The following is a 144,179-nucleotide window of genomic DNA, read 5'->3' on the forward strand; positions in this document are numbered from 1 at the left end:
TCATTTCTTACTTTTTCCTCTTATGCGGAAGTTCTTATCTTTTTTTGAATTCAATTTTGGAGTCTGGAATGGAATTGCTCGGAACACGCTTTCTCAATATATTGATCTTGAAATTAAATATTATTGGGGATTATGAGAATTTTGATAGAGTGGGTGTTAATTTTTCTTCTTTGAGGTTAAGGGGAAAAGGGAGGGGGGGGGGGGGGGTTTGGTTTGTACTTGAAGGTTCAACCTGGTTCACAAGTTAAAACCACCATAGCCATACGTGTCTGAAGCAAGCATTGAGGATCAGTTTGATTGAAATGGAAACCGTATTTCGCTTTAACAGAACACTTTCTCTGTATCTGAAATGTTGATGGCTCAACAACTATAGTATAATAGTATCTCCTATGTTTTTTTTTCATATACCCACTAGTTTTTTTTTTTTTTTTCGTTTAATAAAGTAATACTTATTAAATTGACTAAAACCATAAGTGGTATATGCTTCAATTATTCGATGTTTTTTAAGCATCGCTAGACACTGTTAGCCATTTCCGTAAGTTTATCATGTCTGTCGCGAATAATCTCACACAGAGCACCTTCGATAGTGCTCACGGATCTGACTTCTTATTTTTGTTGACTTCTAGACTGTTTGAAAGAATTTATGAAAATAAATCATATAAAATTAAATACATATTCAGTTAAATTATTTACCTATATGCACCCCTCATCTATCATTGTAGTTAACGAGGAGAGAACATTACATTTACATGGTTATAAGAATGTTGCAATTAAAGAAGACGACGAGAATGTTTGGTGGGGGAGGGTAGATGTAAATAAAAATTTAGAAGTAACTAAAAACGTGGGAATTTTAACTAAAGAAAGTGAGCATAATGTTTGACGGGCGGGTTTGATTCTTAAAACAAATTTTGAATTTCACTCTGGTCCTCTAAAATAATAAAAAAGTGTAAAATCAAAATATTATCTTTTTTAATTTAAAATTAATTATATTAACAATGAATGAAATTTTACATTTTATTTCAAATATTTTCTTATTTTAAAAGAATGAAATCTTTTTTACTACTCAACCTATGTGTCTCCTTAGAGTGTTTTACATATAGTTAAACTAATAAATCTAATATTAAATTTAAGTAAATTTTATAATATTTTAAAAAATAAAAAAAAATATTATATCCTCTTATGTACGTAAAATAATTATAACAATTAATTTCGGTAACAGTATATCTAAAAAAGATATAAATATTTTTTAATATCTTAATATAATCTAAAAAAGTATTTAATGCTCTTTCTTAAAATATCGTAACAAGCATATGAAATTTAATAACTTTATTGTTTAATACTGAGACTTACACATACTTTACATTTTTTTCTTATAATTTGTGTTTTCTCCCCTTTTATCTGTCTTTTTATTTGGGAAGTACGTACACTTCAAAGAAAGTCAAATGGTGATATCTTTAAATTCCTCCTTCTAAATTTGACAAGTAAAGGGAGGGGATCTTTTATAAAAGCTTTTGATATGTGGGATGTTTATTAGGGCTCTGTTAATCGAATGGTTAATATTGAAAGATAGGAAACCAATTATACAGGTAGCATTAGGGAAGGATATGACCATAATTTCATGTAAGTCAATGGAGCTTTAATGGCTACGTGATCGGTGTAACTTTGAGGTCACCTGATAAAACAATGGATCTTAAAAAAAAAGTTTGAAGCTCAGTGGAAGTGGATCTTCTCTTTTCTTTCTCTTTTCACTTTCGTTCTTTAAGCCAGGGGAAGAAAAAAGATAAATGCTTTGAGCTCCCTATGCATGTTTCGATCTTCCTCATTGTTCTTCACAAATGTAATTAACTATTCTTTTTCTGGCCTTCCTTAACTGGACCAAAATAGTTCTAAAGTTTGTGTCTTTTATCCTTTGTATCACCAAATTTGATGATATCCTATTTTGTTTTTCTTTTGGGATGGTTGTAACATTGTCCTCATACATGGGTTGCAAGACGTTCAGAAGATGGTTGGGAAGAAAGAGATGAAGAAGGAGGAGGAGGAGGAGCAGAGAGGTTGAAGAGAGATGTACCTAAGAAGCTACAAATTTTCGAGGAAGGAGACAATGCCAGAAAAAACCCAGGAATGTTTTGGGAGAGTGAAAGAGAAAGTGGCACACAGGGGAAGGTCTCTGGGTAGTAGGAGAAGTGTCTGGTTTGGAGGAAAATGAGGGAAATTTCATGTGATGCTCTGTTTACCTGAAATACATTGTCACATCGATTCATTTACTCATTTACGTTTTGCTTATTTACATTAGTTTCCAAATTCACTTACCTATCAAAGTTAAACGGAGTTTAGAATCAACCTTGTAGAGATAACATATGTATTTTATTTTTTTTACGAACACTTCAAAGAAATTCAAATGATAATTTCTGTAAATTTTATAGAGATAGTTTTCATGTTTCATTTTTTTATGCCGGGACCACGAACTTGCAAATCAACCAATCTTTAAGAATATTTTTAATTATTATCATAAATGATAATTTTATTAAAAATAAAAATCATATGCATTTACAATATAATTAACAAAGAATCTACGAGAGGGGAAACATCATTTGAAGAAAATATTGCGTGTCAAGCAGATTTTTGGATGTTAATAAACAGTGAGGATAAGATATCCAACTGATTTAAGAAAGCTAAATATAAAATTTTACACTTTATAATAACATATGGTAAATATGAGAAGTTTTAAATGAAATTAACATCTTATAAAAGAAATTTTTAAAAATATAAAAATAATTTAAATATTATGGATACATAGCATTATAGTTATAAGAAAGAAAGTAGGTATTAAAATTATTATTTTATTTTCAATAATGAATATAACATCATTTATTATTATGTGAATGAGCGAAAGTTTATGGCAAATATAACATCCTATCTATTGTAGATTAAAATTTATTCAAAATTATAAGTAAAACTTATTAAATACACAGTGAGAGTTACATGATTTCATATTTTTTACTGAATTACAATTAATAACAAATAATGCCTTTTAACAAAGTATTTTGCTAGATTTTTAAAATAATATTTTTATTAAAAATTGTGATATGGATGCATTGATAATATGATTAATGTTATATTTTAAAAAAATGATTTTCATTGTCATTACTTAAAAAAACATTGAATGACTTTTGTATTTTTAAATATTTTTAAAATCATATCAATAATAATTAAATATAATTCTTAAAAATATATATTATTATGCATCTTAAAATATATATTTTTATTGAAAAAGATAATGATTTGGCATCACTTTAATGCCCTAAAGAAAACAAGTATACGCCAAAAGTTAATAGTAGGAGAACACACTGCATACCTCATGCAATGATGTTGGGGAAGTTATATAGGACTCGAATGTGGGTGATCTTTTCATAAGGTATAGTTTAACATGGCTTAAACATGATACCATAGTTGTTTCATAAAGTATAGTGTAATTATAAACGACACTTCAATGTTAAAGTTTGTGTTTGTATTGACAAAATAACAATAAGAGAATACATTGCATATCTCACTCAATAATGTTAGTGAATTATAGAAATTGTGATTAACGTTTTCTTATATTATGTATTTCTATTTATCTATTTGATTAGGGAAAATTTATCCTTATTTATCTATCTGTATAAAAATTCAAGGCTGTTAAAACTAAGATTAATTGTCGGAAAATAAATTACAGCTACTAAAACTCCTAGAATTACTTTAATGAGCAACAATATTTTGTCTTTGTTAAGTTTATTATTAGTAGTAATATTAATAGATTATAAGTCTAAAGATGACAATGTGTATTATTTTGTGGACTTGTATTATTTAGATAGTTTTTTAAAACATTGACATCATATTATAATATTTTATGATACTTATTTATAGTTTTGTTTTTCATATCACATTGAAAGTAAATAAAGTAAGGTGTTCCTCTATGGTAGCCTCAAAATGTTCAAACAACATTATCGGATTGTGTGTATGCTTGGTATTTTATTTATAAATTTTACTAGCCAATGTCTTAAGAATATTGATAAAGATCTTCATTTAAAATTATACTAAGATATATAAAAATAATGAAATGAATGAAATTTTATTTATTTTTAATAAATCAGTTTATTGTCATTTTTGTTTATTTATTACCAAATTAATACAGACACAACCACCAATATGCGTCTACATTATATTAATGTAATGTTCTTTTAAGGAGGAGACCATAAAAAAAGGACAGTGGAGAAATGACAGATGACCCAGATAGGGTAATAGGCAGCTTGCCTTCACAACCGATCTGTTTGTAATATTTGGGGGCTTTTGATTTGGAATGTGTTCAATATTTTTGGTCTGAATGAATGTTCAGATTCAACGCTTTAAGAAAGTGTCAACTTAATTAACATATTACGTAAAGCAATCTTATGGTAATATAGTATTTGTCCACTTCTTCTTAAATGCCATGTTGCGTATTCCAGAGAAAATTCATTTTAAAAAAACCATTTTTATAGCACACATTTTAAGATTTGTACCATTGTGTGGTTTATGTGGAAAAAAACGTTGCATATATATCTTTTAAGAAGATCGCAGTAAAGAAAAATGCTCAAACAAAGAGTAGCTAGCTTTAGAATTTAAAGCAAAAATTGAATCCAATTTTATCTTCACTACGAATCTGATCCTTGTAGTGCATTTTAGTTTTATATAATTGTTCATAAAAATCATCTCTTTTAAAGAAAATTTTAATTATAAAATTTGAAAATAAATTAATCTAAAAAAACAATTACCTTCTTCTAACTATTTAACATATCTATATTTATTAAAATTTAAACTCAAAATGACACATGATGGATCTTGCCTGCTTCTTGCCTCTTCGACTCAGAAATCAGAGGGTCACATGCTTGTAAATTAATTTTATATTAAATATTTATAATAACTAACAAAAGTTAATGGTCTTTTTTTAAAAAATATAAATATTTTTTATTCTTTACTGTTCTACCCTATTAAAAAAGTTAATCAAGCGAACTCTTGTTCTGAATCTCTCGTTCCTATAATTTGATAATTCAGGATTACTAATATAAACTGAATCAAATCATATACATAAGAAAATGATACATACAATATTAATATTTTCGAGAGAGGCCTTACTTTTTCTATAATCAGTTAATTATTAATAAATATTTCATGTAATATTGAAGGTTTTTTCTTTCGTATTTCTTGATGAAGGAAAATTTTTAATTATGCAGGTAAAAAATATATATTATTATCTGTATTTGTTTTTTATTTTATTTATTTTCATCGACGGACTATACTTAAATCCAAGGACGAGGAGCACCCGTGAAACATTTTCATTAAAATTTCTTCAATATTTAATAATATATATTTGTCTTCGTTAGTAAAACGTTTGAAGTGAAGTTTCTTTTTTATTTTAAAGTCACGTCTTGCGTGTGAACTAAAACCTCCGCTAAGAAAATTATATTAAATCTGCTATGTGTTACAAATTTCCCAATCCAAACATCATATATAATATTGTTTCAAGTAAAAAATACGTATAATCCCAGACTTAAAAAAAGAATTTAAAGCAAAGATTCTTTACGTTTCCGAAGCCAAATAAACTATTAATGATTTTGTCAAATCATTGTTCTAAGATTATTGATTTTAAAATATTAAATTTATTTTATAAACATGAATTAAAGGACTTTACATTTTTTATCCGATAAAGATTACTATTAATAAGTATTTTAAGGATATTAATTAAAAATAATAAATCAAATTACTAAACTTTTTACGTTAATGATGTATTTAAAAATAATAATAGAAATGCATTGTATTTTTTTAACTGATATCCTAAAAATACTTTTTAGCACTATCCCATCATAAATATTTTTTAAATACTAAAATTTTACTTTTGTATGTTTAATTACAATTTTTTAGAACAATAAATTAAAAAAATCAAATTATTATTTATAAATTATTAACTGAGATTCTAAATTTTGCTATTCTTGTAGATGAAAAATAGACATAAGCCAACTTGTTAACTTGATGATAAAAAATGAGTTTTGTTAACGTTATATCTTTTTATATAAACTTTTTTTATAATTAATTAAAATCAACTTTAAAAAAACTAATATTGGTAAAATTGATCCATATTTAAACAATAGAGTGCAATTTTTTTACATTTCAACAAAATGAAATTATATGTGTACACAACCAATCATACCTTTCGAAGATTTTTCAAAGCCATCAGGCATCAACATTGTCTTGTGCTTAAAATGTTTGCACTTTCTTTCCAAACTAAGACTAGTTTTTTTAAGAATCATCCCTTTAAATTGCGACAAAAGGTGCATCCCTTCAATACTTAAATATAGTCTTGTTTATTTTGATTAACTAAACTAATTAAGATTAGCTCCTGTTAAGTTCACATGTTTGCATATTTAGGGAGGGAGATAGACATTCGTATGTAGATTTGTTGAAAATTAAGAAGAAAAAAGGAATTACACTACTTATTGTATCTAACTAACCATTTTTGTTTAAAAAATAACACAAAATTAACCTTTATTTAGACTTGATATATATAGCTACTATGACTTGGGCGTAGTATATAAGATATTCATTGAGTTCTTCTTTGGGTAGTGTACCAATCTGTGTACGGAAGTGCCAAACCTGATATGTAGAACATAAAAGATTTTCATTTTTCAGCAATACTGTGATTGAGCATAAAAACTTTAGTCATCAATGATGTATATATATATATATATATATATATATATACTTTACATGAAATACTGTAAAATACGTGTGATTGTACTAAGGAGATTAAGGGTATATATATCTGATCATGACGTATTTCGTGATAATTATTTAATCATACGTGGAAAAAGTATTCGATCTTATCCTTCCAAAATATGGCAAAAACGTTCTTTTTCTTTTCAGGTTTTTATACTTTTTAGAGGTGTCTTAATTACAAGTGTTTGTTTAAAGGTGATCGTCACCATAATGTTATAGTCAATGATGTCTACATTCTACGCCTTATTTTTTTTAAATAATCATTTGTTAAACTTTTTCTTCTCAATTTGCATATTGTATAATGCATGTGATTATGCTAAAGTGTTCGACAGTTCTTTGTGACGCTGGTTTTCTTTATTTGATTATAAGGAAATATAATACGATCTTATGTGCACTTCATTTTCAAGAATATTTTTAGGTAACATATTTAAAAAGAGTGTTAAGAGAACATTCTCTGACTCATTCTTTTTAATATATATTTAATTATTAGAGAAAATTTAATAAAAATTATAAAAATAAAAAAAATTACATAATTTGTACAATTTTTAATTAATATATCCATGTCTGCACGTTACCGGAATAAACCGAAGCCTGAGCACAATGTTTTTTGTAAAAAAAGATAGAGACAAGCAGAAAGTCTTCTGTTAATTAGCTTTTATACATGAAAGATTTTCTTTTCTAGTTTTTATCCCTTATTTTTTAAACCTTCAACATAGTAGTGTGTTTTGACTTAATTTTATTTTTGAGAAAATCTAAACAAAGTAAACCAACTGCTATTCTCGTAAACTTAATTATACTTGTAAGTGTTGGATCTCAAATCGTTTTCAACATCTGCTTAGAGCAATTATAAGCCAAGTTCTTTAAGAAAATCTTAAAAATGAACAATTACTGCATTACAAGATAAAAGCGTTGACATCAAAATCAGTTAGTGAAAAAGTTCTTAAACTTTAAAATTAAAAGCGGGATATTTAAAGTAGAGAAAAATTATGTAACTCTTCTTCATTACAATAGTAAAGATGTTCATAAACTTTAGCAAGTATTTAGCATTTTGGCTTCGCAACTTATCATGGAAAAGAAACGGAAACAATAAGTGTGAGATACATTATAATTTTTATGAGTGATACACTAAATACACTAAAAATAACTTTGTAACTATGAATATCCATAAACTTATTCTTTAAACTTATATTTAAAGGATAATGTAGTCTCCAAAGTTATAATAATAATTAAAATTACTTATATTTAAAAATATAAAAAAAAATTAATATATTTATAATTTTAAAGATTAAATTGGCAATACTATAATGTTATCGATTTCTTTAATATTTTATCAAAGAATTGTGTAAAAATAAAATATTAAAAAAATGTACGCATTCGTTGATGATTTAGACTATGGTCCACAAATTTACGGAGCAACCCGTAAGCTAAAGCATATATATCAAGTTATGATGATACTTTTAATTTAAATTAACTTACACATTTATTTGTTCACTAATATTAAAATTATATATATTCTCACAAAGGATAAAACGTTAACCCTAATGTATTGAAATACATAAAAATTATTGATCATTCCAGCGAGGAGTCAACGTTACAAACGGATCGGTTGAAAGCCAAAACATGATGAGGAGCTTGAGCGATTTCATTGTCACTACCACCACCCGAAACTATGGACTCACGAATCACCCTTTTGGTCACTTTGTCACCCTTTGATTCGTTGTCTTGGTCATTAAACTTTTTCGACCCCTTTCCCATCTCTTCTTTCTCTACTTGCTCTCTCTTTTCTTTGTGGGCTTCCATGACCATACTCTTAATTATCACATCACCAAAGGGACGTTCTCAAGCTTGTTTATAACAAGGATGTCTATGTGTTGGCCTGTGAAAGAACACATTGTGGCTACACCGTCAAATCATTGAACTTATGAACTACACGTGTCTCTATTCCATCTCTTGATACCAACAAGAAGGGTCTGCGTTCAGCTGGTATATAATTATTTGTTGGAATATTGTTAAAGAATAATGTTTGTTTACACTTGTCATGTCTATGAACGTGGAAAGTACTACGTGTCTCTCTTCTATGTATTTACCCTCACAAGGGACAAAATCACACGCGACCATTTGCCATCAAAAGTGAAAATGAGAGCACTTCTTTCCAATCATACCAAAGATAAGATCAATACCTAAGTGAAGCTGACGAATAGAGCATATATGTAAAGCATATTTTTTTATATATTTTTTCTTCCTATTCCTTCACACTCGAAAAATATAGGTTATAACTAGAAATGAATTAAAAAAAATCCAATCTTACTTTATTTACACATTTTTATTTATTAACTAAAAGTTATTAAAATGTATAAAAATACAAAAAAAAAATTAGTAAATAAAAATAGATTAATTTAATAAATTTTAATTAATAATTATGAGTATATTAAAAAGTGTGTAACTAAGATTCTACTCTCTTATTTTGTATAAAATAATAAATTAACAACATAAAACAAATCATTAATATATAAAAAATCAGCAAACCTGCCACGTTTAATTGTATAATTTTCCTTAAATAGTATTGTTAGCTTTTGAAACCGATCCTAAGGCTGAATGGAATTCCATGAAATTGAAATAAAGTACAAGTAGCTGAGAATAGTGTAGTCTGTATATGTTGCTTATGATGACCCTAGAGACTGCAAGGGACATAATAAGCACAGAAAAGAATAAAAACCAGAACATTGCCTTCTTAGATAACATTTTAACCAACAAACGCATTTGCAAGCAATTGACTTGCTGCTGAAAAGATAGGACCCACCGGCACAGGTTAGACCGTCTATATCTGTATCACCTTATCCACCCATCCCTTTCTCGAGTATGGACAATCAATTCCATTATTTAACATCTAATAATAATAATAATAATAATAATAATAATAATAAAGAAAGAAAAAAAATGTGGAAACCAAATAAATAACACTAATGAGTTGAGTATTTGACAATTCTTAATAATATTATATCCAAAGAGACTGTGGCCGACTGTCTTCTTGGGTTAACTCACACTCCCTTCCAAGAGTCTACCTCTTTCTGAAGAGGCCACCTGAGGGGTGGAGTGTGGTCGTTTTCTTCTTAAGAATGCTGCTGCAGTGTCTTTCTTTCGTACTAATTTATCTCTATCTCTTGGAGTTTGTCCTTGTAACAAAACACGAATCATTCGTCGCACAATGTAGAGTATCCAAACTCTGATCAGACGACCAAAGAAAACTTGAAAAAAAAAAAAACTATTTACGAAATCAGGTTACTTTCTTGTGCATTGTTTCTTAATTATCCATTCAGAGTAGACGTTCAAACCACCATCTTGTGTATGGTTAGAAACTCTTAATAATCATGTTTAACTACAATTCGACATCTTATTTTAAGACAATATTCAGGAAAATGCTGGTCAGTATCCCTAGAATATTTGTTATCGATGCCCTAATCTTTAAGCTTTTGATTAGCTGCACAAGAAGACTAGCCCAATGGATTTGCAATATTAAGCATCAAAATTCAAATTTAGTAACTTCTCTCCATCAGCTAAGGAACCATACATTGCATCGCAAGCAACGAATTAATATCCCCATCAGCTCAAACATTCAAATTTAAAATAAAAAATCCTTAAAAGCAAAACTGGAATAACTAATGTCTCAGCCTCAATAAATTTATACGAACGACGATATGACAATCTAATTCATCCTTCTAATAAGCTCATTTATGTAATCTTCCCTGTTGCCAGCGTCACCACCTTCAACATAATGATTTCTTTTCTTCTTCAAACCACCCAGGGGAGCTTTGAGCTTGAAGGGCCATAGAAAATTGTTAGCCTCTCTGAAGTGAGGTCCAACAGTCATTATCTCATGGATCAGATCTTCAACGCAAATAATCCCATTCTTTCCTAAAGTCTGGCATTGGATATTATATGAATGAAAATTTGAGTAATAGAAAAAACAAGCAATGAAAACATTCAATGATAGCTACACTATACACCAGACAGACCTGTTCAATAATAGAGTTGTCTGTTAAAGCAACCCTCTGCTTGTTAACTTTTCCGTATCCCCTCTTGTAAATCAATTCTCTTACACTCTTCAAATTAGGGTACCTGAAGTTGATTTTGCATATATTAAGAAACACATGGTACAGTCAATGAACCGTGAATATCAAGGTATGTAGTTGAAAATTTATATACCCATAGGTAACATAGGGCTCTACCCTGTGCAGCATATTCATGGTTGCTTTGTTAACTTTAAGAAAGACACCATTAAATATCTGCAACCAAAATAGAAATAATAAGGATATACAATGATATTGCATGGAAATGCCATATAAAGTTAAGATGCCATCATTGACGAGCATCAAAATTTAGTGAAAATGAAGATAGAGCAAGAAGATAAACAAAAAGAGATAAATGTCAAAATTTGGGGGAAAATGAAGGCAGGGAAGCAAGAAGATAAATTGTTACATGGATGCTCCCATAAATAGTTAACACGCCCGATTCTCACAAAAGCCCTTCAGATTCAAAGGGCGCAATGCCTAGACTCACCCTACCTTGTATTAAAATCCACCTTTTTTATTTAGATAAATGGGAGCAGCATGGATCAAATTCTTGATCTCTCAGTCATAAAATCCTATATAGCATGCCAAAAATCAATTATCAACAAAAGGTGTAATTAAATGCAAGGTTACCAAATTCAGATCCTGCCTAAAGATCAGATAAGGGAGTAAACAAGTAAAACATGAGATCATAACACAAAGCCAGGATCATCACTAATGTATAAAACTACACATATGAACAATTGTAGCACTAGGTTGCCCTCTTCATATAAAATAACACAAATAGGCTTAAAAGACTTTAAAATCACAGGTTTTAAACTAAAACTTAGAAAATAATACAATTCCAAATGTACAGGGATGGTATAAGCCTTCCAAATAATCAAATGTTACACATATAAATGAGCACTCTAACTACAACAGCTAACTTTTGTGGTGTGATTCTCTCAAGATTCTTATTAAGAGGCTTTAATTTTAGTATTGAAGTGGGCTGCCTTACACATAAAGAATAGGCTCAAAGAGAAATTTCCAAAACTCAGTTTAAGTTTGGGCGGGTGAGTAAATTTTAGATACAGTGTTTTGCAGCAGGCTTGATCAACCAAACAAGTTTGCGTTCTTGTAAGATCTCATGCAGCATGACTAAGCCACTTAGATGTGATCTCAGTAAAATGAGTTTTGAGCAGGTAGAATCATTTGTGCCAACAAAACATGTAGATTCTTTGTTTCTGTAAGTCAAATTTGTAAAACATGAAGGTAGTGGCAAACTGCACAAAACCTTGCTTGAGTTTGACGTTAAGTAATATAATTACCATACACAAAAAAAGTTCATTTAGAAAATATCATAATTGACTCGCTTCTTGAGCTACCCTGCGAAACCAGAGGAAGCAGCATTCAAGTATTCCAGCATTGGAATTTACTTGGCGATCTCAAAACAAATCAGCACGTCACATTACATAGCAACCCTGTTAGTGGTTCCACGTTTTCATATTTCTGTTGCATTAGTTTCAAGTCCACCTCAGTTTTAGGAAGTAGTGCGTTTTATGCGCATAAGTAGTTTATTTGGCAGTTTTCATTTCTCTTATGTACGGCTATAAAATAGCCAAACTTATTCTTCAATAAACATAGTGCAGTTTGCTTATTCTGCATTTTCATATCTCTACGTACGGTTACAACATTCTGGTCAGAGCTCCATTCCGGGGCCTGATCACCACAGTAGGAGTTGCAGTCTTCTAACTATCACACGCAATGGCATCAGAAAACTCATTTGTGCAGCCCGCAATACCAAAATTTGATGGGCATTACAACCACTGGGCTATGCTAATGGAGAACTTCCTGAGATCTAAGGAGTACTGAGGGCTGGTGCAAGATGGCATCCCAGTATCTACAGCAGACACACCTCTTACCGAAGTACAGAAGAAACATGTTGAAGATCAGAAATTAAAGGATTTGAAGGCAAAGAATTACCTATTTCAGGCGCTGGATCGTTCAGTTCTGGAAACAATCCTCAATAAGGATACTGCAAAGGATATATGGGACTCATTGAAGCAGAAGTACCATGGAACATCAAGGGTCAAGAGAGCACAATTACAAGCTCTCCAAAGAGAATTTGAAATTCTCCACATGAAGCAGGGAGAATCTGTTAATGATTACTTTGCCCAAACACTCACCATTGCAAACAAGATGAAGGCTAATGGTGAAAACAAAGGTGATGTTGCAGTTGTTGAGAAAATTCTTAGATCCATGACTCTCAAATTCGATTATGTTGTGTGTTCCATTGAGGAATCTAAGAATACCGAGATGATGACTGTTGACGAACTACAAAGCAGTCTACATGAGCTTCGGATGTCATCTCATGTGGAAGAAGAACAAGCCCTACAAGTTTCCCATACAGGTCACCATGCAGCCCAAGGCCGAGGACAAGGAGGGCGTGGAGGAAGTTTTGGTAGACGCGGAAGAGGACGAGGCCGTGGGCGAGGTCGACAAAGTTTTGACAAATCCTCGGTGGAATGCTACACATGCCATCAACTTGGACATTTTAGTTGGGAGTATCCAACCCAACAAAGAGAAGCCAACTATGTCGAGAATGATGAAAAAATGTTGCTGATGGCTCACACAGAGACAACCAAGACAAACAAAAATACCGTGTGGTTCCTTGATTCTGGATGTAGTAATCACATGTGTGGGAGGAAGGAATACTTCTCTGATTTTGATGAACATTACAAAGACACAGTCAAACTAGGCAATAACTCTAGTATGGCTGTCACGAGCAAAGGCAATGTTCAACTCCAAATGCATGGCAACACCTATACGGTTACTGGTGTCTTCTTCGTGCCAGACTTAAGAAACAACTTACTCAGTCTTGGGCAATTACAAGAAAAGGGCCTTAACATTCTCTTCCAACACGACAAGTGCAAAGTGTATCATCCAGAAAATGGTTTACTCATGGAAACTCACATGTCTTCCAATCGAATGTTCCTACTGCATGCTATACCTTCCCCTACCAAAACCACTTGCTTCCATACAGCTGCAGAGGACAACATGCATCTTTGGCATTGTCGATATGGTCATTTAAATTTTCGAGGTCTAAACACACTTTATCAGCAGAACATGGTACATGGGTTACCACCAATCAAGGCATCCACCAAACCGTGCAAGAACTGTTTAATTGGGAAGCAGTCACGTGACTCATTTCCAGGAAAAAGTACTTGGCGGGCTACACAGATTCTGCAATTAATTCATGCAAATATTTGTGGACCAATTACTCCTATCTCTAATAGCAAAAGGAGGTATTTGCTCACCTTCATTGATGACTTTAGCAGGAAAACTTGGATCTACTTCCTGACTGAAAAGTCAGAAGCCTTTTTTGTCTTCAAGAACTTTAAAGTTCATGTTGAAAAAGAAGCTGACTCCTCCATCAAAGGACTGCGCACTGATCGTGGGGGAGAATTCACCTCTCAAGACTTCACCAAATTCTGTTCTGACAATGGTATTCGTAGACAACTGACAACTGCATACACTCCACAACAAAATAGGATCGCAGAACGCAAGAACCGGACCATTATGAACATGGTTCGAAGCATGCTCTCAGAGAAGAAGATGCCCAAATCTTTTTGGGCTGAAGCTGCCACTTGGTCTGTACACATCTTAAATCGAAGTCCCACATTAGCAGTGAAGAATCAAACGCCCGAAGAAGCTTGGAGTGGAGTCAAACCTTCAGTCAAGTATTTTCGCATCTTTGGCTGCCTTTCACATGTTCATGTACCAGATGCTACGCGTACCAAGTTAGATGATAAAAGTCAAAGTTGTGTTTTGTTGGGAGTCAGTGAAGTCTCAAAGGCTTACAAATTGTATAATCCGATTTCAAAGAAAATCATTATCAGCCGAGACGTTGTCTTTGATGAAGATAAAAGTTGGGATTGGGATACACAATATGTTGCAGCCATCTCATGTGATTTAGAATGGGGAGATAAAGAAGATGTTGTCGAAAATGAAGAACACGAGGATGAGGTTGAAGACACAACGCCAGATGCAGCACAACAGGTACATCATGATTTGGTTAATGAATATAATAATTCCTCTGATTCTATGACAGCAGAAGATACTCCCACGTTGCAACGATCTCGGAGACCACCTTTCTGGATGGCAGACTACGAAACTGGTGCAAAATTCTTTGAAGACAGTCCAGAAGCGAATATGGCTCTATCTGCAGCCAGTGACAATGATCCCACACACTTTGATGCTGCCGTACAGATTTCAGGAAAGCCATGGATGAAGAGATGGAAGCAATAAACAGAAATGACACATGGGAATTAGTGGACTTACCTGACAGTGCCAAGAAGGTTGGTGTGAAGTGGATTTATAAAACCAAATTCAAAGAGAATGGTGAGGTGGATAAATATAAAGCCAGACTTGTAGTAAAGGGATATGCACAAGAGTATGGGGTAGACTACACTGAAGTATTTGCACCAGTAGCCCGCATGGAGACCATTCGCTTAGTAGTAGCAATTGCAGCTCAAAAGGGATGGACACTATCAGCTAGATGTGAAGTCTGCATTCTTACATGGAGAACTAGATGAAACCGTGTATGTAGACCAACCTTGTGGTTATGAACAAAAAGGGGCTGAGCATAAAGTGTACAAGCTGAAGAAAGCTCTTTACGGACTTAAGCAAGCACCTCGTGCTTGGTATAGCCGCATAGAAGCATATTTTTTGAATGAAGGATTTGAGAAGTGCGACTATGAGTATACTCTCTTTGTGAAGAAAGCAAAAGAAGGTACAATATTAGTTGTTAGTCTATATGTTGATGACCTTATCTTTACTGGTAATGATGAGTTGATGTTTGCAAATTTCAAAAGCTCCATGGAACATGAATTTGCCATGACAGATCTTGGTAAAATGAGATATTTTTTGGGTCTTGAAGTTAATCAACGAACAAATGGCATTTTCTTATGTCAAAAGAAATATGCATTAGCAATACTACAGCGGTTTGGAATGGATAAAAGCAATCCAGTTCAAAACCCAATTGTTCTTGGTGCTAAACTCTCAAAGGACAATATTGGTGTTAAGGTGGATAAGACTTACTACAAACAAATTGTGGGAAGTCTTATGTATCTAACCTCCACTCGGCCTGATATGATGTTTGTGATAAGCTTAATTAGCAGGTTCATGGAGAATCCTACTGAGCTACATTTACTGGCAGCTAAAAGAGTCCTGAGATATTTAAGAGGAACAACTGAATTTGGCATTTTCTACAAAAAGGGAGGAAACAGTGAACTTTTTGCTTATACAGATAGTGATTATGCAGGGGATTTGGATGACAGGAAAAGCACTTCGGGTTATGTGTTCTTATTATGTTCAGCTGCCATTTCGTGGTCATCAAAGAAACAACCAATTGTGAGTTTATCAACTACTGAGGCAGAATTTATAGGTGCAGCATCAAGTGCTTGTCAAGCTGTTTGGCTGAAAAGGGTGTTGGAAAAATTGTGTAGAGTGCAAAGCCAAATTACTGTAATTCATTGTGATAGTAGTTCTGCTATTAAGCTATCAAGAAATCCAGTAATGCATGGGCGTTGTAAACATATTGACGTCCGATTTCATTTCCTTCGAAACCTTGTAAAAACTGAAACTATTAAGATGATACATTGTGGGACACAAGAACAAGTGGCTGATATTATGATCAAACCTCTCAAATTGGATACCTTTTTAACACTAAGAAGGTCACTAGGAGTATGTGCTGAATCTGATATAAACTGATTGCTAACATTCAGTTTAAGGGAGGATTTGTTAGTGGTTCCACGTTTTCATATTTCTGTTGCATTAGTTTCAAGTCCACCTCAGTTTTAGGAAGTAGTGCGTTTTATGCGCATAAGTAGTTTATTTGGCAGTTTTCATTTCTCTTATGTACGGCTATAAAATAGCCAAACTTATTCTTCAATAAACGTAGTGCAGTTTGCTTATTCTGCATTTTCATATCTCTACGTACGGTTACAACAAACCCATCCACAAATATCGAACAGCTCAAGTAACAAGGGCAAACACTCCCCAGCATCAATTAAGATCAAAACCAATAGCAGCAACTCGATGAGAGACCACAAACTAAAATAAGAAAAATCTCATTGAATTTCAAAACTACCTGTCTCAAACGCAGAAGCTGCAAAATCTTCCTTGTTTTGGGGTGCATAGCATTGATACTGACAGTATATAAATTACATTTAGTAAGCAATAAGCAACAATAAATATAATGCAACCCCAAACAGACCAAAGTAACACAATGAAATGATAAACGATTTACCCTCGGATCCTTATAATGAACAAGAGCTTAGCCTCAGGGTCCACATAAAACCCTCCCTTAAGCTTGGCTTCACGCTTCAACCTAATCAACTCCTTTTGCTAAACACAATTTAAAAAAAAATAAAAATTCGAAGTTTTATTAACACAACGCTGTTTCCAATTAAATTTCAAATTTCATTTCAATACCTGTTCTTCGTATTCACTTGCGTACTGTTTGGCTCTGTTGAAAATGAGTTTCCGCGTTTGGAACCTCTTCTTCTTTGCGGCTTCGAGTTCCTGATTGGTCGCCAAAGCCCATTCTTCATTCCGTTTCTGTTTTTTTACCACCGATTCCGGAACCACTGTTTTCGCTTCCTCTTTGGCCATCCTTCATACAAAACACGCGAGAGTTAAATTTTGATATGCAAATAATGAACAGGTTGTAATGCAAGTTCGCAAGAATTTGATGATTTGCTTAAGATTTGATCAGAAAAATTATAAAAGAGACTCACTCGACGCTATGCTGCTTACTGCGGCGGAAGTTCAGTAAGCCGCGAATTCTTTGGGTTTTATATGTTTTTGTTAGGGGGAATGGAGGGATGATATATGTTGTATAGGGTTTTGCGAGGGACTATGTTAAGCTTTGTGGGCTTTTATTTCGGCATTTTACTGGGCCCAGATAAAAGATAATATTTTTACCAAACAAAAAATTTCATAATTTTCTACGAGTTAATGAAGTTGTTAAAATCTTAACAATTAATTTGTAAAAAATGCTAACATCAGTATTTATAATTACGTTACTAAAATAATAAAATTTATTAAAAATATATAATTATATTTTTATAAATTAAATGTAATAAATGTATCTTTTTATAATAAAAATTTACTTCTTTTAGGTGTTTAAAGTTTGTTTTAAGATATGAAATTAAAAAAATCCTTATATTTTTTAATCAATTATTTTATTTTTAAATTTTATCCTCAAAAATGTAATTCACTTCTTCAATAAACTTTTTTTTATACTCTATTTGTTGTATGAAAAGTTAAGAGCATTTGTAGTAGAAATTACTTTTTACGTTAATTGATTGACTAAAACAAGGTTATTTTAAAAAATAATTTTTAAAATAATTATTTTTGTAAAAAAATATATATTGAAATGAATAGTTTAACAGTAAAATAATAGGAAATCTTCAACTTATTATCCAAAATATCTTTGTGTCAGAGTATTAAATAGTATATATTAGTGTGGCTAAAATATTTTACCTCTACTTCATCAGCATAAAACTAATGCAATTGTTTTTTTTTTTTTGTTACAATTAATTTAGTTAATAGGTTAAGTTTGGAATTTCAATTTAAATTTTAGTTTTTGTTTTTTATTTTCTTTTTACTTATGTGTTTGTGTTATGAAGGTATATAATGAAAACCACTAAAAGAAGCCCAAATGGACATGAATGCTGATTCGGAGCACGAAGCATTGGGGTAACTAACACTTCAGCATTGCAATATCGCTTGGAAAATGCTCTGTAAAACACCTAAGGCAACTTTTCAAGCAGGTGGTATATTCAATTAGCCTTTATATTATAAGAAAAATAAAATATTTAGTAAAGTTAATATTTTTTATAGTAGAGTTGTGTATATTTTTAAAGATTAAATTTGATTGAGAATAATGTGTAAATTATATTTTCTTTTATTATAATATTTTTTTATCTAATTTTTTAAATTAAATTTTAGAGATAAAAGTTGTTACGTAATTTTTTTTATAATTTTATATAAAATTTTAGATTTTCTACAAAATATTTATGTTTATATTTATAATATTTTTTTAATTATTTTATATAAAATTTTAAATTTTATGTGAATATCTATATTAACATTTATAAAAATTTTCTTATTACCTTAAATAAATTTTTAAATTTTTTATAAATACTTATATCTACATTTACAAATAACTAAAACTTCATTTTTAGCTACCTTAAAATTAGGAGTCAATCAAGCTCATCGTAGCTAAGCTTAACCCATTTTTAAAAGCGAGCTAAAAATTATTAATGTTGTAACTTGACTAATTACATGTTGCCATTGGACTAAAAATCGTTTGATTGTTATTCTCGATCATTCTCAAAAGTGTTCCACTATGCAAGCTCATGGAAAAAGAGAAATTTGAAAGGCACTTAAAAAAATCAACTTGAATCCCACTAAATGTGTCAATTTATTTCTATTGAATATTCCTTTATGTATTTATCTTGGTAAAGCAACGTAAGAAGGGAAATATCTCTGTATAAGATCTTCAAATTCTATGAAAATTAAAGTGCTTAAATGAAATAAAGAACATAAATATACAAAGCACAAAGTTGAAAAAAGAAAAGGAGTAAAGTTCTTAATCAAAGAAATAAGAAAGCATGAAGATGAAAAGGTTGAAATGAAAATAAAAAAGAAACTGAAGTTGAAAAGTGGAAAATGGAATTAAAAAGCAAGACGAAGAACATACATCTTTTTTTATAATCTTGCTACTCGATCTCGAAAACAATGTAAAACAAAGTTTACAATGGTCACTTTCCACTAGCACGTGTTAGACTGTTAACTACTTATGCACTTGAATTTGTACATTTACAACATTCAATAAGTAACTTTCTATAGCAATTTTGATAAAAACTTGGGTTTTTTCTTCTCAAGTCTTCAAGCATGTTGAGTCTTTCTCAATGAATCATCATATCAAGTATTTTACTACTGATTTAATTGCAACATGCTTTCCTTCGATTAGTCTTCAAGTATTTTACAATTTTTATGCTATGAAATTATACTAGTAACAGTAGTCTCGAAGACATGTTAAAAAAAATACTTATATATTCGCAGAAAAAGAAAACACAACAGGGTTCAATCCACAGATACAGAGACTCTGGCATTGTTCCGTGTCACACGAAAATGCAAAGTAATTGCACTATAATTGATAAAGAATATTAAAGACGATGTATTTATCACTATGAATAGACTTGGTACATGAAGTCACAGCATGAGTTTCCACGAAATTTCGTTGGTGATTGATCTTTGACCATATAAAGTTTATATCTCTAATCTTCATTGCTATAACATCACCATAGCGTATTCTAACTTTGTGCCAACGGCAATATCAATCTTGTCGAGTGGATTAGGATTTGGTTCATTGGTTCCCTTATAAAAAGGCTTCATTAGTGGCGTTGGCTGTGCCTATTCACATATCCCTTTTGGTTTTTGGTGTTGACATACTGTGAGATTTTATATGCTTTTTCACTTCCCAGAAGATTATATACACATTCTCTTCACACTTTCTCCTCCTACAGTGGCCAACTGAGGCAAGTATCTTTATATCTTCTTTTTTATAGAGTCTAACTGTAGATTGATTTTTTTAGAATATATAATAAAAAGTTATATATTGTACACGTGCTATTGTAGCTTTAATATATTAATAATATTAAATATTATAATTTTTAATAAAAATATTACTTTTGTATTTCCTTGTTGTATGCTTATTGAATACGAGTTAAAAAAAATTATAAATTTATGTTATGACAACAGAGATTATTATAATAACTAGCTGATGAAGAAATATGGCATTGTGTTTATCGTAGAGTTTAGATACACGAGTAAGGTTTGTTTTTCAATCAATTATATTTTTTTATTAGGCTATTTTTTAGAGAAAATAATTCTAAATTTTCTTACCATTTATTTTTATAGTTTGTAATCATAAAAACAATAAATTATTTTATATTTTTAAAAGTAATAAATACATATACTTTTTATTTAATACTTACTGTATAAAATTAAAAAATTATTAAAACAACGTAATCGACAAAACCCTCTTTGAAATTCAAAGAAAAAAAAATTACTTAAGAACATTACAGTTCCAAATGATTTGAAAGCTGAAACTACATTTTTTAATGAGACAGTAAACCGGTTTATTTTCACTCGATAAACAATATATATATATATATATATATATATTAGAAGATTTTATTTTAATTTTTTTAGTATTAATTATTAAGACCTTGTCTAGTGTGTGGTAGTTTTAGTTTTAAATTTTTGTAGTTTTAAATATTTATTTATTTTTTAAATTAAAATTATTTTGATGATAAAATGATAACAAGTATGAAAATTAAAGAAAATTAAAGAATAATATATACCATGACAGTAATAGTAATTATAATATTAATAATAATAACTTAATAATGACATTGACAATGACGTAAAAGTTATAATAATTTTTTTAACAATAATAATTAATTTTATAATAATAAAAATTATGACGAAAATGACGACAACAATAATAATGGTAATAATAGTGATGAGGATAATTATTGTATGTATTTTAAAAAACAAAATAGTTGAAATATTTATTTTGCAATTAAAAGCTTATTTTTTCAAGTTAAGGTGAAACTATTTTAAAATTGAATTTTAAATTAATTCAACTCTATTTTATTTAAATAAGTTTAGTTTTGAAATTTGTATTTACAAATTAAAAATTCTTAACCACTTTAAACAAAATTTAAAACTAATTATCTCAATAAATTTTATAATTAAATTTATAATATAAATATCCATATAAAAATAATAATTATTAAAAATTAATTAATTGCATATCCCAAATATTTTAATTGAAAAGATTAATTGCGTGCATATACGTAATACTTTCCATGACAACATTATCATGCATGTAATGTTTAATATTTAGGATTAGACCAGAATGATGGTCCTAATTATATATTTTTTAATTTTGTAGTTCCGAGCTTCATTTCAACTAAAAGCATCATGACACTTTCTTTCTTATGGAGTTTGTCTACTTATATAATATGTGAATATAATAATTTATAGATTGAGTTATTTTAAAGTGACAGATTCAATAGAGAAAGTAAAATGAGTATTTATAATTACTGATTAAAAATTAAAAGTTAAAATTTGAATGTTTATATAATTTATTATATATACATATATTTAGTTATAAATTTAATTGTTAGTTTATTAATTAATAGCTCGTTACTTTATTACTCTCAAATGAATTTTTCATTTTAAAAGAAGTAAATAACTAATTTCTCACAACAAATCAAGTTAGAAGCATCTTTTACTTCATAGTATGAGCTAAATCATTCTTCGACAAGCGTAGTTAAAAGTATCTTTATCTTCAATTATTAGTCTGACTCAAATATTTTGGAGGATTTATTTTACATTTCTTTTGTTTATCTAAAATTTTATTTTTGAAAATTATTTTTTTCTTAAAATTAATTCTAAATGTGATTTATAAATTATTTTTAAATTTTATTTTCATAAATAATAATTAAAACTATAAAAATTTGTAAAAATAAAAAATACAAAATAATCTTCTAACATCTTGTTGGATCTGTGGGCTGGCTCGGCCCACCAGCAGCATGGAATGACATAGCATTAAAAGAAACAAAATAACATGGCAGTCCATCCTTTAAATTAATTTCATCGTTTATAATTATTAATTTTCTGTCTACAAACTGTAATTTTCTTTTAAAATGAGAGACTCAATTATGCATATAATTTCCTACTATATAGTAGCACTCATTCTAAAAGCATAGAATTTATAATTTTTAGAATATTGCTATTAACTGAAAATATTTTTAGTTATTTAGGAATTCCATAAAATTATCATATAAAAATATTTTTTATTTTTAAATATATCAAAATGTAAAAATTAGAATTAATAAGATCAAACTATATTTCACCCATAATTCCAGATGAAGTTTGCACTTATGTAAATTATTTTTCAGTTACCTAATTTTAATATGTACGTCTATAGTCTTTGGGTCAGAAATTTTCCATTCTTTTGCATTGAACTTTAACAAGAATGTGGCAAGTAGACCATAACTCTTCCACATGGCAACTCTTCATTTTGAAACTATAATTTTTATCATAAATTGAAGGTGAAATGAACATAAATGCAGATATATGCTAAGTTTAAAGTTCTTGGAGATATAATGAATATGCGACTTGAGGAATTCTAATTACTTTAACCTCTTTGTATGGCTTTAATCTATAATTTTTACAACATATTTTTACATCATACATTTCTTGTTATCTGACTAAGATTAGTTTTTTTTGTTTTGTTTTTATACAATTATATATGCTTATTTTTTCACATAACCTTAAAAGTGTATACACACAATCAAAGAATACAAAAAAAACAATTAGAGGTAAAAGTATAGAGAGTAATAGAAAAAGAGATATAAAAAGAAAAATGAATATTCTAAAAACACATAAAAAATATAAGAAAAATAAAATAAAGAGAAATAAAAATATTACATAAATATATGAAAATTATGACTGAGCACTGTCATGTAACTTGTTGGCTGACGTGAAAGAATAATTTTTCTATAATTTTTGGCAGCAAATTCAAGTCACATGGTACGAACAAGCCTCAAAATTTACCAATATACTTTACCAATGAAATTTTTTGTCAGAGATTGATTCTGCAGGTAATTACTTCAGTAATATCCAATATTTTGTTTTGAATATTTGCACTTTTATTCTATTTAAATATTTCCATAAAAAATGGTCATCAGGATTAATTATTTCAAATAGGAACGGCAATACCAACTGAGAAGATCATGTTTCAATGTATATATAGCAATCAAAATTATGAGCTCACATAAAACTTTGCTTCTAATTTCACCCATTATGAGAGAATTAAACTCAAAAATTGAGGCCACTTTATTAGAGAGTTAATGGTGGATCCATTCTCTTAATTCATGTTAAATAAGATCATCAACTTATTGACTAAACCATTAAGTTGCACCTTTGTTCTACAATATATTATCCACGTTGGATGTTAGAAACATTTATTCTGCATCTTGAGGGAAAGTTTTATATTACATGTCACGGGTTGATAAGCAACTTTAGTAATATCTTCTGATTAATTTTTATTATTCTCTCTGGCATTTTTTATATAAAATAAAATAAAATATTTTATTTATTTTTATTATAAAAAATAAATGATAGATTTCAAATACATTAATTGCTAAATTTTTTTATATATTTATTTTATTAATATCATTAAATATATAAATATTAACTCATTATTTAATATTATAAATATTTTTAAAATAATATTTATATTTATAAAAAATATAACAGACTTAATTACTTTCCTTAGTCCTGATAATTTAATCTTTTATTTTTTATAAAAAGAAGAATTACTTTCCACCAATACATAGAATAATCTACTGTAAAGCACGGTATAATAATATATAATAATTCAATACAGTTTTGTTTTCTTCACTTTTTTTAACGAAGTTAGAAAATGTTTTTTAAAAAATTGATATTATAAATTAATTTTAACTCAAAAAGGTAAATTATTTATTTTTATGTTATTTTTCTTAAATATTTTTTAAAAAATACTTTAATTAGACTATAGATGTTATACACTACACATATTGAATATGAAAAATGCTAAAGTTACACTGAAAAATAAAGGTAAAGGACGAGAAACAGAGAAAAGTGAGTCGAAACATAATTATAATTTACAATAGCTGGTGTTTATTTGTCTTGTTTTCTAGGCGTATGGGTCAAAATCAGCTAAAAAAGATTCAATCCCTTGCTAGCTCGAGTGTCTACAAATATTTTCTCAAAAAAGGTGCGAATCATGACTTGTTTTTGTTAAAATGTTTCAAATTAATTAAGATAACGAAAAATAATAATAACATATTTTAATATATTTTTTTAATATGTTTTTATGCTTAATTAATTTTTTTATTTAAAACAATAAAATTATACAAATTTTACTTTTAATTTAATAAACTTTAATCAGAAGATAATTTTTAATAAAAATTATAACAAAGTTGCTCAAATATTGAGTAAAACAAATTTCATTAAAATTAAAGCTCATTAAAAAAAGAGAAATCAATAAAGATTCACATGCAATGTAAAATCCACCATAGCCTCATCTCTAAATTTAATTACATACAGCAAAATTTAAAATCAAAATAACAACTGTACCAAACGCAGTTCAAAATAAAAAATAATAATTAAATGTAAAAAGATCATCAAAACGATGTGATTGAAATATGTAAATAAATCAGTTAGAGATGACAAAATTATTTCGACTTAATTTGAAGTGTAATTAAATATCCGTAGGTTTAATTAAATATAAAATTCTCTGGCTGTCTGTAATTGTGTCTTTGAGGTTTTTATTATATTTACTTTATCTGTGTAATATTTCCACTTAATTTGAAGTTTAATGGGTAATGATGGTAGGAAAACTATAAAGAAATCTAAAGCGTTACGAAGCCTCCCATATAAACGGAGTCAAAAGTCGCCGAAAGAAGGTTTGCTGCTAATTTTGTCAAACCAAAGTCTAAAAATGCCTGAATTCAGTTAACCAAAATTCTGAACCATTGGTCAATATTCACTTATCAACACCTACTCACTTTTTTAAAGTAATCGTCTTACAAAAAAAAAAATTGAGAGAAAATTCACACTTGTGTCATGTATGTAATACCCATAATTTTAACATATCTTGTTATGAATATGGTTAAAATTATTAATTCATGATTGTTTTTCTTCTCCGTCGAACTTGGTAATTAACATATATTAATTTAACTTATAACATTCTTACGAGTATAATGAAAATCCTTAAAATGTATTATTAGGGTTTAATAGGCATATCATATTATTATGCTCAACCAGAAAGCTGATATAACAAAAGAGAGCACCACTCAGTTCTTAACCATCCTTTCTCATGGTTCCCCCGTTGTGCCTACCACACTCCTCTAGGTTGATTGTCATGGCAAAACATAGAAACCACCCTACACAACATTTAATCATCTTTAACCTTTGAAACCTTAAATAAATGAGAGAAAGATAGCTATTTAGAAATTTTTTGGACACAACAAGAGAAAAGATGAACAATAGCATAGATATTGATAAAACAAAAATAAAGATTAAATAATTGTAGAAACATGCTTGAGTGAATTAGTTTGTTTTTACTTTGTAAGATTGAGGTGGTTATTGCAATAGAAGAAATGTTAGCAACATATTATTTAATAATTTCTTTTAATCACTTTTAGTTATTGGCTAAAATTTATTTAAAACTACAAAAATTATGTTAATTTCATTTTTTCCTTCTAATTTAATAATTTTTTATACTTTATGATTTTTTATAAATTTTAATTAGTAGTTAAAATATATTAACAAAAAAATATGTTAAAAAATGTATTTTTAACACTCCTCTAACAATGATATACGGATCAGAATTCTAAATTTTTTATTCGTCACAAATACTTTAAAGGGCTAACAGGACAAAGAATGCTGCAGCACTAGTATTAGCCACCCTATGAAACCCTAAATGAATGAAAGAAAAAAAGAAAAAACGAGGAGGCTATGTAGAAACGTTTCATATGCAGAAGAAAAAAAATGAACAAAAATGAGAAAGTCATTGAGCTAAACTAGAGTGAGTTTTGTTTGCCTCGTAAGATTTGAGGAAGTCATTGTAGGAACAATTGAAGTTCCAAATTAGAGAAATTACAAATACGTTGAAGCATAAACAGGACAAAGGACTGACTACACACAACACTCGTATTTGACCACCCTTTCTAATTAGTGGCCCTCTTGTTGTACCCATCATGCTTATGCTTGATTGGAACTTCACATTTCTAGGATGATCATGCATCTAAAACATAATTTTGAATAAAATATGTTGTTTAATAGTTTTTTAGACACTGATGTATATCAATTCAATTATTGAATTAAAAGTTTATATTTAGTAAATTAAGTTTATAAAATTTAATATAATTTAAAAGTTATTAATATTATATGTATTTTTTTAATATATATATATATTTATAAAATATATGTAAATGTCGATGATAAAGTTAAAATTTAAAAATATTTATTTTATAACATCACACAATTCAACTATCGTAAGATAAATAAATAAATAAATACAATTTTAGAAAATTCATATAATTGACTTACAAAAAATATACTTACTAATAAATATATTTTTAGAGAAGTAAAAAGTGGATTTTCCTTTCATTCGAAGAAAAAAGAAAAGGTTGCCTTAGCTTGCAAGCCTCCCTAAAAGTTTTAATTATATTTTTCCCTCATTTTCCCGAAAGAGCATACGTAAGTGGTAAGGCATTTCAGTTCATATTCGATGATTCGTCGACCAACGTTGATTGGGATACCTTCGTTGACAAGGGAGAGCTAATTCCATCACTTTTTTTGACGAGTCTAAATATTGGCATGCATTAACACACGACACATAATCTTTTCAAATTAGGTATAAATTGCTTTCAGCTGTGACTTCTTGAAAGAAGGATATTTGAATTTAGATAATTCACCTTAATTCTATATCAACCCTTGCCTTTTAGAAAAAAAAAATGATATAGCTGGAGAAAGAAAAATGTTAGCTTTAGTGATTAATTTTATTTCATAATAAAGTTACTTAAATAATTAAGTTGTGTTTATTACGGGTTAATTAAAGAATAGTAATTTTCAAGCAAAATGCTAATTAGAGAGTCAAGAATAAAATAAAAATATAAAACATTATTAATGCATCCAATATAATTTTTATCAATTCTTTTTTTACTTTTATAGTATTCGAAGAACGCTAGATAAATTGCAATTTATATTTTTATATTAAATATGATCATTTTTAAATAATAGTATTTTTAATTATTATTTTAACTTTATAAAGTGATTGTTACGTAATTTACTAATTGCTTTTTAAAGTCTTAGAAAATCTAAAATGGTGATGTAATATTCTATTTAAAAGTATATTTATCATTTTTTAATAAATTGTATTATAAAATAAATTTTTAAATATACTTTTAATCGTTGATAAAAGAAAAAATATATAATTTTGATTGGTTAAGTTTTTTAATGGTCAAAGTAGACTTAAAAAACAATTTATTTTAATAAAATGAGACTAAAGAAATAAAAGAAATAACAACTTAAATAAAATTTCTATTAATCTAACTGTCACAAACATCAAAACATAAAAAAAAAAAAAGTAAGGAGAGAGAATTACAAAGTAAAGAATTGTCAAATATCTTAACTAGTTTATCAGTGTACCAAATTTTTTATTATATAATGAGAAGACTTACATATTTAATTTGATTTGTGAAATAGAATAAATTTAAGCCTTATAAAATTTTGACTTAATCCAATCTATAATATTTTTATTCTTAAATAGATATTAATCATTTATGATGATTTTCCTCGTTCAATATTAAATAAACACATTTTTTTTAAAAATCACAAGAGTTTTAAATTGGACAATGTTTTTACTTTCACTACCTTTTTACTACAGCTGTTCTAATTTAAAAATTAAAATATAACAAGAATAACAAAAATTCTCCGTACGACGTGGTCAAAATGTTTCACCTTTAAAAATAATTAAAGCATATAGGAAAAAAAAACCGCAATTAATTGTAGGAGTCAATTGTCGTAAAGAATAATATACATGTGATAATTTTATCAGAGTGTCCGTACATCTCAAATAGAAAAGGAGAGAAAAAAAAAAGGCATGTAATGTGATGGAAGATAAAAAGAAATAAAAATACATATAAAATGAGTACAGAATTAAGATGTAAAAGAAATTCATATTTGCTTCCTAAACTTCTTTGAAAAGCATTCGTACTCAGTTTTTTTTATGAAAAAGATACATTGTCCTATATCATTCTCACAGTAAAAAATTATTTGACATTTTTTTTAATGTTTAATGAGTATAGAAAGAAATATAGAGAAAATAAATAAGTAAACAACTATTATATTTTTATTTAATTATTTTATCACATTATTTGATATCTGAAAATAAGACATCAAAGAATCATTATAAAAATATGATAAGAAAAAAAGAAAGGAAAAATAAATATAAAAATGCAAAAGTAGTTTTCCCTGGCTAGTTGGCATGAACTTGGTAGATTTTTCTGGGTGTAAGCGCGTGGTGTGGTGAACAAGCAAGAGATAAACTCATGCAGAATCGCAGATTCAACACTCTTCCGTTATTCCATGTATACCAGTAATAACAATGCCTACACAAACCAACCAGTTACTATACCACACCTAATACATATAAAAGGAGGGGAATAGCTTTCCCATTTTTTTATATTAGGCTTCATGCTAATCAATCGGAACTTCAGGCTAATAAACTATACCTTGCTTGATCCTTTTCCTGTAGGGCACAGTACCGAGAATGTTAAAAGAAAGGAAGAAAGCAAATAAAACAAAGACATGTTCAAATTATTATATCATTCTTTGAGTCATTTTTAATTTGTGATTAAGTGTGATGGATTTGGAATCTGAACTTCCGTAGAAATCTATACGCTACTCGGGCAATGCTGTTGCTTCCTTTTGATGGTCGCCACTTGAAATGTTAAGAAATTGAGCACAATATTTCAATTATGAAAATTTTCACTGTTTAAATAATAACTTAATTAAAAATTCATTCAGTAAATTGTATTCTATAAGAGATTTATAGTATAAAATTTATTAATATAAGTTAAAAATATTCTATTTTAATAAATTATATAATTTTTTTATTAGAATAGTGATAAAGAAGCTTATGAAAACTATAAGAAATTTTTATAAACTTTTTATATTCTTTTAAACACCCCCTTAATAAATTAGTATTTTAGATTAGACCCTTTTTTGTACTTAATTCAATAAAAGATATAAAACTTACATACCATTCAATAAAAAAAAAAACATTTAAACGCTCAAATAAAAAAGGGTTTGAGGCAATTTTAGTGCACGATACAATGAAAATGAAAAATGAAAAACATTAATAGTGTCATTCCAAAGTGCGTAACACTATATAATAAATTTAAATTATTGCTTTTAAAATATTAAAATTTGTTCATACAATTTTAGATTTAACTCCTACATAAATTTTAATATGATTAGAGAGTTATATTCATAGAGTAAAGGCACCAGTTAGTCGTCACAGACTCCTGGGACAAGAGTTAAACTCCATTATCTCCTTCAATCAGTCTTCTGTGATGCGGGTTCCTTGATGCCAAGGCTCTCTAATAGGCCAAAACAGACCCAAAATGAATCACATATTCAAGTCAATTTCGTTGGATCCACACCAAATGGAAGTAGATCTTAGTCTAGTTGGGATGTCACATCTCCACCCCTGCCAATCCCAACTATGATTGGATCTCTCAGTTTGGAATAACATATACATATATAGCATATGGGTTATGATATTACAATAAAAGGAGTATAAGAGATGTCTTAACCCACGTACAAGAATCCTTAATTGATACATCGTTAGAAGAAAAAAAAAAGCTGGCCTGTTTAATTTTGAAACAAGCCATATCCGACATCATACCTTAGCTTGCAGATAATGTTCTAAAGATTACACTAGTATATATGCATTTTGTTTTAACATAGTATATAGGTTATTTTGATAGAGATACTAATACACACCGATACAGATCATCCATTAATATCTTAATTATTTTATATTGTACATTAGTCATTAGTTACTAAAAGGGTAAATATTCATATGGGATGAAATCAATTCTAAGAATCATATATTTTTATAACATTACATTTATCTTCCTAATTTCTTAAAAAAATTGAGATGCTGACATTAATTAATGGAAATAATATACAATATATTCATGTTATTTTATAAATTAAGAAATGTTTATATATAAAATATGAAAAAGAATTTTTGTATAAATTTAAAAATTATTGTATTTGATTTGAGTCTTTCATTTAACTTATATATGACAGTCAGTAAAATAATAAATTATAATCCGTTATATGTAAATTAAATGAAAATTGCAAATTAAATATAAAATTTTTAAGATTTACATTAATGTGAAAAAATTATGTTTCATGAAATATATATATATATATATATATATTAAATTTTAAGAGTAAGATTATTTTACTTTATCAAATATAATGCATAACGGGATAAAAAAAGAATATTACGTGTTTAGTGCTTCAGTTGATAGAAACGGATACTCTTTCAGTGAATATTTTTTAGTTATGATGTTGTAATGAGATGATTTTGGGTAGGTAGAAAATATTAGTACTTAATGAAATTATAAAAATTGAAATGTACCTCAAGTTTAGAACTCATTTTCTTGATATAAGCGTTGATTTAGATTTTTATCATTGTGACAGGCGGTGTTTGCTTGCCGATCAACATGAAGACTAGAAATCATTAATTGTGTCAATAAAAATTATTAATTTAAAAATCATATTTATTGTATATTTTAATCAATCAACAATATAAAAATTCAGTATATCAAAATCAAATTCTTACTTTCTTCCCTTCCAGGATGTATATTTGTTGTTTGCAGTCTTTATCGTTTGGCGCTAGACGTATTCAAAATGAGCCGAAGCTTACTGATTAATTTAAATAATTTTTTAAAATAAATAAATTGACTTCCCAGCGAGTAAACATTTTGGTTAAATATTCTCCTCTTTTTCCAAACACACTTTACCAAGTTACCATATCCTAGTCAAAAGACAGATTTCACGACTTTATTAATTATTATTCTTATTCAGTTTATCTCAGCTATAAGTTAAGAATCTACATTGCTAACTAACCATCCACCTGCTATTCCTCTTCTATTTCAAAGACATGTCTCTGCATCCTACCATTTTTTAGCTTCCCTTCTATCAGTTTCATGCATGTACGTTCAAATTGCAATTAATCAGTGAGATTATGATATTTACCACAAAGCAGCACAATTTGTTTGAAGATGAATTACCGTGTGCTGGCTTCCCAAGGAGGATGAATCATCTCTGATATGTTATATGAATTCTTGTTGTTGCAGAAATGTATATTCGATTTTGAAGGTATTAGAATTACGAATCTCAAGGAAAGACCAAAGACAGTTGAAACATCCTTCTGCAAAGGTATAGCGTAATCTCTTCAATCTTCACCAATCTTTTTTCTGCTCTCTTTGAATCTCTAATTATTGAATTGTCGTGATTCCTATTGGGAGAATTAATCCCAACTCAATGGAACGTTTGTTTGTTTGTTTTTTTTTTCAATGCATGTTCTAAGTATATGTAATAAAAAATAACGAGTAGTATTTATTATTATAAATTATAATATTTAATACTATTAATATATTAAATTTTGTTATATTTTAAATTTTTTGATAAACTTTTATTGTATACTCTTTAAACATATTCTAAATAAATCGATAAAAGAATTGGAGATTTGTTCTTTGGACTTGGGAGAAAAAATGAAAGTAAAGTGTAAACACTTTTTCTTTTATTTTTTGTTTTCCAGTGATGATGGTTGACAGTGGTTGACCATTAGGCAATTTTAATTAGTTTGTTAAAAAGAATAAAACATATTTACACAATTTTAATTAGAGAAAATGTCACACTATATTTCAACAATACTTATGTTTACATATTTACACAATATTTTTGCTTTTCTTATTTCAGCTTTTTATCACATTGCATCATTTGCATTTTTTTAAAAAAATTTCTCTTCCTTCCTTTCCTTGTTTTAATTTCTTCCTTCTTTCCATCTATTATACACCAAAAACAATAAAATGCTATCTTAACAATATATTATAGCAACACATTTCATAATAAGGAGAAGAATATGAAGAAAAGAGAGATAAATAATAATAATAATAATAATAAAAAAAAAACACATGTTATAGAAGTTTGCTGTGAGAATTTTATGTGAGAATATCATTGCTCATTTGAAATCTCGGTCACTTAAGATTTTGCATAAATAATATATCAATATATACCAATATTTATCATCTAACTTTAACAACTATTTTTAGAGCTCGATTGTTTAGGACTTTGTTCTAATAATTTTGTTTCCTTGTAAGAAAATAACATTTTAAGTTATTGTAAGATGTTTTGATGAACATTTTTTCCTCCTAAGAATTAGAATCTCAAAGTACTAAGTTTTTTTTCTTTTAAAAAAAGTTATTTTAAAATTACATGTTCATTAAAAAACCTTTAATTAAAAGTAAATATATTAGTTTAAAACATTATTATTATTATTATTATTATTATTATTGCTATCGTTATCATAATTATTTATAAGTGATTTTGGTTCAATTATTTAATTAAAATAAACCTCTATCTTAATAATTTGTTCAATAATTAATACATATCAAAATAAAATTTTAATTTTAATTTAAGAGCAACACAATTCTCATGAAGTAAATATTTAAATTTTATTTTAAAATAAATAAGGATAACTCTTCTTAAGCTCAACATGGACTAAATTATAAAGCTTTGACTAACTTATTTCTCTCGCTTTGAGCCATGCCATGGGAAGGTTGGGTCTCACTGTCCAGCTTAGTTCGCTTTGCTATACATAGTAAAAACTATAAAAGTCTACTATCAGAGTCTTAAGACATACACACCAAATCTGTCTCTTCATTATCAAATATTTTCCCATAATTTAAATAAATATTTGCGGATATGGATTAGATGTTACTATCTAATGTGTATTGATTTAAGTTTCTCACCGAAACCATACAATAAATGCAACCCACTTTTTCTCCTTATTTCATTTTTTTTTAATTACTTATCTTATTCTATATATACTTCCCTTTCAAAAGATCACTTATATCTCTTTGTATCTCATGAATTCTTATATATTATATAAATTGTTATATATTTAGTATTTGAGTATAATTTCTCTGGCATTTTCCCTCTGTGAATGCTACTGGCATTATCATTGCATAGCATGCCTTCTGGGTAACCATCAGTTAGTGGTGTAGTGGTGCCCATTACCATAACACATGGAAAATAATGCCATAAATTGTGACACACACCAAATATAGGTGTAGGCGTGTGTGTTGGGTAAGTGGGTGTCTTGCTATTATTGAAGGTTAGGTTCGTGTGTTTACTTTGCACTTGCTCGATTGTGAAGTGTTCCAACTCCATACCTGAAAGAGTGGTGAATTTTCCTAATACACCCTACCTCCTGTTTCTAGTACTCCATAAACTATCCTCACAGGTCTTTTTCTTCTTCTGTTTCCAATTGCAATTTAGTTGTCCTTATCTTCTTTTCATAAAGTTTAAAACTAAGTTCACAGAAAATAGAATATCAGAGTTAAATAAAAAAACACGATAAAATAAAATTTTATCTTGTTTTATATTTGATATGCAAAAATAGAAAATGTTATATTATTTTATTATGCTTATTTTTTATTTAAATTTGTTATCAGATAAAATTTATGTTAGATCGAATAATTGGATAATTTTATACAATAGACTTATTATATTTTATTACTTAAACAAATGCAAAAATATAATAGATAAAAAATGTCTATTATATTTTATACAATAGACATTTTATGCAAAAGTGTTTATTCATTAATTTTTTATTCATATATTTAAAATATTTGTTTGCAAAATGAAAATTTAATTTCCATAGTCAGGTGAGAGAGAAAAAAAGAAGAAGAAAACTGTCATGCTTTTATATGTATATATAATTTCCACCGGCAAGTTAACTTGGCAACATAAATAAAAAGATAAATTGCTTAATTTGTTGGTTTTTAAAATGAAAGGACGCGCCGTACAGCAGCTTCCAAGAACCTGCCTCCACCTAGTAATTTCAGCAATTCAGCATCATCTCTCTCTCTCTCTCTCTCTGTTTAGGAGGCAACATTGGTTTAGTTTCCAATTAAAGGTAAAGTTGATTCTATCATGTGAACCATTGCCCTTTATTCTTCGGGGACAATCAGTTGAAATATATATATATATCAGGCGTTTTTTGTTGGCCTAAAACCACCATTAACTTTGATTCACACTCTTTAGCCTTAGTCAATTATATAATGCTCCTCTTGAATACCCACGTAAACCCCGCACCTTGGCCACGTTGCGTAACCCCTTCATGCATTCACTTTGGTCATGCCACGCTAACTCACAACTGCACCAGCTAGCATTATTCCCTGGTTTTCCTTCTTTTTCAGTTTTCAATGTTGTTATCATGCTTTTTAATTTGTCAAAACTTTAATGTTCCTTCTAAGACAAGCAAATTAATCCCTTGATCACATTTCATAATTATAATAATAATAATTATTATTTGTATAATTAGCTACTGCTCTTGTTTTTGTCGACTGAAAACTGAAGCAATTAACAAGCCTCAATCAACGCATTGGGTTGTCCTCGTTGCTCCAATCACCTTGCATGTGGGACAACTGTCTCTTCTTATAAGTGACACGAAAGCAACTTCAAAGAAACATAAATAATACATAATGAAAAGACAAAAAAGCATAAAACCCACAAGGCCAGCTCAAAGGAGCGTAACCAACCACGTTGCATTGAGGACACGGTTACGCAAATGGAAACACAAACGATGCATTCATTCTGCTTAATGCTGACCCACTCTCTACTCCTCCAAAGCGTGAAAGCAAATTAATTAAAGACATCTTAATGATAGTAATGATTAAATTAAAAACGCTTAGTACATGTTCTTATTATAGGCATTGAAATTGAATGTTTAGCGGAGAATTATAACATTAAAAAAGAAAAGACTAGAAGAAAGGAATACGGATCTGCGCTTTATAATTCTTTGCACGAGGTAGTAACGTTAGATAAATGGAATTTAATTGCTGTCGGTTTCTATAACACTGTCAGTTGTGCTTCTGTTTACTTATTCTTTTCTGAACTATCTAGGTTTTCAGTATTCCAGAAAGGAAGAGGAGACCAAAAAAGAGAACCAATTCTGAGAGCAACTCTGTCACTGTGAAAAAAAAGGCCACAGTGTATTTTCCTTGTAAGTCACTCACGCTCTCTGCGCCTCTCCACCGTTTGATTTTTCCGTCTTAGAACATTTGGTCAAGGAGGGCAAAATAGGAAATTAATAAAAGCGCTTCTTTTGCTTTATTTATTTTTTGTTTTTACTCTTTTTCGAATGCCGTAAAAGTACGGATAGTGAGATTTTACTATTTTATTTCTCTGGTATTTTGTGGAAAATATAAAATTTGAAAACCGCGTTGAGTTTAGTGTATCTGAAAACTCTGCAATTGACCCGTGATAATGGAGGGTTGAAATGAATTAGAACCAGGGAAAACAGGTAAGATAGCATCACTGAACTGAAAAAAAGCTTGAGCAGATTCTGTTATTGCCAAACATGGCTGAGAGAGTTAAATCCAGAATCAGAAAGCGGATTAAGCGAAACAGGGATTGGGTTTAGGCTTAAGAGAGATAACTTTTTTTTATTTTGTTTTGTTTTTATTTTTCGTGTGCGAAAGCTTTATCTGTTGAGTGAAGTTGTTTGGGTGGTGAGAGTGGAGTTAGGTAGTTGATAGTGAAGAGATAAGAGCAATCGATTATGTTATGATTTGGTGCGAATCACAGAAGTGACGGTGCCATCTCTCCTGCGACAGTTTCTGGGAACAATGAGTTTCCTGAATGGTTCTTCACCACGGCGGCATGCGGCGGAGAATGATTTAGAGGCTGGTCCCGCCACTCGCCGCTCTGCCGACATCGACGACCCCGGCGATTTTTCCGATCCGTTTGATATTGCCAGAACAAAGAACGCTTCGATTGAACGCCTCAGGCGCTGGAGGGTACGCTCTTCTATTCTATTCTAGCTCACATGCTTTGGTGTTCTTTGCTTGTTTTGTGTTTTTGTTTATTTTGTTTCTTACTTTCGTTTTTTTGTTTTTGAATTTTGTTTACTCTTTTTTCATCGGTTCATGTTTTGGTTTCTATGAATGGTGGATTTAGTGGTTTGTGGAGTGCGTATGAATTATGTTTTAAATTTTTTGATTAGGTAGGGTTTTTTGAGTAGTGGAGAAAGTTCTGGGAATTTAGGTAGTTGTGTATTGAGATCGTCAAGGACTCTAGGGATGGGAATGGATTGACTGTGGAGTAGTGTGGTTATGTCTGAATAATGTCTCTAGATATGTTTTGGGAAATAGTATTGGTTTTCAATGAGGATTATGAGGATGAGGAAGGTTAACGGTGGTATAGGAGGAAAAAAGTTTGTTAGAACAGAAGAGTGGTTCATTTAGACTTACCTAATTTATGGGGACTGGTTTTGTTCAAATTTTTGGGTGTTGCAAATTTTAGTGGAGAAATTCCTTCTTGTTCTGAATGCTTCTGGATGGTGGTTTTGCAATAGCATTTGAAGGTTTGTATATATCAACCTATGGGGACAGGAAACGGAGACTCACAAGAGTGGCTAAAAGAAACAGTCACAGCTCACAAGATCCGGCAGTTATCTTGTCTAGTTATGGCAAGGCAAGTTAGAACTTTAATTGATTATCTGGGGGCAAAGCAGTTTGGAGGTCCGTGTGGAAAGGTCGAACTTTGGACTGCAATGCAGCTTTAGCACTCATGCAGTTGAGGTATTCATACTCCCATATATGAACTTGTAAATGTCAGTACTCGTCTATCAAAGTCAACCTAAGTTTGCTGCTGTAGCAAACCAGGCAGAGGACAAGTTTATAGTACTTGGTGTCAAAGCAAGCTAAGCAAATTTTTTATGCATCCTATTCTCAAATCTATTATAGTAAGTTTTCCAATCACTTGGAGTGGGAACTAGAAATGACCACCTATCATTAGCAAAATCACTTGGAACCACTCTGAAGATATTTTAGAAGAACATTCAATTAGCAAAATTTTGGGATGTTCAGTGATAGTCATAATGTCATGTGAATATCATTAAACAGTGTGCCCAAAGTAACCAAACAGAAGAAGCAATTTTTCCATGGATGCGAAGAGTATATTTGAGGTGCATTAGGACTAACAGCAGCATTCTGGGATTTTCTCTCATAACTGGCATCACAATTTTCAGTTCTTAATCCCCCTCGAGAAATTTGGTAGTTAGAGTTAGACTCAGGCTTATAAGTTTGAGAAATGTTTAGAGGCTTAGTGAAGGCCAACTTTGAGCCTTTTACTTGTGCACTGCTAACTCCGGGATGCTTGGTGGGAGAGAAATTTAGAGTGAAGGATTGAGTTGCATTTGTTCCAAGTTTTATAGCTGTGACACCAATTGAGATATAAAGAAGGGGAGAGAGAGAGAGAGAATGAATTCCCCTAATTGTTTTAACTGAGTCGTGTTTGAAGGATAAAATGCATGAACCGACTCTCTAACACAAAGTGAGAAGATACATCAGATGGGAAGCTCCAGTGATGTCAAAGTTGTATGTTTATTGTGAAGTAGCATTCAAGAATGATGTGCTTGCCTTCTTAATTTCATCCAAAGGTAGTGGACAAGATAAAATCCTGTGTCTATAAATATTGGTTTAATGTTCTTTAGATCTGAAATACATTCTCTGCCTTCCCAAAGTTTCCTCATTTCAAAAAGAGCTGTTTTCTTGGGTGGACCCTTTGGGATTGAAGAAGACTAAGTTTAGGGATTCAGTTATGATTAATAGATATGGGTTCAAAAAATTGAATTAGTTGCTGGCTTTCCATATTCCTGCAAAGTATGAATGGGTAGAATGAGTTTTTATGAATGAAAAAGAGGCAAAATTTTATATTTAAATCATAACGGTTTTAGCCATTTAGGGTTGCAAGAAGGAAAGAATGGAATTTGAGACCAGGAGGTTATTGCTAATGGCAAGAAGGTTGGACCACTTCCACACAGCTTTTGTGAAATCAGTATTAAACTTCTTTCACCTTTGTTTTTGTTTTGTTTGAACTCTTTACTGTTAACAGAATGCTAGGAGTTTATTCCCAATAGATTTGGCTTTTTGGTATTAGCTTGATGAGTCAAAATAAAATAATATGCATGAGTTTGACTATTCTGAAATTCTAAAGACGCTTGTGCATGTATGAACTTCAGTTTCCAAAATTTGTTGTAAACAAGAATGCTAGCATTTTCTTGACATGGAACCTTTGATTTGTTGTTTCCTTTTTCAGCATTATGAATGCTGCTTTGTAATTTTGTGTTAGACCAATAGCTAGTTTCATTTGACTGTTCTGCGTTACTATTTTTGAGCCTTTATATATATATGTGTGTGTGTGTGTGAGTATATATATAATTTCTCTTACATATAAGAAGTCCCTTTTATTATTATTTTTTCAGCAAGCGGCACTTGTACTTAACGCTTCTCGCCGATTTCGTTATACCTTGGACTTGAAAAAAGAAGAAGAGAAGAAGCAAATATTGAGAAAGATTAGAGCACATGCACAAGCCATTAGAGTATGGTTCCTTCAATTGGACTTTCTTCATTATGCCTATTTTATGTATGTAAAATGCGCTGATTATTTATTTTGCCCAATTAGGCAGCTTATCTTTTCAAAGCTGCTGGTAGGGAGGGGGGGCAACTTAGTGGTGAGTAATCAAATTATGCTTGTTATAATTTGCAAATATCTTTTGTTTCCTTTTTATTTTGATTTAATTCAGTTATTTAGTTACCCATAAGATATTTCTTTATTTGTTTTCATATGTTGAAATATATCTGCTTATAAAGTCAGTATTTAGTCTGTTTGACTAGTTAGGCTGTTTGTTCCTATTGTTTGTGAATGAAAATGATTAGTGTTTACTTTATATCTTGGTACCTTATTTGCTAAAGGTCCATTGTGTTACTGGCCTTGTATTCACCTGATAAGCTACATATTGGTTTGGAAAACCGTTGATACCTAGTATCAAAGATTGTTTTGCAATGATCAAATGCATTGTTGCAACTCATTTAACTTTTAAAATCAGCCAAATAAATTCTTTCTTGACAAGTGTTGATTATTCATTATAGCCTCTTTTAAATATTGGACTGCAGTATATGAATTTTTTACTGAAGATGTGTAGTCAATTTTACTAAATGAATGAAAGTTGTTGTCATTCACATCAGGTTGGGCATTTGGATTTTAGTGCTATCCTTTTGTCAGTTTCATATTCTGATGTGATACATAGGGTTTACTGTCATGTTTCTAAGGTGTTCCAAAATATATTTTTTCATTTCCAAGAATCTTGTTGGATTGGTGCATTTTCTTTTTCTGCATGCCTAAACTTGAATATGCTTTTGTGTAGTGATGCTTGGTGCTTCATGGAACTTTATTTAAATAACCTTTGCCATGAACTTGCCTAGTCTATGAACAGACAATTATTTTTTCATTTTTCTATTTTTTTTATTGATGGGTAATGCTTCAAAATTGTTAGAAACTGTTATTCCTCCTCCAACCCCCATTGCTGGTGAATTTCCAATTGGACAAGAGCAACTTGCTTCAATTTCAAGGGAGCATGATACTGCTGCTCTGCAGCAATATGGAGGGGTATGTTTCCCAAGAGTAATTTTTCTTTGTAATTGTATTCTTTAGGGTCATTACTTTTCATGTGTTTCTTCTGAATCACTATCAGGTTGCAGGGATATCGAATTTGTTGAAAACCAATTTAGAGAAGGGGATTCATGGTGATGATGCAGACTTACTAAAACGGAGGAATGCATTTGGTTCCAACAATTATCCGCGAAAGAAAGGAAGAAGTTTTTTGGTAACTTTTATTGTACTTGGAGTTGTTGATGCTTAATGGTTGTATCTTTTTTTTTTTATTGAGGGGATATTGTAGTGACTTTTTTGTTCCTTTTACAGATGTTTATGTGGGATGCTTGCAAGGACCTGACCTTGATTATTTTGATGGTAGCTGCTGCGGCTTCATTGGCACTGGGTATAAAATCTGAGGTGAGATTGCCTGGAAAAGTTATGTTGCAATTCTTTTTCTTGGCTGAGATGCAGATAGTGGACTTGTTCCATACTTAAAAGCACTTACCCCAAATTTTGCACTGGTCTTTATTTTTGGCATCTTTTCCCCCACTAATTTAGTCATTTGCATAAAAATATTAATCCTCCAATCTTATGCTGCCTTTTTTGTTATTTTTTTGATTTATCAATAACTTATTTGATAGAAGCCTTCTTTTTTTAATCCTTATATACAGTTAGCGTACAATGCAGTGAACTTGGTAGCTTTCATTATGCTGGGAGTCTGGGACTATTTATGTTCTAGGTTCCTAGTACAAATATAATTACATGAATATTTATTTTGATCTGAACTGTGCATGTTAGTGTTTGAATCCATTTTATCCAGTAGAGGGAAATGTCTTTTGTAGGTTATTGTGGCCCTTGCCCTGATTTTGATTCTAATTATGTTCAATACAATTACAATCTGAGAGTTTCCAGAATTGATGACTTTTTTATGTATCTATACATTGCATTCTTTGGACCATTATCTTGGATCATCAATTAATTTGCTTGATTTCTTGCCATAATTATCCTTTTTATTTGTAGTCCTTCCCTTTAATCTAGGATTAGGAGTATATTTTTATTAATATTGAGAACTTTTTAAACCAGTTCAGAATTTTATTTTATTTTTGTTACAGGGTATTACAGAAGGATGGTATGATGGGGGAAGCATTGCTTTTGCAGTTATTCTTGTTATTGTTGTCACAGGTATTATATTGTCTTTGTAAGATTTATAGTAGATAAAGTGTGTTTACTTGTGTTGTGACTCCGTTCCACAATTTCCTATGTGATTAGTCTTTGAGCCTTGTGGTAGTCCAAGGTCATGCTCCTGCACTCTGTTCACTTTGTCTTTTACTATGAAAGTTATTCTAATAATTATGCTAGTAATTTCTCTTTTGAAGGAGCTGTCACCCTTTTTAATCCCTCCCCCCTCCTTTTTTTTGTAGCTATTAGTGATTATAAGCAGTCTCTTCAGTTTCGAGACCTAAATGAAGAGAAGAGAAATATACACCTGGAGGTTGGTTTGTTTTTGTTGCTGAGTTGAACTTCTTGATTGTGTATTTGATCTTTTTTAGAAATTTTCTTGTCATAATTTTAACTTCATATTTGGATTTCTGCAAGAGAAGGTTATTAGAGGTGGCAGAAGGGTTGAGATCTCTATATATGATATTGTTGTTGGGGATGTTATACCTCTTAATATTGGTAACCAGGTACATGGTCACTTTTTATTATCATTTTTGCTTACCGTATCTACTAATTGTATTTCCTTTTTGTTACTTAGTTCTTTTCTGCTCTTTCTAGGTCCCGGCTGATGGAATTTTGATCACCGGTCACTCTCTTGCAATTGATGAATCAAGTATGACAGGGGAGAGCAAAATTGTAAGGATTTATTTGTCTTGTGGGAAATTTGAATTATTAGTTTCTTAATTTTTTTTTTTCAGCTACATTTTTTGTGTTTTTGCAGGTTCATAAGGATTCTAAGGATCCTTTTCTGATGTCTGGATGTAAAGTTGCTGATGGCAGTGGCACTATGCTGGTAATTTAGACTTCTTTTTCCTTCCATTTTTGTAATTGTATGCTATATTTTAGTTTACATAATTAACAGTGTTCAAAGGATTGTTGAGGTAATTAATAACATGTCAGTTACTTTGCTGGAAGTGTGGGTGGTAATTATTAAAAGGGCCAATAAATTGTGCACTAACAGTGGGAGCGTGTCCTAATTGGATTTACAGCATATTTATTTGTTCTTTATATTTTACATTTTGTTATCGTAAAGGATGTTTAATTTTTGCTCATTGTTTGCATGCCATTCTCGAAGGGATTTTATTCCCAATACCACGTTGATTTCAGTTATTTAAAAGATTGAGGCCGGTAGAAATTGGAGTCAGTAAAATATGGATGGACTTTTACTGAACTTCATTCAATAATTCAAAATATTAAATTGATTGTATTTATTTTCTTTATCCAATTTGTTTTATTGATTAAACAGCTCATTTGTTTGTCTGACTTTTTCCTTGTTTATTTGTTTTCATAGGTAACTGGTGTTGGTATTAATACTGAATGGGGGCTTCTAATGGCTAGCATTTCAGAAGATACTGGTGAAGAAACACCTTTGCAGGTCCTCTTCTTACTTGTGGTTTCTGATTGAGTTCTATTGTTTCTCATAATTTATTCACCCATTAGTTTTTAAATATAGGTACGCTTAAATGGTGTAGCCACTTTCATTGGTATTGTTGGACTCTCTGTTGCTGTTATTGTCCTGATTGTGCTACTGGCCAGGTAACGTAGTCATTTTCTCAATGTTGCCATATATTCTCCGTGATACAATAATGGAATATTATATAGTTTGCATGCTTCTGAAGTGGGAATTTATTGGCAGATATTTCTCTGGGCACACAAAAAACGCGGATGGGAGTGTTCAATTTAGAGCAGGCAGGACTAAAGTTGGTGATGCTATTGATGGAGCAATTAAGATAGTAACTGTTGCGGTATGTAGTGAGATAAATTCTAGATTGCCAGAGCATGCTTGGTGCAATTGAAGATGTTTGGTTCCATATTTATAAATTTCAGTCTTTAAAATTTAATATCTATGTAGTGATTGTAACCCGATGAATATTTAGGTCACCATTGTTGTGGTTGCGGTACCTGAGGGGCTCCCATTAGCAGTTACATTGACGTAAGTTGGCTGATTTTGACTTACTAGTTTTATTCATTTGTTATTGCCAAGTCTTAATGAATATGTTTTAACTTTTAGCATTGGTTACATTGTAGATAAATTTGCCATTATTCTTGTACTTCATTTTAATTCAAATTTCCATTTTTGTGACTGTATTTTTGTTAAAACAAATCAGTGAACCCAACCTTCGGTAAATGTTGCTCAGTCTTCCATTTTTCTGTCTTAAATAATATTTTATTTTCTCATTCTTATATCCAGCATTATCTGTATCCCTACTATGTTGTTAATATGTTTTTTCATATCTGTAACATGATTTTTCCCATTCTCATTCTCTCTCTAATCATACTTATTTGTATTTACACTTTTTATGTCAAATATGCTATAGACTGGCCTACTCAATGAGAAAAATGATGGCAGATAAAGCTTTGGTACGGCAATTGATATTTGTGCTTTATTGGATTTGGACAGAAATATATGTGTACCTCTATTTAACGTGATACATTTAATTGCAGGTAAGGAGGCTTTCTGCCTGTGAGACAATGGGCTCTGCCACAACCATATGCAGTGATAAGACTGGCACATTGACCATGAATCTGGTTAGTTGTGGTGGTGTATTTGAAATGTTGATTTAATTGATACTTTTCTATTATTAGTTCATAGACTTCTTGGAGGACACTTCTTGCAATATTTTTTCTGGCATTTATGCTTGCACGCTTGTTTTAAGTAAAAATTCTTCCAATTTTTTAAGATAAATTAGGAGCTTAAAATGTTGACTATTCTATCAATGTGATATCCAATAAAATTGTCTATACAGCAGATTTTCATGATCTCTTCGTTTTGGTAATTCATTAAATGAAACAGATGACTGTGGTTGAGGCTTATGCGGGGGGTAAGAAAATTGATCCTCCTCACAAGTTGGAGTCCTTTCCTATGCTTCGCTCTCTACTGATTGAAGGTGTTGCACAGAACACTAATGGCAGTGTTTATGCACCTGAGGTATGCTTGGGTTGGTTTTCTTACATATCTGCCCACCCCTCTTCCTAATTCTGAAAAATAAAGTGCATGAGTATAAGTTAAGTAGTTCTACTTTTCACTTATTTCTGTTCTCTACAGGGTGCTAGTGATGTCGAGGTTTCGGGATCACCAACAGAAAAAGCAATTTTACAGTGGGCTATACAGGTTTGTTTTGGAAGTGATGTTTTTTCCTTTCTCTTTGGGCTAACATATGTCCTTACAAGTTACAACAATATATAACTGTTGTATCAAATCTCAGCTTGGGATGAATTTTACGGCTGCTAGATCAGAATCATCCATTATTCATGTCTTTCCATTCAATTCAGAGAAAAAAAGAGGGGGAGTTGCAATTCAGACGGTACCATCTTTGTGGCATTTTGACTCAATTATGTTGATATTTTGCTTCTATTCTAAACTAACTGATACATTGCTTGGTAGCTAGTATATTTCCTAATGATATATTCTATCTGCTCTGGCAGACAGGTCATTTAAACAGATAATGTTGTGCTTATTTGCAGGCTGACTCTGGCATCCATATACATTGGAAAGGTGCTGCTGAGATAGTTCTAGCCTGCTGTACAGGGTATATCGATGCAAATGACCAGTTAGTGGAGATGGATGAGGAGAAGGTCTGACAAACCTGTTACAGATTAACTACTATTACACAGTTTTTCTTCCTCCAGCCCCATTTTCCTCTATCATTTCCTTTTGTTGGATTTGATTGAGAATTGATTTATGAATTGCTTTAGACAGTAGCTCTGTGACTTTTGACTTATATTTTAACATGTTACATAATTGAATTTTACTATATTTTAGTGAGATGAACTATTTATACAAGCAACGAGATCTGAATATGCAGGGCTTTTGGAATATATCAACAGATTCTATCAGTTTATAATTTCTTCATGAATAGAGTTTTATTTGTATGTTACATTTATAAAACAAAGCAAACAAAATTAGTATAAGAACTGTTGGGATGACTCTTAACACTTCCAATTAATTTTTATTGATTTTGAGAAAAGGCTGAGTGAAGTTTATCTGGTTTGCAGATGACATTTTTCAAAAAAGCTATTGAAGACATGGCTGCTGATAGCCTACGTTGTGTTGCCATTGCATATAGATCATATGAAAAGGAGAAAGTTCCAACTAATGAAGAACTACTTGCTCACTGGTCTTTACCAGAAGATGATCTTGTTTTACTGGCTATTGTTGGTCTGAAGGTATTTCTTATATCTAGAAACTCGTCTATCCTTCTCATTTTTGTTATATTTGTCTGTCTGTATTATGATATTATTCCCAAGGTTTTTTTTTTTCTCTCTAATTTAAAGTTAAAGCTACTTTAGCACTAATATTAATAGGCTTCCAATTTTCTTAAATGGTTATCCCACTTTGTTATATGCTTGGAACTGGGGAGGGAGCAGGGGATCTTTAATATTGTTTATTTATTCATTATGTTTTTTCTCTTTGCTTGACACCCTAAATTATTTTGCATGGAAAATTTTTCTAGTTTGTATATGTTTAGACTTCACAAAAAACTATAGTTGATATTTATAGTTTCTGACAGCATCCTACTCTAAAATGGTTTGGTGGGTTAAATTTCTATGATTTTGTGTTTTATTATTTTTTCTTATATCATTATGTATTAAAATGCAGGATCCTTGTCGACCTGGTGTCAAAGATGCAGTGCATCTTTGCCAAAAAGCTGGGGTTAAGGTATTTTATATCATTAAAATTTTTGGTTTCCCATTAAGATACTATTGTTGAACATGTTTGGTTTTGGTTACATAAAGTATTATTAATTTTGGGATGGTTGTTTGTGGCTAATGGTGGTCTGTGGACAAATGAAGGCTGTGTTAAAAATTGTGAAATCTAATTCAATAACTGCTTAATGTAAAAAATAAAATTCTAAACTTCGTAGTGGTTGTTTGGGAATAGCCTTTTTTTGAAGATCTTTTTTTTTTTTTTTTTTCTCAAAATCTCTGAAGAAGCTGGCAGTAAACAAGCTATTATTTCTCTAAAATAAACTTAACCAAACAGAAGAAGAAAAATCTGGGCAGAATGGGTGTGCTTTTATATGTGTGCACTTTTATATTTGAAGCCTTGAAGATTCAAAGACCAAATTTTATATTACTACATCTGATTTTCAACATGATGAAAAATAAGCATTGAAATTAAGAAAGGCAGTATGCTTTGCCTCTGCAGTTTCTCTATGCAATTAATTTTAATTATTGTGGTTTGGATTTATAATCATAGGTAAAAATGGTCACTGGCGACAATGTGAAAACTGCAAAAGCAATTGCTGTGGAATGTGGAATACTTAATTCATTTGCTGATGCTACAGAGCCAAACATCATTGAAGGAAAAACATTTCGTGCCTTGTCAGATGCAGAGAGAGATGAAATTGCTGAAGCAATATCGGTAAAATCCAATTGCTATGACAACCTTGTTATTGTGCTCTTAATATTGAGTGTTATTCTTTGCAAATGAGTTTTATTGCATTACTGTGTAATAGGTTATGGGACGGTCATCTCCTACTGACAAACTGTTGCTAGTACAAGCATTGAGAAGGAAGGGTCATGTTGTGGCTGTAACAGGGGATGGAACAAATGATGCTCCTGCACTTCATGAGGTTTGTGTAGCATTTATGTTTTCTGGGGCTTGTGCTTGTATTATTACGTTGAGTTTAACGACTCACGAGTAGTTACAATGATGACATTGATTGTTGTGGTACATTTAGTGAAGCTATGTCTATCTTATTGTTGTAGAGTCATGATATCTGTAAACATTATGTTGCGTTTTTTAATTTAATAATTCAAACTATTATCTCAATGCAGGAGTTGTTGATCTAATGAAGTAAACTAACTTTTATTTTCTTTTTTGGAATATAGGCTGATATAGGTCTTGCAATGGGTATCCAAGGTACAGAAGTTGCCAAAGAGAGCTCTGATATCATTATTTTGGATGACAATTTTGCTTCAGTTGTGAAGGTTAGTAGATCGGCAGATTTGATTTGTTTTTACTGAGTGATGTTTAAGTTTAGTTCTATATCTCTTGAAGAGCTATTTTGTCTAGAAGTAGAAATATACCTTTTGGAATATATAGTGACTGTATAATGAGAGTTACATGGAATTTTAGTGCATTGAATATTTGAGGCGTTATTCTTGTTTCTCCCCAAATGTAGGTTGTCAGATGGGGGCGGTCTGTATATGCAAATATTCAGAAATTTATCCAGTTTCAGCTTACAGTAAATGTGGCAGCTCTGGTTATAAATGTTGTTGCTGCAGTTTCATCTGGTGATGTCCCACTAAATGCAGTTCAGGTTGATCTTCTCTTTCTGTCTGAGCTATGCTACCCCATTCATTTATTCAGGACGACCTTAAATCTTTGTGTTGCTTTCTCTACAGCTTCTCTGGGTAAATCTTATTATGGATACTCTGGGAGCACTAGCCTTGGCAACTGAACCACCAACTGACCATCTTATGGATCGAACTCCAGTGGGTCGAAGGTTAGAATTGCTTTTCTGATTGTTACTTGGTACTTTGGATCATGGAATTTGTTTGAGATATTATCTAGGGTTTAACATTGCTTGGAAAATTAGGAAGATTGCTATAATATGGTTGGAAAGACAAATCTTTTGCTGTTTTTATCATCTTTGGTTCTTTTAATAGAGGAAAGAAATTTAAAATGGGAGCAATATGCCAGACCAGAGGTGAGATATCCCTTAAGGAAAACAAAATAATTGCGGGGTATAATCAATTGAAATACAGTCCACTCGTTTATGAAGAAACTACACACCCCTACCCTTCCCCCTACAAACTGAAAAAAATAAAACAGGTTTCCAGTAGTGATAAAGATACTACTAGGAATAGCTGATTTTCTGTCTGCATGCATGGTTTTGCTTTGCACAATGCATATGTGAGTAATTGGTTTATTTAGTTTTCAGCATTATCATAATGGGTTTATTTAGTTTGCAGCTTTATTATCAAAACCATAGTTTCAGTTTTTTCAATAGAAAAAAGAATGAAGAGAGAAGAAAATTGCACAAAACCAAAAAGATGTCCTTAAAAGAACAGCAGGGTATAATCAGTTGAGGAGCATGCACCTGAGAGGATCCAAATGCTTTGCAAATAATGGGCCAATTTTGTTTCAGTTGTATTTCATCAAATCAATAGATGATGCCTATGTAGTTTGATGTTGTTATGAGATTATTGACAATGTTTTGCGTGCTTTTCAGAGAACCTCTCATAACCAATATTATGTGGAGGAATTTGCTGATACAGGTGAATTCTATTTCTCATTTGTTAGTACCCCTTTATGATTGTAATTGGCAGGCGTTATCATTATTGCTAATATAAATGCTGTTACTTATTGTGTCTAAATCATCAATAATGATCGGAAATTTTCAGGCAATGTACCAAGTGTGTGTCTTGCTTGTTCTCAACTTTCGAGGTAGGAGCATACTGGGTCTGAGCCATGTCCAGAATGACCATGCTGTCACAGTGAAGAACACACTGATATTCAATGCATTTGTTCTCTGTCAAGTAAGTCTTAATGACCTATTAATGGTAAATTACAGAGATCTCAGTTTAGGGGCAAGGACTCTACTTGGGGTTGGGGGGTTTTGTGTGTTTGTTTATCTTAGAAATGTACTATGAAGTTGGAAAAAAAGTATCCTTCCGTAGCATTGGTGCAATAAATACTTTGACTTGTCTGTCAATATAGGGCTTGATTCTGTTAATGTTGCCGTTGGAGTAAATCCAAAATTTTAAGTAGAATAGTTACCATGTTTAAGGAAGAAAATTTCCTTCCCTTGTGCATTTTTCTATAATAGTAGTGTCAGGGCTGTGTCTAAACATTTTTAGACCTTAAGACAAAACAAGATTTGTGTGTGATGCCTTATTTAACTTTCAATGGTTGCTTGGTAAGCTAAACATGAATTTGGAGAAGTGCCTAATTTTTGTATATTTTTCTAGGGGAGTATTAATTTCTTTTGTTTACTTTTTTTTTTAAATTCTGTAAGTGAATCAAGAGATTCGAGACCATCAATATTAGAATACTCACCAAAACTTAAAAACCGCACGTGATTAAAGCAATACACCTTTTTAATTCATCCTCTCTAGTTTTCAAATTATGGGATTCAAATGAAAAACCAAAAAGGCAACAGAAAGGAGTAAACAATTAGAATATTAGATAATTAAGAAAGTTTTAGGATAGTTAGAAAGAAAGTAATTGATAGAACAATTATTAATGGAGTGAACGCTATGGAAAATAATAGTAATATTGCAATAAAGCCAATAACTTAGATATAAGATTTGGAAAGTCAATAGCTTGGATATATAATTGGTAATTGATAGTAATTACTATGTTGGTAATACTTTTTTTAAATGACATAAAAAACCCAAAAAAAAAACAATTAAAATTATCAAAATTATGGTTATTGCTTAAAAAATTAAATTTATGATGAATAAAATTTTATAAAGCTATTAATTTTATTAGGGGGGCTTAGGCGCCTGCTTTATTGGTCTAAAGCTGGCCATGGTCCTGATAATAGTAAAGTTCTTTTTGAATATTTGTGACTGCCGATTAGCAGTGCAACTCGTGTTAGGTATGTGAGTTTTTGACACTGTAGCTTTTCCTAGGCTCATGGCAGCAGATTAACGGAAGTTTAACAGGCTTTAGCAAAATTTGGTGTACTGCGTTTGATTTTGGGATCAACATCTTCATATGTATTTATACGAAGTAAAAGAACATAGTAATTTTCCTTACAATTTTTTTTATGGTTTGCCTCTACTATGGAGTGTTTCCATTGTTTCTCGACTGTGACCTTGTTCCTGTAATTTGTTTGTACTTGCTCGTATCAACCTCTTTCCTCCTCTTTTTATTGCTACTAAAACTCTTTGATATTAGAATGGAATGGGAATACATGCCCAATTCATTTTGTGCCTTATATTTGTGGTGATTTTGGTTTTCTTTCTTCGATTCTCTTCTAATTAATGACAAAGAAATGATGATTTCAAAACTGCAGATCTTTAATGAATTTAATGCACGAAAGCCAGACGAGTTCAACATATTTAAAGGAGTCACGAGAAACTACCTCTTTATGGGTATAATTGGATTAACTGTTGTGCTTCAGGTTAGTCTTGTTTGATGTCCTCTCTTGTAGTTTACCTTTGTCTGTGAAATATATTTAAGGCTGCCATAAAATTGCCTGTGTTTTTCAGATTGTCATCGTTGAATTTCTTGGGAAGTTCACTTCAACAGTCAGACTTAATTGGAAACAGTGGCTCATCTCTGTCATCATTGGATTTATTAGGTCAGTAATCGAATGCCCTAGAAAGTCAATTGTATCTTGCTCTCTGCGTGCTTTCTTTTTAAGCTATAAATGTCTTGAATTGAATGTTTAAATTGTTCTAAGCATGTGCAGCTCGAAAGAAATCAAGGCACTTTGTAGTAGTAGCCTCCAAGGTTTATGTACAAATTCTCACAGGATTTCTCCCACTAATCCTTGTTATCTTTCCCTCTTACTTTCAGTTGGCCTCTTGCTGTGATTGGGAAACTGATACCAGTGCCAGCAACTCCCATCAATAACGTTTTTTCAAGGTTACATGATCAAACTTCTAGAAGGAAGGAAACTGAGGATTCTCAATAGTCATATGTAAACACCGTGCTTTTAGATTTTTGCGTACTGTATCGTTTGTAATCACTTATGGCATATAATGGAATGGACACTGCACACGAACACGTTTATTTTTCTACTGATCTAACATTATTTTAACTTATTAATTTCTACTGATCTAACAAGAATATACGGAGTCTCAGCTAGTCTTGATTTTTGTTGACTATAAGCTTTGACGAATGATTAATATTTTGCTGATTTAAAAAGATGCAAAGACATGGATGATTTCCATTTCGCTGCGTGTTCTTGATATATACGCTTGAATTTATGTTACATCTCGTCGTTCGGTATTTTGATTTCAATGTTAATTAACTGTCCAATAAGAACTGATTAATTAAAATTTCAACGGCTTAGGACTAATAATTCCTTGTTAGCTTTATACGAATTTCTGCAGAATGTGTAGACGTGATTGAGTGGAAATTTTGCACGGTAATGTATCCCCGAAGTTGCATTTCACCAGTTAGTTTTAAGAATGCTTTAATTAAAATTTTGCGGTGGATCAATTAAAAACTCAAAATTAAAATAGTAATAAAAATTAGTTTTGTAATGAAGTTATCGTAGTATTATTTTAAAATTTGGTTAGCTATCCATTTTAGTAGGACCAAAAGAAATACTTTGGTGACCACCTCTAAAATCTGAGCTGATCTTGTATCTTTTTACTTTTTACGTTAGTTTAATTTGCTATTCACCATTTTCTAAGCAGGATCGGTTCTGATGCTTTGACTCGAATTACCCGTTATAACTAGTGACATGGGGAGATTGAACTCGCCAACAATAGCTGTATTCTTAAAACTTCTAATTTGTTTTGGCATATTATATCTACAAAACAAACTAATTTATCATTTTATATCTTTTATTTGAAAACATTATTAACTTAAATGGCAATGCTGTCTGCGTAGTAGCTAATCATGCTTGTCAGAGACCAATCTAACTGATTTTTGGATAGCATTAGTGTACTTGACTTCTATGAAAATAAACATCCAAACATGAAAATGGCATTGATATCAACAGATCACACATGATAACTTGCTCACAAAATGAAAAATATTTCTAAACACTTTTTATTTCAACGATAACCATTGTTGCCAACCTGAGCAGAAAGCTCTAGTTGGTCGGCTTAAACATACTTGCATAGCCAAACTTAGAGCAAGGGTTGTTTAATTAGCAAAAGCATGTATAAGCAAAATGGTTCTTCTGGGACAAATAGGGAGATATGTAGTCAGAGGCTGAAGCTGATGGGCTTGTTATTTGACTTGGAACAAGTATCTGGTTTTTCCCTAATGCAATTCTCATCCCAGCAACATTAGTGTAGAAGAGGCCAGGAATTGAGGGTACAAAGACATCACCCTGAGAACAGATATAGAAATCAATGACCTTCTCAAATTCAGAATTTTTTGAGCTGAGAAACTTTCCCTTCTTGTCCTCTGCCATTACACTTTCCTGTTATGCAGATATCATTCATAAATATGGCATACACAAAGTAAACTTTGGTTTGAAAGGAAGAAAATTAACATGCCCAGAAGTTTGACTACAATGAAACTAGAATTCACGTCAGAGTAAAACTACCTTAGTATAGGTTCTTGGGAAGATATGTTTGAGGGCATCAAGATCAGGATTCCATTTGGTCTCAGTCACATAAATAACAGTAGTCTCTTGATTGAATCCAATCTTTTTGAGAAATTCACCTATCTCTTGTGCCTGATAACAGACTTTTCTTCCTGTGTCATGTTTTCTATGACACCCCCTTTCCAACATCTCAGTTCTCATATCCACAGCAATGAACTGACCATTTGAGTTATGACTCCAAGTTTGTAGCTTGTGGACCATAGAGTCAACAACTTCTTGTATTTCTGATTGCAACTGAAGAGTTCCAAACATTCCTTGGCATGCAAATGAGTCCAGGCTCTTCCTATTTCCTGCCATTGTTGAATTAACTGAGGGAAAGTATGATGCAATCTTTACAATACCCTTTGCTTTGTATATGGGCTTTACTTTATTCACAATATAGTCTTCTGAAACCCTGTGAGGTATCTTCACTGTTGGTGGGTTCCCATTGGATACTTGGGCAGGTAGTGTCCTTGTTACTCTCACTAACCCATCAAGCCTAAACATAAAATTCTGAACATCATAAATATCTCCAAGGCTCCTGAAATGAAATCAAATGTGTAAGAATTTGATATAGCTAAAAACTAATTCACTATGCTGAAGAATACTATAGATACTTGTAATTTGTGGAAAGCCCTTCAGATTGCAATAACATAACATTATTATCTAGAATATGATTAATTAATTAAACGTGCCAAATTCTATAGGATGTTAAATCTTGCAAATTATTAATCAAATTTAGAAATGAAATCAACAATTGTGATCATTGTCAGCCATGGGTTAAAAAATTTGAAAATATTTAGCTATCACTAAATGTTTCATGTGAACAATGATGAGCCATTCCACCTTGTCATTCTTTTGAGAAAAGCACCCCCATAAAATCAATAATGAAACTTTCTATCATAACTTAAGCAGGGAAACATGATAAATCTAAAGCATATTCTGAATGGAAATACTGATTGTAGATATTATGAAAAATGAAAGGATGGAAATTGAACAACAGAGCTAATATATATATATACATTCTATTCTACGCAGAAATTGAATATTTTGGTTATAAATCAAACAAGAATTAGAAATGATATTCAGAAACTTATAGTGTTATATAGACTAGAGCAGGCACATGCTATATCCTGATTTGGTACTCTTGATGTCAGGAAGCACGAGAGTTGCTCCCAGGTATCTGGCTACCACCACTGCATCAGCTATCTGTGCAAGTCATCCCAATGAAGTGGTAAAATCAGAATAGAAAGAAAAATAGAAGATTTAAAACCTTATGAAGCATAAATTAACTTCCTTTGGAAAGTTCTGATATAAAACAAAAGAAAATGAAAGTGATGCAACAAACAAACCTGTGAAATATGATACTCAGGACCATTTGTTAAGGTAAATGTGATGAAACCTTTAGTTTGCTGTGCCGGTTCTGCAGGTCCAAAGAGCATGAGCTATGAATAACATTAACTTTGGTCTTAAGTGTAAATCAATTTTTGGAAATTTGTCATGGTATAAGACCCCTTGCCATTGCAAGTCATTTCTTGCTTTATAAAATAATTAATTTGGTTAAAAGATAATAAGAGTAATTTAAGAGTAATTTTAGAAAAAATATTCAAATTATCAATTTTAATGTTGTTAATAAAATTAATTACATTTCTTAATTCTTGTGAAACAATTAAAAGGGTGTCAAGACCAAAGTTAGTAACATGTGTTGAGTGGTGTCTACGTATTTGATAAATGCTTCATCAAAATCACAAATATGAAGGAAGGGAACTTACTAAGTGAAAGGTAAGTCCAACATTGTTTTCGTGCTTCACCATTTTCCTTCCAACCCCTTTTGCTCAGATGTGAAACTGTGGCAAGGCTTTGTTCAGTGACTGCTACGGAGGCATGCTGGGAAGCTGGTATAGCTTCAATCTCAACCTACACATTGTTATGTGCAAGAAAACTTCATTGGTTATTTGTTCCAATGCCTACAAAAGGTGGCCTTTGAATTCAAACCTTGCCGATCATTCAATTTTGAACAAGAAAAGAGAATCGGAAACACTAGGCAATGCCCTTAAGCACACCGATTAAAAAATAAAAATAAATTTTAATTAAAAAATATAACAGTATACTTTTCTTTCTATTTTTAATGCAATTTTTAATAAAATTTAATTATTATTGATTCATTCTTTAACTAATCGTACCTATACAGGACACTTAGAGAAGGAAAACTAATATCCATAATTTAACTTTGTTAAGTACCTAAAGATTACAGTTAAAGAATTAAATGTATATAGTATTTTTTCAAAAGAGTAGTACTTAAAGTTATAATAAAATGCATTCTGCCTACTTGTTTTAAAGGAAGGAGGAGAGAGATTTGAATGGAAAAAAAAAATCTCTTTATTTGATTTGGTTAAAGGGGAAGAAGAGTGAAAATAAAAGTAACATATATCCATATACATTTATAAATGTCAATAAAAGGGAAGAGAAAAAAAATTAAAGTTTCAAGATAATTTAGTTAATATAGTCCAAGTATTACAAATTTCTCATTTGTCTAATTTTTTTTTAATATTAGAAGAGTGAGAAGAACGGGAGAGAGATTTTGATTCTTTATTTTGTTTTCTTTTTTCCTTCAAAATTTTAAACCAAACAAGAGAAAATTATAAAAACATCTCTTCATCTCTCAGTTCAAACAATGTAAGATGAAACTAATGCAATTTTGAATCAGTTAGTAAATTCTCACACTGTATCATAGATTTCCTTTGTACGACCTCTACTATCTAAGAAAAGTTTCAAGTTTTGAAATGTAAATTTAAAACACTTATACTGTTAAATAATTTTTATAAAATACAAAATTAATTAATTTAACTGTTAATTTTAAAAATTTTATTAAATAAATCAAATTTCATAAAGTTTTATATAAAAACAAAATTAACATATATTTTTTTTAAAAATTATTAAATGACCCAAATATCTAAATTTAACGCTTCTTAGAAGACCTATTTATAATACTTGGACTAGATTTGAGGCGCAATATCTTGGCTAAAATAAAAGTAGTTAAAAGAGCTTTACAGAGAAGCTCCTTAAGATATGGAAAACAAGTTGAGGAGCATACGACAAGTTTATTATTATCGCATGATGTCTAATCACTATAAAATAGGTTATGATAACCTAAGAGTGTATTTGACACTTGTAAGTACATTTCCTGAGAGGTTCGTTATCTCTCATCTTGAGATAAAATCTGACAATCTGTAAAAGCAGTTAATGATTAGATTATTAAACATTCACTTCCATAAACGGGTTTAAGGTGTGTTTTCTTAAATTGGCTCAAAATAACTTCACATTCTTATCAGTCTTACCTCACTAGTTTGAGTCCAGCTAGACATCAATTGCAGATTTCCTATTTCTATCATTTATCGACCTTATGAAAAATTTATTATCTTTTCTCTCAATAAAGTGAACTCGAAATGTTTTGCAATCAAATACTAAATTTTGTAATTAATAATATTAGTTGTTTGTTTTCTATTGATGTCAAATCTATTTAAGTTATTTAAGAATAAAAAATTGTATTAATGAAGAATAAATTAATAAATCTAACAATTAATTTTAATAAAATATATAAATTTCTTAATTTGTGTATTTTTTTTTCTCTTAATAAATAAGAACATGCAAGATAGTTAAAATAGATACAACAAATAGCTAGAACCTTTTTGACTTTAGGCACACCGATATGAATCACTAACCAATTAAGGCGCGACTTTGAAACCGACACAAAGAAAGAAGACAACATTTCAAGTTATCATATGTAATTTCTCAAGAAAAGGCAACTCATCAGATAAGATAAAGTAGATTAATTTTTTCGATTACCATTTGTTTTCCTTAATTACGCTTTTAGTAGACTATTTTTTTTAATTGAAATCATGACAGTTTTTATTTCGTAATATTTTTTTCTCTTACTTTATTTCTTAACCCTTAATTATAATAAATAATTCCTTTAGTTAATTTTTCCTCACCCAAAACTTCATTGAAAGTTATGCCACAAAAAAAAAAGTAGCTGTTGGGAGGTCTTATAAATAAAAAGAAAAGATGCAGAAAGATAAAAGAAATGTTTTTTAATACAAATTGTAAAATGCCAAGCTTAGAAGGAAAGTATGGAAGATGATACAGACAAGGAAGCAACTCTAGAGGGCTTCGACACTCTATATTTAAAAAATCCTGTTGATAAATATGATAACATTAATTTTAAAAAATGACTATAAGTTAAGATTCTTCTTTGTCAACTTTGACGACAAACAAGCAGAAAACATATAGAAAAGCCTTTGAGTTAATAAACTCAATGATCTTAAGGATGACAAGGAGTGGGTGACAAGGAATCTTAGAAAAGAAAATTAAAAAATATTTGTTTAATGTTGATATATGATGCTTCAAAAGGAAATTAAGTGTTGTAGGCATTCAATTTCAAGGGGTGTCAAGAAATAATGATCATTGAATTGTTGTGAATTGTTTCTTTGAAGCTATAGAAGTTTTCTGGGCCTATGAACCAGCGGTAATGACAATCTTAAATTGTCTTTTTATTTATTTTGGATTGTGATATTAGAAATATTATCATTGAAGTGTTAATAGAATTGGTCAATTATATTGATGTTTTATACACAGGTAGAAAAGGTAACCACTTTGCTGATCAGGTCTAAGGACTAGTTCTTTAGGAAGGCAAGAATGCTACTAAGGAGTTGCATATGAGCATATTTGGATTAACTTTTGTCCAGTTACCTTTATACTAACTTGAGATGGTCATTTTCAAGATCTTTTAATATCAATTCAGCTTTCTGCTTTCAAAAAAGCTAATTTAAAGTTTAGGGAAAAATAAAAAATAATTTGAATAGTTCTAAATTTAAGAATTTATTATTGAAGATTTGATTATGAAAAAAGGGTAGTAAGGAGCTAGGTTCAAGTTTTGAAGATTACATCATTTGAGATTTCTTTTAATTTTAATCAGTTAAATTTGAACTAGGAAAAAATTAAAATAATTTAGTTAATTTGGTTAATTGATGTTTTGAATTAAAAAATAAGTACTTAAATATTTTATATAAAAAAGTAATATAATTATTTAAAGATTATTTGAGAAAGGAGTTTTCAAAAAAGAAAGAGAAGCGAGGACAAATTTTTTATTTTAAATAAAAATATTTTATTTGATAAATTTTTATAATAAAAATACAAAACAAATAAATTGACATATCATGATTTATAATTTTTTAATTTAAAATAAAAAGTTGGCTTCCCCCTTTTCTTGTTCAAAATGGAATAATAAAAGCAAGCAAAATATTATTTGAAGACTAAACATCTTACATTAATAAAAATAAAGACATGAAAGTACAAGTTTTAATTACTTGAAGCAAACAACGAAAGCAACAAAGCTTATAATTAAGAACTAATGTGGTGAAAGATAGGTAACTTACATCATAAATTGAATCAAAATGGTCCTTCTTGACCATGTTCCCCAACATTATGAACATTGAGAGCGTGAGAAGCCCAGCTAACGCTTGCCTCAAGTCCATTGTTGACATCTTCTGCAGTTGGGAGAAACCTCTGAATCCTCGATCGATCTTCAGAGCAAACTAAGCTCTCTATCACCACATGCATGCATATGCTCTTCTCTTATGAAAAGGTCTTGCCTTTGCCGACCCAACAGCAAGAAAATACCACAAAAGCTATGCAATAAAACGAATGCAAACGAAACTGACAACCTGATTCAATCAACCACATATACTTTTTGTGCCCAAAACAGCTACGATAAGAAAAGCCCATTGCTTGATCGTTACCCTTTTGCTTCCCTTCTCTCTTATGTTTTGTTTTTTAGAGAAAATAAAAGAAAAGAGATGACTTATTTCATCATAACTCTTATTTATGAGTTGTTGGATAAAAAAGAAAAAAATTATAATCCCTGTTAAATCTATATTTTTAAATTTCTCTAATATATATATTAATTATCTTCTTATCCAATGTTGAAGGGTAAGAACTTGAAATCATGTTCTTTCTTGTCTTTATAAACTTTCAAATGAAATCTTACTATTTTAGCTAGGAAAAGAAGGAGGTGTGGTGCACGCTCAAGGTTGCTTCAACTTTTATTACTTAAAAGATGCCTGTTTCTATGCACTTCATTCAAGGGACACGTCCCAACATTGCGTCTGCTATTAAGAGGAATTATATTTTTCATATAAACTTCATCATCTTTTAATTTGTTCATACATGTTCATTTGGTTTCATTTGCATCCTTATCGTTATGCTCCTCTCTCTGTATCACATTCACTCATTCAGGGAAAGCAAATCTACACATGAAATTACATGGAAGTTTTTATCTCAATTTATGAAAACAAACATGATTTCTTTGCTCACTCTTCCTAAAAGGAATGTATAATTATTTCTCGAATTTCATATCAAAGCCTATGTATGTCATAGTTTTTGTTATCCTTCTGATTTTGTATATACATTAAAGGAAAGATATAACATTGATTATTGTCAATATTTCTTTTCACTGGCTAAACAAAATTTTGACATTTCCTTTTTGTCGTTTTCGTTTTTCCAATCGGTCCAATAAGAAGGTAACGATTTTTTTAAATTATTATGTATGAAATATTATTGGACTTTACAATGAAACATCGTATAAATAGTTATTATGTAAGACTTTAGGTTTTAGGGAGTGCCGGTGACGGTGACCGGGGGTGGGGGAATCGGAGAAAAGGAGATAAGAGAAGCAATGGCCGGAAAAAAATAATATTATTTTGTTAATGTGGGGTAAAATATTAAAAAAAAATTTAGCCAAATAAATAAGAAGATAAATAATACAGTGAAAAATATTATATATTAGATAAATTGAAATAAGAAAAAAATAAAAACTTATTTATTTAGATAATTAAAAAAGTGTATAAAAATAATTAAATTGTATTAAAAATATTTATAAAAAATAATTTTTATGTTATTTTAATTATTTTAAAAATAAAAAAAATATAACCCTTTCAGTCATTGTCCCACCCATCTCCTCCTCACCGTACATTTCCATAAATTTTTGGACTTCCTTTTTGTGTTAGGACCCAAACAAAAAAATTCCTCTTCTCCCTTTCCATGCAATCCAAACAGTGAAAATTTTGTATTTTCACACTTCTTAATTTTCCTTTCCTCTTATTACACCTAAACAAACGTTATATAAGTAACCTTAAAATTTAAGAGGGGGTGAATTAAATTTTTAAGATTTTTACAAATATTTCAAAATTATTTTCAGAAATCAATTTATGATACTGTTTTCAAATAGTTTCTTAGATCAAAGTTTATTTAAAATTGATGAAGTGTAGTATGAATGAATAAAATGTAAAAATTAAGAAACAATGATAGATAAATGTAAACTTAATTTATTCTAATTCGACTACTAAATGTTTATAACTTATGTCTAATTTTTAAATATTACTTTTATATATTTTTTTACTATAATAATCGTTAGAATATTTTATTTAAGATATTGAGTAAAGACATCTAAATTTAAAAATCTAATCCCTAATTGATTAGGGATATTATGTCTAGCATTTGTTATTAATTTAAAAACATGTTAATTGATTAAACAAATGTTGCTAATTATAAATAGAGTTCTTAAAACTCTTTAATTAATCAGGCTAGGTCTCCTACACAATTAAGTCACGTTTTACCATCAAATACTAAAACATTTACTAAGATAGTTGATTAAGTGCATTAAAGTAATTAATTAGGTCAATTTTATAGTATTATTTTAAAAATATTAAAACTTCAATTAATTTAGTTTAAAAATTATTTTGATGCATATCGAACTTATATAAGAAATCTAATGCAATATGATTGATAAAATATTTTTATAAACTCATCAATAACGCACAATCTTGTTATCTTTACAAATTATACAGTCTCAAGTCTTAAATATTATTTTCTCTCTTGAAATCTTAACTTAAATCACCCATCATCAATTTTTAAGAGATGTGTGTAATGAAGTTAAAAGAAATAAGAATGAGAATTGTACACAATATGATTCGTGTAAACGTTAATGTTTTTCGTTTGTAAGAAAAATTTACAAGTCCCTTTAAATATATTAGAAAGTATTTAAATTTGAATAGGATGAAAGAATGGTTTTTCAAAAACATAAATAATTTGATATAAGTGTGCTACCAAACATAATAGATGAGTTCTAATTAATTAAGACCTTCTTAGAATCATTTTCTCACAAAACAAAAGTGTCCCTTGAAGTTCATCAATTACTATTAATTTAAAAACAAACAATTTAAAAGCATGTTTGTTTCATTTAAAAAAAATATTTTAAAAATCAAAAGAATAAAAGCTACAATTGATTAGGCAAATGCTTCAAAGTTAAAAATAAAGTCTCAAAGGATCTTTAATTGATTAGGCAAGGTCTCTGATTAATTAGGCCATGTCTTGCAAACAAATACTAAAAAATATTATGGATGTATTTGATTGAATGCAGTAGAGTAATTAATTAAGTAATTTTGTAGTGTCATTTTAAAAACACAAAAACTCTAATTAATTTGGTTTGAAAAATATTTTGCTTAAAATTTGTAAACCATTTTGATGATAACAAAACTTAAAAGAAAAATTGCAATTGATAAGACATTTTTGTGTGCTCATGAATAAACCAATCTTATTATCTTTATAAAATATAATTCTAATTCTCAAACTTTATATTATTTCTTAGAATTTTAGGTTGCATCACTCATCATTAATTTTCATTTTCATTTGTTTTCATTGCTATTTTTTTTATTTCCTGAACGTCTGTTTTCACATTGCATCAACTAACAAGAATTGATCAAGACCAATAAGACGATCATTGAGAAAATTAAACAAGATCCATAGATCACTGATAAAAAAAAGTAATGTCTTAGATATTAATAATGATTATTGTATATAGTAAGCAACATATAAAATGAGCCTAATAACTTCCAATCAATCAGACAATCACATGACATTTCTAAACACCATATTTCACGATGTTTGAAGACCATGAAGGAGTGCGAAAAGTTCAGCAAAAGTATCATCTACAACACCAACATGACCATAGAAACTTCCAAGCAAGACTCTTGCTGCATCACAAAGCAAACCACCAAAATCAGTCATACCCGGGTTTTCCATGGCACTAAAGCAAGGTCATCACTACACCTTCCAAAGATGTTTCCCATCTTATCATTCTATGTTGTTCCATGGCACCTGATGCGGTTTCAAGCCAAACATCACACTCCTTGCAAGACCTCTTTATAATAACCATTGACAATACAATTTCGCAAGACCTCTTTATACTCGTAAATCTAGTATTATATCTAAAGCTTGAGGTTATCAAATAATATGGCCAACGCCAATCCTCCACGTTCTTGTTTGCCACCCTCTTAGATACATGTAAGACCACTTCGATCCCACCCTACCTCCCTCTCCCAATTGAAATCATACACCTTCATTAGCCTTTGTTCTTCCTTCCAATGCACCAATTTCTTTCACTCATTTCACTGATGAAAAGCTCAATGGCAAGAAACTCCTTCTATATACGGAAACAATAAATTGAGTCGGTGAATACAGGCCATCATCTTCATCAATTATTGGTCAAAGCATCAATTTTCCCAAGATTTCTCAATGAATTTGATCAAACTTTTGGCATTGTCAACAAAGCCTACCTTACCTAGGATAGCAAAATGTGCTAGTCTTCTAGTGGCTACAATCTTCCATCACTAGCTCCATCTGAATCAAAGTGATTGATTGCAAACATGCCTATCATCTTTGGGACAATTCCGAACTTCGTTGTGAAATACATCACTGGGCAAAAGAGCAATTGCTGCATTCTTAGCAAGAATCAAGGGCAATATCAATTTTTATGTGATTGGTGATCTTGTCTCCGGACGATCGAGAATAGGTTGATGTCATTCTTGAAGGATTACCATCCAAATATAAAGCCTTAATCAATCTTTTTCATATGATGAGAGCAAGATTCAACCACCCTCAGTTGATGACCTTGAGTCATCATTGCTGCTGCGAGAAGTTCGTGTTGAGAAGAATTGCAAGCTCTCCACTAAATATTATATATATATATATATATTGTTTCTGCAAAAAGATACACTTGTTTACTATTTCTATCTTTGCCTTTGTTATAATATCTTTATAGAATATTTTATATTCTTCTTGTCTGTTGAAAGAGAGTAACTGCATAGTAATACGACAGTTAAGGAAGTATTATATATATATATATATATATATATATATATTAATTTTAAAAATAAACTATATATACAAGATACATTAAAAAATTAGTTTTTTTTTATGTATTATATCAAAATAAAATAAAATCTTAGTAATCAAAGAACAAAGTAAATATTTTTTTCTAAAAATAATATATCTCATGTAAGAAGCCAACTCTTTATATTAATTAAAAAATAGTTTATAAGAAGTGTAAACCTTTTTTTTTTTTGGACAAAAGTCTAAATATTTTTTAATTTAATTAAAATAAATTAATAATGTAATATGTTAATACTCAATTATAAATTGTCATAAAATATTTTTTTAATAATCACATTAAAAATTTCATTAATAACTTTTTAATTAGTTAACAATATAAATAATATATTAAAATTAAACTTTTTTATGCAATTAACAACTAGGTACACCAACAACTATTATTATAAATTTTTATTTATTGATTTTAACTTTGCTGAAAAAATAACATATTTTTTTAACGAATTTGTTAAGTTTATTATAAATGAACTCATTGAGTAATATATATATAAACCAACTCATTTTAAACAAATTATAGGAGTTACACTTAGATAAGGATGGACACAGGTCAACTTAGATCAGACTTTACTCTAAACAGGTCTAGCCTATAATATAATTATTATGTCTGAGCCTTTTCTGTTACTTGTTAAAAGCTTTATTTTCAGCTTGACCTGACCTATTTAACTAGTCTGACCTGGTCTGAAAACTGTTACAAAAAAAATATTTTAATATTAATAAAAATATAAATATTTTATTATTAAATTAGTTTACATATTTTTATAATTTTCATCTGTGTTATTAATAATTATTAAATAATTATAATAATATTTATATAATTTTATAAATAATTTTTAAAATATTATTTAAACATTAATTATAAATATTTTATATTAATAAAATTTATATTTATATTTTTCTTGATTTATCTTTTAAAAATTATTTAAATATTAAAAATTTTAGTTTTATTTTAAAAACATATTTTATTTGTTTAAAGAAATCTTATATTCAACAAATAAAGTTATAGTGAACACATAAAATAGATAACAAAAAATAACATTCACACAATTTGTTGAATCAATTAAAAGAAAATTATTATATTTTAAAATATAAATAAATATAAATTTAATGCAATATATATATATATATATAATGACAATAATAATAACTATTAAATTAAAAAAATTACAAAATATTTAATTTTATTTATTTTATTAATTTATTATTTTAAATTAACAAATAAACATAAAATTAACCACACTATAACATTAATGTAATATAAAAATATTACTGATACAATAAATTAAAACACATACTTATATATTACATATAAATTGATAAATTAACTAATAATTTAATTAAAACACATGCAAGTTACAAAAATATGTATTATTATATAATTTATTTATAATTATATTATTTATATTATTTGTTACATGGTCTGATTATATATATATATATATATATATATATATATATATATTATAATAATTTTTTATTTTATTTTTCTATCATTTTTTTTAATAAAATTTTAGTTTTGAATAAAATATAATTCATATTTAAATAATTTCTATTTATTATAAAGAAAAAGAATTAAACATAATATATTAATATAATAATTAAATAATTAAATTAATAATAATAAAATTAAGAGTATAAAAAATATATTAATATTATTTTATTATTTTATTTTTAAATTTTATTTCGTTTAGTTTTGATTGCGTCTTATTCTTATTCAAAGACTTAACTATTTTTTAACTTATTTGAATATAACAAATATAATAATTTATTATTAAATAAATTTATTATTTAAAAAGTATAATCGTGTACAAATATTTTTTATTTTTAATAAAATATAATTTCTGTTTATTATAATTATAAATAAAAAGAATTATAACACAATATATTAATTTAATAATAACAGAATTAAAAATATAAAAATATATTATTAAATAAATTTATTATTTAAATATATTTTGACAGCTCTATTTTTAAATTATATATATATATAGGCCGGCTTGTGAAGCTTAATAAACTTTATAAATAACTTAGACTTGACTTATTTATTTAAATAAATTTTAAAAAAATTAAACTTTATTTATTTATTAAAAAAGTTAAGTCAGTCATATCTAAATCAGTCTTAATAAAAAACTTGATTTATTTATTTATTTATTAAACAAGTGTTAATAAGCCTTTATATTTGAATAAAATGATGAAAATAACACAAAAGTGTTGACAATTGGTCAGCATAGGCTTTTATATTGGAATTAAGTGCAGTACGGCACAAGTAAACGTATTGCACAAACAAACATTATTATAATTTGTAGATTTGTTATATTCATCATTCGAATTATATTGTTTCCTATTTAAAAAGATATTATTTTCAAGTCGTTTCTCTCTTTAAACGAATGCAACAGATAAATAAAAAAATAGTTTGAAAATTTCAGCCGATTATAATTAACTTTCTCGTAAATTATTCATTGTACGTAGCCGATTTTGCGTGCTGAGCTCTACCATCGAAAGCAAATGCCATGGTAAGTCAAAACTTAAACTTGATATTTTTTTAAAAAACTTTATCAATAATTATATTTTATCAGTATCTAACGATAAGTCAAAATTCAATTTCTGAAGTGATCATTGATTCCTGACTTAAATTCAATTAAACAAATCAAAATTTGCTTCTCTGGGCTTTTTTCTTTTAATAATAGCTCAGTAGAAGGTGAGAGAGGTTTCATAGCCGTAGAATTGTTCCGCTCAATAGTCATTTTTCTCATGCGCCATGTTTCAAACACTTTTGTGCCAATTCGTACCAGTTTTTGTACGGTTTTCTAGCTTTCACATATTTGTTTTTTACATTATCACTAAATAATGTGTTGGGATATTATAAAAAACTAGATTTTCAAGTACTTGTTATTTTAGTCAAACTCATTAAATGATATAACCGTGGGTAATCAATGAGATAATCATCTACAGTACTTCTTTCGATTTTCTTACCTGTCTCATCTTATTTTATCGGTCATTTTTAAAGTTAAAGATAATATTAATTATTCTTTTGTTATACTCTTAACTTCAAAAATATTATTATATGACTTTTTTAAATTGAAGTGACAATAAATACATGAGAGTAATAATAAATACGTAATACACTGTATGGTATTAATAGAGTCTAAATCTTTTTAGTTGTTTATGAATCAAAATTGATTAAATCCTTACAAGTAAATATACATTTAAAAACACGTTAGCATATTTAAAGCAAAAGTTATAATTTAATAATGTTAAATTAAATATAACTTTATTTCTATTTAAATGTAAATCCAAAGTACTAAGGCACAAATGTCAATGGCAAAATAAAATTTATCCTCATTTATTATTTTGACGTGCGTCATCGTAGTTGACATGAAGTATGTTACGTATATTCAATTAAAACATAATTATTTTCACAATGTTTGGTATGTTAACCTTTCAACTAAAATCGATAAATAATAATCCAGCAAAATGATAATCTTTCTAGAGACTGATATATCATTGTAAGAATACCAACTATGTTTGATTTGTTCTAACAATGGAACATAAATAAAGATTCAAAAAATAAAAATAAAGGATGCTATTTTCGAATAAACTTGAGTCCTTTATGTTGTATGCAATAAAAAATGGTGTTTAGTAGAATAATGCAAGGTGTTTTGTTGCCCAAGATTCGCGGCTAGTTGGGGACAGATCACAAGTACACTTTTCAACTTTATAATTACTTTTTTATTTACTAATAATAAGGATAAACTTTTCTGTAATTATTTTTTTTTTAAATGAGCATGCTTAGAATATTTATAAGTTAGATTTTGTGATAAACTTATATATATATACCGAAGACAAATAGATAATGATGCTCATATTTATGAACTCATACAATGTACTCAAATCATCTATCATTAGCCAAAGTTTAGTAGTTTGTATTCCTACAGCAGTTATAATACATTATTTAAAATGGTGTACCAATTTAACTCGGTATATATTTATAGGTAAGAGTCAATTACCAAACCGAATAAATCTAAATTAAAATAGGCAATTTTAATTTTGTTTATATTTTTTATGAAAAAACATTTGACTTTGGTTTAAATTTTGATTTTATTTCTAAATTTGAGTAAATAAAATTTTATTCATCTTCTTAGGTTTTTATATAAATTTTTAGACCAATGTATTATTAACTAAGTATCAATTGAAATGGAAATTAAATAAAAGAAATATCTGAGTTTATTTGAGAGAAACATATTATTATTCGATATAAATTGAAAAGAATCGAGGTGAGTCAAACCAATTAAAGTAGTTTGTTTGATTTGTTTTTACAGTGTGTTTAATTCAATTGAAGAAATGAGAGAAATTTGAATAGAAGAGAGAGAGAGAGAGAGAGAGAGAGAGGAGGGGGATACATTAAAATATTCTTATTTCGTTTGATTATCATAAGAGAAACTTTTCTCTTCTAATCCTATGACTTTTCCCCCCTCAAATAAATCCTCTGCATCACTAAACTTCACAAATTATGATGATTTATCTAATGAGTGTAACTAGTAACTAATACCTTTTCTTAATTAGTAACTAATACTAATAAACATTAATTATTCTTCCTTTTTATATATTAACCTTAATTTATGAGTTAACAAAATTAAATGACAAAAAATATATAAACATAAGCATGAAACTAATTTTAGTTAGTCTAAGTCTAATTTTTATTATTTTATTTTTAATCAGAGAGATCTTTAAAAGCATGTTATACAATATACTTTGTCGTTAATTAGGTTAAAAGTATCTTACAATAGGTATCTATTGTATATATCAATCTTTTCTCATGTGATTTTTTGTTTAGGCAAATACTCGAGTGGACATGACCAATTGAAATCAAACTGTTTTAGTTAATTTATTTAACGCACAAATATTTCTTCTCATTTTTTATAATTTTTTATTTTTATTTGTTAAGTAAATTCAAATTTGACATTACTTTTTTACTGATTCAATTACCAACATATTCAGAAAAAAAAAAAAAGTATGATAAAACCATCATCAATTAATATAGACAACAAATTTTCAAATTAATTGTTAAAGAATACTGGACAATATAAAGCCAAACTTATTTTTCTTTTATTTAAATTAGCATAATTTAATTAGAAAGATCTATACTCAATATGCAAATATTGATTTTTATTTTGAAATAACAGTTGTCTGACTAGTACTCTCCTAATTGAGGTGTAAGAGTCGACGATGTGAAAGAGTACTGTAATAAATGTTTTAAGCACATTATTAGAAAATATTTAATATAAATTAATGAACATCTTAAATTATTAAAATCTTTAATTTTACATTGTTAAAATATTTTTATGAGATAATTAGTTTTAATTAAATTCAGATAATCTACAATAAACAAAATTAGTTCTATTACCAAGAATTTCTTTATATATATCAAGACTTCAACTAAAACGTCATTTAAAATGAACCTAGTTGCACCTCTTCATACAAATATTCTTATCGGTTATTTTTAATTTGTTTTCTTCAACAATAATCAATATTAAATTAAGAGTTAATATCTAGGACACTTAAACTGTTTAATAATTTTTTATAAAATATAAAATTAACTAATTGAACTATTAAATTATTTTATTTTATTTTTATAATTATGTATATTAAAATTTAGTATGATATAAATATGTTATTTATAATTAAATATTTACTCATTAAAATAAAAGAGGTAATAAATATTTATAAATTTTAGAAAATCAATTTAATTAATAATTAAAATTATATATTGTAAGAAATAATTAATTAGTGTAAAAACAGAGGCTTGTGAGGAGGATATTCTTAAATGAATATGTGAATATAAAACGTAAAACAGAGGTGGTCGATAATCAAGTGGACAACATGGCGCGGCACGCAACCTCTGACTATACGGTTTTTGTACTTCCATCGCACGTCATTCACCATCAACCTCGTCCTCATCCGTACGTTTTCAACTCCTTCTATTCCCCCATATATGTGTGTGTTAGTGTGTACACTCTTCCACTACCTACCTTTCTTGGGTTAATTCAGACTTTATAAGAAAGAGAGTTCATCAGGCGTCTGTGTACACCATATATAATCGCTTAATTACTTGTCCCTCTCTTTCACCATCTTCCTCTCTCTTGTTTTCAACTTCCGTTTCGATCAGAGGGGGGGAAAAGTCAAAGAAAAGAAAAAAGGGGGTCTTCGTGATCCAGTTATTATTATCATTTATCATATCGTAACTTGCAATTATGGATATGTACCAATTGCAACAATTTCCACAGCCCATGACAAAGATGGATACGATGATGAGAAAGAGGGAGGGGAGCAAAGGCACCGAGAAAGCAAGGCTTCAAGTTCTGGATTTGAGTTGCTTGTCTTTGGACTCTCTTCCCAAACCTTCGTTTGATTTAGCGACCATTTGCATGTTGAACCTATCCAATAACAATCTCCAGGTACGTCTACATAACTATTTAGTTTATGCAACCGTATATGTTCGAGACTTTAATGATGAATATATTCAGAACAAAGATTTATGGATATGGAACTGCGTTGATCTAGTCAAAATTAATCATCTTGATTCTGCCAAATGTTCATCCCAAAACCAACCACATCCTGATGAGCTAAGTCGATATGTATGCTGCGCATGTAAAATTATAAATTGTTTACTCTTTTAATGCAATGAAAAGCTCAAAAATAAATAAACTTCTGGTGTTCTTTGCACTTATCTTCCTTTCTGTGCAGCGTATACTACTTATATATGAACTTGGTTGCTCTTCAAATTTACATCTAATAAATGAGGAAAAAAAATGAGACATATAATTGATTCTCAATCTCGAATTTCTTTTAACTTCCATTAAGAGAGAATCTTAAAATATGTCGTATATATAATAAGAATAAACAGTAGTCCTTTTACTCGATGGGTTTTTGTATACGAGTTGAATGATATCACTATTTTGTGAGAAACCAAATTTTCTTTGGAATTATTTATATGTAAATATTGATAATGATCAGGTGATGAATGATGATTTATATAAGAGGGAGTGATAAATCTATTTTACTATATATTAATTTGTTGGTTCCTCCATATATCATTCTCCTGCAAATTAATTGCATAAAATATGTTATTAATTAAAGTAATACAATTTTCAGACTATTTTTCACACAATACTTTTTGTATCTGCATCACTAGTTTTATTAATTAAAGGGTGTTATAATATTATACCCTGAGAATATAATATTACTTTATTAATTAATTATATCAATTTTATATATGAAGAATATATTACTCTCTAACAGGAAATTCCGGAATCCTTAACGGCGAGACTACTCAACTTGGAGGTCTTGGACGTGTGCTCCAATCAGCTCAGGTCCCTCCCCAATTCCATTGGTTGCCTCTCTAAGCTCAAGGTTTTGAATGTCTCTGGAAATTTCATCGAATTCCTCCCCAAAACCATTGAGAATTGCAGGTTCATTTTCTTCACTTCTCTTTCTACTTTTCTGATAATTTAATTGAAGATTCAAGTTTGCATGTCGATCAAGTTTTCAATTCAGCTAAAACATGTTAAAATCACTTCATAATGGGGTGTTGTTCACTTTCTCTATTAATTAATCTATTTTTGCAAATATTTTTGCTGTTAAGAATTTTAGATATATTTATTACTCTCTTTTAGTATGTACTTTAAACAAAAATTGTTTTGAATGTGTTGCACTGATTTAATTAATGATAAAGCCTTTGACATTGATTAAACGAATTTCCACGTTCAGTAGTGAAGAACAATTAAAAAAGAGAGAGAGAATTCTATATCTTGCTAATAACTCTCAAAGAAAAGAAAAGAGATGAAAAAACAAACTGAAACTTTAATACCTTGATTTAGTATAAAAGCGGCTTACGTTGTAATCCAGCAAAACAAAGAAATGTTCAAAACATACAGAACACTTACTGACCTTAAAAAGCAAAAAAGAAAAACAAATAAACAATTCAGAACATTTGAATAATAGTTCGCCCATTCACACAGGATCAGTAAGGAATCGGTTCTATCCTGTGCTTATCTACTCCATTCAAATAATCATATCTACTATCTCTTCTTCTTTTTTTCTTATTCTATTACTTTCCACCAAATAAATTATAAAAATTTATTAAAAAATTCTATTATTGAATTGAATTTCTCTTTTTCTTCTTGGAAAATGTTTAGGATTTGGAAGAAAAAAAGAAAGAGAGGACATAATTTCCATCTTGAATAAACATTTTAATTTATAATTTTTAAAATAAAATAAATTAACATAAACTTAATATATTTATCAGTTAATTATTATCATAAATAATATATAATTCTCTTAGTTTTTTAAAAACTTACTCTCTCCTCCTACCTTCCCTTTTAAAACTCTCTTCCGACTAATTCCTTTTTTTAAAACATTTTTTAAAGTTATTACTCCCCCTATTTTTTTTATCTATCAATTTCTAAAAGAAAATTTTGTTTCAATTTATTTTACTTAGAAGTTTCAGAAGAATATCATTTGATTCTTCAGTACTTTATATAATTATCATACATAAGAGATAAATAATAGTAAAAATCATATTAGAAAGTATATATATATATATATATATAAACAATTATTTTACTCTATCTGTGATTCTGTGTATTGTCCTTTTCAGCTGATAAGTAAAAAGGAAAACAAGACGTAGAACAAAAGACAAATTTTAAAACAGATAGCAAATATAATGGTTTTTTCAATGATATTCCTTTCTTGTGTGTTTCCTTAATGGGTAACCTTATGTAGATAAATAATATACTTCTTTCTCATAGACCTCGCGAAAATCAAATCCTCACTAATTTTTTTTAGATTCTGATTTGCTTTTCACCTTTCTAACCTGAACGATCAACAGTTCTTCCTCTCCTTCTCCATTAGCTGTGCCCAAAATGTTCGTGGATATAACGTTCCCATTCTTGTTTTTTATTTTGGCACGACGGCATCAAATCCCGCGTACGAAAGGATCCTACGTCATGTTTGGATTTGAAAACTTAATAAATGTTAGATTAATTGATTATTAAACACATGTACGATTATACATAGGCTCTGATCCACCCTTAGTTTTATCAAATATATAAGTTGTTTTCACTACGAAATCGTTGAATTCCACTTAGTTTTGAAGAAAGAAAACGACAAATCAGTTAAATGTAGATGAATACGTAATCGCGGGCTGCTATCACATGCTCATGTTTGCAGTTTGAAAAAAAAATCTTCATCTTTTCTTATATTCGCCATTATATTTATAGTTTGCCCTATATATAACAGCCGAAGGTAGGTTCAGTCGGCTAAAAATGACCATTTATTTTAAAGTTTGGTAGTACTAATTTTAAACTATTGATCATGATTGAAATGTATGCCTAAATTAATGTCACTAGTAGATTTTATATTAGGATCATGGTACCAAAAAATAATTATCAATGTAGGTCAAACCGCAGAAAACAAATTTAAATGGGAAGTCCTGGAATGTTCTCATAACATTAATTGTGCTAGGAATAAAATGTTAAAAACGAAGAATATGCTTGAAGGAGGAGGCACTCTTCAGCAATTGACGAAGAACTTCAACCTTTTGCAGCCTCAAAAGGCACCGATCACCCGACAATAATAATATTTATAGGTCAATGAAAAGGACAATTTGTCCCAACATAAATAATCCCATTTAATTTTTCAAATTCTTTAATTACCTTAAGTTTTCCATTCTATTTCGACGTGCCATTAAGCATTTCTAGTTTACTTGCATCCCAAATCAATATTATAATTTCTTGCAAATCATAATAATATGACAAAACTAGAAGTGTGCTAGAAACAAAGTAGGATCAATTTTAATAATTAAATGATAATGGAGGGGTGTGTGTGTGTGTGTGTGATTATTCATATTGATTACATGGTTCATTCTTAACATGCACGTCTACTATGATTTTGACCCATCAGAGCCTTAGAAGAACTGAATGCCAACTTCAACAAGCTGAGCAAGCTGCCAGACACAATAGGTTTTGAGCTCATAAACCTCAAGAAGCTAGCAGTGAACTCCAACAAGCTAGTGTTTCTTCCTAGCTCCACCTCACACCTAACAGCTTTGAAGGTTCTTGATGCACGTTTGAATTGCCTCAGGGCTCTTCCCGAGGACCTTGAGAATCTCATCAACCTTGAGACTCTGAATGTGAGCCAAAATTTCCAGTACCTTGAGTCCCTCCCCTACTCCATAGGTCTCCTCTTGTCCCTGGTTGAATTAGACGTTAGCTACAACAAGATCAAGACCTTGCCTGAATCAATTGGATGTCTCAAGAAGCTACAGAAGTTAAGTGTGGAAGGAAACCCACTTAGTTGTCCTCCAGTGGATGTGGTAGAGCATGGACTGCATGCGGTGATGGAGTATATGTGTCAAAAGATTAACTCAAACCATCAAAGCCCAACCAAGAAGAGGTGGTGGGTGGGGAAATTGGTGAAATGTGGGACCTTTGATAGACCAATGAAAAGTGGGAAACGAGAACATGCTGGTTACAAGATGCTTCAGTTTCAGTCTATCAATGGTCTTGCTTCCCCAGGCTTCATGGGAAAGCTCTCACCTCTTCGCCTCTTCTCACCCCGTCGTTCCTTCAGTTGAGAAGCAACAAAGTATTTATGTAAGTCCCTGTCTGTTGAAAACAATCTAAAAGTGTGATAATTACCAATCGAAGTAACTGCTGCTTAGGTTAGGTTGTATGCGTGTATGTAAAATACTAGAATGTATCATTGAATGGAAACGATGGTGAGTTTGTCAAACTTTGAATATTTGTTCAAGTCAATTTCTTCTGAAGATAAATGAATAGCTGTTAACAAGTTAAATGAGCGAGTCTAGTTTCTTTTCGGTTCTTGGATCTTGTACAACTTGTGGATCTTATGGTCTAATTGACCCGCACTCTTTTATTGTATTTATTCCTAATTTGTTATTGAAGTTTGCGATTGCATGAAGTTAAGTGCTTCCACGTGAATCATCATCCATAATGCGACGAAAAACTAACGCACCATAAATTGATTAGTTACTGACATATTTGTACAACACTCCCACTAAGGTGGCAGTTTATATTTTGAACCCATAAGGACAAACACATTACAGGCCTCCTAAAAATAAAGATAAACAGTAGCCACAATCATGAAAATTGCACTTGTCCATGGATTTTGAAAGGGTCTAAAGGCAATTATTTCGAAGTAGATAACTATCAGTGTAAAGATAAAATTAGAAATACTATTTTTAGTTAGAAAGTTGCGATAACCTTCATTATAGAAAACTGTTGGAAGTCCTATCTTAAATTGTTTGAAGAGAAAACCCGTAGAAGCACCAATAAAGAGGATTATTCAAAAGAAAAATAATCCAATAATGATGTACAGGGAGGCCAAGGAAAACTACAAGTCAAACCATTACGAGAGATTTAAAGTAAATGATCTATCTTAAACTTTAAATATATGAGAAAATTTTATGGCATTATATGATCCATACAACCAACTCCACCTAGCAAGGAAAAGGCTTGGATGTATTTATGTTTGCATTTCTCAGACAGGGGAAACAGGGGAAAGGGGTTTAAGGGATTAATTCCCAACTAGCAGTAAGATGACTGGCTCAGCACTTGGTGCTACTGAAAGCACGCACAACAGCAGAGTTTAAAACAAAACCATCATTTCAGATATCCATTTCTTAAAACTTCACCTTTGACTAGATTATGCACAAATGAGCACAGTGCATGCAGCTTAAAGTAAATAAATCTCTAAATAGAGATATAGACTTAAACAGAGCAAACCAATCATCAGCAGTAAAAAAACAATGCAACCAGGTTTCTTGAAATTTGATCCTTGAGCTACATATATCAAGCATCAAAGAGCAAGAGTATGTGCTACATGAAAACATGAGAGAGTTACTTAGTATAGATTTATGAAAAAATCTCTCTCAATGAAAATCACAAAAGCAAGCAAGCCAAACTTAAATATAGGTAAACATATTGCATATATATATCAGGGTAAAGAACAATTGATTTACTGATTGCAAGAGAAACGTCAAAATGATACAGTACACACAGTTTAGTTCCAAAGATTTGACCTTCATAGGTCATAATGCATATGTAACCAAAATCTACCTCCCAAGGCTGACAGCTTGCATATAAATGGATTCAAAGATTTGTTTCCATCACAAACTCTCACAATAATCATTTTGGTATATTATTACCACAAGAACTCTGTCCCCCTGCTAGGCACTCCCTAGGCTGCACCATGTGGGATGTATTGTAAGGTGGAGGGAAAAGAAGACCTATGCTAATCAAGACCAACAATCCTTTTGTCATTTTTTTACCTTTTTGGGGCTACAAAGGAGATCTAAGACATGGTATGTGGAGTAGAATAGTAGGCTTAAGAGGAGGCAAATCAGCCTTTGTGGGATTTAAATCTGAGCTCAAGTAGTCTTCAAGGGACTTGGCGGTGCCACTTGAGTTAAAGCTCCGGTCTATATCTTAACAAATTAATAAAGATCTACGATAACTGATTTCCCTAGATTATGTGAAATTAGAGAAAAAAGCGTGCTTCCACTCTTAGGATTCATGCTTTTAGAAATATCAGCTAGGTATGGATGTAAGGACCCTGTGATTTATACAACAAAAGGAGAAATTTATATTTACTAAAATGAAGGATTACAGAGCCAATATTCAGATTGGGATAAACCCCAACCAGCCCAGAGCCTCAGGCAGAGGAATCGTCTAGGCACTCCTGCCAAGCAGAAAGCTGATTTAAACAGACTACTACACACCTACTCTCACTATCCCATCTCTCCTTATATTCTCACTTTGACACATTACACACACTCTCCCCAATTGTAACTAACTTGCACATTTCATCTATTTAGCCTTGCTCCCTTTTTACTCAGGTCCTGAGTATGAGACATTGATCCCCCATTTATAGTGAAGTCTTGTACTTCTTATTAGCGTGGCTCTCAGATGAATTCTTCTCTATTTCAAGAGATTAAAGCCCACTTCTTTTAAACAGTACAAACTATGCTAATTACAAGAAAAACAAAATCATCAGTCAAAGAAAAGGAGAGGAATTATCAAGCAATTTTTTCTGCCTTTGGCAACATCTCCAAAAGATACATAAGGAAAGAAAGATTATCATAGTCCATAGGTAATAAAGAGAAATGAATTCCAGATAAATTTCGGCCTCAGTACCCAGATTCTAACATAATGTTACAAAGAAAGGAGTGGAAGAAAACATTTTCTTGGTACAAAGGAGTCCTATGACCAGGTGTTTGTGTGCATGCCCACGTGTGTGTTGAGGGGTGGTGTACCAAGCTAAACAACAGGCAAAGTGGCCTTGACAAGATTTGGTCCAAGGATCAAGCAATTCCCAAAGGACCTTAGTGCCATATTTGAGCTAACGCTCTCAGACTCTAGAGGAAGCATGTGTTTGGATGCAAGATGAAAATGAAGCATATATATGTTTGAAATGTGTAAGCTACTCTCAAGAGCGTTAGAAGTAATGAGTATTATGGTCATCAAACGTCAAACCAGACATAGGCGAAAACTTTTACTTTGAGCTAAAAGTGCCAAAAATGTCCCACTCAAAAGCATCCCTGAAGAAAATATTATGTCTAGGAATTTTGTATTAACTATTGAGCAGCGATGGCAAATTTATGGTCGACACAATCCAAAATTGTTTAAAGAAGCAATTGCAGTTTGAAGAGAGTAGAACAGCTTGAACTGAACAGATATAGACGGATACCACAACTTGGCAAGAAGAAAAGCAAAATGATCATATCACAAGTAAGCAAGAAGAAAATTATAGACAAAACAGAGAAACACAGCACAATCAGCCAACCCATAAACAAATCTGCATTCTTATTTTCTGACGCATTTTTTTCTCTCCACCAGAAATTGCCTCTACTCCCTAGTTCAGCAGTGCAGTAACCATAGAAACATCTCTCTCCATCCCGAGACACATTGCACAGCAAACTCCCTTAGTAATAAAAGGAAAAAAAATCACAATACAACATGTGTTTGTGTGTGCAAAATAGTGCAACAGTTCACCAAACATCATATGGCAAACATGCTTCAATCCAGAATCAACAAAAACTACAATTCAAACAGACACAAATCACCGCAGATCAGAGAAACAAGAAAAATCAGTTATAACTACAAGCATCTCATTCGAAAAATAAAACCAAAAAGCACTCATAATATAAATAACACCGAATCAGATCCAATTACTATAGACCTTCCAATTCAGTAACCCTAAACAGCATCCTCATAACCAGAAAATCCGAAATCGAAACCTCAACCTCGGGTACAGTGAGCCAAACTACAAAATACGCAAAATTCCAGAAAAATTGAAATAGAAGATAGTTCATTAAATCATCTAAGATAAGCAGGGATCTTGATGCGGATAAAGAGCATGCTCATGACGTAAGCGAGTACGACAGAGGAAACGCCGGCTGAGGCGTAAGAGACCTTTACGGTTTTGGCGCGGTTGCGATCGAGCGCGAGATCCAAGAGGATGATCCCGATGCCGCCGAGAACGAACATGAAGCCAGAGGAGAGGCCTTCGATGATGTACTGGCCGTTGACGCGCCCTGACATGAAAACGACAGGTCGTACGGAGCCGGTGTAGGGGTCCTGAGTGGAGCCGATGCCAGGGGGCTCAACGATGATGTCGTACACAATGCCGGAGATGACCATGAAGTAGGTGAGAAGGAGAAGGGCGAAGACGGCGTTGGGAGAGGGGAGGGTTAGCGATGGTAGCTTCAGCCGGAGCCGAGGGGGACGGAGGAAGCTGAAGGGGAGGATGCGGAGGATGTGGAAGATCGGATCCATCGATGCGGCGGAGGATGCGTCGCCGCCGCCGCCGGAGCTCAGGGGAACCGGGTTATCTGATTTGGGTCGCATTTTTTGCGGGTCGGGTCTCGATAGAAGAGCGGAGCAGTGAGCAGAGTTTTTTGTGTGAGTGCGTTAGTTTGACTCACTTGATTTTTGTTCTGTATGTGCGTGTTGGTTGTTTTGAAAAACGAGACTCCACACCCTTACGTGGATTTTCATTTTTTTATTTTTAATTATTTAAGACAATATTTATAACCAACTAGATTGATGACAGGACTCTCAGGGAAAATATTATTTAGCCATACTTTGTAGTATCAAGATTAATACCCTGTTTAGAATTAAAATTTTTGAGAGAAAAAATAGTGGAATTTAAAGAAAAAATAATATAATTTTAAGTTTATTTGGGTTGAGGAAAAAAATATATATATTTCACTACTTATTTGGCATATTGAAGAAGTGAAAGAAAAAAAATGGTAAAGTGAGTAGCATACCTTCTTGTTTGATAGGAATCCCAAAATTTCAACCTACTCGTGTTTCTTGAGCAAAGAAAATGTGTTTGTTGGCCCATGATTTATTTTTTTTCCCTTCACATACAGACAAAATACTCAAACTACGAGACATTTTTCCTATGGGTCATTTAGTATGCACCTTCTTTAATTTTCACACAAAACAAATAAACTACGTATAAGATTGAATCTTGAACTCATCATTCCGAAGATAACCTTATTTCAAGGATTAATTTTACATTTTTACTAGTGAATATTTTTTATTAAAGAGAAAAGTTAAAGAAACTCTAACTAAAAGGCCGTGGAAAACAAAAGGGACTTGAAAATTTTATCATTTTTGTTGAAGGTGAGAATAAAGATGCTTTAACAAGTGCTAGCGGAGTTAAACCACAACGGATAGGTAGTGAATTTGGAGCAACACTAGAAAATAAGTATAGAAAGATCAATGATAAAGAACTTTCATTTGTAAAGAATCTTTATGAATCTATAATGTCTAAGAGAGTTATGGAGACGCTCGGAGAGCTACAAAAAAATGAAGTTCCTTAAATATACAATGCTTTTGTACTCCTTTGTCTGATCTTTGACACATGCTCTACTATAGCCAAAGGTAATTTGGACATTTCCCTCTTTGGAGTCCTCATATCATCAACTTAGAGCAAGAAGTATATAATATACTTTAACGAGAGATATTTTTTAAGAAGGGTAAAGCCTTCAACCTAAACTAGATTCATGTGAGAAAATACACCAAATATTAAGAAGAAAGAAGACATGTATCTACAAATTCTACAATCTATAAGATGGTATCCAAAAAAAATTAAAAGCTATTTTCTGATGGGATGTGTAACATCTCATAAGAGAATATTTAAAATATTGCTAATAATACACATTCATAAAATAATAACAAGGATAATTAAGACAAAGTCTTGTAAGTGAAAAGATATTGTAATTGTTAAACACTTAAATTAATTATTATGAAGATCTGTAATTGAATGTTTTTGTAATTTTTAGATGATCAATATATTTTAACTTCTTAATATATATTCTTGAACACACAATAAAAATGAAATTTTTTATATTTTTCTTTATTACAAAATTTATTTAGTAAAACATTTATTTATTAATTAATAAGGTAATATACACATTTATTTAAAATATATTATTATTATTATTATTATTATTATTATTATTTAATGTTATAAATGTAATTGCCGACAGCTGCCATTTTTCCGCCATGATCGGTCTTAAAGCCACGTGTCTGTGTCCTTTTCAGCAGAACTTTTATTTTGTCTTGTACCTTTTTTCTCTCTCGGTCAATGCCTCCGCATTTTGAATTGAACCAAACACGACACAAGGGGAAGTGCTGCTGTTCTTGCTGCACCCACACCCTCACTCCTCACTCCTCACTCCTCACTCCTCACTCCTCACTCTACACTCTGCATTCATTTATTTATTCTCTGCTTGCTTTAGCTTCTTCTTTAGGGTTTTGCTTCAAAAATCTCCCTTTTTCAATCATAAAATGTTTAAGTTCTTCATTAGGAAAGACGTCAGAAAGATTCTCAAGCGCAAAGACAGTGATGCTGGCGAAAAAGGTTCCAAAAAGGCCTTTTTACATTCTTGCCCTTTGGTTTTCGGGTGCATTTTGATCATTTTGTGTTATGGGCTTGGATGGTAAACTATGCATGTGTTTATGATCTATGCTAATGATTAGTGAATATGCTATGCATAATGGAGCTTCTGGATATTGCTCGATGGTTGATTCTTTTTACTAATTGCTGCATTGTTTCCTTTTGTGTCTATTGATGAGGATACAATTTGTCTGGCTCGTGATTTGATAGTTTTACTCGTGATATTATGCTTTTGTGCATTCTATGCTAATAATTGGCTTATTCAATTGTAGTTTCTGTTTTAGTGGAGAGGCATATCGAATTAGTTTGGGACAATGCTTTTGAAATAATGAAGTTTTTAAGTTTAGGCGTATGCTCTTTCTTTTAAGCTTTCGCAGCTTATAATAAGGATTAAGAGGCAGTTTCTGTCAGTGGTAAAGTACGTCAAACAATCTAGCTTCATTGTGAGTGATACACCCTTATGTATGAAGCCGAATGAGTGAGGACATGCTTTCATGAGAGAAACTAGTTTTAACCGTTTATTTATGGTTGTATAGTTAAGATTTACGTTTCTTTCATTTTCACGCCCAAAGTTAAATTGTCTTCTCATTCAATAATGAAAATTAGTATTCATTATTCATTTGTGGTAAATCTATAATGAAAACTTCCCCTTACCACACATTTTATTACCTTTTCTTGGTCATTGCAGGAAGAACTTTGGAAGACTTGAGAGCCTCTCTCTTTAATCAGTTCCGTTCCGCTGAAGGTGCAAAGCGTCAACAGCAGCGCATATGTGGTCCAGCTGCTGCACTTTCCTTCAATTTTTTGGTTGCAGTTGGTATTATTTTCATGAACAAAATGGTTTGTTTACTCTTCATTCTGGTTAAGTTATGTTCTGGTTGAAATTTCAATGTATCTTGGTTTTAGTTGCTGACTTTCTTGGGTTTTTCTTTTTCTTGTTTTGTTTTAGGTGCTTCAAACTATTAAATTCAAATTCCCTATATTTCTCACCCTAATTCACTATGTAGTGAGCTGGTTCTTAATGGCAGTATTAAAAGCGTTTTCTTTCCTTCCTGCATCTCCTTCCTCCAAATCAACTCGATTGTCTACTTTGTTTACTCTTGGATTTGTTATGTCTTTATCCACTGGCTTTGCTAATGTCAGCTTGAAGTATAATAGGTAACCAACTATTCACATTTAAAAAAAAATTAATACTTTTTAATACTCTTAATTTAATTTCTATATCTTCAGCATTGGTTTCTATCAGATGGCAAAGATTGCAGTGACACCATCAATAGTTTTGGCAGAATTTGTATGGTATAGGAAGAAAGTTTCTTTGCCCAAGGTATACACTAACTTCAGTTTTAAATGTATATGGATCTATCAGAAATAAGAGCTTTTATATAGTTAATGCAGATGAAATATGGGGGCACATTAAAACTACATGGATCATGTTGCTGATGTGATCCTTCAACACAAGGCAATGTGTGTGACCAATTTATAAAGCAAATTTGTCTGTTCAACACCCTCCTTTATCTTGACACCCAATATTTTCCTGCATGTTTGTGGAAGAAAACTAAATCTTTTGAGTGATTTAAAGTGATTTCACATTTGAAATGATATTACACGTACTTCTGAAGTCCTATAGATGCAGCACAAAATTGTGGTTGCCAATAGGGGTCTAGCCACTGGAACCACAGTTATAGTGTTTGTGATGTATTAGTTTGTATTATATTGTTTTAGGAATCTCTACATCATCCTGTCTGAATGCTCTGTTTAATTTAGTTAGCCTACATGGCTACAAATGATGTGTGTGGTCATATTCTGAAATGAAGTCTCACCTTACTTTTCTCTAGGAACTTTTGTGATTTATTGTTCATGAAACTAGGAGACGGGTGTCAATTGACATGGCTTTTATTTCTTTGTGATTATCTACTTTTAGGTTTAAATGCTTACCAGCAAATCTGAAACTTTACAGGCATTAGCGTTAACAGTGGTGTCTATTGGTGTTGCTGTGGCAACTGTGACTGATCTACAGTTCCATGTATTTGGTGCTTGTGTAGCATTGGCGTGGATTGTTCCCAGTGCTGTAAACAAAATCTTGTGGTCTAGACTGCAGCAGCAAGAGAACTGGACAGCTTTGTCGTGAGCAATTTGTTACATCTTTATAATTTTCCACCTTTATTTCCCTTCCCAATTCTTGGTACTGATTTGTATTGGAGAATTTCTTCTTCTATCTTTTCTAATTTGTGGATTGACCAACAGGCTAATGTGGAAAACCACACCTATAACTTTGATTTTCTTAGCTGCTATGTTACCCTGCTTAGACCCTCCGGGTGTACTCTCCTTCGATTGGAACTTCAGCAACAGTTTAGTGATTTTTGCATCAGCTATTCTTGGATTCTTGCTTCAGTGGTCTGGTGCTTTAGCACTGGGGTAAGTGAGATTTCTAGTTGTTGAATAATTTTGTCTTGGAAAAAGTACTTCAATTTCTTGTAGAATGCATATAACTACTCTGTTGATTTTATAATCATCCTAATTGTTGATGATCATTTTACTGGGCATGTGAAACACATTGTTGAAGTTTGTGTTGATTTAAGAATGGGCTGACCTCCCAAGTGACCAAACCGATAGTGGCTGCTCCTGTTCTATATTATATCCAAAGGAACATTATTGCTGACACCTTGTGTTTTTCTCTCTAGTTATATTTGAAGCATCATGGAAGAGAAATTAACCTTTTCTTTTGGGGTGAGGGGTTGGGTGAAATTAATTTGCTTTATTGATTAAGTTGAAAGAGTTGGACCAAGAAACCTTCAGATGCATTTGATACAACCTTCGTTTCTTCTCTTATTTTTTTCATTTCTTGGGTCCTTGTGAAAGTAGTCTCATTTCACCTTCAGTTGGAAGTTGAATCAATCACCATTATGATGGGTTATAGATCACTTCTGTAGTTCCATTAACTATTTAAACATTCTTTAATTTGTCATGGCTTATGGTTCTACATGTTAATTGCTCTTTTCAACTGTTGTTTATATTTATTCAGTTTTATCTAGGGAGCATCTTCCAAGTTACAGGTTCTTTTAAATTTGTTGAAACATCTAAAGATCCCAGTGAGCAAAAATTTTTTTGGAATTTTTATATTTTAGTATCCCCCTGAATAGCAACGTTTTCAATGCAGTGTTCTTACAACCTGATAAGTATTAAAAATAGCGATGGCCCATATACTTTCAACTAAGTTTGTACCAACTGACGTTGCATGATCATGTGCTACAACCAAGTTACTAACATTGAAGTCTTTGGCCAAGTACACAGCACAAGAATTGAGTCTCAAAAGCTAGTAAAAACATATTTTAAGTATGACAATATTTCTATTGATATTTACTAAAGAATTTTGGCATTGCAAATTTATTCAAGTCCTTCATCGTGTACTCAAGTGTTATGTTTTGGATGCTGTTTCTATGTAACATTCAGAACATTATCGTATCATGCTTTTCTTTGGCTGAATACATTGTAGTTTACTTATGTTTCAAGGGTTGTCTTTTTTATTCCTTCTCTCCCTTACCTTGCAATTTACAGTGCTACATCTGCCATCTCGCATGTTGTCCTTGGACAGTTTAAGACATGTGTCCTCCTTCTAGGAAACTTTTATCTCTTTGGATCGAATCCTGGCAAAATCAGTATCTGTGGCGCATTTACAGCTATTGCGGGTATGTCTGTTTACACTTACCTTAATCTAAAGCCGCAATCAAACAAGCTATCTCCTCGACAGGCTTCAACTTTACCAAAATCTAAACTTGGCAAAGAAAACGGCAGCACTCATGATGGACATTATGGGGCAGAATCTGTCTAACTAAATGCCTGACTCTGCTTTACGTGCAGTGTTATGGCTCATTAACCAAGCATTTTTAGTTCTTTCTCTTGTTTCTACATTCTGATCTAACCATTTTGGGTGCTCATAGTGAGTGATGTGTCCACTATAATACATGATCAACAGATCTACCACAGTACATGGTTCTATCCCCATGGCAGCTACTGCTCTTTAGAAACTTGGAACACCATCTGTATATGAATGAATGAATAGGTGGATTCCGCTCTAGAATTTGTTTTTTCTTTGGCTTTTACAGGAGCTACTGCTTTTTGTTGTAGCAGAAAACAAAATTGCTTTAGGGCTGTTGTGGCCATCACGATTTGCTGCATAATGGAGCTTTTACAACTACCATATTTTAAGAATCCGATACATACAATACGTGTTCACCAACCTAGGTTGGTTAAATTTAGTTATCTGAAACTATTGAAACTAATATATATATATATATATATCCAATGGTCTAATGGCATTAATTAAAGAATCAATAATATAAAATTTTTCTTGAAAATCATGTTGGAAATATATTGGGAATCACAATAGAGGTGTACTAGTAATATGTTATTTTTTACTTTTGATTCGTAAATCAGTTAAGGCATGAGTTAGCATTTGAAAAAAACAAAAAAACTAGGTCTAGATAACTAGTATGATTGGCGTGATTTGGGTTGGGGACTAATAACATGTTTGGTAAAGTTTAATTCAGACGAAATTATTGCTAATTTTCAATTCTGAAGTTAACAAGTTGACAAAACTCAATAATTATTTTTTAAAAAATAAGCTGAATTAAATACATACTAAGCTAATATATAGAAAATCAGTTGGGTCATTCATGGAAAAAAAAAATCGAATAATGTTTCTTGAAGTCTCGTTTGATGAATTGCTGTGACGTGCTTTCCTTTATATATTTTGCGGTAACAGAAACGTGCTTTCCTATTTTTCTGACCTGTGACGCCTTAACAATATCCCTTCAATGGATTTCAGCGCTAAGCTATGATTTGATTCCTCTAATACTTTATTTGAACACGTGAGTCTAACAGAAGATTTAAATAGCAAGAAGCTTAAAACAAGATTAACAATTTTAAAACACGTAAGATAAAATTTATTGTATTCTTTGTAATTGAGATACGTATAATAATCGTCACTTAATTTTATACTAATAAATAATAGAATCAGTAATTTATTTTAAAAAATGTTAATACTTTATAATTTTTAAATATTATTATATTAGAAGAATTACAATAGTTAATCTAGAAAAGACATAAAATAGTTTTTCAAGTTTATAGATACAATAAAAAGTAAAACACGATAAATTATTAAAGCATTCGAATGGGATGAGAAATGCACAATGCACTTTTAACGTTATCTATTTTTGTCTATTCTTTAAAAGTTAGAGTAAGTTATGGTAATTATAAAGATAACATTTTTGCAAGATAACTAAATTAACTCTTTGGAAAATAAATCAGCAATAGTGTATAGTAGCATTGCTTAATACAGAATTGTATTGCTTACTTTAATTTTAAAGTTGTTAAAATGGTACTTGCATGGTCTTTAAGACTTTCGAATATAGACTTGTAAAAATTGTATAGTTATAATTTCTAGGAATTTATAGGATGAACTTAAATATATCTTATTTAACTGATTACTCATTAGTTTACAACGCCAGAAAAGTTACTAATTAGTTCATTAAGTGATTAGGTATCTCATCTGTGTCAATATACGATTCAAATTTTAATAAGACTCAAATCTATATACACTTGAACTAGTTTTAAAATATATTTTGTCCAAAATTTTGGTTTTTAACGTGTTTAATATTTATTAACTTTTAAAATGTTGCATTCATTTGTTTAAAATGTCATAGAATCATATTATTAACATAAATTTACAGTGTCTGTATTAACACTTTAATCTTTATTAAATAAAATCTTTCTTTTTGGTCGAGTCTAAGAAACGGACTCGTTGAAGGTTTAGAAAAATTTTTAACACCCTTTAATTTGGACCCAACCTACCCTTGCCTGTGTGATAAATAAAAAAATAGCTAGCCTTAATTTTAAAAGGCTTGATGCAAATTAGTCTACAATGGGTTGGGCCAGCTTATTGACTATATTTTTTTAATAATAATTCATTTTTATTTATTTGTAATAAATATTCAAAAACTCTGCAAATTATAGATGGACAAATATTTGAGATAAATATTCTGAATAAGGGAAATATTCATAATTTTGAAAATATAGGAAAGACATATCTTTTTTATTTCACTTATCATTAAAATTTTTATAAAATAACAAAAAAAAAAAAACGTTACGATTTTATTTTTGTGCTTAAAATGTATATGAAAATATGTAAGTTATTGGTAAGCTCTTGCTCTCATTTTGATAATATGCTACACACCATCCATGATCTATCTAGTGGATGTTCCACTGCAGTATATACTCGGTGTATTTTCTTGACCAGGTTACATATCAGAGTCCAAGAAGCACGTAGTAGATTATTGTTACGGGCAATGCAATAATCATTCCAAAGATAACCCTGCAAAATTTGTGAATTCCTTTTAGAATTTATGTTCATGGGTTAAGTTCACACGTCACAAAATGCATTTTAATATATTTTTCGAACAGATAATAGATATCTATAACATGCACACACTTACGCAGTGCTGAGTATGTCTGCGTGGAGATTATACTCCTTGGCGAATACAAAGGGAACCACACCCTCAGGAAGAGCAGCCTACAAAATTGAAACATGCTGTCATTAGAGTATGCCTGCTATGGTGTATATCTATTTTTTAACATTACGGTGTAATACATAATTTTTTATTATGTATAATGTTACATATTTTTTTTTAAGTATACTTTTAATATACTATATAATGGCCAAATAATTTTATTAACTTCAAGGAATTCAGAAGTGGGTTTCATTTCACCTGAACAATTGCAACTTGTAAAAGAGCTCCACGGATACTCATGAGTTTGGAGGTTGCAGCCATCACTCCTGGACCAATCAAGAACCTAATTGCCATTGATATTGCAGCCCGAGTTTTTCCACAAGTAATGATTTTAGGTTGTAAAGCCATGAATAGTCCTATTAAGTAAACACGTTAAATGGAGACATCGACACGAACACATAAGACGACTTCTGCATTTTTCTTTCGTTGTTATTAAAATTGCTTAAAAGTTGAAAATCAATTCAATGATCTGTTGTTTCTAAAAGTAACAATAAATTATCGCGTCCAAATCGTATTATGCTAAACTTTTTAGGACTAAAACGTAAATATTTTAGGTGTATAACTAATTCATAAATAAAGATCAACAATATTTATTAGAACAAGAAAAAAAAAATGTTGGAGGGCTAGTACCTAGGCTGAACATGGCCATTCCTAACCCGGTATTAGACAATATTGAAATGGAACCTTGTACAATAGACGGCAATTTGATGTTCAACCTGCATGAACACAAGCAACGATTGATAAATGGTAATGGTACTACAACCCACAAAAATAAAAAAAATAAAAGAAAAACACAATTTTGAAGTTTTGGGGGTGTTTTTCTATTGATGGGCATCAACATAGAAAGACAATGAGGCAAATATATTGATACATATATATTTGTCAAAGCAAAGAAGTTGATAAAATACTTGAATGACATGAGAGACCAAGCGAGACCCAAAACGTTTGCGTATGTATTGGGATTTCTAATGATATTTCTCCAAACCATGATGAGAATGAGCCTTGTCATGACAATAGCACTTGGCATTTGTTGCTTTTTGTTTTCGTTGCTTTCTTCAATGTTCATTTCCTTCGGGCTCCCCAACATTCTTTCCTCAATCTCAAGCTTCCTTTCTCTATTTCCATTAGGACTAGGATTCCTGTCAATCAATTCATTCACAGCTGCATGCAAATGGGAGAGTTTAAATCAATTCAAAGGTAGTGTTTCATTCAACTTATACTTTTGTTAGTTTCTTTCTTTGTTGATATTAAAATATAAAATATATGATTTTTATTAGATTTACTCTATAAATATTACAACTAATGATAGTGGATCCTCATATTTAATAAAAATAATTATTTTTTTATTTGTTAAATGACCATGTCAGATGTTATTTAAAAATATAAAAACATTTAAATTTTTTATTTAAATTTATGTCAACACTTTTTTCATATGATTATTAATGAGATTAATTTATTAGTACTTTTTGTTCTCCAATATATAAGAAAATTTAAATTAAGATATGATAGTCCAAAATCAAGCAAGACTTAACTGATTTTTCACTATTTAATAAAAATTTTCTTTAAAATATCTTTATTTAATTCTAAATTTATTTTTAATTACTTTTTTTCAAGATATGATTTAAAAAATTCATACAACTTTCAAAAGAGAAATCGAAATCTTTTTGAAAATAGTTGCCAAAATTTAATTTCCACTGTTAAGATCCTAAATTGTTTCTATATTTAGCATAGAAATTTAAATCATTAGCTAGTAACTTTTAATGCTAATATGAGAAGAACAAACAGCCTGATTGGAAGAGCTAGTTAGTATTCAAATACTCTCTCTCATCTTTTAATTAAATTAAACAAATTAATAAAAATAGTTAAATTTAGTTGATTTTTTATTTATTAAAATATATTATAATGTGATAATTTTACAAATCTTACAATAAATAAATGTATCCACTTGTACAGGTAAATGGTGAATACCTCATTAATATACATTTTACAATAAATAACAGTATAAAAGGAGTTTAACAATTAATACATTTTAAAATATTTATTTATTTTTTATGACTGGAACAAAATAATATTAATAATTATTTCTTATAAATATAAAAAAATAAGTTTTACTCTTTCTTGTCCTTGTGATTTGTCAATTAAGTTGTTTCACATAGTTTAAGAAAATCAATTTATGTCCTAGTTTATAAAAATATTATTTAATTTTAAATTTTAATCTTTTTTATTAATCAATTAAAATTTTTTCTCTAATTAATTATAAAGGAAAAGGGTATAATAAGAAAAGAAAAATAATAAATGTTTTCTTGAATTTTTAAAGTGATAGATAATTTTTGTAAAAAAACAGTGACCGATTAAAAAAAACGAAGGAAATATTCTTTTAACTTATATATCTTATTCAACTAAATGATTAATTTAGTTTTTTAAAAAATGTTTGTCAAACAATAATTTATAATTTAATAAGAATAAGTTATTTTTCTAGTAATAATACTTTTATTCTAAAAACAGCAAATATAACTAAAATTTTCTGTGACTCATGTATTGTTACTAGTGTTATATATATATATAACCGTTGATTTAAAAAAATTTATTAAGTGAATCAAATATATAAAATTTAATAAAAAATAAAATTAATAAATATTTTTATTTAAAAATATAAAAAATATAAATTTTAAATAATATATCTACTTATTTAAGATTTGATATACGTGCTCGTAAAAATAATATAAAATGTGTCAGGATCTTTATTCGCGGGCCAAACAAATGGTGAGATTAATTTACCTTTGGAGGAATCAGGTTCTTGGGGAGCATCAACAGCCTTGGAAGGTTCAATGGTACCAAAGTTAGCAGAAGAAACTCCATTCGCTGCATGTTGAACATCGGAATTTGGTGATGCATTAATTAAGCTCCACGCAAACATGTGCAATTCCTTGTTAGTTGCACCACCCCTCATATCTTCACTACTTTGCCCAACACTGTATGACCCAGGAAACATTGGCTTTAAAGATGGGTGAGAAACCAAACCCCCCTTATAAACCTCGTTACTACAACTCTTGCTCCTCCAAAATTTGTTCCTATCCATCTTCAACTTCTCTTCTTCAAAACCAACACTTTTGAGACTAGTTGTATTGAAATTTGTGCCACTAAAACTTGATGCTCTTAGCGTTGGTTCTCTACATGACTGAGCCGAATAAATCTCAACCCCAGTTAGATTTGATGCTCTTGGTGTTGAAATTGAATGGGACTTGTTAAATGAAGAAAACATGGACATAGAACGTGACAAATTCCTCACCACCACATGAAGATTCCCATTTTCAACAATCTCTGCATCAGCTTGCAATGGTTCCTTACCATTGAGAGAACTAACATTTGAATCAACCCTTAGGGAAGTTATGGCCCCTGCACTCTCAGGGAATTGTTCTAAAATGAGTTTCTTAGCAGCTCTATATTCAAACATGAACAACAAAAAAGTGGACCAGACACCACTTTGCAAAACCACAATTTGGACCATGAGGCTTGCTGTGAAGTCTCCATACATGGCCTTCAAAAGAGGGATCCCCATGATGAGTGTGTTTGGCAAAGTGGAAAGTGAGAAGAATGTGATGGTCCAATCAATGCTACCCCACTTTGTGAAAGTGTTCCATAGAAAAAGACCCACCAAAATCCCAACTTTTTGAAGAGTATCCGCGGCTACGAACCTGAAGTTCATAGTGTAAAGGTTATTGGATGATATGTAATGAAAGGAAAGAAAGGGAACTGCAAACACTGCTACAAAGCGGTTTATGCCAGAGCACTGTTCTGGAGTAAAGATCTTCCACCAACGTACTGAGCCATAGGCCAAGGTGAAAGCCACATAGAGGGGCACAAGTGTTGCTAACACTTCGTAAATATCTTTACCTTTTATCATGGTTGAAGCAAGAGGTTGTGAAATGATGGTGGTGGTGTTTAATCTGGAAAAGAAGATATGCAAGATGAATGAAAAAGGAAAGTACTCTCATAAGAAGGATGCCAAAAAGGTTGAAATTAATGTTGAAATCTTAGTCGTTGGTCCCTCCCTTCTGTAACGTGTCACTTGATGTTCTTATAAAAATATACAAAAACAAACATCATAAATGAGTGTGTCATCTGTAAGATGGAATCAGTGGACTTGGTCAAGGAAACGAACTCAACAAACAATTTATTAGGTTTAGTGTTGATTTTCCAATAAATCTAATATATATATATATATATATATATATATATATATATATATTAAATGACAATGTAATTTGTTTTTACATTTTCAATATATTTAAATTAAAGTTTATGAAGTAATATTTTTTAAAAATTATTTTAGAAATACTGTCTAATAATTTATGTAATAAACCGTTTTGGTGTCAATATTTATTTTTAAAATAGATATATATTTGATTATATCATTAAGTTTGTGAAAAATATTTTTAATTTTTTGGGTTACTTAAAATATTCATTATATTTTACACAAAAATTATCATTTTATTGGGTTTCAAAAAATTAACGGGCCATATCATTTGTCGAAAAGTCGTGAAATATTAAACATAAAAAAAAATCTTTAAATTCATTGATTATTATATTTTTTTTAACTCACACATTAAAATATAATAATTACATATGCCATTTAATAGCTATAATATTATTTTAATATAAATAAATAAGACATTCAACAATAGGTTACAATCAATTTTATATAGACATATAAACAAATAAATAAATAAATAGATTCATATAATTATATAAAATATTGTGTTTAAATGATAATTAAATTTTCATTATTTCTATGTTATTATAATGTATTAAAATATTCATTATAATATAGTAATAATATATTCAATTAATAGTGTTATTCAATTAATAACATATATTTTGTTTCAAAACTTACAAAGAGCTTTTTATTTTTTTAACTGTGTATTCATATTAACATGCTGTATTACTTGTGCGGTGACAAACATGAGTCAGATTAGTGCAAAGATTAATGAGTTCATTTTAAAATCTCAAGATTAATTTTGGAGTTTACTCTTTTATTGTATTTAAGTAAATGATCATTATTTTTTATTTATATTTTACAATTAAAAGTTGTCTCTTAAATTTATAATTATTAATATATATTGACTATTAACATTTAATTAAAAAATAGCTTTATATGACAAAAATGTTATTTTAAATTTATTATAATTTTATTAAATTTTTTATTTGATATATCCTATTTATGATTACAAAGTTAAGTTAAAAAAATTTTAAAAATAATTATTTAAAATAATATTATTATATATATAATTATTTTAAAATATATAATTTTATTTTTATTATTTACGGTATATATTTATTTAAAAATAAAACATATTTACATTGCAAGAGCTACTAATTAATTTATTATAATTTTGAAAATATTTATATAACTTAAAAATATAATTTATAACTTTTTTGAAAAAATAATACGTATGATTAATAATTATAATATTTATTATTTTTAAAATTATTAAATTTATGAAATTTAAAAATATTTATATAATATATTTTTAAATAATATTTTAAAAATTATTTATCAAAATAACATGATTTGAAAATAAAATGCTAAAATAAATGAATATAATGGTATTTGAAAAGTGTTGAACAAAAGATCGCATGGAAAGGAGTCTCAACATGAATATAACACATGACTTTTTAATTCGCAAGAATGCGACATGTATATTACTTTTTTTTGTTTTACATGTTAAAAATTTACACAACTTTATTATGTACTCCTTCTTAGAGTTAAGATTTGATTTCAAAAAGTAATTTTTGTTTTTGCAAAAATTTAAAATTCAAATTTGAATTTTCTTTTTTAATATTTATTCAAATTTAAAATTAAATTAAATTTGTTCTTTCATTGATCGTATAACATCCCGTGTCATTATGATTATGATTAAATCCTGTGGCGTTACACATTAATTACGCGTTTATCACACATTAAGAGCCTCCTCCATAACCTCTCTATAAAGGGTTAAGAATCCCAAAACCACATATGAACCCAATCAGAGCAAAAGAGTGAAAAAGGGAAACAAAACAAATCAAGACACAGAAAGGATGGGTTTTGATATCAAAACCATTGGGTTGCTATTCCTCTCAATCTGTTTGTTATCTCTTTGCCATGACCAAAAATTGTTACCAACGGTGGCCGGAGAGGATTGTGATGTGGACCTGCGTGGCTTTGAAATAGAGTGCATGTATTACATGAACAAGGGTGAACCTTCAACTTTGATAAACCCCAACGATCGGTGCTGTAAAGTCATAAAAAATGCCAACATACCATGTTGCTGCCGTAATCTTGGTCGGAAATTGGGTATGTTGCTACTTCCTCAATACTCTTTCTTTGATTCTTAATCTGTTCCTCGTTTTTGGTGTACCATTACAATGTATGTGGTTGCTATATCTTTTCATGAACTATGAGCACTTCAACTATATAGAAAGAAGATAGCAAGCATATGTGTGCAATTGTTAGTAAGTAATTTTTGTTGTGGTTCAAGTGATTATGTTTCTGATGTGGACATGCAATTATATCAATTTGTGGTTTCTTTTTGTACCCTTTTAATTTGCCAGTCTTTAGAAGCACAGAGAAAAAAATTTTAAAGTTGCCGACATAACATCTCAAAATATATCTGAAAAGCAATCTAGGATTTAAGTTGTAACATCGTGTTAGCAAATATAAAATCGAAAAGGCCAGATTAAAATGTATTTTCGTTTTATCATAAATTTATATCAGTGTTGGCCAACGACAGTGATATTACGAAAAGGAAAATATTTGTTTTAATATATAATAATTTAAGAGTTTGGTTGAAGAAAATATTTTCTATTATTACTTTTAATAAAATTTTATTTTTTATTTCTTAAAACAATTATATAAAAAGGTAAAAAATTATTTCTTATACTAATTTTCTAAAACGGAGAGACTAAGTAAAAATAGATTTGAAGGGTATTTATTGTCACTTCAGAATGTCAATTATTACTTTTACTTAGGTAATTTTTGTTTTTGTTAATCAAGTAAGGGTACTTTAAATATTTTTTTCTTAAATAAGAAGAAAAATAGACACATAAGGATAATAATAGACATTCCCAAACAGGTTTGCAATTTAACTACTTGAGAATATATTGATATGGTTTTATAATTTAACTCCATACGAAAATAATTTATAACCCTAATGATTGATTATTCATTAGCATAAAACTTAAGCGTATATTTGGATTTGATAAGTATTTTTCTTAATAAAAATAAAACGTATTCTTCATATTGTATGTGTTATTGATGAAAGCTAGAAAAAATTTAATTTTAACTAAAAATAATATAAAAATACATATTTCATTGGATTTAGTTTGTCATTATTTGCAACTAATTAAGAACCCTTTCTTTATCTTAAGTGTAATGCATAATTAATTTATTTTGTGTGCACATATACTTTATTTCATTTACCTAAAAAGCCAACTTTTGATTTATTTTGAAAAGCATTTTTCTATTTTGATCAACGTCACTGTATGCTGCTAAAGGAAGATAAATTTTAGAATAATTATAAATTCGCTTACTTTATAAAGAAAGTATTTAATACATTTTTATACTTTTAATACAATGATAAATGAGCACTTTCATTTAATACTGAATTTATAAAGCTCAAAAATTTGCTTTACCAAAAAAATCTATTAATAACCGGGCCTTACTAATTATTAGTTGAAATTTCTTGCCTTATAAACAGTTTACCCGCCTGGATATACCATAGCAGATCTGCTTAATTGGAAGAAAGTGTTGCACTGCATGAACTATTGTGGCAGACCTCTCACTCCTGCCTCCAAATGTGGAAGTAAGAAAGAAAGTCTTAATTACATTCACAACTTTCCCCTTTACTACTGCTATTTGCAATATTGCATAACATATAATGATGACTAATAAATTTGTGATTGTTTTGGCAGATTTCATTGTTCCACGAGGGCCACCCCCCAAGTAAAGAGTTGAAGTTGGAGTAATGACTTTGTATGCTGCTTTTGAAGTCAGATAAATAAGAGTGGATTGTAGACCTGTGTGCTTACAGTTAGAAAGTTTTCACACCTAGAAGCGGTTTAAAATCAAATGAGTTGATTAATTCATTAATATATTTCAAGATGTAAATCATTTCTCAGCCTTTGTTTGATTGAAATGTGCTCTCATGTTTTGTGTGTGAGTAATGTATATGTACGTCAATGCATAAAATCACTAGTAATCAAAACAACGATGATACACAACCAAGAAAGATAAAATCAAAGACCCTAAGGCAAAAAAAAAAAAAAAAGAGCAATGAACTTGTATAATCTACATAAAAGTGAATAGTTACTTAGGTCTATCACATTGGTATTCTTCTCATTCTGTACATGAAGCGTATAAAATAAATGAATGAATAAATAAAATAAAACTTATAAATAATTAAAAGTAAACCCGATTAAAATTAGATATTCACATCTGCTTACAGTAAATACTTAATTGTGATGAATGCACTTCAACTGATTTTTGGGTTAAAATAGGTTTAAAATATGCTAATCAAATTTAATCAAAATGAAATCTATATACACTTGAAATAAGTTTAAAATATGTTTAACTTGTCCAATTTTATTTTTTATTTTTTTGGTTTTTAACACGTTTAACGTCAAATAACTTTTAATATGTTTCCTTCATTTGTTTAACATGTCATAGTATCATATAATTAACATAACTTCACAAATATCTATATTAATACTTTAATATTTACTAAATAAAATCTTTAATAGAGAATTTGTGTGTGTGTATATATATTGTCGTGAGTCGGGAAATCTTTAATGGAGATGCGTGTAATAGAAAGTTGTCAAAATGGGTTGTGCTTAATGGTGCTATTGGTTTAACTTAGTACAAAGTGTCAATAGGGTTTGAAAAGTTTAAACCACTTTAAATTCGACCCAACCTACCTTAGCCTAAATTTCTTGGGTCGTGGCTTGAATTTGCTTGGTGCAAATCAGTCTACAGTGGATTGGACCAGCCTGTTGACTAAATTTTTATTTCTTTTAATAATGATTTATTTTTTATTTATTCGGGATAAGCCTTTTCTTTGTTACAAAACTAGCAATTTATATTTAAAAACCGGTAATTTTTTTGTAAAAAAAAATATTTATTTCATATCTATAATAAGATTCAAGAAAACCACGATATTGGTACCTTTGAAAAAGAAAAGTGATGTTTGGGTTGGCCTGTTCAGCGTGCAGCCCACAGAAGACTAGGTAACAAACTCACCTTATGACGTTCAACCAAAAAAAGAATAAAATGAGAACCACACAAAAAACCTTATGACCAACATTTTCCAGTTAGTATATGATCACTTTTATTTTATAATAATTTAGTTTCTTTTTTTTATTTTCTATAATTTGAGTGAAGAAAAGGCAACAAAAAAAGAAAGCAATGTCCGGTCCAATACGTAAGACTAAATATAGGAAAGATATAAAAACAGGTATTTTATTATGTTTCTATAAATACTTGTTAAGAAGTTTACTCAAAATAACTATTATTTATAAAAAAATTTAAAAGAAAGTTTAATTTTTTTCCGTTTTCTATTTCACTTTTCCTTAACATTTTGATACAATAAAAAATTGCTTTTACGATTTTATTTTTGTGCTTAGCCTATTTGAAAAAATGGCTAACACCCCCACCCCTGCACAGGATATAATGCAATTGTCAAACCTACTTTATACATGTGGGTGAGTTATATAATAAAGCTTACACGATGAATTACCAAAATTAAACGATTTTATATTTAAATTTTGATTATACACAGCTGAAGCAACATATAAGATCTGTCTGTCTCATTTTGATAATATGACAATGACCCAACTTCATATGCTACACCATCCATGATCCATCTAGTGCACTATATACTTACTGTATTTTCTTAACCAGTTTACATATCAGAGTCCAAGAAGCGCGTAGTAGGTTATTGTTACGGGCAATGCCATTATCATTCCAAAGATAACCCTGCAAAATTTGTGAATTCCTTTTAGAATTTATGTTCATGGGTTAAGTTCACAAGTCACAAAATGCATTTTAATATATTTTTCGAACAGATAATAGATATTTATAACATGCACACACTTACGCAGTGCTGAGTATGTCTGCGTGTAGATTGTACTCCTTGGCGAATACAAATGGAACGATACCCTCGGGAAGAGCAGCCTACAAAATTGAAACATGGTGTCACGAACAGCTGTAGTATGTTTTAAAGACATTGATTAAGGAATTAAAATTAAAAAAATTACGTAAAATATGTTTTTCTAAATCAATTTTTCACTTTCGATTCTTTAATTGTTGGTCCCACGTTGCACATGCAGCAAGACCCATAATTTTAATACCTTACAATTTGATTAATTTGAAGAATTCAGAATTGGGTTTCATCTCACCTGAACAATTGCAACCTGTAAAAGAACTCCATGGATACTCATCACTTTGGAAGTTGCAGCTATCACTGCGGGACCAATCAAGAATCTAATTCCCATCGAAATCGCAGCGCGAGTTTTTCCGCAAGTAATGAACTTAGGTTGTAATGCCATGAACAGTCCTGTTTAAGTAAACGCTGTTAAGTAGGGACACATAACACGATTCAAATATATACGCAGGAATAATAATGAATTTTGTTAACCTCCAACTTAAACAACAATCAATAATAATAAAATTTTATTAAAAAAGTATTTATTGTAATTAATATGTGTATTTTTTTAAAAAAAATTATTTATGAATACTTAAAACTCAACCCTAATGACTAGAGTTAACAAAATCCTATAGTAATTACATAAAATGGATTAAATTTTTTTAACAAATACTAAAATAGCATATACTAATATAATTTTGATTAAATTATCGGTCTTTATATACAAATTATAAATATTAATTCTTTTTTTATGATTTTTTTGTCATTGTGTATTTATTTTTAATTCAATATTAATTTAAAATTTAAAATTTTGATAATTTATTTTTTTTGTTATTTAATATAATAAAATATTCATTATGTTAAATCCTCTATAAATAACATTTTTTTAAAGTGGGATATAATATGCACATAGGCTTCTAGATATTTGTTTAAGTATGACCGTTCCAACACATCAAAATATAATGTGTTTGTACTTTGTAGAGTAAGCACGTATATTATAAATTAACTTTTGTATTTACAAAAAGCTATGTTTTAATTTTTCTATAAATATTTTGTATATATACTTTAGTTTATATTTATAATAAGATTAAAAAATTAAAAAAACTTTAAAAATAATTTTTATTATTAGTATTTTAATAGGAGAAATTAAAATGCAACAAACACTCATGATTAAATTTTAAATATCTGTTTTAAATATAACAAACACTAAAAATACATTTTAGTAAAACAAAAACAAAAGTTGAGAGGCCAATACCTAGACTAAACATGGCCATTCCCAGCCCAGTATTAGACATTATGGAAATGGAACCTTTGACAATAGACGGCAATTGGATGTTCCACCTGCATGCACCCAAGCAATGATTGGTTAATGGTAATTGTAAGAGAAACCCCAAAAATAAAAAAGAAAAGAAGATCATAACATTAAAGTTTCGGGGGGTGTTTTTCTATTGATGGGCATCAACATTGAAAGACATGGAGGCAAAGAGATTGGTAATATACTTAAATGACACGAGAGACCAAACGAGACCCAAAACATTTGCGTATGTATTGGGATTTCTTATGAGATTTCTCCAAACCATGATGATAATGAGCTTTGTCATCACAATAGCACTTGGCATTTGCTGTTTTCTGTTTGCATTGCCTTCTTCAGTGTTCAACTCCTTCCGGCTACCCGTTATTCTTTCCTCTACGTCAAGCTTCCTCTCTCTGTTTTCATCAGGACTACGACTCACGCCAATCAATTCATGCACAGCTGCATGCAAATGAGAGAGTTTAAATCAATTCATGCTTTTATCGAGTGTTTCATTCAACAAACTATAGTAAAATAATAAATATTTGCTTATTTTGTTAGTTTTTTTTTCTCTGAAATTTGAATTTTTTTTCATCTTATAAAATAATATAACGTGGTCATGGAAAAATGAAAAAGACAGTTTTTCTTAAATCTAAGTAGTAGGTGCTTCAACTAATTATAACGAGTCACTCTTTAATAAAAATTATATATTTTTTCTTGTTTTCTGACATGACTATATGATACAATACTTAATAATTTAAAAAGATTTAAATTCTTCTGAAAAATTTTTGAAAAAAATACACAATTATTTTTCTAGGTAACAGTTAAACCAATCCTACGCCTAAATTACAAATTCTATCAGGTTACAATTTACAATTACGAATGGCGCTTATCACAGTTGTGATGAATTGCATTAGTTGTAACGAAATTGCAATCATAATTTTTTTTTTATTAAAATTTATTTCGACACTGTTTTCAAATGAAAACTATTGAGAAAAATTACTATTCCTTCCAATCCTATTAATAAAATATAAATAACTAATTCATTAAGATTAATTAAAAAATAATTATATATTATAAATTTATAGTGTATACTCATAATAATAAATAGTCAAATTTATAATTTATGTATTAAATAAATGCATGTATCCACATATATGGGTAATAAATGAGTGTCTTATTAATTTAATTTTCACAATTAAGAGTATAAAAAATTATCAATTAATACATCTAAAAATGAACTTATTTTTTATATTTTCAATAAAAAGAGTGATAATTGTTTCTTATATATATATATATATATATAAACAAACAAACCTCATTCCAGGGGAGACTGCTAGTATACAAATGTGTGAAATGCATGAAAAAAATATTATTAGTTGTTGACTAAAATTTATTAAAAAAATATAAATTTCACTTTAAATTTATTGATTATCACTTATAATTTTGTAATTCTTAATAAATTTTAACTACTAATTAAAAATATACTAAAAGATGTGTTAATAGAAATGGCTACATACAATAACTATGATTCACAGGCAGAAAAATATCCATTCGGTGAGTGCGTCACATGTAATCAATTGTGAGGGTAATTACCTTTGGAGGCATTAGTTTCTTGTGGAATACCAAGAGCCTTAGAAAGTTCAATGGACCCAAAGTTAGCAGAAGCAACTCTATTCACTGCATGTCTAACATCAGAATTTGGTGATGCACTTGAGCTCCACACAAACATGCGCAACTCCTTGTTACTTGCACCGCCACTGCCACCACTCATATCTTTATTTCTTTGACCAAAACTGTTTGACCCAGGAAACATTGGCTTTAAGAACGGGTTAGAAACCAAACCCCCATTAAAAACCTCATCACTACAACTCTTGCTCCTCCAAAATTTGTTCTTATTCATTTTCAGCATCTCCTCTTCAAAACTAACCCTTTTGAGACTAGATGTGTGGAAATTTGTGTCACTATAACTTGAAGCTCTTTGCCTTGGTTCTTTATATGACTGAACCGGATAAATCTCAACCCCAGAAAGGTTTGATGATCTAGGTGTTGAAATTGAATGGGACTTATTGAATGAAGGAAGCATAGATGTAGAACGTGACAAACTCCTCACCACCACATGAAGATTCCCATTTTCAACAATCTCTGCATCAGCTTGCAAAGATTCCTTATCATTGAGTGAACTAACATTTGAATCAACCCTTAGGGAGGTTATGGCCCCTGCACTCTCAGGGAATTGTTCAAAAAGAAGTTGCTTAGCCCCTCTATATTCAAACATGAACAACATAAGAGTGTACCATATGAGACTTTGCAAAACCACAATTTGGACCATGAGGCTTGCTGTGAAGTCTCCATACATGGCCTTCAAAAGAGGGATCCCCATGATGAGTGTGTTTGGCAAAGTGGAAAGTGAGAAAAATGTGATCGTCCAATCAATGCTACCCCACTTTGTGAAAGTGTTCCATAGAAAAAGACCCACCAAAATCACAACTTTTTGAAGAGAATCCGCGGCTATGAACTTTAAGTTCATAGTGTAAGGGTTATTGGATGATATGAAATGGAAAGAAAGGAAAGGAACTGCAAACACTGCCACAAAGCGGTTTATGCCAGAGCACTGTTCTGGAGTGAAGATCTTCCACCAACGTACTGAGCCATAGGCTAGGATGAAAGCCACGTAGAGGGGCGCAAGTGATGCCAACACTTCGTAAATGTCTTTACCTTTGATCATGGTTGAAGCAAGATGTGGTGAAATGGTGGTGGTGGTGTTTAATATGAAAGGGAAAGTATGTAACATGAATGAGAAAGAAACTCTCACGAGAAGAATGCCAAAGAGGTTGAAAACAAGGTTGATAACTTCTTGTTGGTCCTCTCCTTAATCCTTAGTAACGTATTAATAATGAACATAATAAATGATTAACAAAAGCTTTGAAAACACCTTTTATGAAAATTATGATCTCTAAAATCAAATTTAAGTTCACAGATCATTTACCTAGCGAAGTTATTACCATCATTAACGTCCTATTAAGAATATTTACCTCGTTAATTACACAAATTTATTATAACCAGTAACTTTCCTATTCACTACACGTATATTATTAAATTAAATTATTTTTTTAAAATGTATTATATGACTATTTTAACATTTAGTAAATTACAATAATAAATATAATTATAGTTACAGATATATATTATATTATATTAAATAAAATCAGAAATAAATTATAAAATAATTAAAATTTAAATAAATATTGATTTAAAAATAAATGCATAATGTAGAAAAATTATTAGATATAATAAAAAAATACGTTCCTAAAAATTTTCTCATTTAATAATTTTCTTAAAAAAGATATTGTTTAAAAATATTCATAAAAACACTCTTATTAAGAATTAATATTGAAAATTTATACATAGAGGAACCATAAAATATAATGTTTATCATTTTTTTTTATCTTTGTGAACTCAAGGAAATTTAGTATTTTTATTTTTGTTACTATTTTTTATTTTATTGAACAGAGAAATTATTAAAAAACTAATTTCATTTTGATTTGGAAAAAGAAAAAGAAAAAGAAAAAAGATTCAAGGTCAATATTTTTTAGGGAAAAAAGGGAAAGTATGTGTGCTAATTATTTTGGAATGAAAAAGGAAAGAAACTGAATAAATTATTTTGGAAACAATTAAAAAATTTCAAAGTAATTATTTTGAAATAAAAATAGAAGAATTTGAAGAAATTATTTTGGAAAAATGGACAGATTTAGAGGTAATTATTTTATAATAAAAAAGGAAAACAATTAAAAAGAATTAACTTAAAACAAAAAGGAGAAAGAATTCAAAGTAATTATTTTGAAGTAAAATAAAAATTATTTAAAGAAATAGGTTTTTGAAATAAAAGGGAAAAAATATTTGAAGAAATTATTTTAAAATAAAATGAAAAATATTTAAATACATTATTTTGGATTAAAAAAAGGAAACATAGTTAAAAGAATTAATTTAAAATAGAAAATAAAAAAAAATTAAAAACTTATTATGAAAAAATCTGACTTTTGCGGTAGAGTATGATCATGTATTATATTGCGAATCATTGCAACAAGAAAAGAAAATTTAAATTAATAGCAAAATATAATTTAAATATAAAAATATTAACCCTATATACTTTAATTGAAGAATTTAAAATAACATAATTTATACAAAAATATTTACCTTGACGGAGGCATTGAATAATAGAAATTCTCTAGTCTCTTGATAACATATCTAATGATAGAGCATATATGTCTTCATGTCAATATCATATGACCAAACACTAGTGTTCAGATAAGTCCATATCTAACAACTTTGCTTTGATATTGTCAGCAATGTTAATAAAACCTACAAACCACATAAGCAAGAACCTGTTGAATCTCGAAAGAGACCACCAACATCAGAATTATTAAGAGCACTACCATCAACATTTAGAGTGAACAAATTGACATCAGAATTATTAAGAACACTACCATCAACATTTAGAGTGAACAAATTGACAGGAGTAGAAGACCAAACGTGGAATATAGCAATTAGCTCATAACTTAGTTTATCCCACCTAATTAAACTTAATAATCATTTCCTTGAGGTACCTCATTCCCTTCATATTTTTTGCACCTCTAATGTTCCAAGATAAACTTTCATATCTTTGTATTCTATCATAAAAATATGGATAGAGGGAGGAAGGGTTTGAAGTGTCAACCCAATCAATGTTGACACTCCATCAAAGGTTTGAAAAATAATTCACCATAGGAATTTTCTTAAAAGCCTCATGAATCAAGGCTTCTATAGATACTAGAGTGATCTTAGATGAAAGACTGGACATTCTTTTTTTTTTCTATTGGTTGTTAAGTTTTCTATGTCGTAACGGTACACTTTTCATACAGTTTTCACTCTTACGTATACTAAGTGTAATAGGAAACTCAAAGTAACGTACTTCTATTTAAAAATTATGAAATTAGTTAATTAAAATTAAGTTTAGTAAAAAAATTATTTTAAAATTAAAATTATTTTCATAAAATTATAATGTTTAGGATTTAAAATAAAGCGGTTATACATGTACTTTACGATAAGTTATATTTTGATTATGATTAATGTTGAAAGAATATTTAAAATAGCGTAAGCTATACATAAATATCATAATTTATTAAATAATCGAAGTCAATATAAATCACACGTTGATATTACAAAAATTTGTATATTAAAATGAAGAAATGATTAGTTATTTAATTTATCAAAATTAGAAATATGACTAGAAGAAAATTTAAAATATGAAATTAATTTTATTTAATGAAAGGTTAAATATATTTTAATAAAAAAATTTATTATTTAATAAACAGATTAAATTTTATTTGATAGATTTATATTACATAGAATATAAGATAACGTTGATATACAAAAGTTCTATCAATTTATAATACATAGCGGTAGAGTAGTTACACGTTAATATTAGAAATCGATACATATATTGTATTATTTATTTATTTAATATGAAATAAAAATAATCACTTAAAAAAAATTATATTTATTAAATAAATAGAGACAAAATATTAAAATAAAATCAAATTACATCATTATTCTAAACTTGCACAAAATAATAAAGAAAATACTAAAGAACAAACAACTAAAAAAATAAACAAATGAGATAGAAACAAGCAAAAAATTCAATAATTATTTTTATATTACATTTATATTATTCTACATGTTTTTTATTGCTTTTAATGAAGAAAGAATAAATTTTATAGATAAAAATAGAGGTCAAATGTAATATAAAATAAAATAAGGTGAAATAAAATAAATTTGAAGATATAAATAAAAGATAAAAAAATAATAATATGTTTTTAGTAAAATAGGTTAAAGATAGTTATAAATAAATAAAAATTAAAGAAAAATTTAATTTTTTTTATTTTTTATTAAAAAAAATCAATCAATCAAACTCACTATTCAAAGTAGGTTACGTGAGCCTGAGAATTTAAAAAAAAAAAAAGAAAAAAGAAATTGATCTAAATCAATGCCATAATATTTCAAAAAGTGATTATATATTGCATGCTATAATTTACCATTCTCGACGTGCAATGCATCTTTAATTAAATCACTCATCATTTTATTAATAAAATAATAATAATGTATTATAAAGAAATAAAAAACTTAACAAAGTAGCAAAGTAATCGTAAATTTTTTTCTTTCTATCATTTGGTTCCTATTTTATTTTATTCATTGACATAAAAAGTGAATTCATGAGGAAGGAAATAAGAATACCGTAATATACAAGTTTATGATTTGAATGACAAACGAAGATAATGAAGTAGATGAAATGGTGCAGTTTCTTTTTTCTTCGTTGGGCTTCTCTTTTATTTGTTCTTTTCTTTGATCTTTTTTCTGATTATGCTCAATCTCATTTTTTCTTTTTTAGTATTCTTCCTTTTCGAAGTATTTAGAGCTTGTTTGTTTTCTCTTTTTAAATAGAGTTTTTAATTTTTAAAATTAAAAAATAGAAAAACTTGCTTGTTAATGTAAGTTTTAAAAACTATTTTTAAAAATTAATTTTTGTCTTTAGTTTTTAAAACTGAAAAACAGAATTGCTATTTAGGTGTTTTTGTTTTTATTTTTCTATTTTTTTTCTAAAACTAACAAAAGTCTAACTAAAAATAGTTTTACAAACTAAATTATTAAACAAAATTTATTTTGTTTTATTTTTCTAAAAACAGTTTTATAAAATTGTTTTAAAATCTAATTTTTAAAATTAAAAATCAAAACTAACTCAAATAAACCCTTATTCTTTGCTTTTTATCCTTGTTTTCTCGTATCTTTTTTTATGATGATTTTTCTTTCTTCTTAGAATTTTTCTTCTCTCTCTAAAGCTTGTTGTTTTCTTTTTTATTTTTTTTTACTTTTTTTTTTCCAGAAAAAATATAACTCCTTTCACCTAATCTTTTGTATTTTTATATTGGTACCTTTAGAATTTTTATAAAATGCCAAAAGTTTTGAGTTTTTTTCTTTTCATGCTTAAAATCAATTTTTAATGTTAGAGTATAAATTTGCATAGTGCAAGACTACCATTTCCACGAACAAATCTCTCTTTTTTCAAATAAATTTTTTATTTTTCTGTAAAATAATTTTATTTTATTTTTATATATTTTTTTTAAAAAAATAGAGGCAATCCCGGCAAAAATTAGTTTTCACACTCTACCTTGATTATTTAGCTTTAAATATTGAAAGTTGTTGTCACTATATTCATTTAACTAATTTTTGAGAATTGATTTTCATTTTATTACTGTTGAGCTAAATTCAATTAAATAAATTTCATACTATCACTTAAATATTGTAATATTACTAAATGAATTTCATCAGCATCATGCATGAAAAAGAAAACCTTTAAAATAATATATTATGGTAGCATTTATCTAGCAAATAAAAAATAATAATTGAATTTCATTTTCCTTTGTTTCACTCATACAATTGCACGAATGTTATGTTACGGGAACAATTAAAATGGGTCAAGTCCTTTTTTTTTGTGGGGGGGGGGGGGTGTTCTAAGGGTCAAGGCGAATATACTAATAATCCAATTTTTCCGCTATAATTAAGTATGAATTGGGTTTAAAATATTTCAGTCCAACTTAATCTTGATCTAATCCAGTCCAATCCAAAATTTATTTGGTATGCTATTTAATTTTTATTTATTTAAATGATTTATTTGGTATAAATTAGTTTGGAACAAAACTAACAAAATATGAGTAAAAATATTTTCAATAAAAAAAATGTTTACTTTGAAACAAAAAGGACTCCCGAGCTGGCTCATTGGGCCCATAAGTTTGTAATCCACGAAAGATTGAATTAGAGTAGAATATTTATTTTCTGTAGTTAAACTAGATTAACCTAACCCAATTCTTCAGTCTATTGACCAAAATTTTGCCTTGACCTATATTGGGTTAGCCCAAATAGTTTCACTTGCTCATTGATAACCCGACCTATTTTGTTATGAAATACACCGTATATCGAGAAGAACTCATATCTTATATTTTATTTCATTTTAATTTGTCTACTAAAATTAGCCCACTAATTTTTAATGTATAAATGAAAATTTGAAATTCTTAAACAAGATATTGACCAATGATTTATCAAGAGGTAAATGTTAATTCATATCCTAAAAGTGTTATGTAAGGAAATAATATAAAACATTTAATATATATTTTTAAAGAAATACATAGTTTGTTAGAATAACTATTAAAAAATACTATCATTTTACACAATAGATATGTTTTAAATTAGTCTAAGAAAGCAAACAATTGAAAGTTAACTCTCTAGACCTTCAACGGCCAATAAACTAATAGGTCAATTATTCAATTCAAGACCCAATTAAATAAAACACCGTAAATTTGTAGTGCTCCATCTTCCTACACTTATCAATATTATCATTCTTCCTTAAATTTAAGAAAAATATTAGTAATTTAATAATTATTTGTTAAATTTTACAAAAAAAAATTAAATCACACTCTTAATTTAATAATTCTCACTCTTAACTAAATTATTCTCCTATATTTTTATAATTTCAAATAAATCTTGACCAATAATTAAAGATATATTATTAAAATAATATATTCCTAATCGTCCTTCAATTTTAATTGGGCTTGTATACTTTTGTGTGCATTAAAATTTACCTAGATGAAGATAGATATCATTATAGACATAACAAAATGCTTGTAAAAGGGGTTGAAAGTGTGCATTTATTAATGTGTTGAAAGATATGACACGTATTTGATTGTCATTGACTTTTCTCCCCATTAATTAATATGGAAATGGTTTATGATAGCAAGTCCACCAAGCCCACAAGTCAACAAACTAAAAGAAATAAGAAAAACATGAACATGAGAGGAAAGAAAAAGTGTTTGAACTTGATCATTTACCTTGTGTTGCTGGCCAAGACACAAATAGCTGGATTAGATATGAATTGGTTTGAATTAGCTAAGATGCGAACTATTAGAGAAACTAATTGGAAGGACCTTGTTGGCTTTTACTGTGGCATGCTGGTGGCTTTGACCCAAAACCCAATTGGGGGTCATGTGCTTTGCCATTATTCAAATATAATCTTAGGTCAACCACCATAGCCACCACACCATGTGGCCATTGGATGAACGTGGACTCATCCAACGGTGATTGATTGTGCATGTAACCATGCTCGTTTTGAAAAAGCAGGTGCTATTTTTGTATGGATGTGGTGAGCTTACGTAGTTGCACTCAAACGTTGAACACAATTATTTTATTTTTAATGTCAAACTTTAAAAAGCATCATAAATGTCAATACCCAACCTTGTTTTGTTTAAATTAATTGAATTGGGTCCCCTGATCTCTGCCACAACCAAGTTTCTAACTTTATTATATGTAATTGTATATATATATATATATATATATATATATATATATATTATCTTTTACATCTATTTTTTCTTATTTTTTACATATTTTTAATAAACATTAGAATGATTCCCCAAAGCATACAAACATCATTTCTTTAACTTTATGTACTAAATATATATGTGTCACGAAGATTGAAGCATGTCCAATAGCATATAGAATAAATTCTTTTTCAGTTTTCAAATCAAGTCTAATGTATATTGGTTACTCCCGTTTTATTCTAGGAATTTTACTAACACCAGTACTTAAGTGTCGTTTTAAGTAATTAATTTTTTTTCCAAAATATTATTATTACATTAAAAGTATTAATAAAATGGTTATTTTATTATTAGTTTTGTGAAACTAGATAAGTGCCACGAAGCATTGAAGTGACAAAAAGAAGATTTGAACAATTTTTTTTATAGTAAGCATAATCATAATGTTTCTCTTTCCCATGGTGCTGTGGCTTGCCAAATGAGGCTTTGACCTTGCAAAAGAAATATATATATAAAAAGAGTAATCCATTTTTACGTAGTTTTATATTATTATTTAGCGTCCATTTAATATTAATTTTGATGAATTAATTGTGAGTTATTGAATGTTATTGAGATATGTGTACAAATTAGTATAAAATATATTTTTATAAAAAAGTTATTTTTTATAAATTTAAAACAAAATAAGCCCCTGTTAATACCCATAGACGAAGGCTTAATTTCAAAAATTGAAGTCGTCTCATAGTTGCTGTTTGCTTTAATACCATGTACATATCGGTCAACCATTAACTAAAGGACAAAAAGGAAAAAGTTAGAAGGGCGAAGCTTTCGATGAAATCGCAGCGCAATAATTTTCTAACGCATTTGCGTCTTTTGATTTTATTTATTTAACTTCAATACTTAGGACGATGTATATTGAACAATAAAAAAATGACAATATAAGAATCAGAAATGTTTGTCTTTTTCTTTAGGTAGAACTATTTGTCTTAAATACATATAAAAAATTAAATTTTCTTTTCAGCAACTAGCTACATTTTAAAAATTTTTAATGTATGTCTAAATAAAATTTATTTTATTCATTTAATACACGGTATAACAATCATGAAAATTATATTAAACATGTTGAAAATGGTTTTTATAAATGAACCAGTGCGAAAAAAATAAAGAAAAATGAACAAAATGAATGGAAGAGACTACTGAATAATAAAAAACATTTTACGAAATATTCAATTAAATAAAGAATAAAATTAAATGAAAATGACCTTCGGAGAAATAAAAAACTTAATTAAACGTAAAAAAAATTTCAAGATTTATCATTACGAAAAACAAACGTTTTAAGTTTTGGGTTTGACCGTGGCTTGGGCGTTGTTAAGGAAAGAAGTGCCTACCCCTTTAAAAGCGTGGACGGCGTGTATGTAAAGATGCAGAGTTATGAAGCGAGATTTCAAAAGTTAAAATAGTATTTTAAACAAAAAGTTAAAAAAAATTACAATTTTTTTTTATAAATTATCTTAGCATTTAATGTTTTTAAGACATTTAACACATTCATGATTTATTTAACACTTATTTAATCAGGCATTAGAAAAATTAATAGGAATAAATAGTAAAAAAAAATCAGCATTACTCATTTAAATATATATTTTCAGATAATAATGAGAATGGTGCAATTAGTGATCTTTATTCTTATTTAAATAAGCTAAAAGAAAATAGATATAAATATGTAAGAAAAAAGAGTGAAAATAAATTAGCTTGCATGCTGTGAACTTCTTAGTTGTCAAGTAAGTACACTGAAAAGGCACCGTAGGGAATAGAGATGATTAACCAAAATGATGGTATGTGACGTGGCATTGGGGTTGATGAGTAGAATAGTGTGATTTTTTTCTCTTCTCTTCTTCTCTGTTGCCCACTATGGAATGCAAGAGAGAGAGGACCCACCACCAACACCTCTTTTGGACCTTTACAGTAACTCTTGTTTTGTCGTGGCGTGCTTTCCTCTGTTGCATGTCTCTTCTAACCAATCTCCACCATTGGATCCACGATTACTTGTTTGACTTTCCAACCCTCTTCTCCTTCTCTCTCTCTCTTTTATAACCTCCCTCTGTCCCTCTTCCTTCATCTTACTCTCTCCCAAATCCAAAAGCTCTTAGCTTCTAGTTCCCATAATTAATTCTTCATCTTCTCTATGGCAATAGATATGATAGATGTTCACAAGATGAGAATGGAAGAAAACATATCCATACAAGAAGCTGCTTCAGCTGGGTTGAAGAGCATGGAGCATCTCATTCGAGTCCTTTCTTCTTCATCTTGCAATTTTTCTACTCCACACAACAACCTTAATCTTAACAATCTCGACTGCTCCGAAATCACCGACTTCACCGTTTCTAAGTTTAAACAGGTTATTAACCTGTTGAATCGCACCGGACACGCCCGGTTCCGCCGCGCCCCACCCCAACCCCAGGCACAACCTCAGCTACAACCACAACAAGATCAACCTCGGATTCAGGGGCTAGATTTTGCTAAATCTACGATTCTCAATACCAAGTCCAACAACAAGGATGATACTCTCACCATGTCCACCACTACTTCCTCCTTCATGTCCTCCGTCACCGCCGACGCCAGCGTCTCCGACGGCAAGATTGGCCCCTTCATCCCTCCCTCCGCCTCCAAGCCCCCTCTCTCCTCCTCTCACCGCAAAAAGTGCCACGACGCCGCACTCTCCGCCAAAACCTCCTGCCATTGCTCCAAGAAAAGGTTTTTTCCGCCGTTTTCCGACACCGTTTTCCGAAAATTCACAAAAGATAGTAAAAATAATTAAAAATCATCAATAAATGAAAATCTAATTTTTTTGGGTGTTTCAGGAAATCACGTGTGAAACGAACGATTCGCGTGCCGGCGATTAGCTCGAAGATCGCCGATATCCCACCGGACGAGTACTCTTGGAGAAAGTATGGTCAAAAACCGATCAAGGGTTCACCTTACCCTCGGTATTATTCTATTCCTTACCTTTGAATCAGTCAAAGTCAATGTCGATCTCCAAGTTTTTCTTTTAAAATATAAAAAATAAACCAAAGTTTGCATCAAGAGGTGATTAATCATTCAATAGTATTTAATAATTTTTTAATGTGGCTCCGAGGTGTAATAGGTTGAAATATTGAATAAATTAACTTTTTAATAAGAATTAGTTGTTTAGTAGTAATTAAAAAACTGAAATTTTGATGATATGTTTAATTATTGGATTTGGTAGTGGGTATTACAAGTGCAGCACCGTGAGAGGGTGTCCGGCGAGGAAGCATGTGGAGCGAGCTCAAGATGATCCCAAGATGTTGATTGTAACGTACGAGGGTGAGCACAGTCACTCGCTGCCGTCAATAGCCACAGCCGGCGTTGGCTTAATCCTCAACTCCAGTTAAACGACGGTGTGGGAAAAACTGGCATACGCATTGACGGCGATCGTGAAATAGTCGAGAGACCGTGACGGTAACGGCGAAAAGGACGTGGGAGGAAGCGTCAAATCGGAAGTGTTGGAAGGGGCGAAAAAGATGGAATAGAAGTCAACTTTTGCGTTGTAGACTTTGACGGAGTCGTCTAAAGTTGACGAGGACTTTTGTGTAAATTTGACGATAACAAAGTACAGTCTGAAAAAATGAAATAGTTTATTATTTTAAAAATTTATTGATTTGATTAGATGTTGATGTTGATGTTGAAATTGAATTGTTTGGTGGGTTGGATATTATTTTGTTGGTAGAATATATATGTGTGTGTTGTGTTGAATAATAATATTGGGCGATCTAAGTTGAAAGATTAGATTCGTTTTTAGAAGAAAAAGTCAAGGGGAGGAATGTGAGGGTCCCATGTAAGCATGTGGAGTTGGAGGAAGGAACGGGTCAATGGTCATTATGGGGAATGGGTCCCAATGCATGTTACTTCAAATCTCTTTGACTACGCTCCCATCAGCTTCCCATTATGCATCTCCCTAAGTAGAAATCAATCCCTGTCATCACTACATCATAATAAAAACTGTTCAAATTTCATTTTAACTTTTAATAACAATTTTTATTATCACTTATAATATTTATCTATGTATGTCGGTTATCTTTTTTATATAGTTAAATTATATTTCATTCATTAATTTTATGATGTCACATTATTACTTATGTAAAATACCAACATGATCAAGTGTGAGTCATAACAATATTTCATGATTTCTCCAATTGCAATATGGAAAAATTTATTTGCCCAGGAGTGTGTTATCTTCGAGAGTCTCGAAAGTAATAAGGATCTTTTGATTATAAACTTCTTTGTAACTTTAGTTTATAAGACTTGGATTCATGGAAAATAAGATTTTATTTTTTTTATTTAAGGACTCTTTTATAGCCTTTAATTTATTAGATTTTAATTATTTTTTTAGTTCTATGAATTTCAATGGTTTTGACCAGAAGGTAGAAGAAAATGATAGATATAAAATATTTGTGAGGATGACCTCCTATTTAAAAAGTTCAATTAAAACTAATTAATGATATTTAAGCTATTTTAGCGTCACATAAAATGTCTATCTTAAGTTATGTAACAAAATTAACATAAATGATGACCAACATGATAAAAAAATAAAATTTTAAAAAAAATTAAAAGACTAAATTAAAATATACCATAAACCTTTTTTTATATTATTTTAACAATTTTTATAACTTATTAAATGAGTTAATTTTTAATTTATTTTAATAAATTTTATGATTAAACAATAAAAATATAAATAATATTAAATTGAATCGTGTTTACATAAATTAAAAATATATTTAAGTTAAAAAATTATAAATCATTAAATATTTTCATGCATAATTTGGCTTCGTGTGTCTAATTTCAAATCTTTCCACCGAGCTTGGAAAAAATGTTTCTTAAGAATGAAAACGTTTTCAAACTAAAGAAAAAAAATTCACAATTGACTATATATATAAACTAAAAAGTACAATGATTGAAAGTGGCAAAAATAAAGAACCTTTTTTTGTTGTATCTATCAAAATTTAGATATAATTTTAAGAAACAACTCAATTAAATTTACGTATATATATAATTTGATGTATAAAATAAATTTTAATTAATATATCAATTTTATACTATCATTTAATAATAAATTATCACATTCTTCATGATAATTTATTTTTATAATAATTATTTTAAAAATGATATCTAGAATAATTTGTATTTAGTTAAGTTTTACACTAATAGTGTATCTACATTAAGCTCTTTAAGAAACTAATACCTAATTATTTTGTCCTGATTTTACTTTTAAAATTACATCATATTATTATTGTTTTATAAGGATATATTTAATTTATTATTGTATTTATAAGTATATTATTTTATATTTATTTAAAGTTCTTGTATATCATATTTTTATATAAATTTTGGAATAAAGGAAAAATAAATAAGAGATATAAATTAACCTAAATAATTTTTTATCAATATAATGTTTTTTCATTAAGTTTTTTTTTAATTTTTGTTTATGTTTTTTAATTTTTATAATTAATTTGATGAGTTTAAATATCAGTAAATACAACTTTGTTAAATATTAGAAAAGAGAATTTTGGCACTCATTTGAATAAGATTCTATCCAATAAAAAATATTTGTAATTTTAAAAAAATTTATTAATACATATAAACTAATATTAAATTGATTACCAATCTAATCCAACCCGTAAATCTAACTCAATCCATGTAAAAGAAATACTGGTTAGATTCAATCACAAAGAGAGAAAATAAACTATTATCGGATCAAGTGTCGAATCAAATAATTTTAAACCTAGTGCATGTTAGAAATACAGTAGAAAGTAAATAAATATAAATTTAACACAGAAACTATAATTAAAGTAAACATAAATTTAATTAAATTTTAATATAAAATTAAACATATTATCAATGAACTCAATCTAATTCAAAATACCTTTATTCCATGTTTATATTTTATTAAATAATTTTAAAAACGTTTAAAAGTAAATATATAAATATATATCAACTTGATAACTTATACCAACGGAGAATGAATTGCTGTGACAAGAGAAAATTGTGGATTCCATTAAGCGCGTTTCAGTTTAGGTGCATGAAAAATCCTTGCCAGTTTAATTTGATTAAAGTTCAATTGGGTGGTTTGAATTGGGCAATTTATCTCTTTCTCTTCTTCTTGCTGTTGTTCTGCACTTGAGCTATATACAGGACAAAAGATTCACATGCATTGTGTGTATGTATCAGGAGACTTATCCATTGATTGAAGAGACAACACTCTGTTCTGCCCTCTGCTTCACGGCCTTTAACTAAGCAACATAGACATGGAATCGTCCTAAGAAGTGACTCAAAAGGATTACACACAATCACCCCTTTGTTCCAAAATCTGCACGCTCCGTACGATCGACATGTTTCATGGCTTTGAATTACGTTTATTGTGCGGCAAAAGGAAAATTGTTTGAAATTATAGGTAGATGTAGTCGATTTTTTACTTCAATTGCAATCGCGACACTTAAACAGAAACTTCTCGAACTGCAATATCGCAATCACAGTTACGATTAAGAATTGCAAATCTTAATTATGTTAAGTAAGATAGACGGAAGTCAACAATCACAGTTAATTATGTTAACTGAGGATAGATCAATTCACATGTCCCTTGCTGCTATTGAGTAAATTTGACTCGAGTCCTACTAAAAAATCAGATCTCACTCCATTTTTAGGTAAAACTTGCGTAAAATTCACTTAAGAACAAGGGAAAAACAAACTTAATTGAAACACCTGAAGAAGGTCTTACTATTATTTTTCTTTTCTTCTCTACTATCTATTTATCCATGAAAAAATTAAGAGAATTAAAAAATTAAAAATCTATCATTTTTTATATTTAGGCAGAAATTTTTTATAGCAAACCATAAAAAGATTTATCTTCTCAAGTGCAAAATGCTTATATTATATATACAATGTTGACTTCACCTTCAACCTTTTTTTATGATAAACCTCTGTTCTCATTTGTATTCATATCTTCCTTCTAATTAAGCTGGCAGCACTAGCCTTCACCAAGGTAGCATGGTCTTGCATATGTCTTTGTATTTAACGACACACACATGCAGATATATTATATAATTACTCCCACCTCAGAATAAACTATTTTCCTTAAGAAACAAATTCATGTGAATTAAGCAGCTTTTGTTTATTAGTACAGGCTATGATTATTTGGTTTGGATCTAAAGCAAAGCTCATGTATTTTGAATTAATTAAAATGAGTCAACACTACTCTTTAGTTGCAAGGAACGTGATGTGCATGTACATAGGTAGCTTTTACTTTGATTCACACACATATTATATTACATGAATGCATGGAAGTACGAAGTTTCCAACGCTAAGTGTGGAATTGGAGAGGGAATATTGCTTTCAGGGATTACAGCTCAAGTATGCAGTGGACTCCACGTTTCAGGGAGACTGCGCCCACAATGACGTGGGCTACATACCCACACAACAGTTCAATTTATAAATTATTTACACTATAATTTATTTTACAATATAAAATTAAAAAAAAAAGGTAATTTTTTCATCTTTTTTATATAACAAGTGAAATGTCACTGGGCTAGAGAAAATTTAGAAACAATTACTTTAGTTTTTTACTACAAATATAATTAATTAACCTCAAAGTTTTCGAGCCACCAAAAAGTTTTACTCAGAGGCAACGCAGATTAGCTTGTAAGAATTTTTTTTATTAAAAATAATAAAATTTAATTTATTGATAATATTAAATGTGATAAATTTTTTATTTATTGACTAAATTATTATTTACTCTCAAAAATACGTTAAAAAATGGTAATACTAAATAGTGAACAGCTACAAATAAGTTTGATCTGAAAAATAAATTTTTTTTTTTGGAGAAACAATGAGAAACGCTGTTACCAAGGATGATCCGCTGCAGCAATATTACCATTGCTGTAATCATACAAATATGCACGACATTACCTATCCATATATGCATTCATAGTCTTGTTTCTAGAAAGAAAAGAAGATTGTAGTATCATAATCCATAAACTTGCTTAAAAAATTATGTACGAGATTATCTTTGGGATTTGCTAAACAACTTGGTTGTCTTGCACAAAGTTAATTAAAATCAATTCATATAAGTGAATATTCCAAGCTTATCCGATCAATGGTTTAGTTTCACCCTTTAATTAAACAATGTATTTTCACCAATCTCGAAACAAAAAATCAATTTTCAATCCTAAAATTGTTACTTTAGTAAATTTGATATTTATTTATATTTTAAAAATATTAAATATTAAAATAAAATAATATGATAAGTTATTTATTAATTTTATCTTTATATAAAATTTTATAAAAAATATTTAAATTAATCATTGAATTAATAAATCTTATATTTTATAAAAAAAATATTATCAATTAACGTAATTATTAATACTTAGTGTCAAATTTAATTATATGGTATATTAAATAAAGGACATTTAAATGCAAAATCTTTCTTAATATTTAGATGAAAAATTTAACATGAATAATAAGACATGATTAAAATATTAATTAAATAAGAATGATAATTATAAAAGTTTAAATATAATAATAACATTTAAAATTCTTTTTAAAAGTATATATCATTTAGAATTTTTTATATTTTACTTAAAAAATTTAACTAAATTTTAGAATATTTTTTACTGTTCAAATATATAACTTAATAATTGAAAATATTTCTGATCAACCAGAACCTTAATGTTTAAGAAAATAAACAATGGAGGTGATCCATGTTAGATGGTGTGTGATAATTGTAATACGCCAAACAGATATGATGAGAACTGAAAACAAAATTACTTAAAGAATAAATAAAAAAGGTGGTTACAAGGAGAAAGAGAGACAAGAACGTGAAAAGCAATAGTAAGTTGACTTGAAGTTAGGGGAAAAAAGAACAAGAACGTGGTTGATTGAAGGAGGGACAGCGAGGCAAAGGCAAAATGGCACGAGACCGAAGAAAAGAAAAGAAAACATCAACACTCAATACAAGACAAACCCGGGAGTGTTGCGGGTACGACCACATGAACAGCAGCTAAGCCATCATGTGACTTTCTGTCAGATCAAGGTTGTGCTTCATCTCCATCCCCTTTTTACCTTTTCTATAATATTAAGATCGGAGCTAAGACCATACTTTTTTTGGCTAACATTTTTTAATTCAAATTTACAAATAATGAACACAATTCATTGAATTTAAAATATGAAATTATAACTATAATACTTTAATTTTTAATAAATTTTTATTGTATTATTAATTGTTTGTAATAAATTAAATTGAAGATAAAATCTTAATTTGACAAAACCGTAATTTAACATGGGCACGCATATACAAAGTTACAAACCCAACACGCCTTGTTGTTGCTAATTGTATACCTTTCACCTTTTTCCTTTATCTCAGTTTTGTCACTTTTATTCCCTTTGGCAAATTTAACTCTTTCAATTCTTCACTCTCCCTCTCCTGTTGCTACGATTTTTGGTCATTTATCATTCCATGTGTGCCCCACACAACATACCCACCGTCCACCATGTCTCTCTCATATATCTGTCTCTCTTTCAGCACCTCTCATCATCACCTTCTCAATTTCTCTCTCCACGCCTTCTCTCTCTCGACAACAAAAAAAGCTAGCCATTTACCTAATTGTGCTAGTATTTCAAGCCAAAGTGAATTCAATTCTGTGAATTGTGTAACAGTAGCAAATGGGTCTCGAAATCTTAGAAGAATTTAGGCCAATTACGCCCATACGAACCGTTGTTCCAACGATTAGGACCTTCAAACACGTTACTGAACTAACCGATCTAGAAACAACAAAGGAGATGCTAAACGAGGATGTTGAAGAGTGCCACACACCCACATCACCCTCTCAAACATTGAGAACCCCATTGGTTTGTCCTCCACCTCCCAAGAAACCACGAATTCCCCGAAGAAACAATTTAGACCCACAATCCCATCAAGGGTTCTTCCAAGTGCCACACGATCTAGCTTCAGTCTTTGTGCTGCGCACGCCCAATCTTCCACGAAGATCAAAGCAAGCTCTTAGCTAGTCACATTTCACTATTCTATGGTATATATATGAATTTTATTTTCGTTAAATGTCAATTAATATAAAGTATTTTAATTATCATCATCAGGTGTATATTGTTTCTTTTTCTTTTCTAGTTGTTCGTAGATACTTGATTCGTTATGTTATTTTGAATATTTTCTAATGTAGGAAATTAATTAACTACGAAGTTGTAAATGGTGCATGATGATTCGTCATTTCTGCATCTTGTATTGGTGATAATGAATCACATTATTGTTTGTGACAAATCTCTCGCTGTGAAGAGCTGAATTTGGTTTCTTGGAGAGAGGGGTGAATGGTGGATCTGGGATTATACTAGGTTTCCAAGTTATGAATGTTGAATTGGCAAGTTACAGGTATTACTATTTTTGGTGTAGTTAATGGTCCTTTAGTGCATTTAAGAGACTTTCATGGTGGAGTAAATTGCCCCCACAACAGTGACTCCAGAAGGCGGTGCTTTAATTGGTTGTATCTTATATCCCTCTCCAAAATAATCACATGATTTTTAGTTTTAACAAAATTCATTTTAATATTTTTTATTTTATTTTTTCTGTTATTTTGTAATAAAGAAATAAAATAAATGCAATTTTGCAGTGAGAGTAAATAAAATTAAAATTTTATAAGCTTAGAAATTAAGTGACAGTAGTCCATGCGATTTAAACGATTAGAATGAATTTACTCCTTAATGAATCTAACTTTGCCTTTCATTTCTTGGAAAGAACATCGTATAAGCAAAAAAGGAAGTTACTGTTTTTATTGTTTGCTGGTGAAGAAAACCAAGAATGATATGATGAGTTTACAAAATGAAAAAGACTTGCATAAAGTTCTCTTTAGACACTTGTGGTTTGTTCTTCCATCAAAATACGACAATTTATAAAATCATATTCCTTTTTTTGTAAAGCTTTTAAAATTAGGGTGTGAAAAAAAAATAATAACACTTGGAAACATTTCATTCAAGTTGTTTTCATGAACAATACCTTTTAGTTATTGATCATAGTAATTGAAACTATATACACACAAAACAGTTAATGATAATTAATTAAGTATTGAAAGTCAAATATAAATAAAGAGATTTTATATTGAAGAATAATAGGAAAAATAAGTAATATATATTAAGTGTTGTATCATAACCAATGACTTAAAGTTTTAGATTATCGGACATCAAAATTCACTTGTAAGATTTACAGTCATTAGATTTAAATTAAATAAAAAATTTAAATTGAAAAGTTTTTAAACTTGTACTAGTATAAAAAAATTATTTTTTTATATATATATATATATTTATAATTATAAGTAAATAATAAGTTTAAAAATTATATTATTTAAAAAAAATTTGATGAAAACTAAAGTAGGATAGAGGCTTATTAAAGGACACGGGATAAAATATATAATAAAAACATTTATCCGATAATAAAAAAGATATATAATTAAAAATGGTAAGTTTTTAATAAAATTACATTTGATTATGAGTTTTTTAATTATATTTTAATAAAAAGAAATATTGATTCCTCCTGTGATTCGATCAGCGACATGCTGCATACGCGTCGACTGTTGTGTCAGATTGCACTTTTGCAGTTTAATCGTCTTACATTCCTTCCTCTTTGCAGACTTACAAATGTCCCAATTTTCGTATATTGGGATCTTCACGTACTAGATATTTCATACTTCTTCACTTGGCAACATCATCAAGACATGTGTGAAAATTGAATACACCTATATCTATTTATTACATATATAATGAGAATGATTTTTATTTCAAATTAAATTTTTGTTAGATTATGATGCATTAAAAATATTTCAAAAATTAATATTAAAATCAGTTTTAATTAATATTGTAAAGTAACATAAATGAAAAATAAAAACTAACACTTAAACTTACAACAATAGCAAAATTATTATTTTTATCTCTTAATTTTAATTTTAAGATAAAATATGCTTTCATCTTCTAACTTTTAAAAATGTTCTAAATAAGTCCCTTTTTTTTTATTAAAAATTTTAATTTTGTTAATTTTTTTAATTATTTTGCATCATGTATACCGTGTATTATTGTTCATCATTTTTTTCTTTAGATATCTGATTTTGTCTATGACACCTTTTTTTCTTCCTTCTTCCTTTCATTTTTATCTTCTTATCATTAACACCAAACACTCATATCTTCCAAATTATAAATAACCTAATTTTTTAATACCTATTTTTCATCTCCGTTAAATATAAACACATATTTCCAATTTTCATGCTACTATAACTTTCCAAGCCTTCATTAACAAAAATACTATATTTCAGAAGCTTAAAACACAATATAAAAATAAGCATAAATTGTCGAAGATGAAAAATTAATATTTATAAAGTTTATGATTTGAGATTTGGAGTTGGGTAGTTATATTAATAGCAAGAATATGAAGTTTTGAATATAATAAAATAATGATGAAAGGAAGAAAAAAGAAAACAATAATATATAGTATACGTAATAAAAAATGACAAATTTTTTAAATAAAATTAGTCTTTAACAAAAAAAAAAGACCTATTTAAAATTTTTTTAAAAGTTAAAAAATTAAAATAAAAAAATAAATTAAAAAATAAAAGTAAATTTTACTTTAAAATTAAAAGATAAAAAGAGTAATTTTACCTACCACAATAATATTCATAATATGATATTTATTTCAAACACATCACACTTTTTGTTAAATAAATAAGGATAATTACTTAATTTTATTTAGAGGATAGTCTTAGATATATTTATCTTAATGTATATCTGTCCATGCTCCCAATACCCATAAGCATGGATAATTTTCCCCTCTAATACTTACAAAATCCTTGATGCTTAAGTCAATGGCTACTCTAATAGGGTGGTGAACAGGGCACGCTTGGTCAGCGTGTGGTTCAATTATTTAATGAATTTGGATGCAAGTAAGTTATTGTTGGGTGAGTCTAGGTTACCCCTTTGTACTTGGATCTAATCGCCCATGGGTTGTGTAGAGGAGAGACAAAAATATTCTAAAATTATCTTTTCTACCACTTTTAAAAGATGAGTTTATAATTAATATTATTATCTATTAAATTATTTGACCAAACATAGATAGTGAATAAAAGTAAATGTGGCACCTAAGCAAATTAATGATGTGGGAAAAATGTTATTAAAAGATTAAGAGTATGTTTTGACAAGCAAGAAAAGATTCTAAAATAATGTATGAAGATGGAAATGTGATTTGAAAATCATGCTAATATTTTTAATAATTTTATATCATAATTGATTTTATTTTTAAATTCAAGTCCTATTTAACATAATAATTGTAATTTTTGCATAGAATTAAAAAAATTGTTAAATTTTACTATAAAGTTACTTTTAAAAAATCAAACATAAATTACTTCGATTCAAACACCCTTTAAATGAATTCAATTTATAAAATCAAGTAGATTCCAGCATTAGTATATTAAAATCAAGTAAACAATATATACTGAAAGATTTATCAAAATCATAACCTGCACTTGAGTCAATATGATAAAATTATATTTATTTAAAAAATTACTACTAATTAATAATTTAATATTAAATTAACTTTACTGATATAAGTCTTTTTGGACTTGGATAAAATTCCAGCCAAACTCTTACAACTATGTAAATAGACGAGCAAAAGTTTTGGTACTGTACGGTGTTTTTTAATGAGGTGTAGGCTCCCATCCTTGGGTGGTAGACCTGTTGTTTAACTTCTTTTGCTTCTTTCTTTTGTTGTAGTTTTTAATTTTAAATTTGTTATAATTGGAGTGGATACGAAGAATTTAAGTTTGAGTCTCTTAGATATAACTCACATAATATAGGATCATAATTTTATAACTATGGTTTTTTCAAACTAATCTGATACCCTGGCTCAGAAAACTTTTAGATCTATTCAAAAAAGACATCATATTCTCTTGAAATATCAGCACATTATGTACCTTTTATTTGTTCTTACAATTCTACGTTATTGAATTCCTCTTAGTTTAGAAGAAAATTATTGTATATGGACGAACTAATTAATTCAGACACTATCTCGGACTCATAGCACCTTACATAAACAGAAACATGAAAAAAATATATATATATAATTGTAATGTGAAATTTCATTTAGCAAGGAGCATGTAATCTAATAGTCACAATAAGAAAACACCATGGATGGCACATGTTGGACTTTGTAATGATCCTCTCCTCCTTTTTCAAGTCTTGTTCTGAATGCTGCAAACATTGATCTGATCTCAAAATCCTGAAGAGTGGTGATAAACCTGAGTCCATCTGGAACCTTGTCAAGCTTAGTGCAATTTGAAATCTCAAGTTTGCTAAGACTAGGCATGGCTCCTTTATCCAACTTCCATTCTTCAAGATTGGGCAAGTCATAGATAAGAAGAGACTTAAGCTGAGGGAAACCTTTGCTAGAACAAACTAGTTGCTTTCCCATGAATGAATCAAGTTCTAACTCAAGCAACCTTAAATTGGGTAGCTTCTCTAATGTTGGCATTGGATCTACAAGAAGTTCAGAACCTTGCAACTTTAGCTTGGCTAGCTTGGAAGAAATTTGGTGGTGTTCAGGAAAATTCTTTATAGGCCCCTCTATGTGCAGTTTGTAAAGATTGGGACATCCTACTACAACATGGACAGTTGATATATCCTCAGAGCAAACAAAAAACAATGATGCTAGGTGGCTGAATGTCACATTAGGAGACCTGAAGATATCTCCAAATTTAGGATCATCTATCACCAATTTTCTTAAATTGGTTAATTTCATGAGGTCTCTTACCCCACACTTCTCAGAAGGGAAGTTAACCAAGGTCTGCAAGTTTTTCAGGCTGTCAAGTTTCCATCTTTCAGTGCTATCACCACAAGACTCTGGTAGATACAAATGTCTTAATTTGTGCATGTTCCCTATCACATTTGGTATTTGAACAGTTGAATTCCCAGTGAGAAGATCCAGGGTCTGCAAGCACTTCAAATTGCCTATTGATGGGGGCAACTCATCAACTTTTGTATTTCGAAGACTGAGAAACCTTAGGTGAATCAAGTAGCCAATTTCTTTTGGTAACTTCCCTCTCTGACCCTGTATTCCCTCCAAGTTCAAGACTCTAAGTAACCTACATTTGTTGAAAACTGGCTTCATCAACCCCCATTCACTTAGCCTAGCTGTTTTTTCATGGTAGCAAAGTAGAGACCTTAGATGGCGGTGGCTTTTCAAGTGTGAAGGGAAGAACCTATCAACATCTTGATCAAGATATAAGGCAAGCCTACGAACTTTCCCTGTTGGCATTGCTCTTGATGCCCCTCTAGTTTCAACTACATTCCATGAATTAAACACCTCAAGAAAGTTCTCCTGATATGCCTTAGAAACACACAGGTCCCTCATGAGGTTGTGCATTTGGCAAGTTCTTATTCTTCCGGTTGAGCTCTTTTCTACCACTTGAATCATACACCTCTCCACTAGCTCAGTCAAGTACCGTTGTGCCACATCCTCAAGAGCTTCCTCGCCTTCCCCTTCATCCTGAACCAATGATATAATACCCTCAGCCACCCATATTCTTATTAATTTCTTTGTTGGTATCTCTAGATTTTCTGGGAAATGGGCTAAGTGCAAGAAGCATGGCTTCAATTGGTATGGCAATTCATAATAGCTCAAAGCTAGCACCTCAGACACTCCTAAGCGTTGTTCTTGGCCTTTTGCTCTCCTCAAATATGCATTGATGTTCTGACGCACTGTGTCCCATTCATAGAATGTAGGCTTTGAAGCTAACAGTCCTCCAAGCACAATGATGGCCAATGGTAAACCTCCACATCTTCCAACCATTTCCCTCCCTAGCTTCTCCATCTCTGTGCTTGTTCTGAAGTCTGTGCAAAGCAAACAGCATGTGGTTACCAGAAATGCCAACTTGGAAGAATTGTAAAATCTCTTCAACATAATTCGTAAGAGGGTGTTGTTCATTCCCATGTGTAAATCCTATATTTAATTCTTTGGTACAAATTCAGTAAAAGATGACGAAGAATTTCAATGAAGAAGTACTGTAGTCATGTATGTTTGTTTATAAGTTAAATCCACATAAGTATATGATATGATTGAGGTTTCAGCAAAATGAATAGACTTAAAAGAAGGAAACAATCCATCCTGTGTGTGGAAAATGAACACCACATAAAAGCCAAGGCACAAGTAGTAAATAATTGAAATTCTGCAGTTATATTAGGGAAAGTAAGCCAGATTCTAAAATCTAAAGTTCAGTTATGATAAAATTTTGTCATATATGAACTTCTAAGTTATGATTTCCCTCTTTGTTTAACACCCAGAAAATTTCTAGAGGTCATAAGCAGGGCTTGACAACTATTTCTTTCTTAAGAGTAATGAGCACAAGAATAGAAACATCTAACTCATTTTTTGTCTCTCTTGTTTGGAAACTTCTATGAACAGAAGAATTAAACAAGGTTTGACAACTATTTCTGTCTTTTAAAGTAATTAGAAGATTGAAATTAGCAAGTTAATCAACGTGCTAAACTACTGCATTGTGAATAATAATAATAATAATAAGAGTTCATTCTAGGAAGAGGATAATGTAAATCTAAATACCTGGATCATCAACTTTTGTAAATGCTTTCTTTTGGAACAATTCCCAGCTGTCATCTTCATTCAAACATCTTGGTGTATGAAGATAACAACTGGGATCCATTTGTAATGCAACATCAATATTTCTAGTAGTGAGCAATATTTTGCTACCCATTACTGATAGGGATCTCCCATGTGGGAATGCAGGACTCAGTTTGTTCCAAGTATCTGCACTCCAAATATCATCAAGGACTACTAAGCAACTCTTCTCCACTTGAACTTGGTAAAGCATGCTTGCAATCTCCTCATCTCTCATGTTGACTAGTTCCTCTCTTAGCTCTTTGGAAGGAGAGATCAGCTTAAACAAAATCCCTTCCCACACATCCCTTGCTTGGCAATGTTGTGATATGTAAGCCCAAGCCAAGCCCTCAAAATGGTGCCTCACATTAGTACTATGATATACCTTTTTAGCCAATGTTGTTTTCCCTAAACCCCCCATTCCACAAATGGCTACTACTCTATAGCCTTTGTTGGGGTTGAGCAAACATGACTGCAAAATCTTGACATCATCTTCCACACCAATTATGTCCTCTTCAATAATATGAGAGTAAGACCTCCTCAATGCTCTTTGCCGCCCATGCACAGAATTTGGGGCTTCTCCTATCTCAGGTTTTATACCATAAGTTTGCAGACAAACTGTGAGGCTAGAAATCCTAGCTATGATATCATCAACCTGAGATCCCACTTGGTGGATTTCTATGAGCCTGTGGATGATCAAAGCATACCTTTTGATGAGGTTCAATACACCATCCATCATATTTCTTCTTGAGGCTCCTCTGAGGGCATGTGCCTCAATAACATCATCAGAATCATAAGCAGCCTCTCTGATTTCTGAAATCCAATTCCTGAGGCTTTCATTTTCTTCTTGCCTTCTATCTGCATCTTGCAAGTAAGACTGCATCCTCCTCAATTCAGTTCTCAGCTGCAACACTTTGTCTTCCACCCCATATAAGAACAGTCCTTCTTGAATGAGCAAATCACCAATACTTTGCACTATGAAGGTCACCACAGGCTGAGCCATCTTACAAGGTTGATCTTTCTTTCCACCGAACAAATGGTTTTGCTAATTAATCACAACCCATTTGCTCTTAAACCGAGATTCTATTCAAAAACATAAACACTGCCATCGGATTAACAATTGGAAGAGAATAAGAAAGAAGAAGCATGGGTTGACTTTGGCATTAACTTACAGCAATAGCAACCTATCCATTTGCTTAGAGAGTTGCAATGGTCATGCCAATTAGGATCCAACACTTGCAATCATTTTTGAGCCACTAGGCTGTGTAATTTAGAATAAAAAGTTAGTTTGTTTTTCAAAAAGCAAGGTCCCAAAGATGATATACGATTTCCTTGCAACTTCCTCGAAATAAGTTGAAATGCAATTAACTCAAGTCAGTATGAGAGAGTTGGAAAAACAGTGTATTGGTGTTCTAAGTCAAAAATCAAAACGACCCTTTATTTGATTTTTAGATGTTATTGAAAAGTAAGACCGACAATTTGCAGGACTTCAGTGTAGCAATTTGTCATTTATTACGTCAACAACTAATAAAGAAAAGCAAAAGAGTGAGATAGCAAGGGGTAGGGAATGATTCATTGAAAATATATGGAGCCGTGAGACACTTTGATACATTATAAAATTATGATAGAAAGAAAAATTGAGGAAGGCAGTTTCATGTGAACGTGGCTGTTGTTCATCAATCATCCATACGTAATTGAAATATAAAAAGAAGATAATAAACTTTATCTGGCGTGTGTATTTAATTTATATAGATCTTCAAATTTCATTTGAAATCATGAAGTTGAAATAAATATGTAAATTATGTTCCAACAAAATAAATTGGCAAATTTATCGTATGATTAACAATGGGATTTTTTTTTCATAGATTATGCAGTGGAGCTGACACATTGATATAGAAAAGCTATCATTGGATCCTTTTTCTTTTCTTGAAATCAACAATTATTAAATAGAAAGCTGGAATAAGATATCAGTAATAAAAAGCTTATTATATTAAATAAAGATTAAATTAAAGAGATATTTTTTTTTTAAATCATAAAATTTTAAATATAAATCTAAATTAAGATTATATTAAAAAATAAGAAGAGAACTAACATTTAAAAATACTCCCATTTAAGATGATTCTTGAAAATACTTTTACTTAAGAACTGAAACTCACAAACAATATATAAAGTTGAATCAGCCATGTTGAAAACTTGAAATGAGAAAATTTACATATTCTTTCCAGTTTAGTCCCAAGTGATTGGCATGTTTTTACATTTTAACATTTATATATTTATTTCCTTTTAATTAAGATAAGAGATTACAAGCCGCTAATATATATATATATATATATATATATATATAGATAGATAGATAATGCCCATGAGTTCAAATCAGTGGTGAGTCATCTATACTGGAGGTGGATTCACATCTTGTAAGCTAATTTGAAAAGTAGAGAACTTTGGACCGTCACTCATGACATTAATTCTTATGTGACACGAACTTGAAGTACAACCACGATAATCATAAACCATGCCCTGATGAAAATAATATGTTTCCCTTTTTTATAAAACTTGACGTTCATTTTTCTTAATTTAGACGTAGGCTACTAGACCCTTAATCGTCAAATTACTAAAGCTCCTATGGCTTTTCATGGATTTAGATTATCTTCAGGTCCGTCAGAAATTAGACATTTACTTCTATTTTCGTTTAAGTGAAAATGTAGAAAACGATACAAAATTATATGCAAAAATAGCTTAAACAAATTTTGTTGGTTTAAGCAAATTTTTGCAGATTAGCTTAAACGAATTTTGTACATTCAAAGAGATAGAAACTAGGTGTAAGAAAAATAGAAGACTAAAGAAGGATGGAGATATGAAGAGCCAATAGTATAAAAATGATGGCAGAGGGAGAGGAGGGTAGAGAGTTAGGTATAAAAAAAAAAAAAAAAGAGATAAGTACGTGGTAGAGTAAGAGTGAGAAGAGAAAGAAAGGAGTTAGACATTAAGTGGAAGAAAGATTAAGTTGAGAGAGAAAGAGAAGAGTTGGATATAAAAGAATAAAAGAGGTTGAATATAGAGACGAAAGAAGGTTGAACATAGGGGTTAAATACGGAGTGTTAGGCAAGAAGAAAAGGAAAAGAGAAGATTGAGAGAGAATATACAAAATTCGCTTAAGTCAAAATAATTTGTTTAAACGAATCTGCAAAAATTCACATAAGTCAAAAAAATTTGCGTAAACTATTTTTGCTTAGAACAATTTTGTTATTTTTTGTATTTTTGCTTAAACAAATATATTTTCGCTTAAACAAAAATAGAAATGAATGGCCAGTTCTCACCAAAATTGGAGACAATCTAGATCCGAGTTTTCATTTTTAATTAATAGTAACATAATGACAAATACAGTTTGATTCAACAAAAAACAAAAAATCTCATAAGAGGTGTAAGATGCCCAAAAATGTAATCCCAATGATTGATCTTAACTATCAATGTGGACTGTTCACTGCATTGCCAACATTCCATTACATAAGCTTCAGTAACAAGAGTGACACATTCCAACTTTATCGCCAACAATTAAATCCACAATTTTCACATACTACAGTTTCTAGTATATTATAGTTTTCGCAACTATGTAACAATATCCTTATTCATATAATCATAGGTTCATACTGCCAGCTTACCTTTGCAATTAAAACAATTTTTTAGTCCAACTTGTTAAATTTTACAATGTAATTCAATTTCATATATCATAGACTTGAAACAAATATCTGACAGCATGACTTAGAGAAACTTGAGCAGATTAAAAGTTAAAAGTAAATATCTGGGTGTAGAATTTTCTTTGTAATTTTTGTGAAGAGACTGGCTTGGAGCATGCTCTACTAGGGGATACAACAGTTATATTGTGAAATAAGTCTGATTATTTTTTATGTTTGTTGCATGACCTATTTAAATTTCTAACTTTTTCGTCATATTCGAGTGAGTTGTTACCGAATTGGAACAGAATTGTCTCTAGATGATTTCTTTTGTCTACATAGAAAAAAGATAAGAGAGGGGTGAGTTGTTTATTTGGATTCGCATAAAAATAAAACTTATCTCCATTATAGCTCGCTCATCACTCCGTGCCTGCTGAACAATCCTAGTTCCATCCCATATGGTAACTGCATGCTTTCAGGTGTTTGCCCTTGTTAAATTTAATGGGTTGTAAAATTTTTTTTTTCTTATTTACTGTTTTAATTATGTTCACTTATTACAGTATGTTTGCTTGTGTCAGTAAATAATGTCATGATTGGTGGTTTTAATTTGCTTATATTTTGGGTATATTTGCACTCCTAATGTTAGTGGGTGCATGACCTTTTTGCTGCGGCATGTTGAGTATTATAATAGGATATTTTTCTGATATATTTTATACTTAAATATAAATGCATGATAGCATAACAGAATTGTTATACAGCAAAACGAAAATAACTCTGTTCTTGTCTTTCTACTCTTCTTTATGGTTCTGTTTTATGGTTTATAGTATTTGCTATCTTTATTTTAACAGCCATTTAAGAAACAAATAACTACTTGCCTTTTACCGGCTGTCATGGACTTTTCAGATGCACAAATTAAATTCTTTCATTATAAAACTGTCCTTTAAATTAGATATTGGTAAGAACGAAAGAATCGTAAAAGTTAAGAACTCAAATGGCCTTTTGCATTCAGATATAGAACAGATAACAAATACAGACCACAGTGTTAACCAATTTCGAAGCAACGGTTTCAATAATCCTTCAGCATGATATAACCTTTGGAATCCTGCATGACGCCATGTTATATGCACATAATTGTTAGAAAGATCAGCAGAAACACACAAAAATGTAATAATAGCAACATAAAAAGAAATTATTAATTAACTACAATTGCATAAAAAATAAAATAAATACAAAATGAACATATCAATTTTAGCTCATACGTGAGTTTAAAAATACTTAGCCACTACAAATAACTTAATACAAAATGTCTCAAAGATAGCACTTTTGGGGGTACAATAGTCACTTCTTGATAATTTTACTACACTAAAAATAACAAAGTACAAGAACAACTTTTCAAAATGTTCAAGAGAATAATAATTAAGTAGGAGAATCAAAATAATTATTTTTCTTGCATCATATTCCAATCCTGCTACTACTCCCATATATACATAAAAGAAGCCACTAGATGTAACACCTTCTCGAACTAGATAAAAACTACTCCTGTAAATAGCAATGTAACTTTTGAAAGTTATCTTCTGTTCAGCAGCAAATTTAACGTGCACAACCATTATAAGAAACAGCGCATCTCTAGAAATAAGAAAATTGAATTGATGCAAACACTCATGTACAGAGGGCCTAATAACTTGGGTTTTGGTTATCCATGAAATGCAGATGATCCATCTGTTTTGTGAGGCTAACGGGCTTGATAATTTTCTAGCCAAGTAAGCCTTTTATTTCTCCCTCTGTATGAAATGTTTGGGTTGTTACTCCTTCAGAGGTCCAAAGTCTAACTCTACTATTAATAGCCAAGAGAATGATGACTTTGGTTAAAATTAGTTGAAATGTAATCTATGACTCAGTAAAAACTAAGATATCTCTATGCTACAAGATTCATAAAACTAAAATTTGTTTTAGGGTATGACTAAATATGCGTAGATTTTTTTAAAATAAATTATTGGTATATGCTTTCTTTGATTGATTTTATAAGTTTATTTAAAAAGAAAATGTTGGGAAGATGTTGAATACAAATTGTTTTAAAATAATTCAACTATATTTCTTCTGATCAAGTCTTATTGGGTGCTACAAGTATGAAAGTTGATCGAGTGAAATTCATTAGTCACCAAAAAGGAATCCAAGCCCACTTGCAAAATATATTTTAATATGGCCGAATAATATTTTATATGCCTTATTAATACTTTTAAATAAAACTTAAAAAATATATTAAAAAGGTAAAAATATTATTGATGTTAAATAAGGATAAAATTACATATTTTAGGACAGATAAAAAATTTAATAAAAAATTATTTTAAAAATAAAAATGAAAATTTATAATTAATTTTAAGAAACAATAATTTTAAAAAATAAAATATAATGTACTTGATGCTAAGAAAAAAATCACACAACTTATTAAAAATACAATATAAAATCTTAAAATTTAGATGTGTAGGATTCCGATCAGTTCAAAGCAATTATAAAGAATTTCCACCCTTAAATTGAACTTTCTTACTAGAAGATAGGCAAATACTAATTTATACTCTGAAAATGCTAATAGAGAAATTAAAAATAAAAATATTGTTATTATATTTTTAATTTTTCAATTAATATCTTCAGAAATAAAGTAAAATAATAAATTTAATTATTTTTGAGTGCACCAATCAACTGATTTTAAGTTATTTTAGCTTAACTAAAAATTTTAAGATTGAATCTTAATTATCACTCATCAGAAATCTTACGTCTTGCACCCAAAAACTTCTTTTTATTTTATTTTATTTTATCCATTATATTATCTCTTTCTCTCTCTTTTTTATATCTCTCACTAATTTATAAAAAAATATAAACATTTATTATATAAATATATTTTTCCTTTTGTGTCCCAGAATTAAGTATTAACAAGTGAATATCTAAATTTAGCTCTTAAAAAATTTTTTGTGACATTTTGATATATGAAAAGAATAAATAATTTTTTTGATTGTTAAAAAGGTATAAAGATGATGTATTTTAATATTTAAATTTAATAAATAAAAAGAGTAAAATGCTTAAAATTAATAATTTAAAAATATATGATAATTCCCTTTTTTTAAGAATTAGATTGGGTTAAATAAAAAAATATAAATTGAGTATTTACTTCATATAAGGATAAGATTTATAGCAGACAGGTGGGTTGAAAAGAATAATAAAATAAAATAAAAACATCAGATGTCCTAGAATCTTTTGGTCTGGTTTGCTTGTTTTGAGCGAAGTTAGATTGAATGCCGTAGCAAATGACCTTTATAAGTGGTTGATCAAATCAAATAGTCAAACTGACCAATCCCCATTTCAAAACCCAACTCAATCGAGTCTTAAACACCAAGCGAAAGCTGAATTCAACCTTCCCCCACCTAATTCAACCCTTTCTTTCGATCACCCAAACACACAGATTTTAACAATGGCATACGTGGATCACGCGTTCTCCATTTCCGACGAGGATTTCATGGTAGAAACCTCGTACACCGTCAACAACAAACCCCCCATCAAAGAGATCGCCCTCGCCGTTTCCCTCCTCGTTTGCGGCTTCCTCGGCATCATCATCGGTTCCCTCATGGCCTACAATCATGTCGGCGGCGACACTGCACACGGTAACAACAACCATTTTTTTTTATATAAAATTTTTAATTTTCTGATTGGAGACTGGTTATTGTAAATGGGTAGCTGAAAAAAATTGAAGATTACTGATAAAGTTTGAGAATTTTTGGCCGCATGAGGGATTCTAAAAACTTAAATTATTGGTTTTTTTTTTCACCCCTTTTGTTGATTTATTATTATTATTATGTTTGAATGGTTGATAGGGATCTTCTTTGCAATACTGGGAGTAATCTTGTTCATACCGGGTTTCTACTACACGCGGATTGCTTATTATGCTTACAAGGGATACAAAGGCTTCTCTTTCTCTAACATACCTCCCGTGTAGCTACTAGCCACCTATTTCTTATAATTTAAGTTTACATAGCATCCTCGTGTACAGATCTTCCCTTGTTGTACTCTACTTTGTTTTTTGTCTGAGAGATTATGAGTATTTAGATTGTAATTTGTAATTACTCTGTATGTATGATATATACTGTTGAGATTTTGTTCTATAGTGTCAATTATCTGTTGAGATTGAGTTTCTGTATGATTATAAGACAGGAATGAATAATTGAACCACAATTTGAGGGCTTTTTTCTTTTTTGATTTTTACTAACTTGATATTTGTTGCATTTCATTGCTGTTTAGTTACCACAACAACGGGTCTGGAAGAGTGAGCTACAGAATTTTCATACCATTGCCTGCTCTTTTTCCTCTATTTTTGGTTTTTTACATGGGGTGGCATGACATCTTTTCCATTTCGAAAGAAGAAAGTCCGATCATTGGTCCTGTGCGTGCCAATGCATATGTTTCATTATCACTTACCAATCTATGATTCTTGACTCTTGATTTCTGATTGTTTTTTAATCCAATTTAAGCAAGGTTGTGTGTGTTTGGAACTAGTTGAGAAGGTGGGAGAAGATTTGATTTAATTACTTTTGTGGGAGGTATGCTTGCAAGTAGCGAGGATCGATTTTAGGCATTCGAATGCGTTTCAATTTGTCAAATGAGTTGAACATCATTTGTTGTCTTCATATTCCATGTGAAGATTAGTTAATAAGATCTGTGACAGCTATACTAAACCTGAATTTTGTGCGATTGCATAGTGGTTTACGTGTTCAGAATGGAACAGACACAATCTTTTGCTTTTATGAATTCTCCATATTGGACAATTCCTTTGTATATGATTTAGAAGGTCATTGTCATTCAGGTGATGTTTGAACTGTGGGGTACTTGTTTGAGGTTTTAAAACCATCATGGTTGTTATATGTGCAAGGGGAAGATTGCTATCAAAAGAACTAACAATGAAACAGATGGTTAAGACTAGTAATTCCCTATAGAAAGTATATACAGTAGTAGCCATATTAAATTTTCTGAGCTAGGGTGTACTATTAAGGAAATCATAAGTCTTTGAGGGTTAAATTTGTGATTTGAAATATCTAGTAGTGAAATTCTTAAGGAACTTCAGGAAATATGTGACAATTTTATCATAGCCGTTCCCCTTGGAACAAAATCTCGGGATTTTAGCATTACAATTGCGGCTTATTTGATCTCTAGAATGGGTGATGATGACAACACTGCAATTGAATTCATACTTGCCTTAGTGGATGTATCATATTTATGCGATTATGTTTTGATTTTGTGTGCTGGACAAGTAATTTAGAAAAGCTTGGCAGACAATTAATGAAGTTTGTAGAAAGCAATCGAATGTGGTATTGAACTATTGACTCCTAAACACCTACTCCTGTGATATGTTTCGTTGTTTTGTTGGGAAGTGTCTCAGAACAACACAAACGGGGAAGATCAACATTGTACTTAATAATATCCTCTCGTCTACTTAATAAAGTTAGTTTCACTTAGGACAAAGCTTAGGTGTTGTCATATAGAAATTAGTAGTATTGTTTATTAATTAAAATTAAATTTTTATCTTAATAAAATATTTACATTTAATGTTATTGTGGATTGATTATTAAGGCAAAACTTAAATTTTAGTGATAGACAGCAGCAACGGCACTTAAGTTTTCACCTTTTACTTAACCTTTACCCACATCTGTTCGTTCTTATATTTTCCACCATATGACTGATCTCACTAAATGCATACCTATGCTTAGATGTTATTCCTCATGCAAGGCAAGAAGTGATATAAGAAAAGGTGATAGCATTGTGAAGGTAAAATATATTTATCAAGAAAAGGTTTTATATATATATATATATATATATGAAAAGGATATTTTCACATTATAAATTATATATTTAACGAGTTATAATTTATAGTTTTATTAATTGTAAATGTAAATTAAATATGAAAGACTAAAATCAAGTATAAAATTTTTTAGATTTATATTAATGTGAGAAAATATATTGCTTATATATATATATATATATATATTTAAAATAAATGATAATATTATCTTTTTTTAAATTAAGTCTTGTTTATGATAGGAGTGATATTCAATGTATTACTCACACTTGTCAATTAAATATAACTAATTGAATGAGCAATACTTAATGAATAGTTAACACATCAAAATGGCTATGACATATCAGCAGTGCAAAGAGTGTTATCTACAGTGGGTAACACTCTTATTGGTTGACACATGATAGTGTTTTATAATTCTGAATATTATTTTAATAATATTAAATATTTATACTGAATTTAGTTATTTATTTAAATTCTATAAATTATCTAACATTTTATATTATATTAATTATTTAAATTTTATTTAATAAAAATAAGAATTTTTGTTACAAAAAGTATTTAATTATTTATTTAGTACATAAAAGTTTACTTGATATAAATTTTTAAAATGAAGAAATAAGAGAGAATGACGCATGATAATTTTATTGAAAAATTACAAATATTTTACTAAGAATTCTATTTTATTATTTGACAATCATTTTCTTATAATTTTTTTTTATTTTTATAATATTTTTATTTAAATATTGCTTATGCTAAATAGGTATTATTAAAAAAAATAACATCTATGAATATTACTAAATTTATTCTACTAGAAAAAGCATATGGGATTTTTTATTATTTTCAATGTTCTATTTTTTCACAAAAATTGCATTTTTTTTTCCGCAAAAGCTAAAATTGCATTGATTTTATCCTAGTAGTATTATTAAATTAACAGAAATTTTATCCTACTGCTATTATTGATTTTATATATATATATATTTTACCAGCTAAAAAAAAAAAAAAAGCAAGTCAGTAGGAACCGAATCCAACCAGACAGAGGAGCCCGTTTACAAGTTGCTTCGGCGTGCATCGTCCGATGCACAGACACAGCGGGTGCTAAGTTTGTAATCAACGGTGAGGCTTCCTCGTATTCTCAAAACAAAACAACAGAAAGGAGGTCTTGTCTTTCTCTCTCTTACTCTGCGGCTTCAACCATGGCTGCTGCATCTGCAAGAGTCACCATAACTGCACTGCTTCTTATAGCTTTAGCAACGACCTCTCTTCATTCTCTTCAAGCTTCATCCGTTGGTCAATTCGTTGACGAAACCATCTCTTCTCACAGCGTCGTCATCTTTTCCAAGACTTATTGCCCGTTCGTAAACTCTCTCTCTCTCTCTCTCTCTGTTCCTTTCATTCTCTAATTCCATTGATCTAATTGCTTTTATTCCGTTTTCTATAGTATAGTTATGGATTTGTCTACTATTAGCATTTCAAGATCTGATTGTGTGCCGTGAAACATAAGGTGCTGTCCGGCACATTATCTGAATTCTGATTGGTCATGTTCTTTTTCTGCATTTCATTGGTTCGTGGTATTGTTTTGTTCTCTTTTTTTTATGTAATTGATTATCCTCTGATGGGTGCTTATGTTTTGAATAGGACTTTATTGATCTGATATTTGGATCGCATATAATCTGATTTTATGTTTGTACTTGCTCATTACCTGATAATTATGTGATCACTGATCAGTGCCTTCTGCCTTGTAATGACACCCGAACACTACAAATACACTCACGCATTCCAGAGAGAGAAAGAGAAACTCAAATGAAGTTAAATATAAGCAACATAACCCAGGATCTAAACGATAATCAATATTTTTATGTTTTCTATAATACTAGTGTTCTTGAATTGTCTATCCACATCTATGGAGTTCTTTTCTCAAATGTCTGAGCCAGCAAAAGGTAATTCTATAATTGAACACTTAGTGAGAAATGCTCAACACGAGTTGTGTGAATATTGGGGAGGTATCGGTGTTGGAAATGTGTCCCACACTCACTCTCACACCTTGACTATTGAGTTGGTTCTTAACTATACTCAAAAATTGTTTACTGCACCACAGAAAAAGAAAATGCCTATTAAATGAAGTCTGGGGTATTCATCAACCTGTTTTTTTTCTGATTTCATTGTGGTGTTTAGGTACTGTAAAAGAGCAAAGGCTGTTTTCAAAGAGTTGAACCAAGTTGCGCATGTCGTTGAGCTTGATGAGAGAGGTATACTGAAAACTTCAGCTTGGCTTTTGTCTTTTTGATTTCTATTAATGGTTTTGCTAAAGCCTTGAGTTGGTTCTAGTTCTGATGAAAATCAAATGAAAGATTCATAATTGCATTTATAAAAAGCACGGCTAGATTAACATCCCAGTTCTTGGACTGAAAGCTTTGTAAGGTTAAAACTAAAACTTAATGCAATATTAGAAGTAAATAAGATAGTTTTCTTCTTCAGGAGCCGCTTGGTGTAGAGAGGGAAAGTAAACGGAAGAAAGGGTTTAAATTGGAAGTGTCTTTTGGTAGAATGTTAAAAATGCTGTGTAATTTATTTTGAAGCTCATTGCTGTTACTGAGATAGTAAGACTACTTTCTTGCAGATGATGGTTCAAAGATTCAGGATATCTTGGTTAATATTGTTGGGAGGCGTACTGTGCCACAAGTTTTCATTAATGGAAAACACCTTGGAGGCTCAGATGGTAAGTGTTTTCTTAGCAATGAAAAAAATGATCATACCATGTTCAATCAAAATATGATTCTCCTAGAAATGTTCTCAATGACTCTTTGTTTATTTTATCTTATATCCAGAAACCGTTGAAGCTTATGAGAGGGGACGTCTGGCTAAACTTCTAGGAATTGAGACAACGGATCATGAAGATCTCTGAATCAGGTTGTTAATTAGGGAAAACTCTATTGCAAATCCCTGATTGTACTCTGTGACAATATGGAATCTTTACTTATAAAAGCATGATAAGTGACGACACTACATTTTGACACAACTAAGGGTTTATTTAATGTATAATGTGATGGATAGTTTTTCAATTATCACACCCTTACTCCCAATTTCCAGCTTCTTTTGTACTGAACCTGTTTGGATAGGTATCCCATTTTCAGAGCAATAGCTATTTTACTTCTCATTCTATTGCTTTCCTCTACTTTTTCATGTGACATAATAAATTGAACCAAGTAGATGGTTGTGCATTGGAACCTTGGAAACGAAAAATTCACTCATTTTAGTCTTTTCTTACTTCAGTTTATGTATATATAAAAAAGGATTAAAATAAATAACGTTTTGTCAAATCAATGATTAAAGTGATTTTTTTAAAAAAAAAATTGGAGACTAAAATTATGGAAGCTTATAATTGAAGGGACTAAAATAAGTATTCACTAAAGGAGATTTGTATTACCACTGCTGGTTAGTTTGTTTTTGTTTTGAACTTTGGTATGTCACTGCTTCTTGCTTCCTCTATTCCTTCCTGGTGATTTCAGTGTAATACACTCCCAACATTATAATTCTCAATCATTGTGTTGAAACTGATCGGAAGTTGTATATTTTTCAAAACTCTGCGCCATAGTGAATAGGAATGACCTATATAAGTCAATAATATATGGGATAACCCTTGATTCATTCAAGAGGTTCTTTTAACCACTTAAGGAGTATAACACATCTAGCCTGCTTCTATATTCACATCGGGTTCTAGCTGGAGTTTTTTTCTCACAATGATTATGTGAGTAAAGGATCTTAGGCTTGGAAAATTTCTATTTAGGAATATATGTATGCCATGTCACTAGCTGTTTGATGCTGAACTGAGCATTGGATGTAATTTTTTAGGAGAAACTGCAACCTATACTCTTCAAAATTTGAGTGAAATGGTTACATGTTAGTCTTCTTTTTTTTATTTATCAACTTAAAAAGATAACACATTAAAAAAAGCATTATTGATATTTATAGTAAAACTATTTTTAACCTTTAAATGTAATATTTAATATTTTTATTTATGCTAAATGTATAAAATATTTAAGAATAAGGTAAAAATAAGGGCAAAAGATGATACTCAATAATGTCTTGAATTTTTCAAATGGACAAATAATATAAATAAAAAATTTCTTTCATAAATACACAAAAAAGGAATTTAGTTGTATTTTTGGTTCCCTAAATCTTTTGAGCCAATTAAGTCCTTCAATTATAAAAATTTAGTAAATTCGGTCTCCTATCAAATTTTTTCTACCTATACCTGCAAATTCTTGTTTTCTATCCAAAATATTTACAATATTGAATTAATTAAATTTTTTTTACTTAATTTACTGATTAAAATATCAAATTTCATTAAAGAAAAAACTTGACTTTTTTCTTTTCAAATCTTAATCTCACATTTTATAAAATTTCAGTTTTTTTTTTATCAAGTTTTTACTCTCTCTTTTTTTTTTTTTTACTTTTATACTTTTAAAATTATTTCATATTCTTATTTCATTTCAAACCTCTTAAAGAATTCCATAGAAAACAATTTAAGAATTTTAAGTAGAAAAAAGTCAATAAAATATCAATTTTGAATAATTTAAAAGTTGATAAATTTAATTAACTTTTAAAAACTATAAGACTAAAAGCATGTGCAAAAAATTATTTGATGTGAGAATTGTCATCAAGTTTTGGTGAGAGATTAATTTATTGACCTTTTTTCCTTACGTTGAAAAGTTTTTATTTTTTATTTACAATCATGTATTCTTTATATAAAAGATAATTTTATTTGAGGTAGGAAAGACTATATTATATACGATAAATTTATTTCTTTAAGTATTCAATACATATTTAAAAACTCAAACTCAACATCATCAATTAAACTCTTCCTCGTGCATGCAGAGAAGTTTTATCATCACTTTTCATCTTTCTAAAGATTAAGGCATCTTGTAATTTATCATTGCTGAAAAAGGTAAATGTTTATTTTTTAATAAATCCTTAATCATTTGTGTCAATGTTCATTAGTAAGTACAGGACAATAACATCATATTTTTAAAATAATTATAAGTATTTTTATTAAAAATATTTATTATATTAAAAATTAATCCTAATGAACATTAATAAAAATTATAATATTAAAATTTTCATTTTATCCTTAAACCTACATAAAAAACAAATGAATGATTCCTATGAAAGAGTGAAACGGTCCGTGAGGCTAACGTATGTGCATATGTTAATATGATTATTATTTTCATCCCAATTCAGAGCTTCTCTTTTATGTCAATAGGATAAACTGTTAATGAAAAGTCTTCTGGTTGTGAATGGGTAAGCAGCTTTGAACCAAAATATAATCTGCCTCCATCCTTCCCCTTGAATAATTCGACTTCAAAAGACTATAACAATATATAAACAACAATTGTTTTAATTAAACTTGAAATTATATATATTAATTCTGAGCATGTTATATTCAAGAGGTATATGTCTTAAATGTCAATTGCAAAATGTGTCATTGTTAATAGAATTTCTGAATTCTGCTAGTAGTTGTTCTTATTCTTCTCCAACTTTCTTTCAAGTTTTCTTTTAATGTTTGGAGTTTTGTGTAAAAATTTAAAAAACTATTTATTAATTTTAATAAGATAATTAAAGTGAGGAAAAAAAATACTATGATCACAAAGACGTGTCTCTGTGTGTAATTTTGACGTAATCACAAACGTATTAGGAACATAATTGTCTTAGTTTGAATATTCTTGCAAGTTGGAAGAGCCAAAAGCAGCGTCAATAATTCAGCCATAGGTCAAACTGTTACATCCTATGCATACTCATCCCCTTGGCACTGTGAGAGAACAAATAATGTATCAAATACAACGTACTTCATCCATTTCTTTTCACTATTAAAACATTTTTTAATTATATTTTTATGAAAATTTATTTTTTTTACTTTTTATTAATATAAAAATCATACATTTATAATTTGATGAGATTAAAATTTTTTTTTTATCAAATATAGAGACTAAAAATAAATAAAAATTTTATGAAGACAAAAATTAAAAATATATTTTGTTCAGGGACAAATAATTTGCTCATATAAAATTTTTAATTTGTCCATATAAAATCTTGAAATAATATTAACTATTATTTTTTTTCAATGTGTTTTTATCATATAAAAGTCTTATATACACTTAAATCACTTACATCAGTTGAGTTGTCTAAAGACAAAATTGAAACTCGCTAATAACAGATAAGTTAAGAGGGTTTTTAAGTAATTCTAATAAAGTAATTGAATTTTTTAATAAATAATTAAGAATAGATGTATTATTTAATCTAGTTTTAATTTTTGAGTTAATAAAATTTTTAATTATTTATCTTTTAAGATAATGTATACTTCAAAAGAAAAGAAGCTAATAATTAAATTGTTATAATAAATAAACATATTTTTTAAGAACTACTCTTAATATGAGGGTTAGCATGTAATTGTTAATCTACTTAAGCATTTATATAAGATGGTAAAAATGAGTATTATTAAAAAATAATTAAAATTTTAAAAATCTTTAAATGATAAATATTTAGAGATAAATTTTAAAAAAATAAGAAATATACTATAAAAAATGGAGAAGCAAATAAATTTAGTTTTCTTCTTTTGTAAATTTCAAGTAAAAGAAAATTTAGGAAAAGGCCAAGTTTTTTAAGTTTTAACTAAATTAATTAAAATATAGAAAGCAAAGTTACATATAAAGGTGGAAGGAGTGCATGTCTTCCTTTGTTAGACATTTTACCTTTGCCTTGGTAATGTCACATCACTGTTTAGCCGTCTCTTCAAAAATATACATTTTTCTTGTTGAATATTCATCAATGGACTATGAAAATGCTAAATCTTAGCTGGTCCAACCTCAGTTACACTCACGACAAATCTAATTTTTATTTTGTTAACTTCAATCCATTTTAAAGATTAAATTTAAATATTTAAAAAAAACTTGAAAAATATATTATATTAATAAATGTTTGTAATTAAAAGTTAATACGTGTAAATATTTAAATTTAATATGAAAGACTGACGTTGAACTAATGTGACCATGAAAAAAAAAATCTTAAATTAACATATAATTAATTGCTTACTCAAGTCTCAATCGTCACACTAATTCTGAAACAGTGCCCCGTTTATCTACAATCATGTTAATTGCATGGGTTAATGACAGCAATAAGAGTCATCTGAACTGCTTTAGTTTTCACTTTTGTATTTTTAACATAATTTTTTTGATAAAGATTATTATTTAAAATGTTTTATGTTTAATTTTAAAAATAAAATAAATAAAAATTTAATGAAATATAAAAAATATTAATATTAATATTTAGAGTTAATTTTGAATGACTAAAATTAGTAAATTTTTATTAAAAATTTATCATATTAAAAATATAAAAAAATGAGCATTTTTTAATAAAATATTTTAATTTCAAAACTTAAAATTAACACTAAAACTGAAATGAACAAAAAACATAATACTAAAAATATACTTATATAATTTTTTAATTTTAAAATTAATGCTAAAAATTGAAATTAATAAAATAAAAACAATACCAAAAATATCTTTGTATTGACTAGTCCGTTGCCACTCCAGTGACTCCCAAAATTCATGTCGATTTCAAAATACTCCCACTCTCCTTTAAATCAAAGTGTACATTTTATCCATCATAGGGGAAGGATTTATCAATACTTTGGGGATTATAGTTTTTTATTTTTTAAATAACTGTATTAATATCATTTTAAAAGTTATTTTTAATTATTTAAAATAACTTTATAAAAATATTATACTTTTATATTTTTACATGATAAATATTTATTTATTTTATAAAATATCACTACTTTTAAAATTTTAAAATTAACCTTACTAATTGATATTAATTTTAAATTTTTTCACAACTTTAGAGTCAGCAATGTAACATTTGAAAAAAAAAAATTGAATAACTTTATAAAGTATGAGATTAGGATTTGAAATTAAGATTTTTTTTATTTAATTGCATTATTTAGATAACAGCTAATTTTAGTTGTTGGTTAAAAAAATCTTTAATAAATCAATAATTATTAGAAAGAATTATAAATATTTTTATAGTCTTAAATGAAAAAATTAAAATAAATAAACCATTTAAATAAAATAGAAAAATAATATTATTTAAGTCTTGTTAATAAATATTATAAGAACATTAAATAATTAATAAATATTTTTATTAAAAAAATACGTTCAATGTGTTGAATGAAGTATAATAAATAATATTTTATTAAAATTTATAATATTTAATGTAATTAATATATTAAATTTTTAATATTTAAAATTTATTATTTTAAAAATTTTGTTCTGTATAATTAAATATACGTTAAAAATTATGTTAATATTTTAAAATATTAAATATTTGGAAATTTATTAATTAAAAAGTTGGGTTTTGGAACCCACCTGACTAGACAGAGCACTATCATAGAAAGTGTTGGGAAAGATACGATCTGGTGACTGACTCAAACTGGCTTGGAATTAAAAAATTGAAAAGTCAAACATTTTATGCCATTAAGAAAGTTTTGGTTTCCTAAAAGGAGTCAGAATTCTAACGCATGCTTTTACTCCTTTAGCACAATTTTATTATTGCATTTAATGTTTAAGTCGTCATTAGTACTACAATTACTCTACATGCATATTTTTTATTATTTTTATTCTACCAATAAAAACAACAAACCCAATTATAACTGATTGAAATTGAATCTACAAGACTAAGACCAAACCCCAATAATAAAATCTATATCATTCGCCTCTTTCATAAACCCCAACTTTCCCAATATTTGACTATTTTACACCCAACTTCGACCCTTTCTCCCTGTTAATTTCTCTTTTCATTCTCTGCCATGGAAGATGATGAGGCATGCATCACAAGCCTAAGTCTTGGACTTGGATTAGAAGGGTATGTACCAAAGAAGGAAAAGCAGAATATAAACAAGCCACTGCCTTGTTTGGACCTAACGATTGAGCTTTGTCCAAAAGGGGAAGCCATAGAGGTGGATCAACAGCATCATAAGGCCGAAGGATCGATTTTGAAGGACCCAAATGAAAGGAGTCCTGAAAACAACAATCGCTATAACGGTAGCAGAAAGAAGCTGAAGCTTACAAAGGAGCAATCAGCCACGTTGGAGAATAACTTCAAGCTGCACACCACTCTTAACCTTGTATTGATCCATTCTTCCATATTCTGAAATTTTCTCTCCTTTTCATTTTCACAATTGCCTTGAGCATCTTGATACCGATCCTTGATTGTTTTTTAAATTTTATGGAAGCTAATTAAATTGCATGTTGAATATGGCACTGAAGTTGTATATACATATCAAATTATGATATATATGTGTGTGTGATTACTATTATATTATACATATACATATCCATTATTTGTTTCTTTTATTAAAATTTAATGATTTTGTAAATCACGTACAATATTTCACAGCATAAGAACATACATATGTATAGCAAATTTTTATTAAAAAATATATTTAATAGTATCAATACATTTAATTAAATTAAAATTTGTAATTTTTATTAAAAAATCTTCCTGGGTCGAAAAAAAACGATAGGTTGATTTTGGTTCCACATGCAGGTACAGAAACAGGCACTTGCAGAGCAATTGAATTTAAAGCATAGGCAAGTTGAAGTTTGGTTTCAGAACCGAAGAGCAAGGTATGGCATGGATGTGGAATATATGGTTGGCTTTATCGTTTCATGGGCTTCAATTTCTGGGGTGTTCAATTTTGGATATATCTTATTGTAACTTTTTTTTCTTCTTCGTCAAGTTTCTCTTTGATTCCCATCTCATCAGAAAAAGGAGCCTTTTTTTCGCTTTATTTTTCTTCTATATCTTTTTGTATTGACTTGACTATACTTAATATGAGCAATATTATGTTGACTTTTCAGGACCAAGCTGAAACAAACAGAGGTAGATTGCGAGTTTTTGAAGAAATGCTGTAAAAAACTAAGCGAAGAGAACCAAAGGTTGAAGAAGGAATTGCAAGAGCTACGAGCACTAAAAGTTGGACCGTCCCCCCTGCACATTCAACTGTCCAAGGCTACAACCTTAACCTTATGTTCATCGTGCGAGGGGCTATTGAAGCCCAATGAAGGAAACAAAGCAACCGTTTCCGATGTGGTCCGAAACAACCATCACAAATTGCAAAGCAGCATAGAATTAGAGGGCATTTAGATGGTATAGTTATGAAGAACTCAAATTTTATGAATTATATTTGAACGTCAATATCAAACATATCAATAGTTAATTAATCAGGAAAATTACATAAATGTTCAGTCCCCACATCAAATAATGGGTGTATATAGGACTGCGGAAGGCTAGCTAGATAGTTAAATGGGTGACTCTTTTTATTCATTCAAGTACAAATTAATCAAAATTAACCCACCATTTGCTTTAGTTTGATTTTGCTCTCTCTCTCTCTTCCCTTTAAACGAATCTGTACGGACGGGAATATGTGATGAAATGGTTGAAATTAAGACGAGACAAATCAGATG

General features: G+C 29.5%; 14 protein-coding genes across 18 annotated transcripts; 8 read left to right on the forward strand and 6 right to left on the reverse strand.

Moving 5' to 3' along the window:
• Positions 1-10,280: 10,280 nt before the first annotated feature.
• Positions 10,281-17,696, reverse strand: LOC113845896 (60S ribosomal protein L7-4-like). Its single transcript, XM_027473583.1, has 7 exons — positions 17,633-17,696; positions 17,328-17,508; positions 17,143-17,240; positions 16,984-17,041; positions 10,990-11,069; positions 10,800-10,902; positions 10,281-10,705 (listed from the first exon to the last, which is right to left on the reverse strand). Exons 2-7 carry the CDS (start codon positions 17,505-17,507, stop codon positions 10,490-10,492), a joined length of 735 nt encoding a protein of 244 aa, XP_027329384.1. The 5' UTR covers position 17,508; positions 17,633-17,696; the 3' UTR covers positions 10,281-10,489.
• Positions 17,697-35,475: 17,779 nt separating this feature from the next.
• Positions 35,476-51,356, forward strand: LOC113863976 (calcium-transporting ATPase 8, plasma membrane-type-like). Of its 3 annotated transcripts, none has more exons than XM_027497793.1 (35): positions 35,476-35,652; positions 35,748-35,847; positions 36,432-36,643; positions 39,112-39,228; positions 39,312-39,360; positions 40,183-40,295; positions 40,381-40,512; positions 40,611-40,700; positions 41,396-41,465; positions 41,705-41,775; positions 41,885-41,968; positions 42,060-42,137; positions 42,223-42,294; positions 42,793-42,876; positions 42,955-43,037; positions 43,138-43,246; positions 43,379-43,434; positions 43,820-43,862; positions 43,947-44,030; positions 44,296-44,430; positions 44,548-44,613; positions 44,708-44,806; positions 44,967-45,077; positions 45,498-45,668; positions 46,102-46,161; positions 46,702-46,866; positions 46,961-47,077; positions 47,337-47,435; positions 47,630-47,767; positions 47,853-47,953; positions 48,683-48,728; positions 48,855-48,989; positions 50,474-50,581; positions 50,670-50,761; positions 50,980-51,356. In XM_027497793.1, the coding sequence occupies exons 3-35, from the start codon at positions 36,473-36,475 to the stop codon at positions 51,095-51,097; spliced, it is 3,267 nt and encodes a 1,088-aa protein (XP_027353594.1). In that variant the 5' UTR covers positions 35,476-35,652; positions 35,748-35,847; positions 36,432-36,472; the 3' UTR covers positions 51,098-51,356. The 3 variants fall into 3 exon arrangements, with proteins under 3 accessions (XP_027353594.1, XP_027353597.1, XP_027353598.1); XM_027497796.1 differs by having other exon boundaries at positions 35,557-35,652; positions 36,461-36,643; positions 50,980-51,353; XM_027497797.1 differs by lacking the exons at positions 35,476-35,652; positions 35,748-35,847 and adding an exon at positions 36,079-36,147 and having other exon boundaries at positions 36,461-36,643; positions 50,980-51,353.
• A 929-nt stretch (positions 51,357-52,285) lies between these two features.
• LOC113864003 (protein MANNAN SYNTHESIS-RELATED-like) lies at positions 52,286-58,272 on the reverse strand. Its single transcript, XM_027497798.1, has 6 exons — positions 58,165-58,272; positions 54,502-54,646; positions 54,082-54,152; positions 53,853-53,938; positions 52,691-53,270; positions 52,286-52,564 (listed from the first exon to the last, which is right to left on the reverse strand). The coding sequence occupies exons 1-6, from the start codon at positions 58,270-58,272 to the stop codon at positions 52,286-52,288; spliced, it is 1,269 nt and encodes a 422-aa protein (XP_027353599.1).
• A 10,672-nt stretch (positions 58,273-68,944) lies between these two features.
• On the forward strand, positions 68,945-73,985 carry LOC113852734 (plant intracellular Ras-group-related LRR protein 6-like). Its single transcript, XM_027483091.1, has 3 exons — positions 68,945-69,465; positions 70,310-70,479; positions 72,971-73,985. The coding sequence occupies exons 1-3, from the start codon at positions 69,262-69,264 to the stop codon at positions 73,641-73,643; spliced, it is 1,047 nt and encodes a 348-aa protein (XP_027338892.1). The 5' UTR covers positions 68,945-69,261; the 3' UTR covers positions 73,644-73,985.
• Positions 73,986-77,220: 3,235 nt separating this feature from the next.
• On the reverse strand, positions 77,221-78,026 carry LOC113852851 (putative oligosaccharyltransferase complex subunit CG9662). The gene has a single exon (XM_027483237.1). It carries the CDS (start codon positions 77,935-77,937, stop codon positions 77,407-77,409), a length of 531 nt encoding a protein of 176 aa, XP_027339038.1. The 5' UTR covers positions 77,938-78,026; the 3' UTR covers positions 77,221-77,406.
• A 1,779-nt stretch (positions 78,027-79,805) lies between these two features.
• On the forward strand, positions 79,806-83,982 carry LOC113864146 (nucleotide-sugar uncharacterized transporter 1-like). The gene is made up of 7 exons (XM_027497808.1): positions 79,806-79,963; positions 80,688-80,839; positions 80,949-81,157; positions 81,230-81,323; positions 81,957-82,123; positions 82,244-82,414; positions 83,555-83,982. The coding sequence occupies exons 1-7, from the start codon at positions 79,891-79,893 to the stop codon at positions 83,826-83,828; spliced, it is 1,140 nt and encodes a 379-aa protein (XP_027353609.1). The 5' UTR covers positions 79,806-79,890; the 3' UTR covers positions 83,829-83,982.
• Positions 83,983-86,302: 2,320 nt separating this feature from the next.
• Positions 86,303-90,469, reverse strand: LOC113864130 (auxin efflux carrier component 2-like). The gene is made up of 6 exons (XM_027497807.1): positions 89,344-90,469; positions 87,474-87,726; positions 87,196-87,281; positions 86,764-86,921; positions 86,491-86,567; positions 86,303-86,369 (listed from the first exon to the last, which is right to left on the reverse strand). The coding sequence occupies exons 1-6, from the start codon at positions 90,467-90,469 to the stop codon at positions 86,303-86,305; spliced, it is 1,767 nt and encodes a 588-aa protein (XP_027353608.1).
• A 2,129-nt stretch (positions 90,470-92,598) lies between these two features.
• On the forward strand, positions 92,599-94,618 carry LOC113853245. Its single transcript, XM_027483764.1, has 3 exons — positions 92,599-92,899; positions 94,302-94,406; positions 94,516-94,618. The coding sequence occupies exons 1-3, from the start codon at positions 92,644-92,646 to the stop codon at positions 94,548-94,550; spliced, it is 396 nt and encodes a 131-aa protein (XP_027339565.1). The 5' UTR covers positions 92,599-92,643; the 3' UTR covers positions 94,551-94,618.
• A 1,889-nt stretch (positions 94,619-96,507) lies between these two features.
• LOC113868310 (auxin efflux carrier component 2-like) lies at positions 96,508-100,762 on the reverse strand. Its single transcript, XM_027503819.1, has 6 exons — positions 99,631-100,762; positions 98,244-98,496; positions 97,999-98,084; positions 96,997-97,154; positions 96,696-96,772; positions 96,508-96,574 (listed from the first exon to the last, which is right to left on the reverse strand). The coding sequence occupies exons 1-6, from the start codon at positions 100,760-100,762 to the stop codon at positions 96,508-96,510; spliced, it is 1,773 nt and encodes a 590-aa protein (XP_027359620.1).
• Positions 100,763-109,546: 8,784 nt separating this feature from the next.
• Positions 109,547-111,352, forward strand: LOC113874842 (probable WRKY transcription factor 11). Of its 2 annotated transcripts, none has more exons than XR_003506098.1 (3): positions 109,547-110,183; positions 110,291-110,516; positions 110,677-111,111. XR_003506098.1 is itself a non-coding variant. In XM_027513058.1 (3 exons), the coding sequence occupies exons 1-3, from the start codon at positions 109,615-109,617 to the stop codon at positions 110,840-110,842; spliced, it is 861 nt and encodes a 286-aa protein (XP_027368859.1). In that variant the 5' UTR covers positions 109,547-109,614; the 3' UTR covers positions 110,843-111,352. The 2 variants fall into 2 exon arrangements, 1 of the variants encoding a protein (XP_027368859.1); XM_027513058.1 differs by having other exon boundaries at positions 110,291-110,416; positions 110,677-111,352.
• Positions 111,353-121,487: 10,135 nt separating this feature from the next.
• On the reverse strand, positions 121,488-125,606 carry LOC113852786 (putative disease resistance protein At1g50180). Of its 2 annotated transcripts, XM_027483157.1 has the most exons (3): positions 125,325-125,563; positions 124,099-125,235; positions 121,577-123,371 (listed from the first exon to the last, which is right to left on the reverse strand). In XM_027483157.1, exons 2-3 carry the CDS (start codon positions 125,153-125,155, stop codon positions 121,645-121,647), a joined length of 2,784 nt encoding a protein of 927 aa, XP_027338958.1. In that variant the 5' UTR covers positions 125,156-125,235; positions 125,325-125,563; the 3' UTR covers positions 121,577-121,644. The 2 variants fall into 2 exon arrangements, with proteins under 2 accessions (XP_027338957.1, XP_027338958.1); XM_027483156.1 differs by having other exon boundaries at positions 121,488-123,371; positions 124,099-125,606.
• Positions 125,607-131,032: 5,426 nt separating this feature from the next.
• Positions 131,033-132,047, forward strand: LOC113852829 (transmembrane protein 230-like). The gene is made up of 2 exons (XM_027483204.1): positions 131,033-131,476; positions 131,687-132,047. The coding sequence occupies exons 1-2, from the start codon at positions 131,287-131,289 to the stop codon at positions 131,806-131,808; spliced, it is 312 nt and encodes a 103-aa protein (XP_027339005.1). The 5' UTR covers positions 131,033-131,286; the 3' UTR covers positions 131,809-132,047.
• Positions 132,048-134,815: 2,768 nt separating this feature from the next.
• On the forward strand, positions 134,816-136,796 carry LOC113852699 (glutaredoxin-C4). Its single transcript, XM_027483043.1, has 4 exons — positions 134,816-135,013; positions 135,835-135,908; positions 136,280-136,378; positions 136,488-136,796. The coding sequence occupies exons 1-4, from the start codon at positions 134,856-134,858 to the stop codon at positions 136,562-136,564; spliced, it is 408 nt and encodes a 135-aa protein (XP_027338844.1). The 5' UTR covers positions 134,816-134,855; the 3' UTR covers positions 136,565-136,796.
• A 5,723-nt stretch (positions 136,797-142,519) lies between these two features.
• On the forward strand, positions 142,520-143,859 carry LOC113852319 (homeobox-leucine zipper protein HAT22-like). The gene is made up of 3 exons (XM_027482551.1): positions 142,520-142,837; positions 143,260-143,339; positions 143,574-143,859. Exons 1-3 carry the CDS (start codon positions 142,520-142,522, stop codon positions 143,857-143,859), a joined length of 684 nt encoding a protein of 227 aa, XP_027338352.1.
• The last annotated feature ends 320 nt before the right edge of the window (positions 143,860-144,179 follow it).

Source organism: Abrus precatorius, unplaced genomic scaffold, assembly GCF_003935025.1.
Source record: "Abrus precatorius isolate BTA unplaced genomic scaffold, Abrus_2018 Scaffold10, whole genome shotgun sequence".
Classification (NCBI taxonomy): domain Eukaryota; kingdom Viridiplantae; phylum Streptophyta; class Magnoliopsida; order Fabales; family Fabaceae; genus Abrus; species Abrus precatorius.

Coding starts and splice junctions, on each gene's coding strand:
- LOC113852319 (XM_027482551.1), top strand. CDS start 142,520: ATGGAAGATGATGAGGCATGCATCACAAGCCTAAGTCTTGGACTTGGA. Junction 142,838..143,259: donor TGCACACCACTCTTAACCTT/GTATTGATCCAT, acceptor TTCCACATGCAG/GTACAGAAACAGGCACTTGC. Junction 143,340..143,573: donor TTTCAGAACCGAAGAGCAAG/GTATGGCATGGA, acceptor TTGACTTTTCAG/GACCAAGCTGAAACAAACAG.
- LOC113864130 (XM_027497807.1), bottom strand. CDS start 90,469: ATGATAAAAGGTAAAGATATTTACGAAGTGTTAGCAACACTTGTGCCC. Junction 87,727..89,343: donor AGAACCTGATTCCTCCAAAG/GTAAATTAATCT, acceptor ATTTGCATGCAG/CTGTGAATGAATTGATTGAC. Junction 87,282..87,473: donor TGGTCTCTCATGTCATTCAA/GTATTTTATCAA, acceptor GTGTTCATGCAG/GTTGAACATCAAATTGCCGT.
- LOC113863976 (XM_027497793.1), top strand. CDS start 36,473: ATGAGTTTCCTGAATGGTTCTTCACCACGGCGGCATGCGGCGGAGAAT. Junction 40,296..40,380: donor CTCTGCAGCAATATGGAGGG/GTATGTTTCCCA, acceptor AATCACTATCAG/GTTGCAGGGATATCGAATTT. Junction 43,247..43,378: donor TTAAGATAGTAACTGTTGCG/GTATGTAGTGAG, acceptor ATGAATATTTAG/GTCACCATTGTTGTGGTTGC.
- LOC113853245 (XM_027483764.1), top strand. CDS start 92,644: ATGGGTTTTGATATCAAAACCATTGGGTTGCTATTCCTCTCAATCTGT. Junction 92,900..94,301: donor TAATCTTGGTCGGAAATTGG/GTATGTTGCTAC, acceptor CCTTATAAACAG/TTTACCCGCCTGGATATACC. Junction 94,407..94,515: donor TCCTGCCTCCAAATGTGGAA/GTAAGAAAGAAA, acceptor TTGTTTTGGCAG/ATTTCATTGTTCCACGAGGG.
- LOC113874842 (XM_027513058.1), top strand. CDS start 109,615: ATGGCAATAGATATGATAGATGTTCACAAGATGAGAATGGAAGAAAAC. Junction 110,184..110,290: donor TGCCATTGCTCCAAGAAAAG/GTTTTTTCCGCC, acceptor TGGGTGTTTCAG/GAAATCACGTGTGAAACGAA. Junction 110,417..110,676: donor AAGGGTTCACCTTACCCTCG/GTATTATTCTAT, acceptor TGGATTTGGTAG/TGGGTATTACAAGTGCAGCA.
- LOC113864146 (XM_027497808.1), top strand. CDS start 79,891: ATGTTTAAGTTCTTCATTAGGAAAGACGTCAGAAAGATTCTCAAGCGC. Junction 81,324..81,956: donor AGAAAGTTTCTTTGCCCAAG/GTATACACTAAC, acceptor GAAACTTTACAG/GCATTAGCGTTAACAGTGGT. Junction 82,415..83,554: donor TCTGGTGCTTTAGCACTGGG/GTAAGTGAGATT, acceptor TGCAATTTACAG/TGCTACATCTGCCATCTCGC.
- LOC113852786 (XM_027483156.1), bottom strand. CDS start 125,155: ATGGCTCAGCCTGTGGTGACCTTCATAGTGCAAAGTATTGGTGATTTG. Junction 123,372..124,098: donor TACAAAAGTTGATGATCCAG/GTATTTAGATTT, acceptor TGCTTTGCACAG/ACTTCAGAACAAGCACAGAG.
- LOC113852734 (XM_027483091.1), top strand. CDS start 69,262: ATGGATATGTACCAATTGCAACAATTTCCACAGCCCATGACAAAGATG. Junction 69,466..70,309: donor TATCCAATAACAATCTCCAG/GTACGTCTACAT, acceptor ACTCTCTAACAG/GAAATTCCGGAATCCTTAAC. Junction 70,480..72,970: donor AAAACCATTGAGAATTGCAG/GTTCATTTTCTT, acceptor TTGACCCATCAG/AGCCTTAGAAGAACTGAATG.
- LOC113868310 (XM_027503819.1), bottom strand. CDS start 100,762: ATGATCAAAGGTAAAGACATTTACGAAGTGTTGGCATCACTTGCGCCC. Junction 98,497..99,630: donor AGAAACTAATGCCTCCAAAG/GTAATTACCCTC, acceptor ATTTGCATGCAG/CTGTGCATGAATTGATTGGC. Junction 98,085..98,243: donor TGGTCTCTCGTGTCATTTAA/GTATATTACCAA, acceptor GGGTGCATGCAG/GTGGAACATCCAATTGCCGT.
- LOC113852699 (XM_027483043.1), top strand. CDS start 134,856: ATGGCTGCTGCATCTGCAAGAGTCACCATAACTGCACTGCTTCTTATA. Junction 135,014..135,834: donor TTTTCCAAGACTTATTGCCC/GTTCGTAAACTC, acceptor TGTGGTGTTTAG/GTACTGTAAAAGAGCAAAGG. Junction 135,909..136,279: donor CGTTGAGCTTGATGAGAGAG/GTATACTGAAAA, acceptor ACTTTCTTGCAG/ATGATGGTTCAAAGATTCAG.
- LOC113852829 (XM_027483204.1), top strand. CDS start 131,287: ATGGCATACGTGGATCACGCGTTCTCCATTTCCGACGAGGATTTCATG. Junction 131,477..131,686: donor CGGCGGCGACACTGCACACG/GTAACAACAACC, acceptor AATGGTTGATAG/GGATCTTCTTTGCAATACTG.
- LOC113864003 (XM_027497798.1), bottom strand. CDS start 58,272: ATGTCAACAATGGACTTGAGGCAAGCGTTAGCTGGGCTTCTCACGCTC. Junction 53,939..54,081: donor CTGAGTATCATATTTCACAG/GTTTGTTTGTTG, acceptor TGACTTGCACAG/ATAGCTGATGCAGTGGTGGT. Junction 53,271..53,852: donor ACCAAATCAGGATATAGCAT/GTGCCTGCTCTA, acceptor ATTTCATTTCAG/GAGCCTTGGAGATATTTATG.
- LOC113845896 (XM_027473583.1), bottom strand. CDS start 17,507: ATGGCCAAAGAGGAAGCGAAAACAGTGGTTCCGGAATCGGTGGTAAAA. Junction 17,042..17,142: donor TTCATTATAAGGATCCGAGG/GTAAATCGTTTA, acceptor ATATACTGTCAG/TATCAATGCTATGCACCCCA. Junction 10,706..10,799: donor ACAACTCTATTATTGAACAG/GTCTGTCTGGTG, acceptor ATCCAATGCCAG/ACTTTAGGAAAGAATGGGAT.
- LOC113852851 (XM_027483237.1), bottom strand. CDS start 77,937: ATGCGACCCAAATCAGATAACCCGGTTCCCCTGAGCTCCGGCGGCGGC.